Here is a 144,179-nt window from a genome sequence, read left to right as displayed (position 1 = left end):
AAATAGCACAGTGAAACAGCTGCAGAAAATGATTGGTACACATTCCATAGGGTGCAAAATGAGCTGTTGACAGAATGCAAACATGTACTTCAAAAGCAGATTGTTTGTGCAGTGAACAGGGCAGTTGGATTTAGTGTATTAGCAGATGAAACTGCAGATATCTCAGGCATTGAGCAGCTGTCATTGGGCATTCAGTTTGTTAATGATGATTGTATTCGAGAAGAGTTTACGTTTTTTGTTCCCATTGTTGCGAGAGATGCACAGTCTGTATCAAATGTCATTGTCAGTGAATGCATAAAGTACAGTTTAGACTTGGAAAAATTACTCAGACAAGGCTATGATGGCTGCTCCATAATGGCAAGCATCCAGGATGGTGTTCAGGCAAAGATTCGCAAAAAGTATCCAAAAGCAGCCTTTATCCACTGCACATCTCACAGACTAAATCTTGTAGTCAATGATCTGAATGATGTTCCTAAAATATGTAGTGCTGTTGGTGTTATCAAGAAGATTATTATTTTTTTCCGTGGCAGTCCAAAATGACGAACGTTGGTACCAAATATACCTCTTCTGTGTAAGACACGATGGATCAAGAAATATAGATCCATTCTTGTGTTTAGTCAGAACTTTGAGAAAATATTTGACTGCCTGGCTAATCTTCAGAAGAGCTCTGCTGGTGAAACCAGACAAAATGCATATACGTTACTCAGTGCTTGCTCTTCATGCAAGTTTATGATTTCTCTCTTTATTATTGCAAATTACTCATCAGTTCTTGAGCCCATTGACCAGATGTTGCAGTATGTTCAACTTGATATAGTAAAGGCTCAACAACACATCAACAGACTTATTAAAATATTCAAGGAGCACCGCAAAAATGCTGAAGAGCACTTTAGGAATGACATTCTCAGTCATGCAAGATCACTAGCAGATAAACTTGGTATTGAGTTAGTGTTGCCAAGGATTTGTATTCAACACACCGAGCAAACACAGTAGGCATGGATTCTGAGAGTTATTACAGAACAAGTATTTATATTCCCTATCTTGACTATTAGTCTCTTCACTGACGTCTTGCTTTTCCAGCAGTAACACTGCTCAGTTCAACTTATTTTATCTGCATCCCAAAATTATGCAAAAACATGTAGAATTTCGAAAACGAATTGCTGTCAGTAATGAACTACATCATATCGCTACTATATCTGAATGCTCGCTTCTTGTCTGATGCATCAGCTTTGAAGTTATAAGACAACCTAAAGTCTCCGATAGGCTACTACTGCCTTTGTAGTCAATATCTTGCAGATCTTCTATCACAAAAAAAAAAAAAAAAGTGTCAGGTATGGGATTAAAACAAATAAAAAATTTCTGACGTGTTTCAGCTACACCAATGATTAACATGTGTATCATGTTAACCTGGACAACAACAAACAATAAATACATAAAACTAGTTGATTTTTGCTTTTGTACATGTTGATGCAAAGAAAACTTAATACTGCAGTAAGCACCATCATACCTCTCAACTGTACAGATTTTTGCAGAATGTCCAGATTTTTGCCTCATATTTTTTTGTGTTCCTCCTAAAATCTGTACTTTTCTGTCAAGTAGCTGAGGATTGAAGTCATTAAATAATGACAAACATTTGAGTTTAAGACTCCACATCCTTCAGAAATGTCATACTAATGCAAAACCTATTATTCTATCAACTTTCTAAGTTTGTAAGAGCAATATTTAAAATCTGTCCCTATTTGCCCGCCCCCCCCATCATTTTAGGCTTTGTCCACATTTTTTGCTCCAAGAGGTTGAGACTGTGGGCCAGATTCAGGAAGCCTCCGTGTAAGAGTTATAACTCTTACACGGAGGCTGTGCAACAACATTCCAGGTTTGAGTACAACATGCAAAATCACTGGCTGCTACAACCCTGAAGCTTCAGCGATAAGAAGTATACCAACCTTCTGACTGACACAGCACGTTGTCCACACAGCAAACAAGCATGGAGCCCCACTTTGGAAAAGCTGAAAGGGCTACGCCTTACCTAACCTAACATTTTATGGCAGTGGGCTGCTATGACAGTGAGAGTACCGTACCATTACTGTTGCAGCAGGCTGCATGCGAATTGAAGTAAAATGATGGGCACCAATTGGTGCAGAGGCCATCACATGCACATGTGCAGATATCTTGAAAAGCAGGATGTACCTCTGCTGTCTACACATGCAAGGTAATCTCATTGCAGCAAGAGAGAGAGAGAGAGCTTAAGAAGAGACAGAACACAGACATGACAATAGACAAAAGAGACAGAAACAGAGAGAGACACAGAAAAAAAAAGAGCAACAGACAAAGAAAAAAAATAAATAAATAAAATAATTTCCTTTAAAAAAAATGCTTTAAACAGAGCAATACAAGCGAAAGGTATGCTTAACACATATGTAGCTTTTGTTGGCATGTAGCAGATGCGTTTATGAAGAAACACTCCTACATACTGTGAGATCATCCATATGGCAGCAGTACGCATTATCTCTATGTATCTACATGCTGCATAGGGCAAGGGACATACTGCAACTGTTTCTGAAGGGTGTATATATATATATATATATATATATATATATATATATATATATGTATATATATATATATATATATATATATATACATACACGTTGTTGAAGGTTGTTATCTGCATATTTCTATATGAGGATTGCAAGGTGTGGCAAAGAAAACAGCATACAGTGCTGGGTATATGACATGTGGTGGTTAAACACTGTGGGTATGTTTGGCTGCTCAGTTTAGCAGTGTTGGAAGCCAGTGAGCCTGCTCAAAGCTACATGGAGCTGAGCTGAGGAGACACTTAATGCAAATTGCACTGGCACTGTACAATATTATTACATAACTGTGCATATCTACAATGGATGTTTATCACGTATGTGTGTATGTATGTGTGTATATATATCTATATATATATATATATATATATATCTATATATATATATATATTTGTGTATATATATATATATATATATATATATATATATATATGCTATATATAATATGTATATATATATATATGCTATATATATATATATGTAGATTTATATATATATATATATATATATATGTATGTGAATAGGATGTATATATATATATATATATATATATGTAGATATATATATATATATATATATATATATATATAGTAGATATATAGATATGTAGATTTATATATATATATATATATATATATATATATATATAGGTGGTATATATATGATATGAATGAATATGTAGATACATATAGATAGAGGGAGAGAACATGGGGCATACCCACTGTGACAGGTTGCCTCAAGCTGACCAAGGCATGAAGTGAAGCTCAGTGCTTGACACTGCAGTGCCATCCCTTCTTGCCAAGAACTTGCTGGCACCCATTAACTTACCACATAGGTAGGTGATGCTTAACCCAACAATCAGCAGTGATAGAGAACATGGGACACAGGTGGACAGTAGCCTCCACTTTGATAATCACAGTGCCACACTGGTCATGTACCCTGTCTCACGTGGTAACTGGCCATCACAAAAGGTGTGTCATCTAGGGAAATATAGGTCAGTTTTCCGGCCTCTACTTATCACACTTAAAACTCCCAGCTAGAGAGTACAATGCCAACTACAGCAGCAACTGGAAAGGACACAGACATACCTCATAAAGAGTAATGCAGGCCTCAAAAACAGATGCCAGGACTGTCCATTTGGCTAATACCACAAAGCTACACTGTGTTGCATAGCGCCACCCAGAGGTGACCTCTGCCTAACATACTGAGCTATGTCACAATCTATGGCTGTTGAACATCCTCCATGTAAACATATTACAATCCCTCCCCCAGATACTGCGCTCTAGGGCCCTACACCTTGTCAGCTCACTAAACAGCACATGCTGGGGGGATAGAGTCCTAACTCAGAGACACATACTCTGGAACAAACCACCTATCCAATAGCAAACAAAAGGTCCTCATTAGCAGTTGTCATAAATACTCCTGATGATTGTTTGGGAGATAGGAAATACACACTTGGAGTGAAATCACCTCTGTGGCTCTGGTTGACAGGGCAAGTGAAAATTAAATTACATGTGTGTCAAAGGCCAGGGTAGCATATGGCTACAGGCTGATGCTTGAGGCCCTAGGGACAACATGTATTATTACCTACCCATGACACGACGCACACACATGTACTTAAATGCAATATCTGCTATGTGAGGGTTGACTGGAGTGAGATGAGTAAAATGTGTTGGTGAATATGTGCAAGGTCTATAAAGGTGAGATAGCTTAGTGTGGGAAATTGTTTCTGTCATGGTAGTTTGTCCTAGCTGTGATCCCAGCAAAGATGTGTATGCTATTGCTAGGCAGAAAAGAGTAGTATGGCATCTTGACGTTGTGACAGTAGTCCCTTGTTGTCAATTGTGGTGTCCCATTGTAGGCTAAAGCAATACATGTATGCTTAGTGAGTGGGTACTGCTAGGTGAATCCAACTCCCCATATGGAACTGTAGTACTACCTGAAGCTGTTGGCCTAAACAGTACAGTATGAATGTAATGTTCACATTGCTTGGAAACACTATTTTGTGTGTTCCTCTCAGTTCTCACAGATTACATACCTCAGTGCATAAGGTTTTGTAAGTAAGTGACACACAGTAGTATATGATACACAGGTAAAACTCATCTGGAGTTTGGCATACATTTTGTGTGTTGTATGTTAATATTATGATGATGTGTGAAATTATGCCTGTACAATGCCCTCAATCATATCTAGTGTTTACAGAGATATGTGTGTATCCCTAGCAACATGTATAGTCTCAGTACAGCAGTATGCCCACCCTATATCAACAACTGTGCACATATGTTAGGGTATGGTTTGGCACCTGCAAAGACTGCCACTGTGGTATACTGGTAATACTGTAACTGTACTTTACATTCCCTTGCAATGGATGACATCTTTCTTCATTACATTAGCATTGATATATACCTCCTGTGGCTAGGTGGTGCAGAAATTTATGTCACATACACAGTTGTGCCAGCGTACTGTTGCATAGTCTTACATACTGGTTTACCTTTACGTTGCTGTGCAGAATATGGTTTAATATAGGCATTGTAAACGTGTCAGGCGCCGACAGTTGCCGGGCTGAGCATTGATATGTGGTATTGGGAAAAAGTGTGTATCTACTGACAGCCAATAGGTTGCTATATATGGCATTTCAGCTGATATCTGTACTTTAGAATGTTGTGCGTCACACTGACTTGCTCACAATTATTGTTTTATTGTCTTCCAGGGACATGTCTCACCATACATGCAAGCCTGCATGATTCCCATGAAGAGGAGGAAATAATATATCCACCCAATTCTACAACATCTACACCCTGCTGTTCTCCAGAACCAGCCAGGACCAGTATGACAAGACGCACTGTGGTAAGATGTTGTTCGTCGGTTGAATGAGCGTGAGGCATGCTTAACCGGACTTATGAGCAGGTATGCCATCACTGCAGTGATTTAAAGGTCAGACATGTCCCGACAGCATGCCACCGATGTCTGCAGACAACAGCTTGCCTACAGGTGATGGTGCAGCATTACGCGTCACGGCGGCCCTCACCAGAGTGGAAGACTGCTCCTCAGTGTGGTGGCTCCTGGCCAACCACTACAACACCACGTAATGTCCTGTCATCATGGAGGCCGGAGTCACCCAGCAAAGTTGACTTCGGAACGTGCAAGGTAAAACAGTAGACCATATCTATGTAGACTACTGTTAGCTTTCGATTGCTAGAACATGCATACGTCAGATGTGTACTGTGTATTTAGAAGATGAGGAGCCTGGTGTTGTGCAATACTGAGTAATTTGGAACATGAAATCCTGCCTAATATGCCTGTGAGCTGTCACCCATTGTACCTACTGTAAAATTGCAGAGCTCACAGCAGGCAATGCCATAGTTGTTGACACTGACAAACTGTTGTTTCATATCCTTGTAGGTTCTTCTGGTGTGACAGCAAGACAGCAGACCCATGCTGGTGAGAAAATTTCTACATTTAATATAGCAAAATAACATGTGTGGTCGTCATAGGTGAGTTGTAGGCCATATACACATGTAAAAACACCTACACATTACAATGCATGCTCTGCATGTTTTCACAATGGGACCTCTGCATCCCAGTAACATAGTAGCCTCCTCAAACACATGCAATACACAGAGCATCCCAAACAATTGTGGTTTTTTACTGTAGTGGACATTGTATAGGCAGAGTCAAATACACATGCAATAGCAACATACGCATCACTTTGTCATATGCAGTAAGTGTTAATATGATACACATGAAGCGTATTAGACAATTGCTGTGAGCACAAACTCCAGTTATCCCAAATGTCATCCACATAGGCACACATACTATACCTGAGGGTAGAGGCCTACTTTCATAGGGGCAGTGCAACACTCTTTCAACCACACAGCACATTCTATGTTAGACAATACTCCTATTGGACAAATCTACATAACCATGTGAAACAACTGCCTGTGGGAGAAATGGTTAATGTAGCAGCTACAGTGCTGCGAGTTCACAGGTGTACAGCGAAGATAGTTGCCAGTGTGGCACATATTGAGTGGTCTTGAGTGACCACATGATGCTGCCTGATGATGATTCATGGTACTACACTACATCCAGTTACAGTAACTACGAAGTACTACAAATAGCATTCATTGCTGCTACACCCGTGCATCCAGCCATGGTATGTATACCCATGAGTGATGGTGGTGCACAGGACATTGAAAAGTATTTAATACTTCTGCACAGCAATGTTAAAGTGTCCGGCATGTACACATTGTGTTCCAGGGAGAGGCCAATCATTGGAACAACACACATGCATCAAGACATGTATACTGTTATTAACAAGGAGCTCTCCTACACTCACTTACTGCATGCTGTTGAAGCAACACACATCAGTGCATGCTGACATGTGTGATAGGACTATTTACGGCGTGATACTGCCATGCTCCACCATGTAACCACTACATGTAGGTATGTTCTGGATTACTGTTGGTGTGTGTATTGTGTGTGTGTGTGTGTGTGTGTGTGTGTGTGTGTGTGTGTGTGTGTGTGTATGTGTGTGTGTTATTGTGTGTGTGTGTCAACCTCTTTAGTAGAGTCGATGTATTTTGTGTTCATGTGTGCATATGTTCATGTGTTCATGGGTGTGCATGTGCATGTGTGTGCATGTGTGCATGTGTGTTCATGTGTTCGGCATGTGTTCATGTATTCATGTATTCATGTGTGCATGTGTGCATATTATTACTAACATCATGTACAGATTGTAAAAGTGTGTGTTTCCCTGTCGCCCACCCTCTCACAGGTGCTGAGAGGTTGTGTTGGTTGTGTGCAGCAGGAACCTGAAGTCACTGCACCACAAATAGTGGAAATGATGATACATGTGTTGTGCTGCACAGACAGGTTTGATAGGGTCTGTCATTGCCGCGTAATTGACAAAGTACACAGCTTTCCAATCCCATCTATGTGCACATTCATACTGCCAATACATCCCTCATCACCAATGGCCTTAGCCCGGAGGGACAGCATACAGTAGTGGGCATTGACCAGGATAGTGTATGGTATCTATGGTACATGCATCCCGCTCCCACAGCAGCAATACCCAGATTTCTGGAATGGGTACCACATGAGCCAGATGTCCAGGGGTTCTCGTGGGAGCACTGCTGGTCCTAATGCCCTGGCAGATGTGCCTTCCCACAGGTCTTACAACCTCAGGTATGTTCCGGGCTGTAATGCAGGGTACGAAGGCACGTATGGAACAGTTACACCAGACAGGGACTAAGGGCTCAGATGGCCCATAACACCGCTATCAATGATAGTATCTCAGACCTGTGACGGTGCCATCTGTAATTACACCAAGGTCATTGATAAGGCATTGGGGAGACATTAGATGTACTCTGCAATGTCATGTCCATGTGCCAGGACAGTGCAGGATGGCTGAGACATTGACGTGGACATATGCCAGCAGTACATCATCAGCTGGTAGTCATTGCAGACAACACAAGTCACAGCCACTCCGTGAGTGGCAGTACCAGACCCAGCAGCAATGTTAGGCTGGGCTAATGTCAATAGACCATCATAGAAGACCATCATGCAGGCTCTGGCCAGTCCCAGCAGGACATGGGTCCAGTCAACATCCCTCTGCTACCTTTGATGATGAGTACCCAGTCTGGCTTAGTACCCGATACTGTCAAGTCAGGCACCCTGCCAGGCACAGGTACCTGTGTCTGTGGCCAGAGCAGTGATCTGGCACAGCCTGGCAGGTACAGTCCTGAAGGTCCCCAACCTCCATTCAGATGGCAGCGCACACATGGTTTGGAACTGTTGTGCATGCAAGACACACACATATAAACCAAACACCTAGGAATAACACACATACACACACATGTTACATCAACATTGACCCATGCTGTACTGTTAATGCCTCATGACACACACACACATACATGTTGATTGGATGTGTCAATTTGAACTCTGGCAAGACCAACAACACACCCTGTGCATATGATGAAACTGTGCCACCTCCTGTCATCCTGTAACATTGATGGTGAACAGATTAACATGGTCGTGCTGATGCACAGGGTGACTTTATAGGAGTGTAGCAATGTTAGTATGTTTGTCAACAGTAAAGTGTAATGATATCCTTGTAGGGGTATATCTGAGCAGGCATGATGCGCACGAAAAGCTATGATTATCAATGTAGTATTGTGCCATTACACCAGTGTTAATTCCCCAACCATTGTCCACCCATGTGCCACTTGGCTGATATTATTGTTAGCCAGTTCTGGCAGCATGTGTTGGTGAGAGGGACAGTACATGTCTGCGATGTGTGCAGTAACAGATTTGCAGGTGTACATTTGTGAACATGGTGGAGGTGCACTGTCTGTACATGCTTACGTGCATGATGTGGGTAACGTGGGAAGGGTGACCGTGCCCTGTATTACACAGTGTTAACACACTTCATAGTTTCTATTGGTGGCCAGTATGCATTTTATTGCATATAACTTTGGGTACACATGTGTGTATGACATGGTTTGACACTATGCTGTGGGTGATACTGTTACTATCTGTTATTGGTTTGCATTCTGGTAAGGTATACACAACCTCAACAGCCTGACTATAACCAATCATTAGATGATGTCTTGACAACTGCCACACAGATGTAGGAAACTCAGTAGCATTTGGATCCTTCTATACAATTTTATACTATACCAGTAACCAGTGGTGGCTGACCTCCACCCATTCCTGGGACCACTCCTGTTTGGCATGTAGTCCTCTTAGGTACAAAGCATCACACATCTAGGGATATGTCTGTCCCACATCTGGTAATGCATTGTGGCTCACCTGATGCATTCTCCGGATGAAAGACACTTATCCTCCACAAAGGGTATCATATACAGACAGATACCTGTTGTCCAACCCATGCTGTAAAGCTATAAGCCAACCATAGCATAGTCATCCATTTACTAAACATAGTATCCCAACAGTACCATTATAGGTAGTAGCCCACAACATGTAGAATGGGTACCGATTTGTATACAGCCACATGCGTGTTATGTCATTCCTGTACTTTGATATTCACATTTCCAAAGGTATTCTGAAGTCCTCAGTGTTTCACATAAGCAATAAGGGGTCTGTATGCAAATCCACAAAGTTGTTGTACACATATAATGAATGTCCATTATTGACAGACTTTGTTGTGTTTGAACATGTCTAAAATATACCCAAGGCATGAACCCTCACTCACACTATTCTATAGAAACTGTCATGGGTGTGTGTGACACAGATGACCTAGGCCACAGATCACTACAGTGGCTGGCCTTGTCACAGACATACATATGTGACCTAAGGTCTGAGAAGCAGCAGCACAATCTGTCAAAGGTAACAGATGTATTCATATAGAAAGCAGGCTTCACACTTATGAACTAATTGAGGTCACATGTACATATATGTATTTGTCACACAGATACCTGAAGTGTGCAATGCACATACTGTTGTTTTACTAATATGTCATACAGTAGTAAAAGCAAAACCCACAGCACATTAACCAACAGTGTCATACACACACTCAGCACTTACAGGATTCAATCCCCTACCTAACTATGTTATGATACTAAGAGATACGTATTAACACAACACGCTACATGCTTTACTGGGAGTTTACATTTCCACTGCTGTATTGTGGGATGCTGACATCATCAGACTTGCCAAAGAGGAATATACCACTTTTAAGGTGTTTTCCTAGTCTCCAAAAAGGGCACTCCTCTCAAAGGAAGTCTTACACACACAGCAATTGCAGGATTCAAACCCCTACCTAACTATGTCATGATACTAGAGAGATATGCATTAACACGACACATGCTATATGCTTTACTGGGTGTTTTCATTTCTCCTGCTATATTTGTAGGATGCTGACATCATCAGACTAGACATGGTAATGTGTGTGCACTTTAGTTTTATGCAGTCCCAAGACTGAGCCATGGGGGGACAGCAGGTGTTACCAGCTTGAACTGGACTCCACAATTCTTAGCTTGTGTGATCTATCTGTGGACCAGTTGCCAATCCATCATATGACAATACATATTTATGCACAGGTTGTTGATTTTGTGGATACGACATGTGTCTGGGATGTTGGGAAAGGGCTATTCAAAGTCTATGTGGGATATGTGTAGCTCATTTCAGTGATGTATGTCCTGGGTGGCTGCCTTGCAAATAGTCTAGCAGGTTTGAGAACCATGATCTGCCCATGACCAAATCAAAGTTGGTAGGGTTGTGTGTTTGTAGGCTTCAATAGCTCTGTTTATGACTTCAATCATGATGGACTCCATGGCCTTGCAGATCAGACTTCCATAGGCTTATAAGACTATAGTTACCGTGGTCTGTTGTGCAACAACACTTGTGGAGTGTGCCATATGTTGCTGTAATCCATTCAGCAGTTTCATATCCTGTAGAAAGGGTGAGGCTCAACAGACTGTTCAGGTGCAGGGTCTGTTTGTTCTGTAGTTCACTTATGACACATATAGGGAAACGATGTAATCCAATTGATGCCATGTTTTCAGCTTTGGAAGGAGCTGTTTACCCATTCTACATGTGATATCTCCTGGTATGCTGATAGGGCCTTTTGTCAGTGGGAGGTGGGTATGTATGTATGGACCTGTCTGACAGGATGTTGGCATTGTCAGTCATTTATAGTTGGCCCTGACTCAGGACATATATGAGTGTATATTGCTATTTATGACATAGCTGAAGGAAGTGTCTTGGTTCTGTCTGGACTCCTTCACAGATAATCTTTCCATAACCTGAATGGATAATGTTTGAGTGCACATTGTTTATTGATGATACTGATTGCAGGTTTTATCTTCTTTGCTTTCCCACTTTCTATGAACAACCTAAGTATCTGTAGTACATATTTGATTATGACAGGGTTCCAATATATTATATATGTGTCTGTTATATAACTGTGTGCACAAGGCAGGATTGGTGAATAGTGAGAGGTTCCTGGGTTAACACATGCAACTACCAGATATGTGTGGCCCACTGCTGTACTCAGACATGGCCTAAGTGTGTGAGCATGCCCAGTGTGACCTTTCAGTATGTTGCTGTCTGAAGTCCACTACATTTGTTGATGTGTGTGAACACGCCCAGTATTAACATTTATACTATATACAACTTTCCTTAGAGGGCAAACGACACCACAAACTTAAGAAAAGAACCAAACTGCTGGCGGACACAAACTGCAATGATGAAATCAAGTACTACTTTATTAAGCCAATAAAATGGTAAAAATCCTTGAAGTGCGTTAAATCGCATACACTTTTCGTCACTGAAAATATTGTGAGTAGTTCCGGATCCATAAACAGCTTTCCTCAAAGGGCAAACGACACCACAAACTTAAGTGACGAAAAGTGTATGTGATTTAACGCACTTCAAGGATTTTTACCATTTTATTGGCTTAATAAAGTAGTACTTGATTTCATCATTGCAGTTTGGGTCCGCCAGCAGTTTGGTTCTTTTCTTAAGTTTGTGGTGTCGTTTGCCCTTTGAGGAAAGCTGTTTATGGATCTGGAACCACTCAGCGGCCCAGCAAACAATACGATGAATAATGGGGAGAGTGAGGGAAACCTCACAGCCTTGATTGAACTTTTAACACAAAAAGTAGATCAGTTATCCGAACGGATGAACGAGGTAACACAAGTACCGAGAAACTCCTCGCCTATTCCTGGGGCGAGGGCTGTCGGACTACCAGCAACTACAAGCTCACAACTAAATTTGCACGCTAATATGCAGCCGAATGGCTTCAATTTGACACAGGGATTGAGGGAAGACGTAGCTGGAGTTGAACAACGGAGCTGCGATGCACGGACTATCAAATCTCTTAATGCTTGGGTACAGAGGTCTTTTTCCTTCTCTGGAGTCTCTGCGAACGACAACACAGCCTCTATTCAAGAGGTAAGAAATGACATTAATTTTAAATTAAATTCTTTTGATGAAAAACTTTTCAAAGTTCGTAAGTTGCAGTTAGAAATTGCCTATTTTAAGGAATGCATTAAATTGAAGATAGTGCCTAAAGGCTTAAGGCACTGGCAATTTCCTGCTTTATTAGTTGAGGGTTCCGCATTTCATAACGCGCTCATTTCCCTCTTTGATAAACAAGGATTGGAACTTCTTGAGGTGTTTTGTACACACTACCAAGAACTAGTGAACCACTTGTTGCTTAACTAGTAGAACTTGACAAGTCCATCAAATCTGACACTGCTTTCTTGAGATACCAGTACGAATATGATAGATGTTTTTTAAGCATAGATGACCATTTAAACAAAATGAATGTAACAAAGACCAAGAAAATTAAACATGATCTAAAAGACTATAGTGAGGGTAAGGCTTACCCCCACCCCAACTGACTCAACAAACAAATGTTGCTGCCCAGAGCAGTGAACCTGTATTTGGAGTGGTGATACCACCAGAAGTACAAGGATCAGAAATTGGGGAGGATTTACAATATATACCAACCCCAGATACTACTAGTGACACTAGGAGAAGCGAAAGACTGGCACAACAACACAAGCGTACAGGGCAAAATAATTTTGACCATGAAGACGGTCAAAATAATAATAAGAAACCAAGTACTAATCAAAGTCAAAATTTTCAAGGGCAAGCCTCGAGACCTCCCTTTCAACCCAAGAGGTCGACGAGGAACAGGTGAAGGAAATGGTAACCGGAGACTCGACACGCGAGTATATTTGATAACCCGGCCACCTTCTCTGTCATCTCCAATTCCAGGAATGACTTTAAGATATATAATTACACCAGTTTGGCCATTCCTAGTGAAACGGTTGAGCTGCTAAGTAGGGGTTTTAACATTTGTACCATCATCCAGTTTTAACCTGGCGGAAACATTAATAGACTTAAAACTGTTTACCAGAAAACTTAATTTATTAATATTGATGGGGAACGACTTTAATAAGGAAACTGACTATCTCATCCCAAGTGTGTACAACCCTCCATTACATCCCACATTGAGTCTTTTTGAGAAAGTAATGGAAATTGATTTGAGGAATCTTAAAGAGGTAAAACGTAGACATAACTATAATATTTCAAGGGAAGAAAGACAACTGTTGGCCGAACTAAGGCAGGCGCCCATCAGGATCATGAAGCCTGACAAAGGAGGAGGTTTGGTCATCATGTTCAACAGTGACGATAATGAAAAAATGTCACTGATACTGGACAGTGACACATACACAAAGTCATCTATCAATGAAATGAATTCTGCCTATCGCATGGCTAGAACCACGTTTGAAGATCTTTACACTGAAGGGCGTATAGAAAAGGACATGTACAATTACCTCCTACAACCAACAGTGAAAACACCAGTATTCTTCAGTGTACCGAAGATACACAAGGACTTACAAAATCCCCCAATGAGACCCAGTGTCGATGGCAGGAACAGTCTAACATATACTTGTTCAAAAGTAGCCGACAGGATCCTGCAGAAGTACATCAAAGAGGAAAAACAGATTTCTAAGGACTCTTGGTCGTTTCTTTGCTCAATTAACAGTCTACCTTTTGTCCCTGGAGCGTTTTTCATTACTGTCGACGTGAAGGACTTATATTCATGCATTCCTCATGAAATAGCGAGAGAATGGGTAACCCTTATGTTAATAAAGCTGGGAGCACCCACCAACGAAATACACCTTGTTGGAGATTTAATAGATCTGGTTTTATCATACAATTTCATTATGTTCGACAAGGAAATTTACCACCAAAAAATTGGCGTGGCGATGGGTTCCCCTTGCGGAGCGAGCCTCGCCAACTTGGTCATGGCTTTTTTGGGAGAGGAACTTTGTGTTGCAAAATATGTTGTTTATGGACCAAATTTTATTTTACACAAGATTCCTTGACGACATATTTTTATTATTTGAAGGTACTCAAGCTGAGGTAGAGCAGCTTATAGAATCATTCAATACTAGTACAGATTTCCTTACATTTACATATAAGTACAGTATTGATTCTATTGATTATTTGGACGTCAAATTGGCAAAAGATTTTTCTAGCAGTAAGTACACCTCCAAAATTTATAGGAAGGAAACATATTCTAATATGTTCCTTCACTATGAAAGCTGCCACCCCACACACCAGAAGAAATCTGTAGTCAAAGGTCAACAAGTTAGGGCGGCTAGGATGACAACGAGCGAGGTGGATTTTCTAGCTGAATGTAACCTTTTAACAAGATTCTTTCTACAAAGAGGTTACCCTAAAGAGTTTATCCAGGAAATGGTTATGGAGGTTAGGACAAAAAGATCAGTCGGTAGATACGTCCCACTATTGGGAGATAACCAGATGGAAAGATTGAATGACCCCTTTGAAAAGTCCAACAGAAATCCATTTACGTACACCTGTAGCATCATTCTATGTTTTAATCTGGATTCTTACGATATTAAAAATATTCTAAATAAAAACTGGGATCTTCTAATAATGGACAACAATTTAAGAAATAAAATGCCAAATAAGCCTAAAACCACCTACAGGAGGGGTATGAATCTGAAGGAAATTTTACAGATGAGATGTTTCAAACCACCAACTAATCCTGGAATGACCAAATGCTATATGTGCAATATGTGCAAATACATTGGTGAAGGCAACCAGTTTACAATTAGGAATACTACTTACAAGATTAACAACAAATATAATTGTAGTAGTAGGAAAGTTGTTTATAAGGCTAAATGTGAGGATTGTGCAGCCTACTATATAGGAAAACAGACAGAAAACTACAGGAGAGAATATATGAGCATATCTACAGCATTAGAAAAGGAAAACTAGAAAATGCTTTAGCAAGACACTGTCTAGAAAATCCAGGACACAAATTCAGGTTCAAAGTCATTGACCAAGTTAGAGATGACCCTAGGGGAGAATACCAACCACTTAAGCTAGAGGAGAAGGAACTTATTTGGCAGTTAAAAACCAATGCTAATCAATTTCCTGGTCTAAATGAGATGACGTCAATCAAATGCATCTTAAGGCTTAAAAATTTGGTTAGGTAAACTTGCACATTTTTGTCATCGACTTTATTCTTTAACATACTTAGATCTTATTTATGCTTTTTTAAAAGATCTTTTTAAGATAACCTTTTTAAAAAACTTTTTAAAAAAATTTTCCTTAAAACTCTTAAAATTACCCAATTTATCAATTCATTGACGCTTTATATTTTACATATAATATACACTTTTATGGGTTAAATATAGGAGTAAATAATAAATAAATGGGCATTAAAAATTTATATGTATATATGTATATATATAAAAAATAAAGTACACCTAATAGTACAAAACACATACACATTTTAAGTTTATTTATGAACTAAAATGAATGATACACATGTATATATTTTAACCAATCAATTTGAATAAAATAAATAAACACAAACTTTAACGTACATATATTAATACATTACTGGTAGACTCTTTTTCTAGGATTTTGGTAACAAACTACTTTTGAATAGCATTGTTTATATGATGTTTTTAAATAAATTATATAGTACCTGTTCTAACGCAGGATGTTTAACTCCAGAGAAGGAAATACAAATATAAACAAATAAAAATCATGCTTGTGAGCTTTAGCTGTAGCTTTAGATGGCCAGACGTTTTAGAATTTTATGTATAGGGAATGACTTTTACTTTAAATTATAATGAATAGCTTAATTGTTTAATTACGTTAGTAACGCTCTTATTTAAGGGCTTTGAATGGAATCCATTGACTGTTTTGCCTTCTGAAGAAGTCACAATATTTTCAGTGACGAAAAGTGTATGCGATTTAACGCACTTCAAGGATTTTTACCATTTTATTGGCTTAATAAAGTAGTACTTGATTTCACCGTTGCAGTTTGTTTCTTTTCTTAAGTTTGTGGTGTCATTTATACTATATGTGTGTTTAAAATCAAGTTGTATTTTTACTGCAGGGCTCACCTTTATGTCATACCTCGACAGAGATTATGCTATGCCTGCAGGGTTTCCATGAGACACTTTGCATAGACTTATCAACATTTCTTCATACAGGCTGACCAGTGAAATACTGTCATGGTTTATCAGTACTGTGACTATAGTGCACAGTATCCTGGGTATGAGGACTTTCCCTGCTTTATATTTTCATACTGGGTAGACCAGACTGCTTAAGGAACAGTAAAGCAAATATGAGCATGTTTACCTGCTTTTGCTCAACTATGCCCAACTTTGACCGAACCTGCCCAACATTGCTCAACGTTAGCCAACATTGCTCAACATTGCCCAAAGTTCTGCTAGTTAGTGTGTGCAGATTTGTTTACATATACTAAATAGGGGTAAAAGCTGTTTAGCACTGCTTTATATTGCTTAAAACATGGCAATCATGCCTCAGGTGGTGCTGCAGGGCTGCCTATGTTGGATGCACATAGTACACTCCCTATACATGTTTGAAAACAGGTAGTGTCAAGTTAGGCATCCCTTTTACTATATGTGCGAGTCAGAGAGAGGTATCATTTCCAGGGTTCCTACTGAGCCAGTGTATGTGCTATGCGTTGCCTCTTTTCCAAGGCCAAAGCATACTTGGCACACCTCCTTCTGCCTACTGGGGCAGGCTCAGGTTGTTCCTCCTCTGAGTCACGCTCTGCCTGTGATGGCCTTGGCAATGGTGGGGGGCTGTTTGGCCTGGACCTATGCTGCTCCTGCTGCAGCTGTTTTTGCAGGATCATATTTTGTAGCATAGCACATATCATGACAATTTGGGTACATGTAGTTGGTGAGTACTGCAAGGCTCCACCAAATGTGTCCAGGCACCGGAACCATGACTTGAACAGCCCAAACACACGCTCGATTACATTTCATGTTTGTGTGTGCCTCATTATGGAGTTCCTGTTCAGGTGTGTGTGCATTTCTGATGGGTGTCATCAGCCATGGCTCCAGTGCATATCCAACATCCCCCACTAGGTGACTATGAGGGATGTCCCCATTGGCAAATGTCTGGTACAGCTGTGTCAGATGCCAGATATGGGAATCATGGTAGCTTCCAGGGCAGCCAGCACACACATTCAGCATTATGCCCTGGGCATCACACATGACCTGGCAGTTGATGGAGGGGAAGCCCCTGCAGTTAACATAGGCCCAACCCCGCTCACCAGTTGGTGCTTTGATGCGTATGTGCGTGCAGTCTATTGCACCCACTACCTCAGGGTATTCCGCTATTTGCTGGAAAAGACGCATATTGCTGGCCAATACCTCACAGGAATTGGGAAATATACATGATCGCCGACATGTGCTGACATGACATTCAGGAACTGGTATAGTACCCTGGATGCTGATTCCTGTGATATCCCCATCATATCACCAGTTGCTCTCTGGAAGGTACCTGTTGCTAGTATTCTTAAGCCAACACATATCTTGGTTTCCACTGGGATGGATTCCCCTCTGTTGTTTCTGTGTGTGAGGCATGGCCTGCACAGCTCAACAATTTGCTGCATGAGGTCTCTGTCCACTCTATAGCACTCCACTATCTCCACCTCATGTAGCCCCTAGTAGTTTACCCTGGGCCTGTACACTCTTCTCCGTCTCCTCACTGTGAGTTGCTCAGCAGCATTCTCATTGTCACCACCCTCAGCATGTTGCATATGTTGCCTTATAACAGCAATGGCAGCCCCTAACATTTATTTGTCTCAGTAAAGCTTTTTAAGTTTTCACTTCCCTTAGTTTACTGCAGTGTTGCAGTGTCTCTGCGGAAAACATGGTGGAAAGTTGTTTGCAGAGTTTTAAGTGCTGGGCTGGGCTAGTGTACTGCCTGTGTAATTACGTGATTCCGATTGATTTCACCTGCTAGCCCTGCTAGTTCTCCTTGGTTAACTTCCTACTATTTGTTGTGCTTCCTTTTCCCTTTCTATTTCCACAGGGGGCAGCGCCGTGCAAACAAGCGCAAACATGCACACACCAGCTCACACGCGTGCACACATGCTTACACAGCTGACTCCTGCTTACACAAATTTCAACAACCTTACACATACTTACTCTGGCTTAAATAGTGCACACAGGTGCACACGCATGCATAGAGTCTTACTCGGATTAACAGGCGTGCACCCACGTGCAAACACGTTGCAGGCACTTTAACAAGAAACTTTAGTGTTATCTACGGCATATACCTTCAATTTCTTGGCTTTAGCTAGGACACCTGTTGACACACCTCTTCCAGTGATGAGTAACTGACAGCAAACATATGCCACTCTGCTCCAATGAGCTTACATTCTTTCATACATACCCCCCTTGTGATGTCACCTATCTTCTACTCTGATACACCCCTTATCCTACTCTTACACTCCACAGACTTTGCTCATTTGCCATGTAAAATTGGGATTCACTATCCTTACCCTTATTTGCATAGGATTGCATACTAATGCTTGGTTACAGCTCTTAGACTGAGCTTCTCCCCCTTAGCAACCTCTACTCAGTAGCCATGTCGTCTTTAGCCTGTCATTCACTTGCATGGCAAATTAATACTTTAAATGAAATCCCTATTTGTGGCTTTTATTTTTTGGTTTTCTGGTTTTTAGAGCACAGCACGTTTGCGCGGCACTGTGCTACGCTTAGACTTCGGAGATCGAGGTAAAAAATTTTTTTTTTATTTTGCAACGAGGAACATTGCCAATGGCCGTATATTTGGCTATTGGCATGCTTCCTCAACTGCATGCATCCTTTATTTGGAACTGTCATGGCTCCGTTTTGCTATTTGCAGAACGGTACTCAGTTGTCAACGGAGTACATTTCTGCAAATAACACTACTCTTACTTGGACAGGTTAGGGTTTCCTGGATTGCAAATTTACTTCATTTGCATAGCTTTCAGCAGCAAATGAGGTAATTTGCATAACCTAGCCCTGTCCGTGTAAGAGTCGTTTTAGGAGCTCTCTTGCACGCCCCTGCTGGCTGTTCCTGGATCGCTCGGCAGACATGTTGGCTGCATGGAGTCTTACTATATTCTTAGACTCCGTGCAAGCCTTTGTGAATCCGGCCCAGTGTTAGGTGCAGCAGTATATGCGGCAGTATATAATGCAGTGCAGTATGCTAATACAGCAGAGTATGTAGCAATGTTTGGTACTTCAGTTTTTGTGAATGATTTTAGTTCAGCACAGTATGCAGCAATATATTATATAGCAATACTTATGCAGTGTCTGTTATTGCAAAGTATGTGATAGTGTGTGGAACAACAATCTTTGGCAACATTTCATTTGGCATTGTATGGTATATCAGTATGTTGGTGTGTGGGACACTACTAAATATGCCAGAGGTGATGCAACAGTAGTTTTGCTAATATGTGCAACAGCAGTGTTTGTGCATTGTGTGGTACAGCAATGTATGAGAGGTGTATCTTACTGCACAGTATATGTCAGTTTGTGGTACAGCAGTATAGCACTATGTGGCAGTGTGTGTTACAGTGGTAGTTGTTGCAGTCTGGGCCACAGTAGTATTGTGCACTGTGTAGTATAACTTCTCATGTGGCAGTATATGCTACTAAACAGCATATAGTATAGCAATATGCTTTAGGGATTAACATATAGTTATGTATATGCAGCAGTATGGCAATATGTGGTACTGCAGTGTATGGACTGGTAGTTGTTGCAGCCTGTGCAAAAGCAGTACTTGCATAAGTGGCAATGACTGCTATTGCACAGTATATATGTCAAGGAGATCATAAGTTCAATCATTCAGGCCAGAAGGGCATCAAGGAATGCTAAACCCTCAAAGCTAGGAAGAAATACCAAACCCCCGTCTACTCATCCAACCTATGCTTAAAAATAATTAAAGATTCAGAATCCTAGGCATCAGTGGCAACTGATTCCACAGTAAAGGAATTTTCTATGTAAATATATTAAGCTCTGGTAGTTAGTAGTGGTTTTATAAACTTTGGTTATAATGATATAATTATTTTGTTTATGAATTTAAATATTATTGATAAGCTCTAAATTTAACATAGCCTGTAAACCATTGTCCTTGTATGCTTTCTATCCCAAAATTTATTTTGTTTTAAAATACCTATAATGCATTGTGAAAGGTTAGGTTTTCTACCCCTTTCGCAATAGTCATAAAATCTGACTAAAGGAATTGACTAAATAAACATTCTTAATATTTTAAATATTTTCCTTTTTCTATATAATCTAGTAAGTTCTTTGTTCCACCAATAAAGGGATTTTTTTTAACAAAATTAAAATTCTCGGCAACAGTTTCTTTGACTGCACTAGATAGAATATACTCATATATATAATGTCCATCATTTGTATTCATATAATTTTATTTTACTTATATCCTTAATAATGTTGCTATAATCAAGTATCCTATAATTAAACTTAGTGGGCATCTTAACAGATTGAACATTAATACTTATATTAAACTTTAGGGAATTATTATCTGACATCCCTAATGATATGCCAACAAGGGAGCCCGTGGGATTTTTTGCAGGGGGGTGCAAACCCAGAGCCCCACCCACAAAGCCCCACCCCCTCCACCCACATAGCCACACCCACTCCACTCATGCAGCCCCCTCCCCCACGCAGCCATTACAGGGTCCCATTACTTGGCTATTTCTCCCCAGTTGCCATAAACACTGTCAAAATTCTTAGTGTGCATACTGTTTTATGCTTTACTTCTACAATGATTACAGATATCTGGATTTAATTAGGAATCCGTAATAAGTTGTTTTACATACCCCATGTACATTGCAACTAACTCAAGGGAACTTTCAGCTGGCAGCCCTTTTGAATTCTGATCAAGAAGGCTTGGCTGTTCAGTTCTCTATACTGGAATAATTTCTCATTCATTGCTAATAATCATTTTATTTACTTGGGTACTAACAGAGTTTTACTTTTTACCTACCATAAAGAGAAGATATTTGTTTTACCTCAAAATACTTGCCCTTGTTTTATTTATTTATTTGTAAGTGACCTAGAAACAACTACTGGGGAATAGTGTTCATTACCTCAGTATTTTTCATGTAGCACACTAAACTGAGTCCCATGAGCCTGTTCAGATTATACAGATTTAAACAGATTAGTTTATAACACTAGTTTTCTTTGGCTTCCAAGATTAGCTCTCAGTAACACAAGTTGCTGTTTAAATAAAAGCTGGCATTCTGTGCTCTGAATGCATGACACGTTATAGCTGTATTTAACTTAAACTGTGTGCATTCACTAAATTATGTATATCTTTTAATTAATGCTTAATCAAGCATTTCTTCATAATCCCAACATTGACATAGTTGCAAATCATCACTTCATCTTTTTATAGATAATTCCAATAGTCCTAATATATGCACATTAATTATTTTTCAAGATTAGTTTTACTGAGTGGGCAAGGGAAATTCTGGGTGTTTTCTGATTTTGTGTGGTTGAACCTTAGTTATATGAAACTGGGTCTGCATTATCACTGATGTGAACAACTTCATTATATGCTTAACTAAAAGCTTTAGACCTTTTTTCTTGACACAGCCATTACAGTATCCTTCCTGTTACTGTGATAAGCAAGAGTAGCCATACATAAGAAGTGTACATATTTATACATATGATTATGCACGATTATAATATATACAGATTGTATTAATTATAATATAAAATAATTTAATTATATCCCTTCTATAATGCAGTACCACTTGTTAGACTGTGTTTTAAATTTATAGTTTTGAATGTTTTTCCAGCAGGCAATGAAAGAAAACATATGAACCAATAATGACAAACTGCCCAATTCAAAACATTTCAACCATAAAAGGTCACTTAAACTTTTGTCATTACAATCCATCAATGTCAGTCAGTATGCACAATCTCTGCAGAAGTAAACGTCATCTGAATAATTCCACATTATAGAGATCTGAAACTAATGAAGAGGTTGTTGCTAGAAAACAACTTTATATTTCAGCATTTCATCAACAAATTCAGTGCCTGCTGCCCTTGAAGAATATATTGCCTATGTTACATTAAAAATGGTAAGCTGGTATATTTGCAATACAGAATGGGTGGTAAGCTGAAAAACAAGTTCATAGTTATTAGGCATCTCATCCAAAGGAGGACATAGCCAGGACTGCAGCACTCCACCCCCTTAAAATACAAATCTACATGATGTGGGAGTAGAACCTATAGCCCTCTGCATCAAGATACAAGTATGCTATCTGCTGTACTACTAATACTGCTTTACAATTCTATACCACAATAATGATACAATTTGCTAAACAAAACAGTTTCACATTTTAAGCAGACTTAGCATGAGCAGCAGTAAACTTCTCTTCACTTGAAGCTCACAATTCCTTGAAAATACACTTGAAAATAAATTCCACCTACTAACTCTAAATAGGGCATTTCACTTTCTCTCACACACCTCATCCTCTGCAAGAAATCTGGACAAAGCCCAACATAAATATGGACAGATTATAAATATTGCTCTCATGAACTTAGAACATTGCTAGAATAACAGGATTTATTTTAGTATGCATTTTATATGATGGACAGAAGGAAGGTTGGTATATTGTGTGTGCAAGAGACCAGATGGAAGGGGAGTAAGGCTAGGTGTATCGGAGGTGGGTTCAAATTGTTTTATCATGGTGTGGATGGGAGGAGAAATGGCGTAGGAGTTATCTTGAAGGAACAGTATGCTAAGAGTGTTTTGGACTTGAAAAGAGTGTCGGATAGAGTGATGTTTATGAAGCTGGAAATTGATGGTGTAATGATGAATGTTGTTAGTGCATATGCTCCACAAGTTGGGTGTGCGATGGATGAGAAAGAAAAATTTTGGAGTGAGTTGGATGAAGTGGTGATGACTGTACCCAAGGGTGAGAGAGTGGTGATTGGAGCAGATTTCAATGGGCATGTTGGTGAAGGGAACAGAGTGGATGATGAAGTGATGGGTAGGTATGGTGTTAAACAAAGGAATGCAGAAGGTCAGATGGTAGTGGATTTTGTGAAAAGGATGGACATAGCTGTAGTGAATATGTATTTTAACAAGAGGGAGGAGCATAGGGTGACATACAAGAGTGGAGGAAGATGCACACAGGTGGATTATATCTTATGTAGGAAGGCCAGTTTGAAGGAGATTGGAGATTGTAAAGTGGTGATGGGGGAAAGTGTAGTTAGGCAGCATAGGATGGTGGTTTGTAGGATGACGTTGGTGATCAAGAAGAGGAGGAGGAGTGTGAGGGAAGCACCAAGGATCAAATGGTGGAAATTGAAAAAGGGTATTTGTGAGGTGGAGTTCAGGGATAAGTTAAGACAGGCACTGGGTGGCAGTGAAGAGTTACCAAATAGCTGGGTAACTACAGCAGATCTAGTAAGGGAGATGGCTAGAAAGGTGCTTGGTATGACATCTGGACAGAGGAAGGATGATAAGGAGACATGGTGGTGGAATGAGGAAGTATAGGAGAGTATACAGAGAAAGAGGTTTGCAAAGAAGAAGTGGGATTGTCAGACAGGTGAAGAAAGTAGACAGGAGTATAAGGAGATGAGGTGCATGGCAAAGAGAGACGTGGTGAAGGCTAAAGATCAGGCTTATGAAGTGTTGTATGAAAGGTTGAACACTAAGGAGGGAGAAAAGGACCTGTACTGATTGGCTAGACAGAGTGACCAAGCTAGAAAAGATGTGCAGCAAGTAAAGGTGATAAAGGATAATGAGGGAAACATATTCACAAGTGAGGAGAGTGTGTTGAGGAGATGGAAAGAGTACTTTGAGGGGTTGATGAATGAAGAGAATGAGAGGGAGAGAAGGTTGGATGATGTGGGGATAGTGAATCATGAAGTACAATGGATTAGCAAGGAAGAAGTAAGGATAGCTATGTAGAGGATGAAGAATGGAAAGGCTGTTGGTCCAGATGACATACCTGTTGATGCATGGAGGTGTTTAGGTGAAATGGCAGTGGAGTTTTTAACTAGATTGTTTAATGAAATATTGGAAAGTGAGAGGATGCCTGAGGAATGGAGAAAGAGTTTTGGTACTGATTTTTAAGAATAAGGGTGATCTGCAGATCTGTAGTAACTACAGAAGGATTAAATTGATCAGTCACAGCATGAAGTTATGGGAAAGAGTAGTGGAAGCTAGATTAAGAAGGGACACGATGATTAGTCATCAGCAATATGGTTTCATGCCGGGAAAAAGCACTACAGATGCAATGTTTTATCTGAGAGTGTTGATGGAGAAGTACAGAGAAGGTCAGGAGGAGTTGCATTGTGTTTTTGTAGATTTAGAGAAATCATATGACAGGGTGCCTAGATAGGAGTTGTGGTATTGTATGAGGAAGTCAGGAGTGTCAGAGAAGTATGTAAGAGTGGTACAGGATATGTATGAGGGTAGTGTGACAGTGGTGAGGTCTGCAGTGGGAGTGATAGATGCATTTAAGGTGGAGGTGGGGTTACATCAAGGATCAGCTCTGAGTCCTTTCTTATTTGCAATGGTGATGGACAGGTTGACAGATGAGATCAGACAGGAGTCCCCGTGGGCTATGATGACATTGTGATCTGTAATGAGAGTAGGGAACAGGTGGAGGAGACCCTGGAGATTTGGAGATATGCTCTAGAGAGAAGAGGAATGAAGCTCAATAGGACTAAGACATAATATATGTGTGTGAATGAGAGGGAGGATAGAGGAATGGTGAGGATGCAAGGAGTAGAGGTGGCGAAGGTGGATGAGTTTAAATACTTTGGATCAATAGTTCAGAGTAATGGTGAGTCTGGAAGAGAGGTGAAGAGAGTACAGGCAGGATGGAGTGGGTGGAGAAGAGTGTCAGGAGTGATTTGTGACAGACGAGTACCAGTAAGAGTGAAAGGGAAGGTCTACAAGAGGGTAGTGAGACCAGCTATGTTATATGGGTTGGAGATAGTGGCACTGACAAAAAGGCAGGAGTTTGAGCTGGATGTGGCAGAGTTAAAGATGTTAAGATTTGCACTGGGTGTGACGAGGGTGGACAGGATTAGGAATAAGTATATTAGAGGGTCAGCCCAGGTTGGAAGGTTTGGAGACAAAGCCAGAGAGGCAAGATTACGTTGGTTTGGACATGTGCTGAGGAGGGATGCTGAGTATATTGGGAAAAAGATGCTAAGGATAAAGCTACCAGGTAACAGGAAAAGAGGAAGGCCTATGATAAGGTTTATGGATGTCGTGAGAGAGGACATGCAGGTGGTTGGTGTGACAGAGCAAGATGCAGAGGACAGGAAGAAATGGAAACAGATGATCCACTGTGGCGACTGAAAGAAGATGATGATGTTAGTATGCATTTTTCTATAGGATATGACATCTAAAACTCAAATGTCTGTCATTATTTAGCAACTTCAATCCTTTTTAGGAAGAATATGGGGCAAAAAATCTGGACATTCTGCAAAAACCTGGACAGCTGAGGGGTATGCTACCTCCTTCTTATACAGACATACAGACACACATACACACCATACCTCTGAATCTCTTAACACAAGAAATCTTGAGAAAAAATGTTATAATGCTGGGGACAAAGGCCCAAAACTAGGGACACATTTAGAAAGTTGCTAGAATAAAGGATTTGCGTTAAAATGCATTTTCTAAATAATATGAAATCTGAAACTGAAATGCATGCTATTATTTATTAACCAATTATATTCAGATATAGTTGATTGTCACAGTGCTCACCATGGCTTGCATATTCTCCTCTCCTGAAAGGCCCACTCTGCTTAACTTGTGTAATATTTCCTTCACCGTGGGTTGCAAGCAGCTTCATCACTATTGTGTGCACAAAGTGTAATGCCTTCAATGAGTCTGCAAGAAATCACATGCAATCATCATGGCACAAATGTTCTACTGAAGATGCTGCCAATTTTTCTCGTACACGACGGAAGCCAGAAACAGCTGTTATTCCACAGCTAGATGCAGCAGTAGCAAAACAAATTGCAGAGAACTGAAATAAATTGGAACCAATTTTATCTACCATTATTTACTGTGCAACCCATGACATTCCCCTCCGTGGAAAAGAAGGCTCTGGTGGAAATTTTTGTGACTTGTTAGATTTTTGTATTGAAGCTGGCAACACAATATTGAAATAGCACAGTGAAACAGCTGCAGAAAATGATTGGTACACATTCCATAGGGTGCAAAATGAGCTGTTGACAGAATGCAAACATGTACTTCAAAAGCAGATTGTTTGTGCAGTGAACAGGGCAGTTGGATTTAGTGTATTAGCAGATGAAACTGCAGATATCTCAGGCATTGAGCAGCTGTCATTGGGTGTTCAGTTTGTTAATGATGATTGTATTCGAGAAGAGTTTACGTTTTTTGTTCCCATTGTTGCGAGAGATGCACAGTCTGTATCAAATGTCATTGTCAGTGAATGCATAAAGTACAGTCTAGACTTGGAAAAATTACTCAAGGCTATGATGGCTGCTCCATAATGGCAAGCATCCAGGATGGTGTTCAGGCAAAGTTTCGTGAAAAGTATCCATAAACAGCCTTTATCCACTGCACATCTCACAGACTAAATCTTGTAGTCAATGATCTGAATGATGTTCCTGAAATATGTAGTGCTGTTGATGTTATCAAGAAGATTATTATTTTTTTCCGTGGCAGTCCAAAATGACGAGCATTGGTACCAAATATACCTCTTCTGTGTAAGACACGATGGATCAAGAAATATAGATCCATTCTTGTGTTTAGTCAGAACTTTGAGAAAATATTTGACTGCCAGGCTAATCTTCAGAAGAGCTCTGCTGGTGAAACCAGACAAAATGCATATACGTTACTCAGTGCTTGCTCTTCATGCAAGTTTCTGATTTCTCTCTTTATTATTGCAAATTACTCATCAGTTCTTGAGCACATTGACCAGATGTTGCAGTATGTTCAACTTGATATAGTAAAGGCTCAACAACACATCAACAGACTTATTAAAATATTCAAGGAGCACCGCAAAAATGCTGAAGAGCACTTTAGGAATGACATTCTCAGTCATGCAAGATCACTAGCAGATAAACTTGGTATTGAGTTAGTGTTGCCAAGGATTTGTATTCGACACACCGAGCAAACACAGTAGGCATGGATTCTGAGAGTTATTACAGAACAAGTATTTATATTCCCTATCTTGACTATTAGTCTCTTCACTGACGTCTTGCTTTTCCAGCAGTAACACTGCTCAGTTCAACTTATTTTATCTGCATCCCAAAATTATGCAAAACCTAGAACATGTAGAATTTCGAAAACGAATTGCTGTCAGTAATGAACTACATCATATCGCTACTATATCTGAATGCTCGCTTCTTGTCTGATGCATCGGCTTTGAAGTTATAAGACAACCTAAAGTCTCCGATAGGCTACTACTGCCTTTGTAGTCAATATCTTGCAGATCTTCTATCACAAAAAAAAAAAAAAAAAAGTGTCAGGTATGGGATTAAAACAAATAAAACATTTCTGACGTGTTTCAGCTACACCAATGATTAACATGTGTATCATGTTAACCTGGACAACAACAAACAATAAATACATAAAACTAGTTGATTTTTGCTTTTGTACATGTTGATGCAAAGAAAACTTAATACTGCAGTAAGCACCATCATACCTCTCAACTGTACAGATTTTTGCAGAATGTCCAGATTTTTGCCTCATATTTTTTTGTGTTCCTCCTAAAATCTGTACTTTTCTGTCAAGTAGCTGAGGATTGAAGTCATTAAATAATGACAAACATTTGAGTTTAAGACTCCACATCCTTCAGAAATGTCATACAAATGCAAAACCTATTATTCTATCAACTTTCTAAGTTTGTAAGAGCAATATTTAAAATCTGTCCCTATTTGTCCCCCCCCCCCCATCATTTTAGGCTTTGTCCACATTTTTTGCTCCAAGAGGTTGAGACTGTATATATAAATATGTGGGTGTCTATATGCATGCACACACACATTTATATATATATATATATATATATATATACATATATATATATATATACATATATATATATGTATATACATATATATATATATATATATATACATATACATATATATATATATATATATATATAGACACACATACATATACATACACGTTTAAATAATTTGTTTTGTATTTGCCCCCTTATTGTTCTAATATCAGGTCCCCCTTTTCAGTCTTTTCATTTGGATACATTTACTGTTCGATAAAACTGCTGTACAAAAGTGATTTGGTGTATCTAGGTCAGATTGCCAAGTTTTAGGAACTCTATACGATCTAGTCTCCGATAACTCAAACATAAAAAAACACAAAAATCTACCTTTTTATATTTTCTCAGGAATGAACTCACCAAATTTAAGCAAACAAATGTTCTTGCACATCCCAACAATGACAGCTGTCAACATGCACAGACCAAATGTTTAGTATATTATATTAATCAGTTTCCTGCAGTCTAAAAATCATGGCAGTGTCACTATGCAATTTATTAACAAAGGATGAGTCTGCACTATCAGTGTGAAAGATCAGCTTTTTAGACAGCATCACACAATGATAACACTAGAGATTGTAAGGAGGTGTAATACAGTTGGCATCAGAACACTGTGGTGAGCACATCACATCACATCAGATGTCCCAAGACTCCTAGAAATGCAACAAGCCTGCAATCCCACAGAAAATGATGCATGCCATAATCTCAATTTGCAGTCAGATAATGTGAAGGCATATCTCAGGCAGGGAAAAGAGGAAACTTTCGAATCTTAGAGTGGTAACAACAGATCAGGGAGGTTGAATACTGATGATTCTGCAAAGTGTTGGGTAGAAGGCTGACAAACGGTGATGGATTTTCTTCTAATATGAAATTTAAAGGGAAAAAAGTTGAATTTTTATTTCAGGATATGGATAGTAATGAACTAGTACCTTGGCAAGAAGAGACTTAGCAACTATAAAGTTAATATGACCAGCCACTGATAAGGGCATTCTGGAGAAACTTATATATTTTAATGAGAGTTAATATATCAGCAGGTGACAGTGGCAGAAGACAGCTTTCGGGGCTCTAATAGAAGAAGTAGGTAGGTAAAGGTAGGTGTGTGTATATGTTTTAAGTGTGTAGAGTATGCTTAGTCAGTGATTAGTTGTGATTAGGAACACAAGGACTGTAGAACACCTATGACAGGTTTCTGTCAACACCTTGCAGAGTTAAATGTGACTGGTTGAAAGTAAAATAGAACACGAGTCATGCAACAAAATTTTGACTAAGATTACAATTTCTTTTCATTATAAAAATATGTACTTTCATTTATCAAAGTAACTTGGCTTAAACTGGCTGAGTGGTGGCTGACAGAACATACAATGGTATTTGTGACAAAAATTGTTATGGCACAGATATTAATAACAGCACAGAATGTTATGTAATTATTACCAAAACAAGGCACATATTAATTAAAATAAAGGGAAAGTTTCAGCATGTCACAGAAGAATGTGACTTTTATTTAGCTGATGACACATTACAGACTAACATTAAAAGAACAAGTGTTCATGGGTACAATGGGGAATGAAACAAACACTCAACACCGGCATTGTACTATTCAGAAGACTTGATACAATAATTCTGTTCATATCAATGTTTCATCATTAAATGGGCTTGTGGCACATGGGTTATGTGGTTGTCCTTTACTTCTTGTGATGCACACTTATATGGGTTCAAATCTCTCCTACAACCTAAACAAAGTTTGAGGGGTTTGGAGTTGGCATAATGGTTGAGGTGTTTACCTCAGAAACACAAAATACAGGGTCTGATTTTCATCTTTGGAAGGGAAATTGGCTATGTTTAAAATGGCCCACAAGGGCAGCTAGTCTAGTACTTATCCATGAACCTATGAACAAGCCTGCTGTAATTCCTTTAGAAAAGTTCACTAATAAGAGGGCATTCACAGTCAACTACATACCCAGAAGCCATACTGAAACCTCTGGGCTTCTAAGAGCTTATCCTCTGAGTACAATCATAATCCATCATCTATTCTTTGGTACCTCTGAAATGCTTACTAGAACATCACAGCTTTAAACAATACAAGAGCAGATATTTTCTAGCACTTTATATACCAGATCTAATTCAAAACAGGACAGATGTTATATTACTTTGAATAGTATTAGTATCCTCCCTTTTTGTGGCCTTGTTGGCCTTTCTTTAAATTAGAAGATTACATTTCCACCTGAATGAGCATTGGAAAGAAGGTGATAGGTTGGAGGGTGTGATTTATTCTAGTTAAACACAAACACAAGTTAAACACAAATGGCAAGTGCTCTGCAGCTCTATATGGATTTTTCATATGGGAGGAAGTATTTCTTTAATTTCATTCCCCTCTTTTTTTTTGTTCCTCTTCAGATGCTTTCACTATTGTTAAAATCACAGTGACAGAGCCCTTCTACTCAAGATAAAGGACTGTAAGCTTTTATGAAGCATCTTGTCTGGCTTCCTCAGAGCAGTTGCCACAGAACTGGGTTCTTCTCATGTGGTCATGGGAGCAAGAATCATCTTGTCTGCAGCAGGACCCTGCAGTAGAAAGGCAGAGGGAACTAAAGATCTTTTGTGGGATCCTATGTGTGGGGGTGTCATGGAATCTGTGGGTCACCCTTTTTGCCACATAATTTCCAGGATCTTCCTTAACATGCAGTCATCTGGAGGGGATGGTAAGGAATCAATGACAGCCCTGTCATCAGTATCTAGGGTGACAGACTCTAACAGGGAATCCAGGTATCTCTTCTTGCACCTGTGCTACACCCCTTTTTCTCAAAGTAACAATCATGGCTAAAGGCACTGATCCCGACTATTTGTGACCAAAGCTCATGAAAGGCCAAAACTGACACCAAGCCAAAATCCCAACAGCAATACTTCAAACCCCAAGGTTGACGGGCATATCAAGCCCAAGCCTAAGGGTGAGGGTGTCTAAGCCAAGTATTGTTATGCTGACCCAGTCAAGAAATGGGAAAATGATTCACCCCAAATGGTTGAGCCTAACTCATGGGGTCATAGATGGCATAGTTGATTTATAAGGAATTGACCACAAAAGCTATAGCGCTGAGTCCAGAAGCAGAACCAGTGTCACCAAATCTGATGGTATCTACATTTAGGCCTGCAGAATCACAACAGTTTGAATTGCTGCAGTCACCCAGGCAGAAGCCTGTTAAGGAGAACGGAGAAGAAAATGCAGAAAAATTAAAACAGCAGAAAATAAATGCCTTTGCCTCCACTGGTACCAGAGGTGGATGACATGAGTAAAAGTTCCTGCAACACCTTCAGAAAAGCTGTCACAATCATCTCATAGTCTACATCCAATGTAAAGAACAGCAATAGTAGAAATTTATGGGCCTGTCTGGAAATGGTCCATATTACAGACTCTTACATACCTGTATAAACGAAACAGAGGAAACACCCATGTCTGACCTGTCTAAATGGATATTCAACTAATATTACAGGCATCCTGGTAACCCCCCCCCAAAAAAAAAAGGAGTGGTTACAGAAAATTTAGAAAATTCTTCCACCTTGGATTATTTAGTACCTGATTGAAAAAAAAACTCTTTAGAAGTATAGCTTTACATCTCTTAAACACTTAAACTCACACACTGTGTTTTCTGTCTATTATTTCTTTATCTTTGTGATTAGATAAATCCAAAGTGTAGGCTCTGTCCTTGTGTCCAATAGTGTCAACCCAAAGACTGTTCTCAAGGTCAAGTCCCTTCAGGAGTGGATGCACAACTACCCTTAAGACTTTTCAAAAGAAGGTTATTATTTCAGTCCTTTGTAATCTGGGGATAGAAAGAAGCACAAATGCCACATTTCTATTCAAAGTGCTCCTCACTTAACCAGATAGCAAAAAGAGTGTGTCTGTTCTGGGCATTTTTTGTGGCCACATTAAATACACTTTCTAAATGCATGACTATCCACAGTCAAAATATTTTTAGAAAGTACAGACAAGTGCCAAGGAATAAATGTAACGTAAACTACCCAAAATCTACAAGAGACAGCAATTGATCTAGAGAACTTCAGTACTAGAAAATATTAACATCTAATTAAATGACAAATTAAATGTATGAACTAACAGTTTAATAGAACGTAAAAAACATATTGTGTAGAATGCAAAGGCCAAAGGGAGAGAAAGCAATACTGTGCAAAAAAGAAATCAGATGGACCTGACCTGATTTGTAGATTGGAAAGCTGCAAGAATAGTAATTCCAATCAAAAAAGGATGTGATCATTGCAAAATGCAGCAATGTTTTACACAAAGTAGTTAACTTTAAAGCAAAGGGCGTACGGTGGTGCAGTGGTTAGCATTGCCACCTCACAGCAAGAGGTTCTCGGTTCAATCCTCGGCTGGGGTGCCTTCTGTCTTGAGTCTGCATGTCCTCCCTGTGGTCGCGGGTTTCCTCCGGTGCTCGGTTTCCTCCCACATCCTAAAGACATGCTGCAGGTGGATTGGACACTCTAAATCGGCCCTAGGTGTGTGAGTGTGCCTTCTGTGGAAGGTTGGGCGCCGGGCTGGAAATTCGACTCCGTAAAACTCCACTGCCATTCAACGTGCGGACAAGGTGATCCGCTGTGGCGACCCCTAACCGGGAAAAGCCGAAAGAAGAAGAAGAAGTTAACTTTAAGCAAAGTTGCCTGAAAGCATCTGTCTCCAATGGAAACATAATGAGCAGCAGAAGACTTGGACAGGAAGTGAGATGGCAAGCCATTTTGGGCAAAGGCGATGGAGTAATAACCTGGAAAAGGTTTAGATGCTGAGCTGACCAGAAATGTGATTTCACTGATACTGCTTGATGAAGATGGACCTCCTGACACCGGATTAAAATTTCAGGACATGATTAAGAAAAACATGAATAATTATGATCAAATCCTGATCATAAACAAACTGTTACATGTTCAAGAACCAGATGTCAGGAAATTCACCTCTTGAATGGAACAGAGAAGCTAATGAGGTGAATCATAACATGGGCCTAATTTCAAGAACACATAACTGTATAGTTAAGATCAGAGAAATCTGATCATAATTCATTGCACCACATGGAGCTTTACCTGCTCTGTGTACTAAGTGTAGGAATGTTAGATGTTGGGAAGTGTGCCTACACACATGCCTACCCCAATCCTGCCTCCAGTAAAAGGCAGTTGAAACAAGCAACTTTGTCTCACACCCCATATTTCCTCCTCTGTGTCAGAGGCACTAAATTTCAGGACATCTGGATCACAATCAGGGCTCCATCACTCTGTTCCATAAAGTCTGGCTATCGATATAAGGAAACTCGTGTCCTACCTACCTATTTCTTACACACACATCTCTTAAATAAAACACTTAAACTCACACGCACACACCTACCTTTCACTTCTACATTCATCTGCACAGTCCAATGTCCTCTTGAATTCAAATTTCCAGTAGGCACGAAAGAAAAGGACGTAAGCCATCAGTCGTGCACAGACACAGAAGACGAAACCAGGTTGCAAACACCTGTTGCATCTGTCGCGACTGGACGGGATGCAAAGGGCATTCTAAAGAGGAACGCCCTTTAAAATAACTTTTATTTAAATTAATTTCTTGGCCAGCCGGTTCCAGGCAGGTGCAAGTGCACCTCCTTGCACCTGCCTGCGGGCGCCCTTGCATGCCAATAGCAATAATAGAAATATGACTCTCATAACTTGTTATTATCAGATTCAATAACTTATCCTTACTCCTATGATGCTTCACAATTTGAGTCATACCATATAAATAATTTTATAAACTTATTAAAATAAGCATTATTTGCATTCAGACTATTTCAAGTAACATCTGGGTAGTTGGAGACCCCTAGAAGTATAGTTTATTATTATTTAATGTAGATTCAAGTGTATCTAAAATATCATTATGCAAAACCTTTCTAAATTTAGACTGAGATAAAATGCTATGAATTGTAGAAAATCTATCACTAAAATGTCTTCATTGTAACCAATGAGGTCAAATTACTATGTACTATGTCTTTAAAAGAGTATGATAACTCCACAACTCCTTGAAACAGAAAAACACCGTGAAGAGGACAAACCCGCACCGGACAGCGAGATATTCTATCAAATTTATTGCAAAGTTAAACGTTTGACCAATCACCACGTTTTTCGTCAAAAACCATAAGACATCATCAGACAAAATAAATACCAATTAACACATATATATATATATATATGCTGAGGACAAACTATTTAAACTAACCAATAGAAAGCTATACAGAACAATCCTCATGAATATGAATAGGTTCATAGGTTCATAGTTTATACTAGGCTATCTGCCCTAAGGCATTTATAAGCCTAGCCCAAAGTTTTGTGGCTTACACCACCCCTTATTTAAAAATACTATGCCCATTAGTTTGTTGTGCCTCTGTCCAGCAGTGACACAGAGATGATTCAGGGTAAACCTATGATCTCCCATCCACGGTCAAGATTTATCTTGAACAGAGCCAGCGAGGTGCTCTGCCTCACATGGACTGGGATTTTTATTCCACAGCATAGGGAGTCTCTGGGTGACAAATCTATCCCTCCAGCATGTCCTATTTATATCCGTGCTAAGGTTTAAGTCGCTTTCTCTAGTGGATCTGGTAGATTTGGATTTTTTGAGGTGGAGCATGTCCATTAATTCCGGGTTGGACATGGCCTTGTACGTCAGGCACAAGTCACCTTTGAGCAGGCAGTATGCAACTGAATAGAGCTGGGGTTTCTTGAGTCTGGCAGCATATGACAGATTTTGAAGTCCCTTTATCCTTTTGGTGAGGAACTTTTGGGGTCTTTCCAATTGCTGCAGGTGTCGGGTGAGCTACATCCCGAATGGGGCATTGTACTCGATCATTGGTCTGATAAGTGAAGAGTACAGGGGAACAATGACCTCACTTGATCTGGATGTGAATCCCTTCATGATCAGGTGGGCAATGTAGAAGGTCTTTCTAACCACTTTAGCAATGTGAGTGTCAAAAGAAAGGCCACTGTCAACCTGGGTCCCCAGGTCCCTGATAACCTCTTCTGTGCTTAATGGATTGCCACCTATATGGTAGCTTGGGGTTACCTTGTTTTTCCCGAAGGGTATGACTATACATTTTGGCATTTAACTTCAGGCCATGGCTCTGGCACCAGTTATCAGTTTCAGTGAGACCCCTCTGAAGGATATCTGTGCCTGATGTACTTTCCACTATGGCGCCTAGTTTGCAGTCATCTGCAAACTTTGTCAGCCATAGTCCTCCAATGTTTGCCTGTACTTCAGAAGTAGATGCCGAACAACAGGGGCCAAGGACTGAGCCCTGTGGGACCCCATTTGTGACTGGCTTGGAGTCCTGACATGGCCAGCAACTCTAACCCTGTGGGTTCTGTCCTTTAGCCAGTTTGCAACCCATCTTGTGACATATGGGTTTACATTTAAGCTGGTAAGTTTCTCTATAATACCCGAGTGGGGTATTGTGTGTGAAAGCTTTGCAAGGTCAAGGTAGGTCAATGGCCTTGGTGACTGTTTGAAGAAGTGACCAAGATTCAAAAGGCATGATCTGCCCTTGACAAAGCCAAACTGGGTCGTGTCCAATGTCTGCAAGTCCCCTATGTCTTTGTTTATGAGTTCCATTATGATCCTCTCCATAGCTTTGCAGACCAGGCTTTGTTAAGTTTATGGAAGTGTAATTTCAGGGTCCAGTAGAGGTACACGCCTTTGTGGAGTGGGACTACAGGTGCGTGCACGTACATGCCACCCTTGGGCACGTATCCGTGGTAAGGCTGGGATTAAACAGCTGCCTTATATGGCGCGGGGTTTAGTTCCTAGATTTGAGTTAAGTGTAGCACACAGCATGGGACACCATCTGGTCCCATTGATGCTGTGTTTAGCTTTAGAGAGAGCAGCTTTCACCTGGCGCATTAGAGATGTCCTGGGAGTCTACACTCTGCTGGGATAGTTATCTCTCCTTTTTGGGGGAGAATTAGTAGTGAAGTTTGCACTGAACCTGTCTCGCCCAGTATGTTGGCAATGTCTGTGGGTTCAGTGATTTTTGTATCATTTTGGACTAATTCTGCACATATCTGGGAGTTTCCGCAGGTTTCAGAGTATAGCTGAAGAAGGCCTTATGATTGTCTTTTGAATCTATTGCAATTTTTCTCTCAAATTTGGCTCTTGGATGATTTTTATGAGTGCTCGTATTTTTTTTACTAATAATGACTACAAGAGGTGTCTTCTTTTGTGTATGGATTTTGCTCTATCATGCGTAACAGCTTTATCCTCTTATTGTAAAAAGTTTGTTTATGGCTGGGGTCCACCAGACTGGATCGTTTGCCCTTGGTGGAAAGAATCTTAGTTTTATCCAGGGATTGCCCTTGATCCATGCAGTCCTGGAGGTGTTCATAGAAGGCATTTGTAAGGAGCTTCCGCAGCTTAGGTTAATGGTTTCCACTGGCTCGGGGGCCTTGAAGGATACCACACCAGTCTTGAGTAGTGTGAAGTTTGGCTTTAGAGAAGTTCTTCACTGTGGTGCTTTTTTGTTTGGGATAAGGGACGGGATGTGGATTTCCAGTGAGATAAGTTTGTGATCTGATCTCACCAATGAGGATATACTTCAGGTGTGGAGCATTTTGTCCCTCATGTTTGTGATGATGAGATCTAGTATATTTTCCTCCTCTTGTAGAGCGGAATGACTAGTTGTTCCATGGCATTTGAATTTATGAACTCCAGGAACCTTTGGGCTAGAAAGTTGAGGCTTGAGTAATGTTCCCAGTCTAGTATTCGAATTAGTTGAAGTCACCCAATATAATGGTGTTTGGAGATACATTTATACCCTCCAGTGTCTTCACAGAAGGCTGTGTGGGGTTCCTGAGTTTGAGAGGGTGGCCTGTAGCATGCTACAAATTGGCCAGAGGTAGTTTTGCCTATGGTTAATTGCACCTGGATTCGATGGCTCAAGTGAGCTGGGTATGCTGTCACTGCAACCCAGAGGTGGGTATCCTTGATGAATATGGATACACCCCCTCCTTTTTCAGTGGTGTGGTCCGGGTTTGGGGGCCAGAACACATGATATGGAGGTAAAACCTTATAGTGCCAGGGTGCTCTCAGGAGCCTTGACCAGGTTTCAGTCACAGCACAGACATCAATGTTCTCCATACTGAGAATGGCCTTCCCGGAGGAGCGTGCATTTTGAGATTTAGACTTCTGGCATTGAGCAGCATTACCCAGGTTTCTTCCCTGCTTGTCTAGGGTGGTAGGTTTAGAATTTGAGCCTTGCCTAAAAAGGCACTATGGTGGTGGCAGTGCGCTTAGCCAATATCCGAACCCAGGGTGACAGGTGCAAAGCCGTCCCTTCTAGCGAAGCAGCATGGCTTGTCAAGCATGTCATCCCAGGCAGACAGACACTGGATCCCTCTTTGAATGACACCAGAAATTAAGCCAATTGTTAAAGCTGATCATCTTGTCTCTATGTTGTGGCATCATTCTTGGTGAAGGAAGTGCTGATACTGCTCAGGGTCAGGGTCATACCTGCCTGGGCTACATAATCAGAGAGCTCCTCTATGTCTCTTTCCACGTAGTCCAGGGAGTGTGCTGCGTCTCAGGTCGCTCACACCAGCATGGACAATGACTGTGTCATATTTGTACTTGCTGTGGAGTGACCTGAGTGCTTGTGTTATGTGGCGGATTCTAGCACCCGATAGGTGTAGCTTACTGAGCATTTTCTGGCTTGTTAAACTTGATTTCTGCATTAGTAGCTGTCTTTAGAGCACAACCAAAAGCTGTATACTGAATTTCCTGTTTGCACCCTAATTTTAAAATTGTTTTTTTCTCAAAACTTGCATATTTTCTGTGGCTTTGACCTAGCACTCTTGTGTGTGGGGTCATTTACTGCACTGTTATAACCTGATATTACTTAGAACCTCAAGGCTATCTCTGAAAAACACAAAACAAAAAAAATCTTGCTTTTTTCCTCGTACTTTTCTGAGATTTAAAAAGTTCAGAGTTACAGGCTTGCTGTTCTTAAACTGTTTTGTGTTTCTGTGAGGCCATTTTTGTGCTTGGGCTAAAGGAAAGTCTCTCCTGTTGATCAGTGGCAGTGATAAAACATTGAGCTGCTTTCCTGCTCCCCTGGGAGTGGTTACTGACTTGAAACTGTAGTTTTATTGGCCAAAAGGGGTCATTTCCAAAACTCCTTCATCTTCCTCTCTTAAAAACCTAGTTGCCTCGTGGTTTTGGTGTCTTTTCAGGCTTGTTATTGGCTGTTGAAGCACCCACCAAAAGGAAAAAATGCTGAGAGAAGAAAGGAGCCACTTTTGAGATTTTAAGTATTTTTCCTCTGTTTATTTGATACGTTTTTCTCCATAGCTGCCTAGTTTGAGCATTTTCTGGCTTGTTAAACTTGATTTCTGCATTAGTAGCTGTATTTAGAGCACAACCAAAAGCTGTATACTGAATTTCCTGTTTGCACTTAATTTTAAAATCGTTTTTTTCTCAAAACTTGCATATTTTCTGTCTTTGACCTAGCACTCTTGTGGGGTCATTTACTGCACTGTTATAACTTGATATTACTTGTGAACCTCTGCTATCTCTGAAAAAAACAAAAACAAAAAAAAATCTTGCTTTTTTCCCACTTTTCTGAGATTTAAAAAAGTTCAAGTTACAGGCTTGCTGTTCTTGAACTGTTTTGTAAGTTTCTGTGAGGCCATTTTTGCTTGGGCTAAAGGAAAGTCTCTCTGTTGATCAGTGGCAGTGATAAACATTGAGCTGCTTCCCTGCCCCCCCGTGGGAGTGGTTACTGACTTGAAACTGTAGTTTTATTGGCCAAAAGGGGTCATTTCCAAAACTCCTTCATCTTCCTCTGTTAAAACCTAGTTGCCTCATGGTTTTGGCATCTTTTCAGGCTTGTTGGCTGTTGGTGAAGCACCCACCAAGAATAGAAAATGCTGAAAGAAAGGAGCCACTTTTGGAAATCATTTAAACCTAAAATGCATAAAAATCTGAATGACCTATCCAACAGTTTGAATTAATTTAAATACATCCATGTATACCATATAATTGTGTGTGTTGACATGGATAATGCATTAAAACGTTTAATAAAAAACATTTTATTATTTTTAATTATATATGAAACATTTAACCAAGAATTATGGATTACCTTTCATTAGTGGAACAATGCCCCCATCTAGTGACAAAATAATGTATAAACATACATTTCCTCTTTTGTACTAAATTCAAATAAATATATGAAATGAATGAAGATATAGGTATAAATATACGTAAAATAAATAAATTAAAAACCTTCTATTTATTAATGTCTAAATCATAGGTGACACCTTGAATAAAGAGATAATATATATATGAATAATAGTAATAAATACATAATAAATACAATAAATATATAATAAATATGTAATCTAAAATGTATGAATAAATGAATGAATATATAAATATAAACATGTAACATAGATAAAAATCTTCTGATGTAATAAATGAGTGTACGTGTAAATAATGAGTACTAAAATGTATATGTTAAAGTTATAAAATTGTTAAAATGTTAAAGAAAATTGTATATATGGATATATATATATATATATATATATATATATATATAAATATATAAATACATATGACACATGTAATGAAATTCAGTTACAATTTTGCTGCCCTCAATTTTAAAACTGGGGCGAGTGGAGATGTAGTCATTTAAACCTGGGAATTTATTTGCCTCCAGGATAATCTGCCAATATAATTCCCAGATTACAGTGTGAGTCTCCACAAGCCACCTCTCTCATCTTTCTGAATCTCTTCTAAAATAAAGAATTTGTACTGCTACAAGCAGATATTCACCACTCCTTGAATTATTTCTCGCGCATGCACTCAGTTAGTTCATGTATCCATTAATCAAAAAAGACTTACTCTGGGGATTCATTAGGACTCCGTGTAGGCTTTGAACGAAGCCTACACAGACGTTGCATGGAAGCTGTATAAAGCAACATTGATAGTGTAAACCTGCTTACAACAGAGCACAATAGATTAGCGGCATTGAGTAGAATGCCACAGTGATTACCAGGGATTATCATATAGTTAAGTATATGGACAGTACAGGACAGTGTATACAGGGCAGCGTATTGTGAAATGCTATTCCAGGCATTCTGTACAGAAGTTGTGTAAATGAGCTGTAAGGTACATGGACTGCCATGTAAAATAAACAGTCAGGAGAAGTGTGTGTACTGAATAGTGGCACACAGATGAATTATAGGAATAAACACACAAGGAAAGAAGACAGGTGAAATAATAATCACAGCAGATGAAAGCATATCGATGGAAGGCAGTTGTAGTAGGAACACTAATCACATATCAATATGGTACACTACAAACTGCACAGTTGAAAAGTGTAGTTATGTGATTGTCACACAAAATAGCACATAACAATGGGGGAATATGTCTTCTTTGTAGAGATAAACATCCTTACAATGTTTAGCAATGCAGTAAGACATCTATCAGATGGATATTATATATAGTTGGGGTGGCAGCATATTGTGAAGCTGGTGCAGACTGATTTGCACAGGAACATGACTGTAATCTCAACAGAGGTCTCCAGCCAAGTGGGACACACAGGTAAAATGTTCATGGACAAACAATCATGGAAAATATCACAATAATACCACCCGTGAATCCCATGAAACTCTGACATAACATATGGGATTCTCAGTGATCAGGAGATGGTTCCTGCATATAAACACACACATGTACAACTATTATAACACATGTCAGCAATCTATGAGGGTGGCTTCAAGCAACACTGTCCTGACACTGTACTGCTGGAGGTGTTAGGAGGGACACACTGCTATACCTGTATGTGACATTGCTGATCAATATAGGCTAGTTGACTGGTGTGTGAGGGGCAAACATATGCAACACAATCCACACTGTCACAAATGTTACCCATGCCTTCACCGTTGTCACAAACAGCACGGGCCATATACTGTGTGCATCACCAGAACACGTACTGCACATGCATCTGATGTAATGAATTGAAGGGAGTTCTGCACCCCGCATTGACAATGTTTATAACAAAAACAACAACTAGTATGGACAATAAGATGCATGATAGAATCACTGTGGCAAAGGTGGTACACTTCAGTTACACATTACTTGGACATGTGTAGGAAGGTGTGCATGAAGAAGGGGTGCATTGTAATCAGTTACTGGCATGATGCTGAAGGCTGTGAACTATGGAGGATGTTATGGCCTGTGATGATGGCATGTCTTCACATACACAGTAGTTGGTGTTACATACAAGTGAGTAATCAGCACTGTGGTCATTAATGCTGGTGGATGTTCCATATACTATCAAACCCCAGTGATACAGGATTACATAACTTCTGGTCTGGATTATATGGGTGCCATGTCCAGCGATTATCTCTGTAGGTTATATCGCAGTATTTGTTTTCTCATGATGTAACAAATCCACCGATGTTTTTGTTTCTTTTTGCAGGTGTTGCCATGACTGTGCGGTCAGTCTTGGTGTTTGGTTGATACTGTCTGCATAATACTATTATCACAATGAGAGTCACACCAGACGGGTTGCCTACAATCTGTAGCCCTTCTCAGACAGCTGCTTTGACACAGATAGCATGTCATTCATGATGTCTGTGACTTAAATAATGGACAGAAAGGCATAGCAGACAGCCCTGAGGTAGACTCCATCACTGGACCTGAGATATAGGTCACTTCATATTTCAAATATAGGATGCCAGAAAAGGGGGTCCAGTGGTCTACCCACTTGTTGGATATAGGTGCTTGCGGCCACATCAACAGTGTGGAGTGAATACCTCAGAGTGGATTTGTGTCATGAGATTGTCAAGTTCAAAAGGATGAGAAAAGGGTTATCATACATGCCCCTAATGACCTCTTTGAGCACATCTAACAGATGTTACAGACAGGATGTAGCATTAATAACCTACACAGGTCCATGATGACATGGTGGTCAATTGCCAGACAGAGGAGAGCCAGGATGTGTCTATACGTACATCAGGTGTTGTCACTCAATTCAGATGGATGTAGGTTTATGTACACCCTTCCATAGGAACATAGTCTATGGAGGTGGTGTTGAAGTGTGTATTCAACTGTGTCAGGAAGCGTCGGTGCTGGTCATGCCATAGGCAATGGCGTGATGCTGCTTTGTACTCATTATCTGCATAGCCTGATGAAAGGTAAGACAGTGCATACCGCCTATCTTGACCTGGCCAAGGGTTTCTGGAGCACAATCCCATGCAAGTTATCATTGAGACACTCCGCCACATCTGGGGATTAACCCACTACTAGATGGATAATCACTGGCACACTGACAGAACACATGCTGTGAAGCGTAATTCAACCTGTTTCCAGTAGAGAAGTTCAGGACAGGCACAGCCTTGGCTTACCTAAGTGTTTGCTGCTGATTTCGTATGGCTGAGTGCAACATCTGAACTCATGAGGATAATTCATAGGAGAGGCTAACACAGACAAATGATTGGTGACAAAATCACAGATAAATGCAAAAATGTGTCTTTATTTTGTCCTTCTGTAAAGTGGAATTCCATAAGCATCATAGCATTGACAACACTCCTAAGAAAACCCAGTGATGCAAGAAAGAAACATATAGATAACAATCTGAATCCTTGACCACAGAATCCAGTGGCAATGAAAGTCAGCATGCACTATAAGTCACACAATTATTCAGAGCTGAGGATTATACAACAGACACCAAGTTTGATCAACACTAATATTGCACCTTGCATGTACTCACCAGACCATGGCAGGCACCGGTGTTTCTACCAAGAAAACACAGGGCCTCCAAACTATGCTATGATGTATGTGGCTGCCACCAAAGCCGGTCACTGTACATGTAGTATAGATGAACATTCCACCTGGGCCACAGTTACTCACCCTACCCTTATGGAAAGAAAGTACATCCAGGAGATTAGTTATGATGATGACAGCATTGTCTGATGAGGAGAATAGCATGTTTCCTGGGGTAAAAGGCACACATAACATGCTGCAATAAAGACAGGTTACACCCCATTGACTGCAGAGAACAGAACTCCACTCACTCAAAACCAATATGTAAAACTCTATTTAAGGCAAGCACCACAGCTCAAGTCTGACTTGGTGTGTCTCAGACAACAGTTTATAGGTTTATGATGAGTAAGTGTCCGGTGAGATATCATGGCAATGATAGTCTCCACATGCTGCAAAGGCTCTTTCCACGTCAGTGCGTACACACAGACACACACAAACAAACACACAGACACATACACACACACACACACACACACACACACACACACACACATGACAAGCCAAGAGTAGTGAGAACAGAACCTCACCATACAATAGACTAAAGAACTCTGTATTTAAGGCAAGTGCCATAACGTAAGCTGACCGAGGTCTGGGATATACTTTAGGTAGGTGACAACACTGAAGTGTCTGATGAGGAGAATAGTAATAGCACATCCCATGCTGGTGAAAAGGCTCTAATGTCAAGCAAGTGCACAAACACATAGACACAGACACACAGACACACACACACACACACACACACACACACACACACACACTCCTGATCAAGAGAGTAGAAAATCTACCCAAGGGAATTTTCGGATCGCTCACATACCTCATTTGCATATCTTGGAGCTGCAAATGAGGTATTGAGCATTTCCACGCCCACTCCGTGTAAGAGACGTGTTAGCTGTCTCTTACACGGAGATTTGGGCTGTTGCTGAATCAGGAGGCTTACACGGAGGCTTACACTACTCTTAAACTCCGTGTAAGCCTTCCTGAATCTGGCCCTGTATATATAAATACGTGGGTGTCTATATGCATGCACACACACATTTATATATATATATATATATATATATATATATATATATATATATATATGTATATACATATATATATATATATATATATATATATATATATATATATATATATATAGACACACATACATATACATACACGTTTAAATAATTTGTTTTGTATTTGCCCCCTTATTGTTCTAATATCAGGTCCCCCTTTTCAGTCTTTTCATTTGGATACATTTACTGTTCGATAAAACTGCTGTACAAAAGTGATTTGGTGTATCTAGGTCAGATTGCCAAGTTTTAGGAACTCTAAAGTCATACAGTCGAGACCATACGATCTAGTTTCCGAAAACTCGAACATAAAAAAACACAAAAATCTACCTTTTTATATTTTCTCAGGAATTAACTCACCAAATTTACGCAAACAAATGTTCTTGCACATCCCAACAATGACAGCTGTCAACATGCACAGACCAAATGTTTAGTATATTATATTAATCAGTTTCCTGCAGTCTAAAAATCATGGCAGTGTCACTATGCAATTTATTAACAAAGGATGAGTCTGCACTATCAGTGTGAAAAATCAGCTTTTTAGACAGCATCACACAATGATAACACTAGAGATTGTAAGGAGGTGTAATACAGTTGGCATCAGAACACTGTGGTGAGCACATCACATCACATCAGATGTCCCAAGACTCCTAGAAATGCAACAAGCCTGCAATCCCACAGAAAATGATGCATGCCATAATCTCAATTTGCAGTCAGATAATGTGAAGGCATATCTCAGGCAGGGAAAAGAGGAAACTTTCGAATCTTAGAGTGGCAACAACAGATCAGGGAGGTTGAATACTGATGATTCTGCAAAGTGTTGGGTAGAAGGCTGACAAACGGTGATGGATTTTCTTCTAATATGAAATTTAAAGGGAAAAAAGTTGAATTTTTATTTCAGGATACGGATAGTAATGAACTAGTACCTTGGCAAGAAGAGACTTAGCAACTATAAAGTTAATATGACCAGCCACTGATAAGGGCATTCTGGAGAAACTTATATATTTTAATGAGAGTTAATATTTCAGCAGGTGACAGTGGCAGAAGACAGCTTTCGGGGCTCTAATAGAAGAAGTAGGTAGGTAAAGGTAGGTGTGTGTATGTGTTTTAAGTGTGTAGAGTATGCTTAGTCAGTGATTAGTTGTGATTAGGAACACAAGGACTGTAGAACACCTATGACAGGTTTCTGTCAACACCTTGCAGAGTTAAATGTGACTGGTTGAAAGTAAAATAGAACACGAGTCATGCAACAAAATTTTGACTAAGATTATAATTTCTTTTCATTTTAAAAATATGTACTTTCATTTATCAAAGTAATTTGGCTTAAACTGGCTGAGTGGTGGCTGACAGAACATACAATGGTATTTGTGACAAAAATTGTTATGGCACAGATATTAATAACAGCACAGAATGTTATGTAATTATTACCAAAACAAGGTACATAGTAATTAAAATAAAGGGAAAGTTTCAGCATGTCACAGAACAATGTGACTTTTATTTATCTGATGACACATTACAGACTAACATTAAAAGAACAAGTGTTCATGGGTACAATGGGGAATGAAACAAACACTCAACACCGGCATTGTACTATTCAGAAGACTTGATACAATAATTCTGTTCATATCAATGTTTCATCATTAAATGGGCTTGTGGCACATGGGTTATGTGGTTGTCCTTTACTTCTTGTGATGCACACTTATATGGGTTCAAATCTCCCCTACAACCTAAACAAAATTTGAGGGGTTGGGAGTTGGCATAATGGTTGAGGTGTTTACCTCAGAAACACAAAATACAGGGTCTGATTCTCATCTTTGGAAGGGAAATTGGCTATGTTTAAAATGGCCCACAAGGACAGCTAGTCTAGTACTTATCCATGAACCTATGAACAAGCCTGCTGTAATTCCTTTAGAAAAGTTCACTAATAAGAGGGCATTCACATTCAACTACATACCCAGAAGTCATACTGAAACCTCTGGGCTTCTAAGAGCTTATCCTCTGAGTACAATCATAATCCATCATCTATTCTTTGGTACCTCTGAAATGCTTACTAGAACATCACAGCTTTAAACAATACAAGAGCAGATATTTTCTAGTACTTTATATACCAGATCTAATTCAAAACAGGACAGATGTTATATTACTTTGAATAGTATTAGTATCCTCCCTTTTTGTGGCCTTGTTGGCCTTTCTTTAAATTAGAAGATTACATTTCCACCTGAATGAGCATTGGAAAGAAGGTGATAGGTTGGAGGGTGTGATTTATTCTAGTTAAACACAAACACAAGTTAAACACAAATGGCAAGTGCTCTGCAGCTCTATATGGATTTTTCAAATGGGAGGAAGTATTTCTTTAATTTCATTCCCCTCTTTTTTTTGTTCCTCTTCAGATGCTTTCACTATTGTTAAAATCACAGTGACAGAGCCCTTCTACTCAAGATAAAGGACTGTAAGCTTTTATGAAGCATCTTGTCTGGCTTCCTCAGAGCAGTTGCCATAGAACTGGGTTCTTCTCATGTGGTCATGGGAGCAAGAATCATCTTGTCTGCAGCAGAACCCTGCAGTAGAAAGGCAGAGGGAACTAAAGATCTTTTTTGGGATCCTATGTGTGGGGGTGTCATGGAATCTGTGGGTCACCCTTTTTGCCACATAATTTCCAGGATCTTCCTTAACATGCAGTCATCTGGAGGGGATGGTAAGGAATCAATGACAGCCCTGTCATCAGTATCTAGGGTGACAGACTCTAACAGGGAATTCAGGTATCTCTTCTTGCACCTGTGCTACACCCCTTTTCTCAAAGTAACAATCATGGCTAAAGGCACTGATCCCGACTATTTGTGACCAAAGCTCATGAAAGGCCAAAACTGACACCAAGCCAAAATCCCAACAGCAATACTTCAAACCCCAAGGTTGATGGGCATATCAAGCCCAAGCCTAAGGGTGAGGGTGTCTAAGCCAAGTATTGTTATGCTGACCCAGTCAAGAAATGGGAAAATGATTCACCCCAAATGGTTGAGCCTAACTCATGGGGTCATAGATGGCATAGTTGATTTATAAGGAATTGACCACAAAAGCTATAGCGCTGAGTCCAGAAGCAGAACCAGTGTCACCAAATCTGATGGTATCTACATTTAGGCCTGCAGAATCACAACAGTTTGAATTGCTGCAGTCACCCAGACAGAAGCCTGTTAAGGAGAACTGAGAAGAAAATGCAGAAAAAATTAAAACAGCAGAAAATAAATGCCTTTGCCTCCACTGGTACCAGAGGTGGATGACATGAGTAAAAGTTCCTGCAACACCTTCAGAAAAGCCGTCACAATCATCTCATAGTCTACATCCAATGTAAAAGAACAGCAATAGTAGAAATTTATGGGCCTGTCTGGAAATGGTCCATATTACAGACTCTTACATACCTGTATAAACGAAACAGAGGAAACACCCATGTCTGACCTGTCTAAATGGATATTCAACTAATATTACAGGCATCCTGGTAACCCCCCCCCAAAAAAAAAAGGAGTGGTTACAGAAAATTTAGAAAATTCTTCCACCTTGGATTATTTAGTACCTGATTGAAAAAAAAACTCTTTAGAAGTATAGCTTTACATCTCTTAAACACTTAAACTCACACACTGTGTTTTCTGTCTATTATTTCTTTATCTTTGTGATTAGATAAATCCAAAAGTGTAGGCTCTGTCCTTGTGTCCAATAGTGTCAACCCAAAGACTGTTCTCAAGGTCAAGTCCCTTCAGGAGTGGATGCACAACTACCCTTAAGACTTTTCAAAAGAAGGTTATTATTTCAGTCCTTTGTAATCTGGGGATAGAAAGAAGCACAAATGCCACATTTCTATTCAAAGTGCTCCTCACTTAACCAGATAGCAAAAAGAGTGTGTCTGTTCTGGGCATTTTTTGTGGCCACATTAAATACACTTTCTAAATGCATGACTATCCACAGTCAAAATATTTTTAGAAAGTACAGACAAGTGCCAAGGAATAAATGTAACGTAAACTACCCAAAATCTACAAGAGACAGCAATTGATCTAGAGAACTTCAGTACTAGAAAATATTAACATCTAATTAAATGACAAATTAAATGTATGAACTAACAGTTTAATAGAACGTAAAAAACATATTGTGTAGAATGCAAAGGCCAAAGGGAGAGAAAGCAATACTGTGCAAAAAAGAAATCAGATGGACCTGACCTGATTTGTAGATTGGAAAGCTGCAAGAATAGTAATTCCAATCAAAAAAGGATGTGATCATTGCAAAATGCAGCAATGTTTTACACAAAGTAGTTAACTTTAAAGCAAAGGGCGGCCACGGTGGTGCAGTGGTTAGCATTGCCACCTCACAGCAAGAGGTTCTCCGGTTCAATCCTCGGCTGGGGTGCCTTCTGTGCGGAGTCTGCATGTCCTCCCTGTGGTCGCGTGGGTTTCCTCCGGGTGCTCCGGTTTCCTCCCACATCCCAAAGACATGCTGCAGGTGGATTGGACACTCTAAATTGGCCCTAGGTGTGCGTGTGAGTGTGCCTTCTGTGGAAGGTTGGGCGCCGGGCTGGCAACTCGACACCGTAAAACTCCACTGCCATTCAATGTGCGGACAAGGTGATCCGCTGTGGCGACCCCTAACCGGGAAAAAGCCGAAAGAAGAAGAAGAAGTTAACTTTAAAGCAAAGTTGCCTGAAAGCATCTGTCTCCAATGGAAACATAATGAGCAGCAGAAGACTTGGACAGGAAGTGAGATGGCAAGCCATTTTGGGCAAAGACGATGGAGTAATAACCTGGAAAAGGTTTAGATGCTGAGCTGACCAGAAATGTGATTTCACTGATACTGCTTGATGAAGATGGACCTCCTGACACCGGATTAAAAATTTCAGGACATGATTAAGAAAACATGAATAATTATGATCAAATCCCTGATCATAAACAAACTGTTACATGTTCAAGAACCAGATGTCAGGAAATTCACCTCTTGAATGGAACAGAGAAGCTAATGAGGTGAATCATAACATTAATTTCAAGAACACATAACTGTATAGTTAAGATCAGAGAAATCTGATCATAATTCATTGCACCACATGGAGCTTTACCTGCTCTGTGTACTAAGTGTAGGAATGTTAGATGTTGGGAAGTGTGCCTACACACATGCCCTACCCCAATCCTGCCTCCAGTAAAAGGCGAGTTGAAACAAGCAACTTTGTCTCACACCCCATATTTCCTCCTCTTGTGTCAGAGGCACTAAATTTCAGGACATCTGGATCACAATCAGGGCTCCATCACTCTGTTCCATAAAGTCTGGCTATCGTATATAAGGAAACTCCGTGTCCTACCTACCTATTTCTTACACACACACATCTCTTAAACACTTAAACTCACACACGCACACACCTACCTTTCACTTCTACATTCATCTGCACAGTCCGAATGTCCTCTTGAATTCAAATTTCCAGTAGGCACGAAAGAAAAGGACGTAAGCCATCAGTCGTGCACAGACACAGAAGACGAAACCAGGTTGCAAACACCTGTTGCATCTGTGCGACTGGACGGGATGCAAAGGGCATTCTTAAAGAGGAACGCCCTTTAAAAATAACTTTTTTATTTAAATTAATTTCTTGGCCAGCCGGTTCCAGGCAGGTGCAAGTGCACCTCCTTGCACCTGCCTGCGGGCGCCCTTGCATGCCAATAGCAATATTAGAAATATGACTCTCATAACTTGTTATTATCAGATTCAATAACTTATCCTTACTCCTATGATGCTTCACAATTTGAGTCATACCATATAAATAATTTTATAAACTTATTAAAATAAGCATTATTTGCATTCAGACTATTTCAAGTAACATCTGGGTAGTTGGAGACCCCCAGAAGTATAGTTTTATTATTATTTAATGTAGATTCAAGTGTATCTAAAATATCATTATGCAAAACCTTTTCTAAATTTAGACTGAGATAAAATGCTATGAATTGTAGAAAAATCTATCACTAAAATGTCTTCATTGTAACCAATGAGGGTCAAATTACTATGTACTATGTCTTTAAAAGAGTATGATAACTCCACAACTCCTTGAAACAGAAAAAACACCGTGAAGAGGACAAACCCGCACCGGACAGCCGAGATATTCTATCAAATTTATTGCAAAGTTAAACGTTTGACCAATCACCACGTTTTTCGTCAAAAACCATAAGACATCATCAGACAAAAATAAATACCAATTAACACATATATATATATATATATGCTGACAAACTATTTAAACTAACCAATAGAAAGCTATACAGAACAATCCTCATGAATATGAATAGGTTCATAGGTTCATAGGTTTATACTAGGCTATCTGCCCTAAGGCATTTATAAGCCTAGCCCAAAGTTTTGTGGCTTACACCACCCCTTATTTAAAAAATACTGTGCCCATTAGTTTGTTGTGCCTCTGTCCAGCAGTGACACAGAGATGATTCCCGGGGTAAACCTATGATCTCCCATCCACCGGTCAAGATTTATCTTGAACAGAGCCAGCGAGGTGCTCTGCCTCACATGGACTGGGATTTTATTCCACAGCATAGGGAGTCTCTGGGTGACAAATCTATCCCTCCAGCATGTCCTATTTATATCCGTGCTAAGGTTTAAGTCGCTTTCTCTAGTGGATCTGGTAGATTTGGATTTTTTGAGGTGGAGCATGTCCATTAATTCCGGGTTGGACATGGCCTTGTACGTCAGGCACAAGTCACCTTTGAGCAGGCAGTATGCAACTGAATAGAGCTGGGGTTTCTTGAGTCTGGCAGCATATGACAGATTTTGAAGTCCCTTTATCCTTTTGGTGAGGAACTTTTGGGGTCTTTCCAATTGCTGCAGGTGTCGGGTGAGCTACATCCCGAATGGGGCATTGTACTCGATCATTGGTCTGATAAGTGAAGAGTACAGGGGAACAATGACCTCACTTGATCTGGATGTGAATCCTTCATGATCAGGTGGGCAATGTAGAAGGTCTTTCTAACCACTTTAGCAATGTGAGTGTCAAAAGAAAGGCCACTGTCAACCTGGGTCCCCAGGTCCCTGATAACCTCTTCTGTGCTTAATGGATTGCCACCTATATGGTAGCTTGGGGTTACCTTGTTTTTCCCGAAGGGTATGACTATACATTTTTTGGCATTTAACTTCAGGCCATGGCTCTGGCACCAGTTATCAGTTTCCGTGAGACCCCTCTGAAGGATATCTGTGCCTGATGTACTTTCCACTATGGCGCCCAGTTTGCAGTCATCTGCAAACTTTGTCAGCCATAGTCCTCCAATGTTTGCCTGTACTTCTAAGAAGTAGATGCCGAACAACAGGGGGCCAAGGACTGAGCCCTGTGGGACCCCATTTGTGACTGGCTTGGAGTCTGACATGGCGCCAGCAACTCTAACCCTGTGGGTTCTGTCCTTTAGCCAGTTTGCAACCCATCTTGTGACATATGGGTTTACATTTAAGCTGGTAAGTTTCTCTATAATACCCGAGTGGGGTATTGTGTCGAAAGCTTTTGCAAGGTCAAGGTAGGTCAATGGCCTTGGTGACTGTTTCGAAGAAGTCGACCAAGTTCAAAAGGCATGATCTGCCCTTGACAAAGCCAAACTGGGTCGTGTCCAATGTCTGCAAGTCCCCTATGTCTTTGTTTATGAGTTCCATTATGATCCTCTCCATAGCTTTGCAGACCAGGCTTGTTAAGTTTATGGGGCGGTAATTTCCAGGGTCCGTAGAGGTACCGCCTTTGTGGAGTGGGACCACAGTTGCCGTACGCCACTCCTTGGGCACGTATCCTGTGGTAAGGCTAAGATTAAACAGCTGCCTTATATGTGGGTTTAGTTCCTCGTTGAGTTCGTGTAGCACACAGCCGGGACACCATCTGGTCCCATTGATGCTGTGTTTTTAGCTTTAGAGAGAGCAGCTTTCACCTGCGCATTAGAGATGTCTGGGAGTCTACACTCTGCTGGGATAGTTATCTCTCCTTTTGGGGGGGAGAGGGTGGTGAAGTTTGCACTGAACCTGTCTGCCAGTATGTTGGCAATGTCTGTGGGTTCAGTGATTTTTGTATCATTTTGGACTAATTCTGCACATATCTGGGAGTTTCCACCCAGGTTTCTAGCATAGCTGAAGAAGGCCTTATGATTGTCTTTTGAATCTATTGCAATTTTTCTCTCAAATTTGGCCTTGGATGATTTTATGAGTGCTCGTATTTTTTTACTAATAATGATCAAGGGTGTCTTTTCTTTTATGGATTTTGCTCTATCATGTAACAGCTTTATCCTCTTATTGTAAAGTTTGTTTATGGCTGGGGTCCACCAGACTGGACGTTTGCCCTTGGTGGAAAGAGTCTTGGTTTTATTAGGGATTGCCTGATCCATGCAGTCCTGGAGGTGTTCATAGAAGGCATTTGTAAGGGCTTCCGCAGCTTGGGTTGTGGTTTCCACTGGCTCGGGGGCCTTGAAGGATACCACACCAGTCTTGAGTAGTGTGAAGTTTGCTTTAGAGAAGTTCTTCACTGTGGTCTTTTTTGTTTGGGATGGGGACGGGATGTGGATTTCCAGTGAGATAAGTTTGTGATCTGATCTCACCAATGAGGGATATACTTCCGGTGTGGAGCATTTTGTCCCCATGTTTGTGATGATGAGATCTAGTATATTTTCTCCTCTTGTGGGAACGGTGACTAGTTGTTCCATGGCATTTGAATTTATGAACTCCAGGAACCTTTGGGCTAGAAAGTTGAGGCTTGAGTAATGTTCCCAGTCTATATTCGGGTAGTTGAAGTCACCCAATATAATGGTGTTTGGAGATACATTTATACCCTCCAGTGTCTTCACGAAGGCTGTGTGGGGTTCCTGAGTTTGAGAGGGTGGCCTGTAGCATGCTACAAATTGTAGAGCAGTTTTGCCTATGGTTAATTGCACCTGGATGGTTTCCGATGCTTCGTGCGTTGCCACCAACCTAGAGGTGTGGGTATCCTTGATGAATATGGATACACCCCCTCCTTTTGTGGTGTGGTCCGGGTTTTGGGGCCAGAACACATGATATGAGGTAAAACCTTATAGTGCCAGGGTGCTCTCAGGAGCCTTGACCAGGTTTCAGTCACAGCACAGACATCAATGTTCTCCATACTGAGAATGGCCTAGAGAGCGTGCATTTTGAGATTTAGACTTCTGGCATTGAGCAGCATTACCCTTAGTTTCTTCCCATTTTTGCTTTCTAGGGTGGTAGGTTTAGAATTTGAGCCTTGCCTAAAAAAGGCACTATGGTGGTGGCAAGTGCCTTAGCCAATATCCGGAATCCCAGGGGTGACAGGTGCAAGCCGTCCCTTGCGAAGCAGCATGGCTTGTCAAGCATGTCATCCCAGGCAGACAGACACTGGATCCCCTTTGAATGACACCAGAAATTAAGCCAATTGTTAAAGCTGATCATCTTGTCTCTATGTTGTGGCATCATTCTTGGTGAAGGAAGGATACTGCTCAGGGTCAGGGTCATACCTGCCTGGGCTACATAATCAGAGAGCTCCTCTATGTCTCTTTTCACGTAGTCCAGGGAGGTACGTCTCAGGTCGTTCACACCAGCATGGACAATGACTGTGTCATATTTGTACTTGCTGTGGAGTGACCCGAGTGCTTGTGTTATGTGGCGGATTCTAGCACCCGATAGGCAGCTTACTGAGCATTTTCTGGCTTGTTAAACTTGATTTCTGCATTAGTAGCTGTCTTTAGAGCACAACCAAAAGCTGTATACTGAATTTCCTGTTTGCACTTAATTTTAAAATTGTTTTTTTCTCAAAACTTGCATATTTTCTGTCTTTGACCTAGCACTCTTGTGTGGGGTCATTTACTGCACTGTTATAACCTGATATTACTTGTGAACCTCTGCTATCTCTGAAAAAACAAAAACAAAAAAAATCTTGCTTTTTTCCCACTTTTCTGAGATTTAAAAAAGTTCAAGTTACAGGCTTGCTGTTCTTGAACTGTTTTGTAAGTTTCTGTGAGGCCATTTTTGCTTGGGCTAAAGGAAAGTCTCTCTGTTGATCAGTGGCAGCGATAAACATTCAGCTGCTTCTCTGCCCCCCGCGGGAGTGGTTACTGACTTGAAACTGTAGTTTTATTGGCCAAAAGGGGTCATTTCCAAAACTCCTTCATCTTCCTCTCTTAAAACCTAGTTGCCTCATGGTTTTGGTGTCTTTTCAGGCTTGTTGGATGTTGGTGAAGCACCCACCAAGAGGAGAAAATGCTGAGAGAAGAAAGGAGCCACTTTTGAGATTTTAAGTATTTTTCCTCTGTTTATTTGATACGTTTTTCCTGCATAGCTGCCTAGTTTGAGCATTTTCTGGCTTGTTAAACTTGATTTCTGCATTAGTAGCTGTATTTAGAGCACAACCAAAAGCTGTATACTGAATTTCCTGTTTGCACTTAATTTTAAAATCGTTTTTTCTCAAAACTTGCATATTTTCTGTCTTTGACCTAGCACTCTTGTGTGGGGTCATTTACTGCACTGTTATAACTCGATATTACTTGTGAACCTCTGCTATCTCTGAAAAAACAAAAACAAAAAAAAATCTTGCTTTTTTCCCACTTTTCTGAGATTTAAAAAAGTTCAAATTACAGGCTTGCTGTTCTTGAACTGTTTTGTAAGTTTCTGTGAGGCCATTTTTGCTTGGGCTAAAGGAAAGTCTCTCTGTTGATCAGTGGCAGTGATAAACATTGAGCTGCTTCCCTGCCCCCGTGGGAGTGGTTACTGACTTGAAACTGTAGTTTTATTGGCCAAAAGGGGTCATTTCCAAAACTTCTTCATCTTCCTCTTTTAAAACCTAGTTGCCTCATGGTTTTGGCGTCTTTTCAGGCTTGTTGGCTGTTGGTGAAGCACCCACCAAGAAGAGAAAATGCTGAGAGAAGAAAGGAGCCACTTTTGGAAATCATTTAAACCTAAAATGCATAAAAATCTGAATGACCTATCCAACAGTTTGAATTAATTTAAATACATCCATGTATACCATATAATTGTGTGTGTTGACATGGATAATGCATTAAAACGTTTAATAAAAAACATTTTATTATTTTTAATTATATATGAAACATTTAACCAAGAATTATGGATTACCTTTCATTAGTGGAACAATGCCCCCATCTAGTGACAAAATAATGTATAAACATACATTTCCTCTTTTGTACTAAATTCAAATAAATATATGAAATGAATGAAGATATAGGTATAAATATACGTGTAAAATAAATAAATTAAAAAACCTTCTATTTATTAATGTCTAAATGTAGGTGACACCTTGAATAAAAATATATATATGAATAATAGTAATAAATACATAATAAATACAATAAATATATAATAAATATGTAATCTAAAATGTATGAATAAATGAATGAATATATAAATATAAACATGTAACATAGATAAAAAATCTTCTGATGTAATAAATGAGTGTACGTGTAAATAATGAGTACTAAAATGTATATGTGTTATAAAATTGTTAAAAATGTTAAAAAATTGTATATATATATATATATATATATATATATATATATATATATATATAAATATATAAATGTATACATATGACACATGTAATGAAATTGTTACAATTTTGCTGCCCTCAATTTTAAAACTGGGGCGAGTGAGATGTAGTCATTTAAACCTGGGAATTTATTTGCCTCCAGGATAATCTGCCAATATAATTCCCGGTATTCAGTGTGAGTCTCCCACAAGCCACCTCTCTCATCTTTCTGAATCTCTTCTAAAATAAAGAATTTGTACTTTGCTAAGGGGCAGATATTCACCACTCCTTGAATTATTTCGCATGCACTCATAGTTCATGTATCCATTAATCAAAAAAGACTTACTCTGGGATTCATTATACTCCGTGTAGGCTTTGAACGAAGCCTACACAGACGTTGCATGGAAGCTGTATAAAGCAACATTGATAGCAAACCTGCTTACAACAGAGCACAATAGATTAGCGGCATTGAGTAGAATGCCACAGTGATTACCAGGGATTATCATATAGTTAAGTATATGGACAGTACAGGACAGTGTATACAGTGAAGAGTATTGTGAAATTCCATTCCAGGCATTCTGTACAGAAGTTGTGTAAATGATCTGTAAGGGTACATGGACTGCCATGTAAAATAAACACTCAGGAGAAGTGTGTGTATTGAATAGTGGCACACAGATGAATTATAGGAATAAACACAAGGAAAGAAGACAGGTGAAATAATAATCTACAGCAGATGAAAGCATATCGATGGAAGGCAGTTGTAGTAGGAACACTAATCACATATCAATATGGTACACTACAAACTGCACAGTTGAAAAGTGTATTATGTGATTGTCACACAAAATAGCATAACAATGGGGAATATGTCTTTGTGAGATAAACATCCTTACACGAACAATGCAGAAGACATCTATCAGGGATATTATATACAGTTGGGGTAAGGTGCATATTGTGAAGCTGTGCAGACTGATTTGCCAGAACATGACTGTAATCTCAACAGAGGTCTCCAATAAGTGGGACACAGGTAAATGTTCATGGACAACAATCATGGAAAATATCACAATAATACCACCCGTAATCCCATGTCTCTGACATAACATATGTGATTCTCAGTGATCAGAGATGGTTCTGCATAAACACACATGTACAACTATTATAACATGTCAGCAATCTATGAGGGTATTCAAGCACACTGTCCTGACACTGTACTGCTGGAGGTGTTAGGAGGGACACTGCTATACCTGTATGTGACATTATGATCAATATAGGCTAGTTGACTGGTGTGAGGGCAAACATATGCAACACAATCCACACTGTCACAAATGTTACCCATGCCTTCAATGTTGTCAAACAGCAATGTATATACTGTGTGCATCACCAGAACACGTACTGCACATGCATCTGATGTAATGAATTGAAGGGAGTTCTGCACCCTCAGACAGTAATGTTTATGCAACAAAAAAAACAACAACCTAGTATGGACAATAAGATGCATGATAGGTCACTGTGGCAAAGGTGGTACACTTCAGTTACACATTACTTGGACATGTGTAGGAAGGTGCATGAAGAAGGGTGCATTGTAATCAGTTACTGGCATGATGAAGGCTGTGAACTATGGAGATGTTATGGCCTGTGATGTGCATGTCCTTCACATACACAGTAGTTGTGTTACATACAAGGGAGTAATCAGCACTGTGGCCACATGCTGGTGGATGTTCCACATACTATCAACCCCAGGATACAGATTACATAACTTCTGGTCTGATTATATGGTGCCATGTCCACATTATCCTTAGGTTATGCATTTGTTTTCATGATGTAACAAATCCACCCATGTTTTTGTTTCTTTGCAGGTGTTGCCATGACTGTGGCAACAGTCTTTGGTGTTTGTTGATACTGTCTGCATAATACTAATATCACAATTGGAGTCAATGATTGCCTACAATCTGTAGCCCTTCAGACAGCTGTTTGGACACAGGATATGCATGTCATTCATGATGTCTGTGACTTAAATAATGGACAGGAAAGGGCATAGCAGACAGCCCTGATGTATAGACCTTATCACTGGACCTGAGATATAGGTCACTTCATATATTTCAACATATTTAGATGCCATGTATGTGGTCCAGTGGTCTACCCACTTGTTGATATAGGTGTTTATGGCCACATCAAACAGTGTGGAGTGAATACCTCAGAGTGGATTTGTGTCAAATGCCATGAGATTGTCAAGTTCAAAAGGATGATAGTGTTGTCATCATACATGCCCTCAATGACCTCTTTGAGTACATCTAACAGATGTTACAGACATGATGTAGCATTAACAACCCACACAGGTCCATGATGACATGGTGGTCAATTACACAGATGAGGAGAGCCAGGATGTGTCTATACGTACATCAGGTGTTGTCACCCCTAATTCAGATGGATGCAGGTTTATGTACACCCTTCCATAGGAACATAGTCTATGTGGAGGGTGTGTTGAAGTGTGTATTCAACTGTGTCAGGAAGGTTTATGTGCTGAGTCATGCTATAGGCAATATGTGATGTTGTCACAGACTATTGATTCTTTGTGATAGGCCTGGATGAAAGTAAGACAGTGCATACTGCCTATCTTGACCTGGCCAAGGGTTTGGACACAATCCCCCATGCAGTTATCATTGAGACACTCTCACATCTGGGGATTAACCCTTACATCACTAGATGGATAATCAATTGGCACACTGACAGAACACATGCTGTGAAAGTTGGTGACCCAACCTGTTTCAGTAGAGTAGTTCAGGATAATGTACACAGCCTTTGGCTTACCATGTTTGCTGATTCTTGCATATTGAGTGCAATAATTCAGTCCGCCAATGAGGATAACTTATTACAGGAGAGGCTAACACAGACAAATGATTGGTGACAAAATCACAGATAAATGCAAAAATGTGTCTTTATTTTGTCCTTCTGTAAAGTGGAATTCCATGCTAATTACAGCATTGACAACACTCCTGCTATGCTGAAACCCAGTGATGCAAGAGTTAGGAACACACATAGATAACAATCTGAACTTCGACCACCAAGTGTCCACAGTGGCAATGAAAGCCTATGCTGTGCACATCATAAGTCACACAATTATATTCAGAGCTGAGGATTATACAACAGTACTATACTCAAGCTTCATCAGAACACTAATAGACTATAATTCTCCCTTTTGCATGTACCTCACCAGACTCATGCAGCAGCTGGAGAGACCACAGGGGTTTCTCACCAAGAAAACACAGGGCCTCCAAACTATGCTATGATGTATGTGGCTACACTAAAGCCGGGTCACTGTAATATGTAGTGTATAGGATGAAATTACTTCCACCTGGCCACAAAGGCCAGTTACTCACCCTACCTTGGTGGAAATAGTGCACATCCAGAGATTAGTTATAGATGATGACAGCATTGTCTGATGAGGAGAATAAAGTAATAGCAGTTTCCCACATGCTGGGGTAAAAGGCACACAATGATGCCAAGCAAGTGCACAAAGATATACACACCCCATTGACTGCAGTGAGAACAGAACTCCTACCTACCAAACTACACAGACAAAACTCTGTATTTAAGGCAAGCACCACAGCTCAAGTCTGACTTGGTGTGTCTCAGACAACAGTTTATAGGTCATGACATGAGCAGTGTCTGGTGAGGAGAATATGGCAATGACAGTCTCCCACATGCTGGTGTAAAAAGGCTCTTTCCAATGTCAGGCAAGTGCACACACACACACACACACACACACACACACACACACACACACACACACACACACACACACACACACACATGTCAGTTGAGTGCAGTGAGAACAGAACCCCTACCTAAGTACACAGACTAAAGAACTCTGTATTTAAGGCAAGTGCCATAACGCAAGTTTGACTTGGAGTGTCTCAGACAGCACTTTATAGGTGATAACATCAGAAGTGTCTGATGAGGAGAATATAGTAATAGCAATATCCCACATGCTGGTGAAAAGGCTCTCTCTAATGTCAAGCAAGTGCACAAACACATAGACACAGACACACAGACACACACACACACACACACACACACACACACACACACTTGACTTCGGTGAGAGCAGAAAATCTACCTATGTAAGTACACAGACTAGAGAACTCAGTATTTTATACAAGAACCACGGCACAAGTCTGACTTTTACAAGGCTGCAGGACAACTTATAATGAATGGCATCAGCAGTGGATGTTTGAGAGAAGATGTTGGGAGGCCTGCATGAAATGGATATGTAGGTATTTGCAAGTGTCAAAATACTGTCAATCCATGGAACTGGAGTGGTACATGTAGCATACACAGTTATGCTCTTGTAACTAGAGAGACTCCCACACACCCACAGTTGACTGCAGTTAGAACAGAACTCCCTAACTAAGTACACAGACTGCAGAGCTCGGTACTTTTCACAAGTGTCACAGCACAAGTCTGTCTTTCACAGGACTGCAGGACAACTTTCAGTGGATGACACCAGCAGTAGATGTTGCAGAGAAGATGTTGGGAGACTTGCACAGGTTCACAGGTGCATAGCACATAACTTGGCTAATAGCCTTAATGCCTTTACAAGCCTAGCTGTGTAAAACCCGAGTACTTTTATTGACTATAGTTAGATGGTTGTTCTTAGCAGAGCAATTTGTTGATAAGTCCATGAGTGCCAACCCTGGGGTGAATTTACAGTCACCCATCTGGTTGTCAAGGTTGCACTTTAATAGTGTCATTCAGAAGCTCAGCTTCACATGGAGTGGGAGCCTATTGCAGAGGTCAATTGCTTGGAGATATATCTGTCTCTGCAGCATGTTCTGTTTATGTCACAGCCTAGGTTGAGATCCCTGGAGCAAGTTATTATTGTCCCATTTGATTTTCAGATGTCCAGCATTTCCATTAAGGAAGGGTCCAGACTATTCTGTAGGCTAGGCACAAGTTGCTTCTCAGCAGCCTGTATGATACTGAGTACAGTGACAGGGCTTTCAGTCTTTCCATATATATCATATTTTGGAGGTCCTGGATTCTCTTAGTCAGAAACCTCTGTGATCTCTTCAGTTTCTGCAGGTGTCTGATGAGGTACATAAAAAGGGAGCATTTTATTCAATTAGTGGTCTGATAAGACTAGAGTACAGTGATGCCCTTATTTATGAGGTGCACAATGGAGAATGCTTTTCTTACCACTATAGACACATGGTGATCAAAGTTTAGATTGGTATCAACCTGTGTTTCCAACTGTTGCAGCACTGAGTTTGAGCTTAGAGGGGAGATATCTATATCATAATTAGCAGAGGCTACTTCTTTACCAATGGGGACAATGAGACATTTTTTGTGTTAAATTTCATTCTGTGAGTTTGGCACCAATCATTCGTCTGTGTCAGCCCTTTCTGTAATATATTTACATTGTTGGGGGACTCTATATGAATGGTTACATTCTCAAAAAATTCCACTAGGTTTAATAATCAAGATCTACACTTGAAAACAACCAAAGTGGGTCAGGTCAAGAGTTTGAAGGTGGATAAGGTCCATGATGAGTGTTTCCATAGCCTTGCAGATAAGGCTGGTTAGGCTTATGGATTGACAGTTCCCAGGGTCAGTTGGCAAATGTGTAGGCATGTTCAACTATGAAGATAGTTCTAGTTCTGTGTGTTACCAGATTGATGTGCATTGAATATCACACAACATTTTGCTATTAATTTATGTAGTGTACCTGATATATATGTGAACAAATACTGAGAGGCCAGCATTGCAGTGCATGGGGGAGGCAGCACATGACTGCACTGTAAATATGTGACATATTGTTAAATAGGTCCTTCAGTTTATGTCTCTACATGTAGTTTCATGGCATAAAGAGTAAATGATACATGCTAATAGTGACTTTGCATAGTGCAGAGGTGAGTAGCAGGTTTGTGCAATAGTTTCCAAAGTGTTTTCACATGCGAGATACACATTTCTATTACTTTCCATGTTTGCACATAGTTAAGCAGTGTACAAACACAAGCCTCATTGCTAAAATTCTGAGACTTATTACTGAGTGTATAAAACACACCTGCTGCTTAGATGAATCTGTAGCAACAGGTGTAAATGCATTGATACATTTCTTTTGGGTGTAGATGATACTGGGTTAGAATCCAAGTATATGTAATACTTTTAATTAAACAGTGCTAATGCAATGACATTATTCTTTGTAGTACATTCCACATATATTATTGTGTGTGTTGAGACAGTGCAGCTGGGTTAAGTGGTATTGTGTGAATCTAATCACAACATTGTAGAGCCGTTCACCATTGCTTGGCATTGGTGCACAATGCCAAACTCTGTCCAAACATATAGGCCAAAAAGTGAATAGATCCACTGCTTTTTCTGCTACTTATGTGTGTTGTGCATGATTCTATTTTTTGACCAGATTATAGGTGTTAAAAGGGGGTAGATAGGAATGTGGTGAAATGGGGAGTAATGGGAAGAACAAAGGGAAACCAATACAGGAATGTACAGGAGAGAGGCAGGAAAGAAACATAGCCATCCATTTCTTCAACAGTGTAAACTGAAAATATGCACAGAATATTAGCTGAATTTGGACTGTCACCTCTAGAAAGAGGGGTGACAACAATGTAATCATGTTGCATAGCTAATTGGATGAAATCAAATGTGTCAAGAAGACATGGGTGTGAAGTGGAGAGCTATGTATGTGATGATATTTTTTGTGGGTCCGGCACCCCCCATTTTTTAATTCAGTAAGAGGAATGCTGAGTAAGGGAAGTTGGTATTTCTGGGTCAAGTAAGTTGGGTAGGTGAGGAAGCAAAGGCAAACAAACAAGACATACAAGAAAAGATACAGGGAAGGTGAGGTACACAAAAGATTGGGGGGCACCATGATTTGGGTGAGGTAGAGTACGACTCAGGTGCATCCCCATCAAACATGGAGATAGTGAGAATCTAGTCCTCACCCACTGAACTGTCATCACTCTACCATTACTTTGCTGATGGGTGGAGTGCTTGACATCTTCTCCTCCTACATAGCATGAGTGAGACCAGCCTTTTCATCCAGCATAGGCATACACCAATTGTGTGGTGGACAACCCTATGCACCAATCCTGGCATCTCCTGATGGGAGATGAAATCCGCACCTATGCCACTGCTGCTGGAGAGAATGACAGAAGCAGCTGGCAGGGCAGTACTACCTGTGGGCACAGGTAGTGCATGGCAGCAGAAGCAGTGCTGCCAGATTGGGTCCCACATATGCTGGGCATCCATGCTGGAGCCCGTGAAGCAGGGGCAGGCTGATCTATTGAGGATGGCCTATCTCACTGTGCTGTAAAGCATTTAGTGATTTGTTACAGACAGAAGACATGGAGACATTTTCATGACACATAATAGAAAAAATGAATGCAATAAGGGTTGGGTTGAGAGAAAAAAAAAGAGATAAAATTAGTACCACCATATGTGACATATGATGCTTTAACACAATTATACAACTATTTTATCTGACGTACTACATTTAAGTATATGTCCTAAGAACTACACACTATAACTACAGATTGCTGAAAGTAATCCTTGAAATGTGCATATATGATTGGTCCAACTATATAGACTATAGTTAACTGCAGGGCATGTATGCCACTTGTATAGAGTTTAATTTTATGTAATATTATTAAAGAAATGCAGTATTGTATAGTTGCTACTTGTGGTATTTGAACCCACAACAGCTGACTACAGTCTTATACTTGACTCCTAAAGCTGTTTTTTGCTACAGACTAATGCATGAGTACTTACTTTTATAGTTAGGAAATGCATAATTAGTTTACTACAACTGTATAAAAAAACCAAAAATCTATCTTTAACTTTTAAAGCTACAATAATACTTCTCTTGTGCTGGATACATACCACCTGCTTCCCTCAATCTCTCCATTCAATCAGAATGTGCCTGGCGATTAAACTCTATTTTAGCATTAAGTGTAGAAAGAACAAAAAAAGAACAGAAGAGCATTATGCATACCAGTATTGCCTACATTTAGCTCCATATGTATTACAAATACTTTCTTATTATCATATTTAGATGTGGGATATCAGTAGTTTGAAATTCAGTCAACCATTGGTTGAGGGTATCCCTCTTGCACCTCTGTGGCTTATTAAAATTATGTCTACACTGTTCTCCAGTACATGGGATGAAATTAGCACTGGATACCGCTTTAGAAAAACTACTCCAAGCCTCAGACTTGTACTGGAAGCCTGAATCATTTTCCTGTAGAAGTATTTGTCTGCTGCATTTATCAGGAGTCCAGTAAATATCCTGGACTCCTGAACTCCCCTCCTCTATATCCTAAACTGGGCATCTTCAGTTTCAACTCCAGATATGTCTAACACCCAAATTAGAGCAATGACAACTAATGATTTCACACCAATTCCTGTCATCGCATTTACTGGTAGTGTGCAAATCCATGCAATGATGCCAACCGCATTTGCATGATGTTAAGCAGAGAGCAGCAGTGCCAAGCAGGTTAGAAAACATTTTTTATAATGGAAGGTTAATCTGATACTTGGTCTTAGTTTGAGGGGTGTTTGCTGTTGTAGCTTGCACTGGGGCATAAATGTCATGACCTGACACATTTGTTTGTGGCTTTATACACTGGTAAAATTGATCGTTAAAATGTAGGATTTAAACCTAGGAATAAGAGACAAATCATTTTCTTCCACAGCAGTGATTTTCCATCTTTGTCACAGAAGAAGTGCTGCTCATATAGAGTCAGGAATCATTCATAAATACAGGTGACAGTGTGAGGTCTTACAAATGTATGTGTGTGACCTGACAAAATTCTTGTATATAGATCCAGTTGTGCATGTGTCTTATTTATTTGTGAAGGCCATTCAAGTCTAGATAGCATAATTATGCTTACAGGAAATATAGTAGACAGTATATCCTCAGTTATACATCTGAAAACACAATAAGGGTGTTTTATCCCTCACACATATAATTCATATCAGTGCCACTAACCAGTTGTGTGATATCGACTATAATGGAAAATGGAACAACATTAAGAATATCTGGAATATCATGCATTAGAACCCAGGAACATGTGTAACTTAGACGACTGGATGGGAGACCATAAATTTACACCAGGGGTGTCACCTATGTCCCTCTTGGATAAAGGCAGTTGGTGCTGATCACAGACTGCTGCTGCAAATATAGAACATACATCTTGGTCAAAAAGTTAACAAGGGGTATAACACGACTAGGCTTATGAAGGCTCTATTGCCAATAGCCTAGTAACCTCCTATGAACCTATGTGTATGGCAGCTCTATACTTACATCTGTTGCCACAAGAATGTTGAAATGCCATGTGTATTTTTCAGATCATTGTGACTTGAATGGCCTTCACAAATAAATAAGACACATACACAACTGGATCTATATACAACAGTAAAATAGGTTGCACACCCTGTTCTAGAACCCAGGACCATCTTTATTCCAGCCATACACTTACACCTGCTGCCACAGGACTAGTTACATGATAATTCCATAATTTCCTTATCATTCTTAAATTCTTTGTGTTGACTGCCACACAATGTTGCTTAGCATGTTTGCTTAGTGCCCAACAGAATTAATTGAATGTATCCCTTTTCAGTTATTGACTATCTGCATCCTGTTTGCAGGTGTTCAATGGCTGCAGGTGTTGGGGAACCTTGTTAACCAGTGTGCAATGTCGCTTAGTGATGTTGTGAGATGGCAAGCAAAAATTCCAACAATGTATCATTTTTGACTTAAACACTTTTGCAGATGGCCTTTCTACAGGTGTTGTGTCTGCTTCCTGTGTGGGCCACTAGTCCTGATTTGTGCACTGCTAAGAGTCACACAAACAAGATAAGCACAGCCAAACCTAACATTCATTTTCTCCATTCCCCTTGTTTGAGCTATGCAGTGCACTGCAGAAACATTGGCAACAAAATAAATAAATGCACAAATAAATAAATAAATAAATACATAAATAAAAGGGAAACACAGTTGAAATGAACAAAATCAATCTATGGAAATAAACACTACAAAATGTTTATAGTACACATCAAATATTTTTACATAGGTCTGGACTTGAACTCTCACTCCAATGAACTTTCATAACACAGTAAGGGTGGTTGCATTATCCCTGTTTGCCAAAGAAACAGCTTCACAGCAGGAAACTGAAATCATTTTGCATACAGCCAACTAGAACATCATTCACAGTACTAACGAACCATATGACATTATTTGTAAATTTATTAATTTGGGATGTAGTGCACTGAGTGATAACACAACCATTTATGGCTAGTGCTTGCAAAAATGCAGCTCTTTCTTACTTCTCTGTGTTTGTTACCCATTCTTGTCTTATCTGACTAGTAATCTGAGACATGCAGTGTGTAAGGCATTCTATATCATTGTCCTTAAAATGTGTGAGGAAATGGCAATAATATACAATTGTCAACTAATGAAGGGGGTTGGATGTTAATAAACAGAACTTGTGAATTGTGTGCTGCTTACTTGCAATTCCAACCTTGATAAAATTATTTTTACACTTTATAAGTCTTACCTGACACAAACTGGAGGTAGGGCAGTCTGCATTGGTGTTGGGTTTTCCTTCTCCCGACCAGTAATCATTCACAGTTGCAATCCATTAGCAACGAACACTGAGGGAGTCCTTGCACTATGTTTACATCTGATACATAGAGCCAAATACCTGGGATTCAGTAATTCTAATGAGTTCACACCTCGTTTGCATTTTCACCATGCTCACAGCCCTGAATCTACACCATAAAAAGACAACTGTGTAGCTAGGGAACCTGAAGTTGAGGAGACATATTCATGAGGAGAGCGCAGGAGAGGCTATTACTTTGGGATATATCTGCACAGAAGACTACTGACCTAAGAAGGTATGCTTGCATTTTTCAGCTATATACTGCATGTGCTCAAATGTCATTAAAACAATCTGTTTAATATTATGTAATATATTCATTAACAAATGCTACTTTTATCTATATGCATTATTTAGAAGTGTACTGATGTCATGGGCATGTTTGTCAGGGCATTTTACAGGCATACATGATTGGCAATAGTTTAAAATGGAATGTTCTGTTAAATCTATAGACATGTTTCAAGGGCAGTTTATTTGCTAGCACTTTTAGCATTTCATTGTTCATGTTTTGGCTACATGTAATACTCATAATGTGATTTATCTTGCTAACTGCACCTCCTGTGAAACTAATAAGTAATTAAAAGAAAGGATAGTGTCACATATTTTGGAAATTCGAAGAAAAGTTGAGACGAATGCCCTGAGCAAATACATTTTTTTCCTGTGGGCCCTCATCATAAGTTTAACTTTAGGGTTTTACAAGTTGCACTTCGCAATGTTAGAAGAAGTGACCTAGTGAATATAGCAGAGATGATTAAATATGACTGGATTCATTATTTCAGGGCTGATAAAATGCCAGAATTGAATAGTACCAATAGTATTAAGCCCATATTGAAAGATAGACATCAATATGTATATAAGTAGTATTTGCTTATATTTTTATCATAATATTTAGTATCATAATATTATAGTTATTAGTAATACTTATAATATGTAATCTATTCTTTATATTTGCATTTTATTATAAGTTTATTTATTTACTTATGTTGGCCTTTGGCTTGTTTTTATATATGCTGTTTTATTTTAACTGTATCCAGCTATTTAATAACCCAGGTGATTTTATGAATGTGCGTGCTTGATTGGTGTAAATATTTAAACACCATGAAGATAATTAGAAGTAATTGCACTGATAAAGACTTTTGTAACTCAAAAGCTTTGCTGTGTTTATTATTTTACTCATTAAAATTGTGTTTGACGTTGAGGTCTTGTCATTTTTTATTGTATGGTTTGTTACCAAAATGTGTTATTTTTCTGTTCTTATGTGGGTGGGGGAGCAAAGCTGCATTTCTATTTTGGCACAAACAAGGATATGTTACCATTGTTACTGTCCTTGTTTTGCATCCATCCTTGCTTTGTGTGTGAATGAAATATGATACAACCACACAATTTTTGTTGTTCATATTTCAAATATCTTGGCTATTTCTCCAGTGGGTAATAGTGAAATGCTACCTTTTCTGTTTTATCTGGAAACAGTTTTTTTGTCATGTGATACTTATATGTATTATCCTTTTGTTGTGTTTTAGGTCACCCAGGAGTACGGTACCCAGTCATCTCAGTCCCTGAAAACTCAACTCGAATGACCCTGAGAATCAGGTCATTGTGGAAACTTTTAGGCAACACAGTGCCATTCTGCTTGAGAGGGGATGTAGAGATATGTTAGGCAGAATGCAAATTTGGTGTGAGGTAGTTACTTATGTAAATGCAGTAGTTGGCCACAGCAGGGCATATGATCAGGAGCACCATAGGGCTGCTGACATAATCTCATCTGCACAGAGAGCAGCTGCAGTGAACCATGATCAGATGGGTACTGTGGGGGCCTGCTACACAGCCAGCACTAGTATCAAATGAGAACTTCATATCCACTGTCTGGGATACAGACATCTCCTAGTAAAGTGCAGAACAGTATGTCCTTGACATTAGTTCTACTGTTTCAGGAGGGGCTTCAAGTTTGGCTTATGTATCTTAATTGTTAAATACTCTTTTATAGTAAAATATTTACAACAATATGTTAGTTCTGTTTAACGATAAATTGGTTGGGGAGTTGTAGATTGCTACAGTTAACAACGCATTCTCATTGATTACACATGGGCTTATGACAGAATTGTCATAGAAGTTCTTGTTGAAAGTATAGTTAATGGGCATATAAATGGCAACACGTTTTACCCCCTGTGTTACTGTTCATTGTGATGATGTGGTCCTTAACTTTTGCTTAATTTCTTCCAGGACCATCATCCTTGGCAACTATAGCATCGACTTCACATGGTAAACTAAATATCTTCTTTTTCAGTGGTGATGCGCAGTTTAAAGAAATATATAACTTTTATCCATATGTGTGATGTGGGTGTCAGGACAGTTGTGTGCATTGCTATACTGTCTGTGGAAGTGGCATCACTGTTTGTTAGCATACATTTGACAATAGTAGTGTAGCTAATAATTTATTTCCTGTGTTTGTTGCTTATTATCACAGGTGATCCTGGAAGTGGAAGTGTAGGACTCTTATCACCAGATATCAGAGTGTCAGCAGACTGTGATGATGATGGTGGCCAAGTAGAGGCATAGTCAGGGGTGCAGTGGTTGAATCTGACACTGAGTTTGACATTTATCCATTCCCAGAAATTCCACTGGACACAGCCTGTAGGCATACACCAACCCATTCCAGTGAGCCCTCAGACCTTGGACAGGTGGAGGGTGAGACACTCGATCAGGGAAGTGTGCATACTGAGGCTTCAGTGCATGTTCACTCTGTCGTAACCAATGTGTGGGTGATGTGCCATGCATGGGGGTTGCTAGGGGTGCTCAGAAGAGGCCTGCTGTCCATCTTTCACCTACCAAGGTGTGTCTTCCCATGCCACTCAATGTATGCTTAGGGCTGTCATGGAGGCACAGGCATGTTCCCATCAGTCCTCCAGAGAAATACTTAGGGTTGTAGATGTGGCACAGGCTGACATGCATGACTGCCTCCACAGTTTTGCCAATTCAATGGATTAGATGAATGACACATTGGAAAGGGCAGTGCCTGAGAAGGAATGTCTGCTGGGAAGGGGACAGCATCCTCATGGGTGTAGGTCAGTCACAGCATCTGCTGTTAGCTGATATGGCCATGCCTGATCATGTTCCCATAGTAGCACTACTTTCACTTCTCTGTCAGTGGTTGAGGTGTCCACACCCAAATGTGGCATGGCATGGGTTCATGGTCCTTGGCTTCTGTGTAAGGGGAGCTGATCAGGCAGATAGTCACATTCAGGTAGCAGCAGTGCATCTAACCATGGACGTGGACTTGCCAGTGCAACTCCTGGCAGAGCCAGTTCTTATGGTCAGGTATGACAATGATGAACTGCTACCTCTACCATGCATGGCTCACATCTGTCCAACATACCAAGACGTAGAGCTAGCACAGAGCTTGGGTGTGTGTATATGCAGAAACTTACACACCAGTTTCACCTGAAGGACCCATACAGACACACACACAACAGTTACATGATTCAGCCATGAAGCTTGTCTTACTGGCCATTTGTTACTTTATCAAAATGTCTGCCTGCTTCTCTTTCTTACACATATTCACCGACCTTTTGTGTCAGCCTAGGCTTCCTTCCCCCCACACACAACATTCTATGCAAGAGATAATAATTGTACCATATCCCTGTTTTCTATCTTTTGTATTCAGGGATACATAACATTTGTGTCTGATGCTCGGTGTTTTTTCACTTACCTAGTAAGGCGGGGGGTGTGCCCCACCAGGACTTTTGCTTCTGACTCCAAGCACCCAGGCATCCGGGCGTGACCCACTCTGGGGACAGTGTCAGGTGGGGAGTTTGACTGGTGCAGTATACCTGTCAAAGTGTAACACGGGTGTTGTAAGGTGAGCTGTGGGAGGGCAGAAACCTCCCATAGAGCAGAAGGGTAAAAGTTTTCTTCACCTTGATTTATTTGTAGTATGACTATAGACTGAGAAAGCGGAGCCTGATGATCCTTCTGACTTTATAGGTTTTTAAGCTGGAGGTGTCAGAATGGTTACCACAGGGATAACTGACTTATGGCAGCCAAGCATTCATAGTGATGTTGTTTTTAGATCCTTCAATGTCAGCACTTCCTATCACCTGAAGCAAAATTCACCTAGTGTTGGCTTGTTCATCCACTAACAGGGAATGTGAGCTGGGGGTTAGACCGTCATGAAACCCCCCCATGCAGGGGTGTTGTTAGGGGTGCTCAGAGGAGGCCTGTTGTTCATCCTTCACCTGCCCAAGGTGTGTCTTCCCATGTCACTAAATGTATGCTTAGGGCTGTCATGGAGGGACAGGCATGCTCCCATAGGTCCTCCAGAGAAATGCTTAGGGTTGTAGATGTGGCACAGGCTGACATGCATGACATGACTGCCTTCACAGTTTTGCCAATTCAATGGATCGGATAAATGACACATTACAAATGGCAGTTTCTGTGATGGAATGTCTGCTGGGAAGGGGACAGCATCCTCATGGGTGTAGGTCAGTCACAGCATCTGCTGTTAGCTGATGTGGCCATGCCTGATCATGATCCCATAGTAGCACTACTTCCACTTCTCTGTCAGTGGTTGAGGTGTCCACACCCAAATGTGGCATGACATGGGGTCATGGTCCTTGGCTTCCTCGTGAGAGGAGCTGATCAGGCAGATAGTCACATTCAGGCAGCAGCAGTGCATCTGACTGTGGGTGTGGACTTGCCAGTGCAACTCCTGGTAGATCCAGTTCTTATGGTTGGGTATGACAGCTATGAACTGCCACCTCTACCATGCATGGCTCACGTGTCTAACATACCAAGACATAGAGCTAGCACAGAGCTTGGCTGTGTATATGCAGACACTTACACACCAGTTTCACCTGGAAGACCCATATAGACAAACACACAACAGTTACATGGTTCAGCCATGAAGCTTAAAGCTCATTTTGTCTCACTGGCCATTTGTTACTTTATCCAAATGTCTGCCTGCTTCTCTTTGTTACACACATTCACCGACATTTTGTGCCAGCCCAGGCTTCCTGCCCCCTCCCACACACAACAACCTATGCAAGAGATAATAATTGTGCCATATCCCTGTTTTCTATCTTTTGGATTCAGGGATACATAACATTTGTGCCTGATACTCAGGGTTTTTTCACTTATCCAGTGAGGTGGGGGGGTGAGCCCCACCAGGACTTTCGCTTCTGGCTCCAAGCACCCAGGTGTCTGGGCACAACCCACTCTGGGGACAGTGTCAGGTTGGGAATTTGACTGGGGCATTATACCTGTCAAAGTGTAACACAGGTGTCATAAGGCGAGCTCTGGGAGGACAGAAACCTCCCATAGAGCAGAGGGGCAAAAGCTTGCTTGATCTTGATTTATTTGTAGTATGAATATAGACTGTCAAAGTGGGGCTTCACAATCCTTCTGACTTTATAGGGTTTTAAGCTAGATGTGTCAGAAATGTTACCACATGGACAACTGACTTGTGGGAGCCAAGCGTTCCTAGCAATGTTGCCTTTAGATCCTTCAATGTCAGCTCTTCCTATCACTCTGATGCAGTATTCACCAAGGTTTGGATTGTTCATCCACTATTAGGGAATGTGAGCTGGGGGTTAGACCGACATGAGACAGGTTAGTTTTACCCTACTGATGAGGTGTTGTTGCGATAGTAATCCTACTCATTATGAGAGGAACTGCTTGTTCAGTCATTTCATCTTGCATTGCATTTGCAATGTTGATTTGGTAATTGTACCTTTGACTTATCGCCATCTTAGAAAGTTAGACAGTTTATAGAATCCAACATTTTTTGCATCGGTATTGTTAATGATCTTGTGAGGGTTGTGAAGTCTGAAACTGAAATGTGTCTCATTACTTTCTAACTTCTCTCTTCAATTATTTTGCAGAACAAAAGTATGGTGCTAAACTGAGGACATTTGTTGACTCATCAGTACTTTTGAGAGGTATGACTGTGTGAATCTTTGATGTCTGAGGCCTACTACTTAATAATGGACACATATAAGTCAGATAAGTCTCTGATGTCATGTTAAAGACATTTCTGTACAAATCCTCCACCTTTTCCTTACTTACATTACTTAGTAACAACATACAAGCATGTGCCATTCATTTATATTATTAAACATTACACTTTAGGTTCAATACATACCTTGTAAATCTAGCAATTGCAAAAAAATTAGTTTGGGGCTGACTCTGTCTGATGCTAGGAGTACACAGCCATTACATGTGTAGGGAAAGGCTGTAAGCCTTGCCTGGCATCAATGTTACTATATGTATTTGCATAAGGGGAAGGTTTTAGCCCCTTAGTTGGCAAGTGAGGGTGCTATGGGTTGCTTCTTATCCAATGTGAGAGCATATTGAGCACACCTATGTCTGCCTACATCCACAGCTGCTACCAACTCCCTTTCTGACTCCTCCCTATGGTGACCTTGCCATTGGTAGTGGGATGTGTGCCCCATTCCCTCGTTGATTCCACTAAAGCTGTTTTCTCAGGATGATGTTGTGTAGCATGGCACATATAGGAAATATTTTAGTACATGTACATGGACTGTACTGCAGGGCTCCCCCAGAGATATCTAGGCACTGGAACCACAACTTCAGCAGCTAAACACATGCTCTATGATATTTCTGGTTTGAGCATGTGCTTCATTATGGTGTTCTTCAGCGGGTGCTTGTGCATTTCTGATGGGCATCATCAGCCACGGTTCCAGTGCATAACCCACATCCGCCTGTAAATGATCCTGTGAGATTTCACCCCCCAGTGAACATCTGATAGATTTGGGAGGTGTGCCAGATATTTGAGTTATGGTAACTGCCTGGGTTGCTAGCACACACATTCAAGATGATTTCCTTGGCATTACACATGACTTGGCCATTAAGAGAGTGGAAGCTCTTTCTATTTATGTAGACTCTTCCCTGTTCCCCAGTTGGTGCCTTAATTTCTATATGTGTGCAATCTGTGGCATCCAGTACTTCAGGGTAGTGTGGATGGACTCCTACATATTTTTGGCCCTGTCCTCAGGAGTATGTGGAGAATATATGTGGTCACTGGCATGTTGTAGCATAGCACTCAGGAACTGATGGAGGATCCTGGATGCTGATGCTTTTGATACCCCCAAAATGTCCCCTGTTGGTCTCTTAAAGGTTCCTGTAGCTAAAATTCTAAGTGCTAGCCATACCTTTGTCTCCACTGATATGTGTTCCCCTCAATTTGCCCTGGCTCTGAGTTGAGGACCACAGACGTTGCAAAGTTCCAATAGTGTGTCTCTATCCACCCTGTAGCACTCTACAATTCCCATGTCATACAGACTGTGATAAGTTAAACAGGGTCTGAGAACTCTTCTCCTTCTTGGCCGTGGTCTATTAGTAGCAACATAGGCTTTATTGAATCTGGCCATTAGAGTTTCAGCTTTTAATTATTTTTATTAAGTCATAATTCTAATATAAAATAATGCATTCGTGCTCATCATGTTTGTTTCCAAGACTTTGGGCATTGCAAAAATATGTTTGCATATTACAATCTTGTCTTCTATTTCTAATAGATTTCTTAACTAGTTTCATAAAAAAGAAACAACTTATCAAAATGTTACCTCCTGTATGCTCTGACCCATATTTACATAAATGAGTCGAATCTGTTGAAAATATTCTTATATAATGCACACAGTCTTTCCATTTCTTAACTAATGGAATATTATAAACCTTACATAGTTGTTCATAGTTGTCTTAACCATTTGTTAAACTGATGAGCCTTAGTGAAAATATACTTCTTCCATATTGGAGAAAGAACTATTTCACTGCCTCTTATTTGAACATATTTAGATTCAAACCAACACGCAATGTAGCACTGCAATTTTCATATGCTTAAAGGGGGCAAATCTCAATTTGCTCCAGCATGAATTAATATGGAACATTTAATTTTATTATACTACAATCTATCCATGATATTAGACAGATCAATTTACTTGATCCAGGAAGAAAAGACATAGTTACTCTTTTCTTGTCTATAGCACATAACTTTCCGTCACAATTTTTTTTTATCATAGAATCACCATAAGTGAACATTTCAGAGATTCTAATACTTTCTATAGGTGAACCACCTTCACTGTTAAAAGCTGAAATCACTCAAACCAGGCAATTTATTGTTGCCACCTAAAGCTCTTTTCATTGTCCTTTCCCTACCATGCTCTACACTTAAGCCATTACTCTTGCCCCTCTTCTTTCTTTTAAACTTTGTAGATTCAGATAACATCATATTATTGACCACTGTATTTTACCTGCTTAACTCATCGCCACTCACTATACTTAATGGCAGAACAATCCAACCTGAAAGAAGAAATACTCTCAGGTCGATTTATATTATCAGTCCCCAATTCTCGCATGTTTTTACTCAAATGTATTGCATCCTTATTTCTTCTTTCTTTTAAGGTTATTTAAACACTTTTTCTTTTGTATTTTTTTATGTGCTAAAACTAATTGTTCTATATTTTATTTCTTAATTTTAATTATTTATTTACTTATTTTTATTTTGCATTTGGTAACTGGGAAAGTCTGACTGGCACAAGTCTTTTTTCAGCAGAGGTTCTCGGAGATAAGCTCCACTAGTAGTAATTACAAATACTTGACAGTACACAAACATATAAAATATACAATTAGAAATGCAAAACAGATTCAGTTTAAATTGGATGCTAGATAACATAATACAATATAAAAAAATAAATAAATAAAGTTACATAACACAAGAATACAGTTACAGGTAGCACCTCAGCATGTTTGTGCTAGGCAATATTTTGGAAACTATTAACAATAATATGACAGACAACTGAAGCATACCAAACTCATAATATGTGTTAGAAATATAAAGATATATGGATGTTAAAAGAGCAAGAAAGAAAAAATCAGAGCTGCCAAAACTCTAGGAAGTAAGTTGATAATAGAGAAATTGAGAGTGTGATAGATTACGTTGAGAGTTTGAGTTGGATTCACCAGGAGTTGTGCAGGTGCAGAGCCAAGTATCAGCCAGGTGATTGTTTAATGTTTTTTTTTTTATTGTAGTAAGGAAGGTTGGGATGTTAAGTCAGTGGGAAGTGTGTTTCATATTTTTGGTATGAAGTTAAACAAGAGGGATTCACCAGCTGAGTTGTTGGATTTTGTTACTTGTAGAAGGAATTTATTGCTAGAGTGGCGGGATCTGCTGCTGTTGTGTGGCAGTAGTAGCTTTTGGAGTGTAGGGGTTTTCTCTGGTTGATGCAGAATTTTGTGGGCAAAAGTAAGTTTGTTGTATATTAAGAGTTTGGGGAGTTCTAGCCAATAGAGTTGCTTGAAAGCTGTACAGTGATGTGACTTGTAAGGTGAATTAGTGGCAAACCTGGTTATTTTTTGTAAAAGGAGGAGAGTTTAACTATGTCAGTTTTTCTAGGGTTTGCAAGAATTCGGGATACATAAATGACAGTTGTGATGAGATAAGTGTCGGCAATGGTGGACTTACTGTGTGTGGTAAGGAATGTTTTATTTCGGTAAAGAACGCCTATTTTTTTTTATGCACTTTCTTTATGGTCTGGGGATGTGAATATCGAACTTCATATTGTTATCGATCTCCACTCTTAGGAGTTTACTGTGAGTCACAGGAGAGATAATGGTTTTATGTGTAGACATTATGTTAAATGAGGGGTTTAATGTGCAAGATCTTGTAGGGTGGAAGAGAAGTTTAGTTTTATTTGGAGTTAAGATTAGCTGGGAATTAGTACGCCATGTTTCCACAGAAAGAAAAGAGTCCTGAGTAATAACATGAAAGTGTAGTACAGATTAGTATGGAGTTGTTGGCATATTGTATGACATTAGCATGTGGAGTAGAGCTCTGGTGATTATTAGTAAAAAGTGAAAACAGCAGGGGACCTAGTATGCAACCTGGGCAACTCCTGTAGTAACTGGAAGGATGAAGGAGAGGTCTTGCTGCCACTGGGCTGCAAGTTATCTGCCTGATAATTGGCTTTGGAACCAAGTAATTGAGGATTGACAAAGATTTAGTTCAGAGAGAGCTTTAATTAGTTTAATGTGACAGACCATGTCAAAGGCTTTAGGAATGATCAAGAAAGACAGCAGATATGAACTTTCCATTGGTCCTATAGTGGCTAACTGTATGGGTAAAGGACATTACAGCTGTGGTCATGCTATGAGAAGGACAAAAGCCATGTTGTGTTTTGGACATGAGTTTGTGCATGTGAATGTATTGCATTATTTGGGCATGTATGCACCTCTCTAGGATTTTGAATAAGGGGGAATGTATAACAATTGGGTGATAGATGGTAAATTCTGTGGAATTTCCTCCTTTGTGTCCAGGTATAAAATAGGATATTTCAAGATTTCAGGAACAAAATTTTCAGAAATAGATCTGTTAACTAGGATGGTTACTGGGTAGGCTATTCACTCTGAGGCAATTTTCAGAAAATTGACTGGGAGTTTATCAGCTGCTAGCATTGTTGGTTTTAGTTTTTTAAGCAGTTTTTTTTATGGTATCTATGGAGACAGGTTTAAATGTGAAGGTGTTGTTGTTATATGATTCAGGTGGTTCAGAAGAGGCTGGATAGCTCTGAGAGGTATCTAGTGCCAGAATGGTTTCTGTGAAGTATTTATTGAATTAAGTAGCTATATTTTCAGTGTCATTTGTATTAGTTGGGGAGGGTGTGCTGGATTTACCGAGAAAGAGTATGTTGTTAATCATCGTCCAGAACTTTTGTGGGTTGTCTTCTTGTTTTCTTTATATATTGTGGTAGTAATTTATCTTGTCAAGTTTAACTGATTTCTTTGCTTTGTTTCTAAGTTTTAGGTATGCTTGTTGTGAGGCCTGTGACTTGGTTTTATGCCACTCTTCCCATACTTTATTTCTAGTTTTGAGCAATGACCTATTTTTTTTTATTTAACCATGGTGCAAAATTACTTTTGAGTCTAATAGTTCTGGGAGGGGCATGTAAGTTCAAAATATATAAGAAGGTGGTGTTAAAGCACTGTACTGATTCCTCTAGGTCTAGTGATGTAAGAGGTATCCAATTACAACTTTTTACAGTAGCTTTGACGCTGATGGGATTAAAGTTCTTTTTGTTTCATATTAGACTGTATGCAGCATTTTTTGTTTGGTACATACAATGTCTTAGTAGGAAGGTTGGATGGTGGTCACTCAGGCCTTCTGGGAGGCAACCAGACTGGTAGGAGATGGCTGGTATATTAATCCTTTACCTATTAAAATCCTGATTACTTTAATCAACTGTAGAAGAATTTAGAGAGTGTTCCCGACTTTACATTAGACTGTCCCTAAACTGCAAAGCCTTTTTGAATTCCATGATCATTAATCAAACACAACTGTATGTTATGAACTAAAGAATTGATATCTTCAAACCAATTATTCAGAAAAACATCAATTGTGTTCAAAGATTTTCCATTATAACGCTGCTAGGTATTTATTAAATCAACAGTTTTACCTTTAACTATTGTCATTAAATCCTTCAGTATTTTGCAATTAAAACACGTCTCAGAGTAAAAAATAATTTTTAAATAAACATTGCACACGATACATTCCTTCACATAATTATATTCATTGCATATGTATTTAGTGTGTCCATTCTATAATCAGACACAGCAGAATACAAATTAATTTTACAGATAAAATACCCTGAGAAATAAAATTATTGTGAAAAAGTGCATTGTATATAAAAGAATCTTACAAATAAAATGCAAAAATAAAAAAGAAAAGAAATTCTTGGATAGATTGACTTGCAGATTAGTAAACCAGTAAACCAATATACCAAAATTAGTCCCTGTGCATAATAAAAAAAGCAACTGCTAAAAATAGATAGATATTACTGTATTCAGACAACTGAGGAAAGAAAATAAATCAGAAATAAAGTAGCAAGCAGACCAAGATTAAAAACGTTAGCACCTTAATCCTGAAGTAATTAGATAGATGGTCTTGGTAGAAAACAATTTCTCATGTCTAAAAAATACACTAAACAGTGAAACAAAATCTAATTATACAATTTAGCTTTCAACTGTATTTTGAATACAGCATAAATCCATAGGACTTAAATACAGTGCCACATATAACAGGAATAATATACTAAACAGCAGCTAAAACAAGAGCTAAAATTATTAGAGAGTCTTTAACTTAAGGACAATAATAACTGGTCAAAATACACAAAATAATGTTAATCTTAGTTTGTTTTATGCAGTTTTTGTCAAAATAAGAATTATAAGTTTAAAGTGTAGACTCAAATGTTACTTAAAAAAGATGCCATAACACTGTAAATATATCAAGAACTAATTATTAAACAAATTCTACCTTACAGAACAATAATTCTATTTAATTCCCAGTAAGTAATGCTACACTCTCCTTTAATCATGCTATCACACAAAGACCTGCTCAAGATGGGAGTCCCTTTAACTGCAGAGAGACTGCTCTGATTTGGCTAATAGAGTAGTCTCCAAACCAAGAAATCAAAAATTACAATAGGTGTTCCATTCCTGAAAAGGCAGGAAGGAAGGTTAAGAACAAAAATAATTCACAAATCAGGAATTCAAAAACTACAACCTTAGGTGTTCCCGTCATCTAAACAAAAATGATGAAGAGCACCTAAACAAAATAAAACTAGTGCTGCCTTTATATCCCAAAAAGGAAGGAAGGTTAAGCACAAAATAAAATCACAAGACCTTTCAAAACTATTTTTTGTCTATTGAACATTGAATATGTTACTATGTCAGTATGTGATATAGTAGAAGATGTGGCAGTGTGTGTGTGTAGCAGTAGTTGTGGCAATATTTGTGCTGCAGCAGTGTTTATGCACTGTGTGATACTGCATTGCATGTGGCAGTGTATGCTACTGCACAATATGTGACAATGTGTGGTACAGCAATGGGTACGAGGCAATGTATGCTACTGCTCCGTATGTGGTTATGTGTGTGGGATAACAGCATTTGTTGCAGTATGTGCTACATAGGTTCATAGGTTCATAGATTAGTACTAGGCTAACTGCCCTTGCGAACCATTTTAAGCCTAGCCAATTATCCCTTGTGAAACTCAATCCCTGTACCTTGTGTTTGTAAGGCAAACACCTTAACCATTAGGCCACCCTCCCAACCCTGCAGTGTATAAGTCAGTGTGTTGTATGACATCATGGCAAAACATAGTGTAGCTGTATATGGGGAAGACTGTGTGTGTGTGTGTGTGTGTGTGTGTGTGTGTGTGTGTGTGTGTGTGTGTGTGTGTGTGTGTGTGTGTGTTATAGCAGTAAGTGTGGAAGAATGTACTAAATCAGTACTTTTGCACTGTGTGGTAAAGTCTTGCATGTTAACAGTGTATATTACAGTATAATACATACTAACATTAGGTTCAGCAGTGTTTATTGCAAGTAAGTATCACCACAATGTGTGGTAGTATGCAGGAGAGGAACATGTGTGACAGTGTTAAGTATAGGAATCTATGTAACACTAGAAGATAAATAAGTATATGTGCCAGTTTGTTGTGCAATAGTGTGAAAACAGTGCAAGATACAGCTGTGTATATGGCAAAGTTTGGCACAGCAGCGCACAACAGTATGGTACAACAGTGTTTATTTTAGCATGTAGCAACCATACTGTATGGTGCAGCAGCATAACAGTATGTGCTAATTTAGTATATGTGTCACTGTTTGGCACCTCAGTGTATGTGGCAGTGTATGATGTTTCAGTGCATGAAATTCTATGTGATGCTTCAGTGTTTAATGCAGCATGTCTGCACAGTATGTTGCAGTATGTGTGGTACAGCAGTGTATGTGACAGTAGTATGTGCTACTGAAGTGTACGTATCATAGTTTAGTACAGCAGTATATGAAACACAGTTTGACAGCAGTTTTTGTGGCAGTTTGTGCTAATATATTATATGTGTCAGTTTGTGGTACATATTGTGTTGTTGTATGCAGAGGAGTAGCATGTGTACAGATGCTTGATGCAGAATTGTGTATAACTATATTAAACACAAGTGGATGTGACAGTGTGGGATACAACAGCGTATTTATGTGATACAGCAGTGTATGTGGCAGTGAGTAGTACTCCAGTGTGTGCATTGCAGTGTTTGGTACAATAATGTTTGTGGCAAAGTGTGGTATGACAAAACTAACTGCATGTTGAAGACTGTTAAAGTGTTGACTATAACCTGTGTGACTAGTGTTAGGTAGGTGGCTCTGGCATCTGTAGGAACTGTCAAGAGTGGGAAAAGGAATGACATGGAATGAGCCTGCTCACAGTTTGCAAGAAGTGGGTTGGGAAAATATACAGGCATGGAAATCTGCAACTTTGGCTCTGGTGAATGTTAGAATCTGGAAAACAGAGGAGCTAGATTGGACTGTGGGAGGATTAGTGATGATCTCTCCCTTAGGTCTGGGGTACATCCCTTCCCTAGTAGCCATGCCTGACAGAAGAAACAGCCTTTAAGAACAATTATATTTAAGGAAATTGGATTAATTAACTAACAAGTTAACACTGTGAGAAGCAATGGCAGCTCTTCTGAGATCACTCTGTTCCTCTGTATACGATGTGATGACCCAGGAGGGGGTTGCAACCCACAGTCTAATGCATGACATAAAAATACCTAGACATATAGATTTGCTTGCACAGAATTAATGGAGGAGAACTTAACTGGAGAAGCCACACTGCCACAAGAAATATCACAAGCAACAGCATAACACTTAGAAAAACAGTATAGCAGAGAAGAATAGATCACAGTGTGTGATACCACAGAGTATGCAGCAGTATGTGGTGCAGAAGTGATGGACAGTATATGTGGTTCAGCATTAGAAGTGGGTATTCTTCATATGGCCTATAGCTATCTTGCATGTGGTTATTACAGCAGTATATAATGTATATAATGTTCCCTACAGCTGTGACATTTTCTGTCATGCAGCCACAACTATTCAAGATAATGTTACATATTGTTGCATATAGGTTTTTCTGGTGCCATGACCCAGTGCATAATAGGATTATAATTATAAATTGTTGTTTCTTGCTATACTATAAGATGGAATGCTAGCTCTGTAACAGCATTTCTTAGTAGAAGAGTTTATTTATTTATTTATTTTTTGAGAGCTGCATAGCATTCTTGGCCAATTGTTTTTACAACTAGTAAGATTCTTCCTGATCTCCCCTATGTGGATGATACACTTCAGAATGACAAAAGCTCAAAATGGATGATTCATTAATATTTGTTTTGTAGAAATAATTTATTACAACCCAGGAGTGGTTAACAATTCTCCTTTGTGTTTAAATGCAATTGCATTTCAGATATTATATTATATTTAGCTGAATTTGTTTAATAAGAAATCTGTCATGCTGGTCTTCCATCCTACACCCCATATGTGAAATACATTTTTGTTTCAAAGTCTCATATTCTTTTCAAATTCATTATTAGGCAGACACCTTTTACTTCAACAAATATAACCTGACATCTCCTTTAACAAATAACAGGAATTCACTGAAAACCTCTGAATTCTGCAGATATAATCGATAACAGCTATAGACTTTTGGTACTCAACAAACATTTCACTGAAAATGAATGCAAAGTTTGAAAAAAATAAAATGAACACATAATTAGTATAAACACAAATATCAAGCAAGTAAACATTATCAAATAAAAGTGGAAGTAAAATTAAAGCATTTGAAATTATGGTATATGTTTTAGTAAAGTTTGCTGCTAATGGACTAAATAGAAGATGCAGAATATATTCAGTAATGTAACAATGGAAGATGCTGTGGATCCTAATTTTATGTTATTTTTACAAGCCTGGATTATACATGTGAAATAATTTCTGACCAGGTTGCTTTACCCAATGAATGGAATCATTTGTCATAAACCGCAAACTGAAAAAAAAAATCATTGCACATCCATTCCATTATTTGTGTGCTTCTGGGGCTTCTGTAATACAGTGAGTAACAACTATTTTTTTAAGTTTAAAAAAAAAAATAAAAACACCAGTTTAACAGCTACCATTGTATTTAAACAAGGCTTTCAATATTTAGCCACATGCCATCTACAGTATAAATGGTAACACATCTGTCAGGATCAACAGATTTCTTATATTGTTTCAATAAAGTACACATCCTACAAAATTATAATACTGTTGCTTGCCAATAGAAAACCTGTACATAGCTGAGCACTTTATTACCTTTATCACTTTGCAAGAAGTCAAATGTTTTCAGAAAATGAATATTACTACCCATCATCCCTATTAATTATTTACTGATCATTTTTGTAACATATTTCTACTAAGGACTGCTGGATTCTTGTTCATATACCATCAGCATATCAACACCAAAGGTTGTCTGGAAAATCCCCAAATCTAGGAAGAAAAGAACTTTTCAAACCTAGAATTTACTCTACACAGATTAGACATATTTTTATTAAAGACAAACTCCCACATTCAGCAAGCTCTGCATGGAGTGCAGGAATAGTGCAAGAGCTGCTGCCTGCAATATGGCCGACGAGCGATCCAGGAACGAACTCCCGGGACGTGCACGAGCACTCCTTCACTACTCCTCCATGGACACCACTGCTATGGCATCTGTACAGATCACTGATGGCACTTTCTGCCAAAACAGAAATCACCGAACATACATAACCGAAAGTGCTGTTCACCGAAGCAGCACTTTCGGTTATGTATGCTGGTTGTGCAGGTCGCACTACGGTGCGGTTAAGGGAGAATTCCCTTTTCCACACTGCAGTGTGACCTCGGTGTGAGAATATAAAAGTAGGTGGGCTGTGGGGGGCACAGCCCCCCACAATGAGGGGTGCAGGGGGACTTGCCCCCTTGCATAAAAGAAGATTTATTGTTTTTTGAGTTTTTTTTCAAACACACTTTAACGAACGTGCTTTTTCAGTGAAAGGGCTTTCATTAAAGTGCGTTCGGTTATTGTAGATTCGGACTATTGAACTTTCGTTCAGTAATCCTTGATCCACTGCTATATGCTAATTACCCCATTTGCTGGTGAAAACTATGCAAATGAAGTGAATTAGCTATCCAGAAAGCAGGCAGGTGTCTATGCAGGAATAGTGTAACCTGCAGAAATGTATTCGGTTACTAACCAAATACATTTCTGCAAATTACAAAATGGAGGCATGACAGCTCCAAAGAAAGCATGTATTCAATGCAGTAGGCATGCCAATGGCCAAATATATGGCCATTGGTATGAGAAATTGTTGCAAGTTTATAAAAAAAATAATTTTTTTTTTTAGCCTATTTAGTCCGTTTAAGTGTAGGGCAGCAGTGTGCAAACGGGATCGGCCCGAAAATAAGAAAAAAGTTGGAAATAAGCTTTCAGACTCAAATCAGCATTTTGTCATGATAGTCAATGGCATGCATAAGACAGCAATACCAGGGAATAGTAGTTAATAAAGTGGAAGGCTCAGTGTGAGTGTGGTAACTATGAATTAGCATTCTTTTTTATGCAAATGAAGGGATTGATACTGAATCAGAGATTTCCTCTCAGTGTTAGCTTGCACCCAACCATGTAGATGCAGCAACACCATGGTATAAGTATAAGAGGTAGATGACCTCATAAGGGGGAGTATCATGCATGCTGTAAACTTACTGGAGCTCTGTGGCCTGTATTTGCCCTTAGCTAAGCACAGCTAAGGAAAGAGGTGTGTCTGAGACTGCCTAGCAGTGTTCACATTGCCTAAACGGGTGTGCACGCCGCACACCGTGTTTAAAAAAAAAAAAAAAAAAGAAATAGCAGCTTTATTCACATCTGAGCACTGGGCATGTGTGTCACACCTTGGGGCTTAAATAGGAAGGCAAAGGGAGGGGAAAACAGCAGTAGGAAGGCAATCAAGGAGAACTAGCATAGCTGACAGGTGAAATGTATCAGAATCAGCCAATTACACATGGAACAGCCTAGCACACTACTATAAACTATGCAAACACCTTCCAGTCTAGTTTTCCCACAAACTCTACACCACCGGTGTACACAGACGGGGAAATTTTACCTGAGAAAACAAACAAAATGATAGGGGCTGCTTTCGCTCTCATACATCAATATGTGCAAGAGGTTGAGGGTGGTGAGGATGTGAATACTTATGACCAACCCACAGTGAGGAGAAGGAGAAGAGTGTACAGACCCAGGGTAACCTACCAGGGGGCTACATGAGCTGGAGATAGTGGAGCGCTATAGGGTGGACAGGGACATTCTACAGCAAATTGTTGTGCTGTGCCGGCCACGCCTCACACACAGAACCAACAGAGGAGAACCCATCCCAGTGGATACCAAGGTATGTGCAGGCTTAAGAATACTAGCCACAGGTACCTTCCCAAAGGCCAACTGGGGATATCATGGGGATATCACAGGCATCAACATCAAGTGTACTCCACCAGTTTCTGGATGCCATGTCAGCACTTGCTGGTGAGCACATATATTTCCTCAACACTCGTGAGGCATTTACCAGCAATATGCATCTCTTCCACCAAATAGCAGAATACCCTGAGCTAGTGGGTGCTACAGACTGCATGCACATGCACATCAAAGCACCAACCGGTGAGCAGGGTAGGGTCTACATAAACCGCAAGGGCTTCCCCTCCATCAACTGCCAGGTTGTGTGCAATGCCCAGGTCATTATCTTGAATGTGTATGCTGGCAGCCCTGGAAGCTATCACAACTCCAACATTTGGCATATGACACAGCTGTAGCAGTTATTTGCCAGTGGAGACATCCCTTATGGCCACCTAGTGGGGGATGCTGGTTACACAATGGAGCTGTGGCTGATAATGCCTATCAGAAATGCATACACACCCGAACAAGAACTCCATAATGAGGCACACGCACAAACCAGAATCATAATAGAGCATGTGTTTGGGATGCTCAAGTCATAGTTCTGCTGCCTGGAGATATCTGGTGGTACTCTCCAGCTACATGTACACAAATGTTCATAGTATTTGCCATGCTACACAATATGATCCTACGGAAACAGCTGCTGCAGGAACAGCATGGGGCAAGGCCACACATTCCCCCACCATTGCCAAGGCCATCATGGGCACAGAGGGACTTGGAGAAGTAACAACCTGAGTCTGCCCATGTAGGCAGAAGGAGGCGTGCCCAGCATGCCCGGGCTTTGGCAAAGAGGCAATGCATAGCACATACACTGACACGGTAGGGACCCAGGGAATGACACCTCTCTCTGACTCTCACATACAGTAAAAGGGATGCCAAACATGACACTACCTGTACTTAACTATGTATAGGGAGTGTACTATGTGCATCCAACATAGTCAGCCCTCCACCACCATCCTCAGTATTGGCACAGCAACAAGGTAAGTCACTCTTACTATGAATTGCTGAATGGAGTAGTATGTTCTGATAGTTTTATCTATGGTATGGACATGAGCATGCAAGGGAATCAGGTGGCTGAATGGTATGGCAGCAGATAGCGAACACCTGTATGGGCAGCATGAAATCCATACCAAATACCGGTGTCAACATACTAGGCAGCACTAGACAAGGTGACAAATCCCACTGCAGTACATGTTGTGGCCCAAATGTGTGTCCAATGGACACACTCATGCATGTCAGTGAGGCTCACATACCCAACACCAGCCTCAGCCAGCAGGACAGTTGTAGAGCATAAAGAAAGGCTGGGCTAAGGCCTCCAATTGATGGCAATGGTGAACGGCCCCCCTCCAGACCAACACAGACAGACTACAACAGGTCTGACAGTTGTATGTTAGTTCTGAAGGATACGAAGTCTGAAACTGAAATGTAGGTCAATAAAACCTAAGATCTGTACTCTACTGATATGCCTCCAGTCTGCCTTATAGGTTAGAATACAAAACGAAATGGAAGCCAACAGAGTACCTGAAATACCAGTACAGTCATAGCAAATGTTTAAAATCGTCAAGTGTGCCACCCCCCCACCCCAAAATCCTATGTAGAAATGCCATGTACATGTGTGGTTTATAACAGTGGAGCAGAGATAACCTGAGCTGGCCCAATCTACAGGATAGATTGTTGCATGGGTACAATATGCAGGGGTCCATGTGATAGGTTGTTGTGTGTTCAATATTGTCTGTAAGTGGTCAGCATGTAGGCATGGAGGGTTGTGTGTCGGTGGCCTATGTTTAGTACAGTGATGATAGGGCCATGTTCTGACAACTGCAGTGCCAACCACAATGCTTCTCAGCAATACCTATGTCAGCAGTCATCCATACTCACTGTCCAGATGTCAATATCTGTCACCATCTGAAAGATGGACATGCCATGAATGTGAGCCCATACATACATACAGTACACATGTGGAAGTACCCTAGACAGAGTACATAAAATGTAACTGTCAACTGCACACACCTTTGGAATTGTACATACAGGTTAGCAGCACATTGGTTGTCTGTGTAGTATGGAATACTGATGTTGTCTGGCCAATCAGTGAGAGACCACAAAAGGCACAGTTATGAAGTAATGAGACACTGCCTATGTCTCCGCACAAGGCAGCATAAGGTGAATGTCCCAGGTATATCTGTGAGTCAGCTGCAAGAAGCTTCCTTATCACACATGCACTTAGCTCACCCCACCATCAGCCACAGGTCATATCCTTGCTGTTGCAAATGAGTACAGTATGACCCCCACTTCTGTATGGGAATACCCACAGAATGTAGCATACTGAAGAGGTGTCCCATGCAGGTGTGTCCCTAGCTGTAAGCACCACCCTGCCAGCATCCAGACCAATGGATTAATATGGACAGGAACTATTGTCATTAAAACCTCACACAATTACCCTGTCACCCAGGGGAATACAGTGGCTTGCAGCCTGGGAATGTAGGAGTGACAGATTGCACTGGTCTGCTACAGCTGGCCTGCATCACTACCAAATAGCCTACAGTCCTATGTCAAAGACCTGTGCCTCACCCGTAGTGCCAGTGTATGTTATCTCATGGGGTCCCAACTAACAACATATCACAGTCAACAGAACACAAATGCAAGGCCATGTTGACAGCATGCCCACCATGCCCTACTGCATGAACTGTGGACCAACCGCTAAATACCACTGGGATGAAGGGACAACTATATGGATACTTCTCAGATATCGCTTGCATAATGTTAGGAAGAGGATAGACTAACAGAGTGGGGGGTGTAGAAGCGTGGACGTCATGAAGTGTGTGAAGTCTGAAACTCTAATGTGTGCCCATGCTACCCCTGCCTGCAAACCCAGTAATGGGTGGCTACAAATCTGCTCCTAAACCACAATGTGAAGGGGAACTGACCAGATATATGAGCCCTGCCTCTGGGTAACCTGAGTGAATCTGTACAGCTCAGAGGTATGGCCACAGCAGGATATGGCCATTCTGTTAAGTCAATATATATATATATATATATATATATATATATATATATATATATATATATGTATACAAGAAGGGGATCCTCGGCCACCATAGTACCAAGGTGCTGGACCATTTACACAGACCCATAAGCAAGTGTCTGCAGCTACCCCTCCATAATGGCATGAGTGCGCAAGAATATGTAGGCTGCAGATCACAATACTGGACACAGCTTCATTCATCTTGTATTTCCCAGGAAATAACTGTCAGCAAATAAGTATATCTGTCAGTAGTTGACATAATACATCACAGTGTAAAACAGTACATATATCTGAATATCTCTGCTAACAAAAACCATGTAACACAAGTAGCACAGACACAATAGTTACAGCATCACACTATCTGTCACCCATTGTGGCTCCATATTGTCAACCTATCTACAGATATCCTGCAGAAACAGATTGGTAGCTGTAGGTGTAGAACACCAAAGCCTGGACAGGAGTACAACCTACCTGGAATGGATTTACACATTCAATACAGAAGGTCATACTAGGCATGCTAATATACTAAGAGAAATGAATCCAATGTCTGACAACACAGTGGACTATACATATCTGTCAGTCACAGGTGTCTGTGCACACACACCACATTGTACACCATTCATGCTTTGTACACACATTGGATAGGAATACTTACACATATCCAAGGCCAACACACTATAATATGTGAAACATACACACACAGAGATGTGGGGAAGAGAGAGACATACAGTGATAGAGAGATTTCCATCATGAGGCCTGTCCCACCCACCACACATCTTATTGGCCAATATCACATGATGTGCTGATGTCAATCACTGTAGACATTGCTTTTGGTAGCCATCAGCCCTATAGTGCCTGTGGTGCTTGTGATAACTGTGTAACATGATAGTACAAATCAGTATTCATCTAGCATTTATATAACCAGTCCTGTCAAATGTAAAGTTATGTGTGACTGAGTGTGTGTGTGTGTGTGTGTGTGTGTGTGTGTGTGTGTGTTTCCAGAGGAATGGTTTATGGCCCTTTCACACACACTGCACATCCCATTGCCAATGGTAGCATTCCTGCTGATGTCAGTCATGTTGAAATAACCCTCTGGCCAAGTCTCAGCCCTATAAGCTGTGTGGTGCTTGTGATATGTGTGTAATATTGTAGTGTAGAAAACTAGTTAGGTAGGACTTCTAATCCAAGACATGGCAACTGTGTGTGTGTGTGTGTGTGTGTGTGTGTGTGTGTGTGTGTGTGTGTGTGTGTGTGTGTGTGTGGAGACAAATGATTTTGAGGCCATTCACAGTCACTACACCTCCCACTGCCCTACTTTAGCATGGCTGCTGATGTCAGTCACCTTGAAATAACCCTTTGGACAAATGTCAGCCCCATAAACACTGTAGCACTTGTGATAACTGTGTAATGCTATAGTGTAGCATACTACTTAGGTAGGAGTTATAATCTCATGGCAACTGTGAAACTGTTTGTATGAGAGAGTGTGTGTGTCTTTGATAATATCTGATTTTATGGACATTGACACTTACTACTCTCCCCTTACCCCTTCTTTAGCACTGCTGCTGATGTTAGTCACCTTCAAAGATACTGTGGAGAGCTTTCTAATGTATAAGCTCCATGGTGCTTGCAAAAACTTCATAATACTGTAGCGTAGCATACTAGTTAGGTAGGAGTTCTAATCCCAGACATAGCAATTATGAAACTGTGTGTGTTTGTGTGAGAGAGTATTGATACCTGACTTTATGGATATTCACACTTACTGCTCTCCCCTCATGCCTTCTTTGGCACTGCTGCTGAGGTTAGTCACCTTCAAAGATACCTGTGGAGAGCTCTACAGCATATAAGCTGCTTGGCGCTTGTGATAACTGCATGATACTATAGTGTAGAATACTAGTTAGGTAGGAGTTCTAATCCAAGATATAGCAACTGTAAAACTCTGTGTATTTGTCTGAGAGCGTGTGTGTCTTTGATGATACCTGATTTTATGGACATTGACACTTACTAGTCTCCCCTTACCCCTCCTTTAGCACTGCTGCTGATGTTAGTCACCTTCAAAGATACCTTGGCAAAGCTATCCAACATGTAAGCTCCATGGCACGTGCCATAAATGTGGAACAATGTAGTAGCAGTAACTGCATAGGTATGGGTTTGAATCTCATCCATGGCAAGTGTTTGCATGTGTACATATATGTCTGTATCTCAAAGATCTTGGCCCCATTTACACCCAGTACACACCTTAGAGTCTGACTTTAGCAGTCCTGCAGATATCATCCACCTTAGAAGTATCTGTTGGCAACCATAAACCATGTAAGGTCAGTAGTGCATGGGGTAAATGCGTAACATAATGGTCTGTAAAGAGATTGTTAGATAGAGGTTTGAAACTCACCCCTGGCAAATGTAAATGTGTGTGTAGGGAAAAATAATTTTTGGGATCTTTCACCCACTACACCACCCAATGCCAGTATTTACAAGGGCTGGTGATGTTCCACACTTTAGAAGTACCTTGGGACAGCATCTACCCTATAAGCTCCGTGGCGCATGGGATAAATGTGGTACACTATAGTAGCAATACATAGCTAGGTAAGGGTTTGAATCTCAGTACTGGCAAGTCTGTGGGTGTGTAATCAGTATCCTGTGTGGAGGTTGCTGTGATTGTGTAATAACAGGATCCATTGTAGGGAGGGTTTTGCTAAATTATTATGTTGAGGACCTAGTATATGTCACAATGTCTACCTTAACAAGGACAACAGATGTCAAACACCAGAGAGGTTGGTGTAGACAATCCATAGCCCTACATGTGACATTAGGGATTGGTGAACAATATAGGCAACCCTTGCATTACTCAGAGAACACTCTCCACCCACTATATTGGTAGTTCCCTGCATATTGCCTCGCAGATAGTAACCATGGTGTGACTACAATGGACTACATGCCTGTTGACTACAACAGTGCCACTGACATCAGAAAGTACTTTGATGTGTTACATCTCCTGACTGACTGCATGTTATCCAGCAAGTAAAAGGACATGGCCCCCATTCCAATGAGTTTGGGTCAAGGTCCTCCAGATTGTATAGCTGGAGGTCTAGTGGTGCAAAGCTGTAGAAGTTGTAGATATTTTGTGTTATATTTCATTTCTTTTTCTGAAAGAGAATAACTTTTTTTCTACTACTAGTAAGAAAATGTATGTGTCTCACACAATATGCGATTTTTATAGATAAACTCAGTTATTTGTACTCTTACACTCGCACAGATTGGCACTGAAAAGACAGGGCATATCTTGAATGAGGTGCTGCTCATTCACAGTACATAGACATACTGACTTATTGGGCAAGTTGGAGTGACACCAGTTCTCTTGTGCCATTGGAGCACTAAGACTTGTCAAAACCTCATTGGGCACAAGGAGGACATGCATAGCCAATAAAGAATAACCACAGCCAAAAACTGAAATAAAGAACCAAGAGCTATGGGGTGGCAATGCTACTTGGTGTACTACAGCATCAGTAATTAGTTTATTTTGTACACATCTTATCTGCACTGTCAAAGATAACCAGTTATTGTTTACATCACTGATGTTTGGTTGTAAAGAACAGTGAAAGAGACCATGTTCATATCTTTTAGTAGATATAATTCTCATATGCTTGGCAGGGCTAAAAAATATTCAAGTGGACACATTTAATTAAAACCCCTCTCCTTGCATGCTGTAGCAAGCTGACTCCTGTAAACCTTCTGTTTAGACCCTGCAAGATCATGAGAGAGCTGAAACATGCTCTGGTACTCAGCGGGCAACACTAGAAATACTCAGAAGTGCCACCATGACAAAGTTATTGTTCAAACCATAGAAACACACACAGTGGCATCTGAGGTAACTGAAGGCTTGAGCAGCCAAAAAAAATCCATGTTTTAGCTAAGACAGTTTTTATGTCTGGAATTTTTACCACAGAAACTCCAATGGAAGTGTTCCTGCTTAATCAGCATTCTGGCTTCATATGTTATTCAGAAGCATGGTATTAAGAACTTTGTTTTGCTTAAACATGTAGCGTATATATGTCCATTATTAATTTATTTTTCCAGTATTTGTACGCCATTTCCTCAACACTGACCATGCTTGAGTTAGGGGTCTCTTGCATTGCCATTTAAATAAAATACATTTTTGACAAAATGTTTCTTTATGCAAAGCATCAAAATATCCATATTGGCTACAAAATTTCAATACAGGACATTCTTCTGGGTGCCATGTCAGATGAATGCATCATATACTTTGCCAAAGTTAGGTGTGTGTGTGATGGCACTGATCAGTAAAGAATGTATAACACTCTATACTTGTAAATAAGCACAAAAGAAACAAAGTCTGGGTCTTGGGGGCCATATATTGGTTGTCTGCTCTTCGGTATGTGTCTGAAAGTTGATATCCCACAATTCCATCTGAGTGGTGGGTATTTCATAATTATGCATGCAAATTTTATCTTAATCGGCATACAGATTTGTACCTATTTTCATGGGCCTTTGTCCAGATGTTTTATGTTTCCAGGTTGAGAGGTACAAGCACAACCTCAGTTACATAGCCAGGTCTCACCAAATGAGGTCAGGAATGCTACATCAAAAGATAACAATCTGTCCACACAACATGCCCTGGAGACCTCAAGTACACTTCCACATGTCAAAGAACATGCATGCGGGAGATGTGCACAACCCAGACACTGTCCATGTTATGGAATAAAGATCACATACATGGGAAGCAGTGCACATCACTGGCCACCCACAATAGTAACCCAGATGAGTGGATGGTGAATACAATACCTACCCCTGGGGACCACTCCAGGGACTACACTCCTGAGCCACACTGGGGACTATTGTCATATGAACTGATGCCAAGGTATTCCCTTGGCCTAGCCTTGTAGATCCTTCAGGCCCATTCAAGTACTACACACCTGTGAAGCAATGAACCTATGGATCTCAGTATTGGCAAGTGTGTGTGTGTGTGTGTGTGTGTGTGTGTGTGTGTGTGTGTGTGTGTGTGTGTGTGTGTGTGTGTGTGTATATGTATGGAGATAAATGATTTTGAGGCCATTCACACTTATTACACCTCCCATTGTCCTACTTTAGCATGCCTGCTGATGTCAGTCACCTTGAAATAACCATTTGGCGATGTTTCAGCCGTATAAGCTATGTGGAACTTGCGATAACTGCATAATACTGTAGTATATCAAACTAGTTAGATAGAAGTTCTAATACAGATCCTGCCAAATGTGGTAATGTGTGTGTATCTTTATTGATACCTTATTTTGTGGACATTCACACTTACTACACTTCCCTTACCCCTCCTTTGGCACTACTGCTGATGTCACTCACCTTCAAAGATACCTTTGGACAGTTCTCCAACATGTAAGCTCTGTGGTGTGTGCAATAACTGCGCAACACTGTAACAGCAATACATAGTCAGGTAGGGGTTTGAAACTCAGTACTGCTAAGTGTGCATGTCATTAGTATTCTGTGTGGGTGTTGTGTAATGACAGGATCCATTGCAGTGTGGGTTTGACTATATCATTATATTGAGGACGTATATGTCCCAATGTCCACATTACAAGGCCAACAGTTTTCAAACATTGTAGAAGTTGTTGTAGATAATTCACAGCCATAAATATGTACTGCTATGTGCAATTACTATGTGACAGCATGGATTAGGAAACAATATAGGTAACTGTTATGACACCCAAATACCACTCTCCACCCACAGATCATACAGAAACATGCTTGGCTCTTACTCCCTTCCTTTCTTACTTTCTCTCTATCTCTCTCTGTCTCTCTCCCTCTCTGGTGGATGTGGAAAAGTACATCTGTTTTGACAGCAACTTGACTTTTGTAGGTAATGCTCATGATCAGATGATGGTCTGTGCATGAATTAGAGTCCCACATTTGCTTATTGCATGTGGAGCAACTGTGGTATCATTCCTATAGCCAATTGCATGGAAACACACTCCTATAACTAAGCACTTCATGTGGGTGCTGGCCCTTTTCCTTCAACTGTGACCAGGACTTTGTGTGGGTGTCTGACAAATAGCATCAGAGAGGGTAGTTGGAAATACCTCTTACAACATACACTGTGGAGACAGACCAACAAACAGGAGGGGGATGTTCCAGACATGGGGACAGAATGTACGTATTACTGTTCTATATTTGAAGTAATGCTGGTTTAACAGGGTTTGTGTGGATGTGGTTGTTCTACATGATTTAAAGTCTGGCATGACAGTGTTATGTGGTTGAGGAATCTCTCACCTGCAGGTCTATCTACAGACTGGCCAGAGTTTTGAGTTTTAGATGTCGTGTGTTACGTATACATTTCTTATATTCAGAAATGCAGTAGCATACTCTGAAGATTGCAGTCAGTACATGGTGACATCCATGTGTGTGTTACTGACTTCATATCCCTCAGAAGAGATATGTCACAACAAACCCTGTTACACCAGGAATTTTCTCAGTTTATCACAGCAATATGTCAGTATTGGCCATGTCTTTGTGCCTCTGTCCCCAAGTCTGTCACCCTTTGTCCATATGTCATGCAGTAAGAGGTGCATATGTACAGTATATCATTATTTACTGACATCATTCCTGATAACAAGCCAGTGATATATCAGACTGCTAGACATGTTATGTATAGTAGGCCTTATATTTGAGGACAAAACCTGGACATTCTGTTGTAGTCTGTACAGTAGTCAGGTCTGTGTACTTATGGGGATTTTTGACAGAGTGTCAGTATTGTCTAGCAGTGTATTGTGAATTTGTTACTTGGCCTGTGTACAGACTGGTAGATGTCTGTGTTCTTGGTCCTGTTCTATCTGACTTTGCATGCTGCTCCAGTTTCTGTTACCCTATCAGAATATATGTTTGTAGGGCCAGACTAAGACATGTCCCATACCACAGTCAGGCATCAGACTCCACTGTGAATTGGGCCAGTATATGCAGGGTTAGTTTGTGAGTGGCAAATATGAGGATGGTTTTGTTCACACAGTCCATATACTGTACTATAAGTAGACTTGCAATAATGTGACTGTGACTGATTTGAGATTGGTTATGGGTATGCACTTTCACACTGTTGTCTGTTACTCTGTGCTGTTACGTGCCTGTAGTGCCTGCTATATTTGCAAGTACTTGTGTATTCCCCCATAAGAAATTTGGGTCAGTGTAGTGGCAGTCTGCCTGTAGTTTACACAGTGCTTTGTGACATGCCTAGCAGCTCAGTGTATTTACCTAGTGTGATGTTATGTCCAGATATTTGCCATATGTACTGTTACCTGGCCAACATATGTGTTGTGTATTTCTGAAAAAGCAATGGGATGCTGTGAAGATGTATGTCACTAACTAATAGGAAGTATGTGGGCTTGAGACCTCTGCTCCTTTGGTTAATATGTGTTTTGACAGACAGGAGGGTGTGAATGCATCAACTGTGTGAGCTTATCTATTCCAGTATTTGTGTAATATTCCCATTTTCATGGTTGTAAACATCCCCTTTGTCAGGCTTGGTCCACACATCTTGCACTAAGGAGTTCTGTGTATACCACTGGACTGACCAGATTGTTTCAGACTGATCACATTTATTGGTCATATTTCTACTGAATTAAACAGGGTCATTACTGTGATTTGTATGGTACTTCACTATGATGATTTTATGATGTCTGTCAGTAACTGATGGCATACATGTCAGTATCAGAAGTGACTTCCTACACAACATGTCTGTTGACACAACCCCTGTTACTGTAGCAACATTCTACATTTATAACTGCAATACTTACATTACTTTCCCTTGCACTACGAGATTGTGATTTATAGTGCTGAGGTATGACTCCACTACATGTTATGGGGTTTCATATTAGAAGAACGAAAACCCTAAACTGCGAATGCTCACATGAGCGAAAATGCCGGGAATCGAAAGTGAGCTTGCGGGGAAAAAGCAGTGGGATGCTGTGAAGATGTGTGTCACTAACATGCAGTAAGAGGTGCATATGTACAGTATATCATTATTTACTGACATCATTCCTGATAACAAGCCATAAGTAGTGGGATATTTGCCCTTTCCTCACTGTAGTGCGACCTCGGAGTTAGAATATGTAGTTAGTGGGGGCTGTGGGAGGCGCAGCCCCCCACAATAGCAACTTCGATCATCCGCATTTTCGCTCATGTGAGCGTTCATGATAATATGAACCCATGTTATGGGCATATGTTTTATATATATACACACACATATATATATATATATATATATATATATATGGGTTCACTTCTAAATTTTGAAATCCCAAAGTCTCGAGTTTCAGAACATCGAGTTCAGAATCTCGAGATCTTGGAATCTTGAAATTGTGAACCCTCCCCCCAAAACACCACAAAACACATAAAATAACAAGAGTATGCAGGCGGGCCAAGCCCCCCTGTATCCCCCACACCCCTCGCAACTTAGATATACCAACTCTAAGATCGCACTAGAGCAAGGACAAGGGAAATCTCCCGGTCCGTGCTGTATGCTGATCTCCGTTCAGGATTCCAAAGTTTTAATATTTTGAACATATGATCTTTGATCGGACTTCGAAATTCTGAACGTAACCCATATAAATATATATATATATATATATATATATATATATATATATATATATATATATATATATATACATCTCTTTCAACTTTCTGGTTTAAAAGCCGCACAAGCGCTTGTTTCCTACCTTTCCTATAACTAGCCTAGTCCAGATACAGAGTTGCTGTATCCAGGACTGTTGGTAAGCTTCTGAGCCCCGCACGCCTTTCTGTGTTGGAGGAAAGCCTTCTAGCTCTTCAGTGGGAGGGGTAAGCACTGAGTAGCCTGTCTACCATGAGAGGAGTGATTCTTGTCCCAGAAATTGTAGTTTATTGACCATTTGGACAGTTTGTCTATCTCTTTCAACTTTCTGGTTTAAAAGACTACATCTGCGCTTGTTTCCCATCTTTCCTGTAATGAACCTACTGGGTAGCACTAGGAAGCCTTAAACTGATACAAGCCTTCTAGCTTAGAAGCGAGACTTTGGAGTGATTAAGTATCAGTTTTCTGTGCTTTCTTGCTGTACTTAACTGTTTTTCACCTAAATGCAGATTTTCCAGCATTTATTGTGATTTAAAAGCTTGTTTTTTTTCACATATTGTACTTATTTGACTGCCTGCACTTTTAAAAAGTTGTTTTTTGTTGAATAATTTGTGTAACTGTTGTAGGCTACACATCAAAGTGTGATAGCCTTTTCTGATCGTTTGTAGTTGTTTAAAGCTGTTTTAAGTGTATTTTTTACTGTTTTTGCCTTATCTTTTCAAAAAAACAAAACAAAAAAAACAAAAACAAAATCCTTGTTTCCCGCCTTTCTAAGCTAGTATAGTCCAGTTTTCAAGCTAGTGCTGAATTCAGGGCTGTGATACTAGTTTCTGAGTTGCCCATACCTTATTTGGATAGAAGGAAGTTTCTCTGTTCACGTGTGAGAGAGGGGAGCTTTGAGCAGCCTATCTGTCCCTGGAAGAGTGGTTCCAGCCCAGACGTTAGTAGTTTATTGGCCATTTTGAGATAATTTCTATCTCTTTCATTTCCCTACTATAAACACCACGTTTGCACGGTTTTGTGCGCCGGGCAGCGCCGGTTAGCTACAGTTAAATTATTCCCGGCTCCATTAAGTCTCCTCTTCAGTTTTTCCCTTGAAACTAGTCTAACTCTCAACCTAAGCACTCAGAAAGCATCCTGCAGCCCAGCACTTGCTCAGACCTAATAGCAAGCACCTGCCAGGGGTTTCACGGGCACTACTAGGCAGAAGACCAGATATGGTACTCTCCCTTAATGATGACAATTGTCCACTGGATCCGCGTCCCTGTTGGGACTAGCCAGACCCACGTGCACGTGGCCTGCTGCACTGTGGTGTGGACAGCACCCCCCGCTGCCACTATGGGAGTGGCCGTGAGTGCTTCAACCTTGGCCTCATGACACCATTACATACTGCAACACATGTCTTTGGGAGACTTGATGTTATGCATATGCTACCTGTAGAGAGCCCTGGATGATGTTTCCTGTGGAACAACTTTTCCGTATGATTACCCTAACCCATAGGCCACACTTATGCAGATTCCAGGGGATTGTTGACACAGGTACTGCACAGGCAGTACTTGCTAGACAGTCCTGCAAGTCCCTCAGTTTTGCTGCATGTTTCTGGGCAGCCTCCATGACCAGTTTGCAGCATGTTTTGTCATTTGTTTTGGATGGGCATCTGTTTATTTTCTACATTAATGTTGTCCCATACTTCATACACACATAAATGACTGTCTGCACTGTTTGCCATGGTATATTCAATGGTTAGCTAAGGTTACTTTTCCCACTCCTGAGTGCTGCCTTTGAGATATGGGATCCATTTCATGGTTTGTAAGATGTGTGCAAGCCACGGCTGCCTCTGTTGCAGGTGAGTGGGCAAATGTCATGGACATACTTCTTGGACAGCAGATGATTATTTGGTGTGACACTGTGGCCCTGTACACGATGGAAGGTGTGTACGCAAGAAGAGTGAATGCTGTCAGTACCTCAAAAGCTGCTTCCACAATATGTTATTTGGAGATTGTGCACACATATGCTTCCAATGTTTGTTAAGGTATGTATTCCCCATATTTGTTGCCCTAACATAAGATTCTATATTACACATTCATTGCTCATGTTAGGATCACATTACAGGTTATAAAAGGTGTGGAATGTGGTATTGTGATTTGCCGTTGTTTAGATCAGGAACAGTTGCCATAGTAATAGTGGTATATACACTGTTATAGCCACTGTATAAGGGTAATGTTTCAGACATGTCCCCACTGTAGGCCATTTGTCCCACCATTATGTTCATTCTGTCCACACATCTTGCACTGACAGGTTAAGTATACTGCAGGACTCTTACATACCCTTCAGATATGCCACCATGGTGACCACTCTGATGCAGTACAGTTAACAGCAACAATAAGTGAACATGTACAGCATGCATTATGGGTAAATGTGTGCATGGCAGATAGCATGAACATAATATAGCCAGTGTATTGGCAAACCTGAACAAAACAACTCCATAATCACCGGCTACAGGCTGCTGCCCCAATTGTATAGCAGATGGGCCTAAATAGTTGTGTGACAGAAGTAAAGTTGGCGTGGCTATGGGCACTGCTTGTGCCAATAGCTACACCAACCTGGTTTTAACACAGTGGGAACAGACAACACTTTTATCAACCACAAATGTTTTTTATGAACACATTCTATAGTATGTACGATTTGCAGATAATATTTTTCTGTTTTGGAAAGGTGATATCGAAGAACTTGAGAAATTGATTGACTATATGCATAATACAACTGATTTTCTGAAATTCAGTCTTATGTACTCTCATAGTGAAATTGCATTTTTAGATGTGTGTCTGAAGAAATTTGAGCTGAATCATTTAACTAGTAGCATACATAAAACACCTACAAGGAAAAATGCCCTTTTACACAACAAAAGCATGCATCCTAGACATATTCCACGCAATATGTTAAAAGGCCAAGTGTATAGAGTGCTTAGTCTACATAATAATGATATTGATGCAAACGATACTTTATGTAGAACTAAACAAGAGTTCTTGGAGAGAGGTTACTCTGGTAAATAAATAGATAAATGTATTGATGAAACATGGACACATAGAGGTGACCGCTGCCAACCTTATTTCAGAGATGCCACTGATGATGAACAAAGTAGCAAAACACCTTTCAATGACAACTTTAGAATTGTTTTTCAATACTCCAGTGATATTAATGACTACTGTGATATTATAAAAGGTAACTGGAAAATTTTACAAGAAGTTCCTGAGCTACAGAACAAAATCAGTAATAAACCTGCATTTTCTTTTAGAAACAACAAAACATTGAAACAACATCTTTGTAAAAGGACTTCCGTTAATAAGACGTTTGAATCTATGAGAATAGGCATGTTTCCCTGCAGACACTGTTCTGCATGTCAATATATTTACTCCAATGCACTTTATATACATCCTTTTAAGCATTTTACCATCCAAATTAATTATTATGCTGATTGTTAAACTACTACCATAGTATATTTTGCTTATTGCAGACGTCATGCATTTTATGCAGGGAAAACCAACAGGTTATTGAAAGATAGGATTCTGGAACACATTAGGGACATTAAAAATCAGAAAGAAAGTAATTCATTAGCCAACCATATCATGCAAACAGATTCCTCACATACTTTTAGGTTTTTTGTCATTCAAGTTATAGATGCTAACCTCCGAGGAGGAGATATTGATAGCATCACTGAGGCAGCTAAACAAAAGTGGATTCTCTTACTAAATGCAGAGAGATTTACAGGCCTAAATGGTGCCTTCTCTGTGAAACCTGTTTTAAAACTTAGACGTCTTAAACATTAAACAATTTACTACAGAATAGAACAACAAGCTTATAACCTTTTAAAAGTTTTTTATATAAAATTTGTTTTATAAGTTTTCGGTATTTTGTTTTTCTGTTTTAATAGTTTATCAGTGTCCTTTTTAAAAAATGCTTTCATTACATCCTTATTACATCAACTGATCAATTAATTAATTATGTAATTAATGTTGTATATAAGAATATACTTTTAACTGCCAGTTGTCTGATGAAGTGACAGTTTGTGGTCGTGAAAGTGCTTGCTCTATGTTTTTTTTTTTTTTTATTGTATTCAAGTTTTTTGGTTGTGCTATATTTCTTATAGTTCTCTTCTTTTGTACTCAGCTATACCCTTAAGTTGTTTTTTGTATTTCTAAACTACAGCAGTCACTATTCCTGGAAGGGGTATACTAGCATGGCCCATCTTCACTTGCCATTATTTGGTCACTCCACCCTACAAAAGTCCCCCAACTCTGCCGGATTCCAATGTCAGCTCATGTGCATAGCCCTTTGAGGTCACCCAGTGCCTTCACTATTGCTGTGGAGTCAGGGTTATGTCTGGCACAATTCATGACCTTTACTGTGTTCAGATACAGCCATTTTTAGTGAGCTTTGGATGTATGCTTCAGTTCATTGTTTTGTTTCAGGATGACACCCCTCCCCATCCTCAGCCTTATTGCAGATGACATCTATGGGCCACGCATGAGTGTTATTTTGCAGTGTTCCAAATTCCGAATGTCATGTCTACCGGCTTAATTCTTGCTAATGAACAGTAAACCTAAAGGTGTTTACTGGCACCAGCAAGATAAAAATGGGGATGATGGCCCTGAGGTGGAGTGAGGTGTTGCTTGTGCACCACATGTATTTTTATAAATAATGTCTGTAGGTTTCAACCTTGGTCTCATGACACCATTACACACTGCAACACATGTCTTTGGGAGACTTGATGTTATGCATATGCTACCTGTAGAAAGCCTGGATGATTTTTCCTGTGGAACAACTCTTCCATCTGATTACCCTAACCCTAAGGCCACACTTATGCAGATTCCAGGTGATTGTCGACACAGGTACTGCACAGTTAGTACTTGCTAGACAGTTCTGCAAGTCCCTCAGTGTTGCTGCATGTTTCTGGGCAGCCTCCATGACCAGTTTGCAACATGTTTTGTCATCTGTTTTGGATGGGCATCTGTTTATTTTCTAGATTAATGCTGTCCCATACTTCATACACACATACATGACTGTCTGCACTGTTTGCCATGATATATGCGATTGTGAGGTAAGGCTATTTTTCCCACTCCTGAGTGCTACCTTTCGGATATGGGATCCATTTCATGTGTGCAAGCCACAGCTGCCTGTGTTGCAGGTGAGCAGGCAAATGTCACGGACATACTTCTTGGACAGCAGACCATTACTTGGTGTGACACTGAGGCCCTGTACATGATGGATGGTGTGTACTCAAGAAGAGTGAATGATGTCAGTACCTCACAAGCTGCTTCCACAATATGTTATTTGGAGTGTGTGCACACATATGCTTCCAGTGTTTGTTAAGGTACGTATTCTCCATATTTGTTGTCCTAACATAGGATTCCATATTACGCATTCATTGCTCATGTTAGGATCACATTACAGGTTATAAAAGGTGTGGAATGTGGTATTGTGATTTGCCGTTGTTTAGATCAGGAACAGTTGCCATAGTAATAGTGGTGTATACACTGTTGTAGCCACTGTATAAGGGTAATGTTTCAGACATGTCCCTACTGTAGGCCATTTGTCCCATCATTATATTCATCTCTGTTCACACATCTTGCACTGACAAGTTGTTAGGTATACTGCAGGGCTCTTACATACCCTTCAGATATGCCACCATGGTGACCACTGTGATTCAGTTGAGTTAACAGCAGCAATAAGTGAAAATGTACAGCATGCAATATGGCTAGATGTGTTAAATGTGTGCATGGCAAAGAGCATGAACATAACATGGCCTGTGTATTGACAAACCTGAAAAAAACAACTCCATAATCACCGGCTACAGGCTGCTGCCCCAGTTGTATGCCAGAGGGACCTAAATAGTTGTGTGAGAGAAGTAATGTCAGTAGCCACACCTATGCCATTGGTACAGGGTGCGAGCAGCATTTCAGCCCATCAACAGTACAAACCCGCAATCCTACAGATTATGCACATCTGTTCATTACTACACTGCAGCAACAGACTATCGTATCTAACATATGCATGTAGATACTTTACAGATGAAAATGGATAAGCAACAGTGGTCCTCTAATGTGCCCTGGGGCCTTACCTGCTTGCTCCTTATCCATTGTGTGTCTGGCACCCACCTCTACAATGCTGTCTTCAACTTGCTGGCTTGGCTGGTGGGTGGGTGGGTGTCCCAAGGCTGGCAAGGAGCTCCTCAGCATGTGTCAGTGGGGGGCTGGATGGCATGACCCCCCCCATGGTCAGCTGGTCCCTCCTAACTGCAGTGGCATGCAGATGGGCATGGAGGATCAGATCTGTGCAGCAATGCTGCACCTGCTCATAATTGTGGTTGTGGAGGCTGACATTGTTTACCCTGTGGATGAGCTCGTTCCACAGAGTGGTCCTCTCCTGCAGATCCTGGGCCATGTGCCCGAAGAGGATGGCATGATGGACTATGAGGAACTGGATTATTGCATTATTTTCCAGAGGTGTGTATGTGGCAAGTGTTCCCTGGACATTGTACCTGGAAGACATAAACAGGAAAAAAGGTCTGAGAACCTCATACAGTTATATACGTGCACATCAACAGTGGGTATTACTTGCAAATAATCCAGTCTATACCATAATACTGTAAGCAATCATGGCTTGTACATCTTGCATTACACTCCTGGCCCTGACCTGTTCAATTCCGCCAATGTTGGACACTTAATGGCATAATCCGCTACACACCATTCATTTCTGTGTAGAGGGATGACAGTGGCCATCTTCTATGTGGGTGGTGTGTGGATGGTGGCATGAGTGTGTTTGACTGTAGTGTGTGATAGGACTATGAGCACATGCCTGCATTCATGTATGAGGCAAACTGTGATGTTCTCATGCCCCATGGAGACTTGCTGTTGTTGCCATCAGTTGGCATTATGTCCATGTTCACAACTGATGCTGGCAGGAGTGTGGTTGATGTGCATATCCCCCTGTACTACTGTTGTAGACAGGGTGCCACTGTCCCTGCCTATCCTGTCTGATGCAGGTTGCCTGTATCCATGGCATGTGTGTATGAGGTGTGCTTTACCCCCAGTACAGGTTGACTTGTCTTACTGGCTCTGAGACTGCATACATATGTGTAGACATGGTTGCAATTGGCCTTGGTGGTTTGCATATGTCTGATTTCTAGTCATAGTCAGCCTTACAGGAGGTCATCTGTGAATCTACATGCTTGCTCAGATAGAAGTGCACTTGTTTCCAAGTTGTGTTCTGCACCTATGTTTCCCTGGACAGCCACTATAGCAACCTGTTATGTGCTTTGTGTATTGGTGGTGTCCACCAAGGAGAATTACGCTGTCATTGGTGGAGGATGGTTGTACAGGTAAGGTACTGCTGATTCCATATAGCTGCAGTGGACATGAAGTCTACACACCCCTGTTACAAGGCATGGTACGTGTGCAATTGGAACATGACCCCACAAAAGCACATGTCAACACAATCCTCACTTGTGATGTGTCCTATAGGCTGCTCAGTTCAATAGGGAACATAAGAACCTGTCCTGTGGAAACATGCAGGTTCATAGAGTCATAGGTGTGTTCTAGGCTAATGGCCCTGGAGCCTTAACAAGCCTGGCTCATGGGATTACCCTGGCATCATGCCACCTGGCCTTAGTTCCCATTGCCTCTGTCGAGTAAAGCCACTGGAGTGATTGCTGTGGTGAATTTTCTATTTCCCATCCACATCAAGATATCTCTTGAAGAGGGACAGTGAGGTCATCTGCTTGACATGTATGGGAAGTCTATTCCATAGCATGGGCAGTCCCTGGGTTATGAACCTGTCCCTCCAGTATATGGGAAATAATAGTACAGTAAGCCATTTGAATGTGTGTGCACACCCTTACACTGGTATGTTGTGTAAACACCTGCTGAGATGATTACAGCATCCATTTGTCTTGGTTTGTACTCTAACGTCATATCACATCTTCACTTGGCAATGGTTGCTCACCTTCCATCAAACAGCTTTATTTATTTTTCAATAGAATTGTACAGGTTATGGGTCACATTCAAGGTGAGAAACATTTTGACATGACTTCCTGTGGTCTCATTCGAATACAGCATACAGACCTGACATTCCAACAGGAGTCTGTACACTTTGATATCCAGTGTATATGGGTGTTGATATAGCTGTTATTGGTAGGCATGGACAGTGGGTCATAACACAGTTGTACACTTCTCTGATTACTACATGATAGGCATGCCTAATCAGTGGCAGTACACATTTTATTTTGTTGTATGCAGTGACAGTGATATTACACACATGTGCAACATGCACATCCTATTTTCTGGACTGCTTCTGACCCATGTTATTACTTTTGTGCCTTTCAGCTGAACATGCACATACATACACATGCTCAGGGGATACCTGGTACACGTGTGTTCTGTGTCATTATGGCACACTGTATTTACAGTCTTGCAGCTCAATCATACATCTCAACCTGTTATACCAGGACTTCTGGTCATTGGTCCACCTCACTGGGTGATGAAACAGGGAAGTCACTTTTGATAACTTATCAATATAGCTGCCATAACACAAGTATACGTGTAAGTGACTACAGATCTCTGTCACAACTGTGAACTTTGTCCAGAAGAACATTGTACAGTTGAAGGCCATTAATTAAATATATCACATGCAGTTTAACACACACACATCTGCAACAGTGCTTTACTATGCTCATGCCCTATATAGGTATCCTTGATTTACAATACAAACATGTAGAATACTCATAATCACAAGTAACATATGGATATGGGCAACATACCATTAACCTGGCCTAGCAGTGGCATAGACATGACTGTTTGACAGACACTCTAATGGTTGCCATATGTGAGCTGTCCTTTCCCAGGGTGTGTCAGGGTCCTTAGCTGTGACCCAACCTATCCACCACTTAGAGCATCATATGTGGACAAAGCCTAACATTAGGGGGGTATATAGGGACAGATCATAGATATGCCTATTACAAACCTATGAAGTTTGTGCATGATACATTTCACATTACCATGACTGTTCTGAAGATGGTGAGGACTGAAACTCATGTGTCTGTCATGACTTCATTATTTCCACCTTCAGCTATATGCCAGACTAATACAGATGTTTGGAGGAACAGAACAAACACTATGATGTCTAAATATTGACATTCTGTGCAGATCTGCATAGTTGATAGGTAAGGCCACTGCAGACAGAGCCAGATGCTATGTCCATAGCGTTTGTTCAGCAGGACATCATTACAGCAAGTATTGATGGCACATATACATCTTTCATAATCATCTATCAAATTTTTACAGACCAATTACTACATTCAATTACATGCTTACATGTTTCACATGCCTGGTTTATCTTCAGGTTCCTTCTGTGTACAGGATGTCTTCCTGTTTCTTATTTTGAGGTATTATGTTTTTTTCTTTCTTTTCTTTACTTTTTTTTTTTTTGAGTGTGTGTGTGTGTGTGTGTGTGTGTGTGTGTGTGTGTGTGTGTGTGTGTGTGTGTGTGTGTGTGTGTGTGTGTGTGTCTGTCTCTCTCTCTCTACTACTGGGATTGAGATTGTTTGAGTAGGTTGAAGCATGGCTTTTGTAGGTGATGTTCATGTTCAAGTGATGCCCTCTGCACCAATTGCTGTTCCCCACTTGCTAATTGCATGCAGGCAGCTGTGTAGGTTTTCCAATAGCCAATGTCATAGCAACCCACTACTATAAATAACCACATCATGTGGGCATTGTCCCTTTATCTTTCCTGTATGTAAGACATCCTTCCTGTGTGGGGGCAGCGGTGGTACAGACAGCAGGTAGCTATACCTCTTACAACAGGATTTGCTGATACAGGCCAACTACATGTTTGTATAAGGTACCACACCTAGGGACAGTGTGTGAGTATTGCTGTTATATGCATCGAATACTGCTAGTTTTATAGGGTTTGTGTGTACATGCTAGTTTTGCATGTAATGGAGTCTGTCTGCATAGCTCTCAACTGTGGGCCTATCCACATGATAGCCAGAGGATTGGCTGTTATGTTTTATCTGTTCCCCACACAGGTCTTCTCCCTGACATATCAGTGGTATTCTCTCCATTGATTGCTATCCGTACATGACAACATCCATTTGTGTTTCTGACTTCATATTCCTGAGTAAGGGTATGTTGCAACCAGTCCTGTAACACCAGCAAGTTTCGCAGTGTATAACAGCAATATTTTAAATATGGCCCTGTGTTTCAGTGTCTGTCCTCCACCTATATACCAGGCTTTGTCCAGATGTCATGCAGTTAGAGGCTGATAGGTAATAATCTATCATTATTTAGTGCTGACATTCCTTCTATCATTCCAGTGATGTTGTGAACTCCCACACAAGTTGTGGGGTAGGGTCCATATACATGAGGGCTACAGCTGGACAAAACATGTGTGACCCTGTACAGTCTGGATGTCAGTGTATGGAAAACACTGTTATATGCACTTGTAAGACATTTTATGGGGAGGGGTATTAAATCTTTTTAACCTAGGCTGTTACAACATGTGAGGGATATCAGTAATAAGAAATATTAAGATATGTAGCTATGCATTTTCATATGTTTCACCATGGGAACAGTGGTGGGCTAGAGCTTACTGTCTTGCACACATTTTTGTTTGTCATTGTGATAGTGACAATTTAAGTTAAGTATTGTTATGTAACGGATACATTCACATTGTGACAACTGGCACTTTTTCCCCTAGGGGGTTGAGTACAGAGTGTAATTGGAGGCTGATGAACTACATTTGTAATTAAGAGTTGATTGATTCTTATCTTCAAGGCACATGTGTTTCTTACTGTTGTACTACTTGAAAGCTTTAGTCTAGGCAGGGAACTATGTTATGTTTTGCAGACTACTGTACCATATGTTTTCTTTGAGAGTTGCATTTATCAGTTATTATGTATTTCACACAGCTAAATGCTATAAGAAATGGCATAAACAACTGAAATAGTACACAAATAAACATTTATATGTATGCAAACTGTGTGTGGTGTCATGTCCTTTGCACTGTGTGTGGGTATAGGTTTCATTCAATAATTCTCATTTGTTGGAAAGAATCATACACTGGCCATTTGAAAAGGTGGCAATTGTATGAATAATGTCTGTTTGATATGCTGTGCACCCTCTATCTATACTCTGTTTATATATATCTATAAGTATTTATATATTTATATATGTATGTGTGTGTGTGTGTGTGTATATATATATATATATATATATATATATATATATATATATATATATATATATATATATATATAAATATATAAATACTTATAGATATATATTTATATATGTATGTGTGTGTGTGTGTGTATATATATATATATATATATATATATATATATATATATATATGTGTGTGTGTGTGTGTGCGTGTGTGTGTATTGTTACAATGTTTAGGGCTTCCACATTGTACATTCCCTATGGTAGACTGTCTGTTCTGCATGTTATGTTAGAGAAATCATCCCCACATCTTACAGTTGAAATGGCTTACTGGTAACTTGTTGTGGCTATGTTCTGAAGGATCCTGGTTTAAAAACTTGCAAGTGCTGGTTATTTTGTTGCAAGGCAGAACAGTTCAGCTGTGGCAGAATGGATAATGGCAATAATTACAAGAGACCCCTATGTTGGGCCCCTTCACCCCATTTAGTGCCTTTGCTCAGATGTTTTGCAGGCAGTGAGAGTTTCAGAGTGTGGATCCGATGGCCGAATGCACTACATATATATATATATATATATATATATATATATATATATATATATATATATATGTGTGTGTGTGTGTGTGTGTGTGTGTGTGTGTATATATATATATATATATATATATATATATATATATATATACATATAGAATGTCTATATATATATATATATATATATATATATATATATATATATATATATATATATATATATATATATATATATATATATATATATGTCTACATACATATAGATATATAAATACATTTTCCCTACTGTTCAATGACTGTGCTGCATATGCTTGATAAAACATCAGTCATGTCTACAGCTTGAATGGCTAAGTGGTAACTTCCTGTGTCTATGGTGTGTAGGGTCCTGGGTTCAAGACTTGCAATTGCTGATTATTTTCTTGCTGGGCAGAACAAGGGCTGTTGGATACAAAGTGATTAAGGCACTTTTAAGGAGTTGTAAGCGGGTTTGCGAGGTGGTATGCAATGCTATCTTCTGGTAAAATATGCTTATAGACAGCCAGAAAAGTGCTTAATCTGTGTAGGCATTGCTTAGCACCGCAAAAACAGGCTTAATCCCACTTACTGCTGCTTAGAAGTGATTACTCCCATTTAAATCCACACTAATTTCTTTAAAAGAAAAGAAAAATGGGGTGATAGGAAAGTGGTGAAAAAGGGGACATAAAGAGGGAAAGACAATAGGGAAGGTAGCTAGGGATGTGCAGTATGGGTGTAGTGAAGGTCCATAGCTGTCTATTTATTCTACAGCAACAGCTGTGCATATATACTGAATTTGGAGGTATATTTGGACACTCAAACCCCTGAGAGAGGGGTGAGGACAACAATAATGTGTTCTGAAGCCAATTAGAGCAGATTACATATGTCGACTCAACATGTGTGTGAAATGGGCAGCTATGTTTGAGGTGAAGTTTTTTTTTTCTTGGGAACAGATTGCCCTTTTTTTTTAACATGAGAGTGGGATGTTGGGGAAGGATAGTAGGTATATTTGGAGAGGTAGGCTGGGTAGGAAGACAGACAAGACAGCATACAGGGGTGGTATATAACACATGGGGGGGATGAACACCTTGGATGGGGAGGGGTGTTTGGAAATCAGAAGCCCATGAGGCCCCAAATGGAAACAATGGGACTGAAGTCACCACCTGTGGGCAGTCACCACTGCACCTTCATGGCCCCGAAGGTGGCTGTGCTGGGAGCTGAGCAGGAGGGGCAGGCTGACCCTCTAATTGCACCACACGGCCCTCAAGCTGGTGTAACAGACCTATAAACTCCCTTCAGAGCTCGTTATGCACCAATTCCTGAACCTGACTTCGGGTGACAGTATCCTGTTTGCGCCCGCTCACAGAGGGGGGACGAGCCCCATCCCCTGAGGTGGTTCCACCCGAAGGTGGTGCAGGACCAGCAGACGAGGAGGTCCCAGGGTTGGTCCCAGATGTGCTGGAGCCCAGTGCCACAGCCAGTTGAGGAGGGAGAGGTGTGTCCGCTGGGACCAGCCTTCCCAAACATGATATGGTGTTGCAGTTTTAGAACATATGTGGGTTAGTAATACTCAACACAATCCAGGATTAGTTATAACAGCATGCATATATATTCCCATTAACCCAAAACACCAGATTTGGAACAGTTGCATAGCAAACAGAACACATGCATATATGGAACCAAAGTGGCCATTACAACAGCATGCAGGTTACATTGATAGCAACAGGCCACCAATGATAGTATTTCAACATGGAACATTAATAGAAACACATGTCAATATTTGTTGAACAATAGGACATATGTCCCAACAGTAGGTTTGGTGTAAACATACCTTTTGATTTGTGTGTTTAGATTATTGCTGCAGATATGGTGGGGGGAAAGAGGTGTCAATTAACAACTTATATATCCTTACAGTACTCACAACTTTAATGACCATTGCTCTAATTATTACTCTACAGGTATTATTACAATACCCTATGGCCTTGGTTTGGGCAGTGGTATGTTTGTACACAGTGTATACTTCAACTGTCTTATAGCTAAATTCTACTTCTCTTACCTGATAGACATGTGGAGGAAATGTTTGTTAACACTACCTGACTGTTTTTACACATATTCCCAGATTCCTAGCTGCAATTATGCACATATCTCTCAATCTCTTAATGCACAACATCTGGGCAAAGCTTGACAACATAGGGGTACAAATTGGGACATATTTTGAATATTGCTCTTATAATCTTTTAGACAGTTGCTAGAGTAACAGGATTTGTTTTAATATACAGTTTCTAAAGGAGATGAAGTCTGACACTGAAATGTATGTCATTATTTGGTGACTACAATCCTGAGATCATCCCACTGATTTGGCAGGAAAAAAGAGGAACAGGCTAAAAATATTAGCCAAATATCTGGAGATTCTGGGAAAATCTGTACAGCTGAGAGGTATGATTATGCATACAGCTTACTACCACTCCCATACAACAACTTCTGTTTCATCACAGTGAGCTATTTAGACACCACTTGCTGTTCTTTCAGTGTTTTCTTTTTAAGTCTCTCTTGGTTGTACAATCTGACCTTGTAATTACAACAGTCTTATACAGACATTTCTAGACATATCTTTATGTAGCACAGTGTGAGAAACAGTGGTTGACACAACAGTACTATTCTGATATCAGATATTGGTGAATGCTACATGTCAGGCCATACAAAACCAGAGTAAACACTACCAGTCCAGGATTCTATTGCCAGGCAGTTACAGTTTTCTTATCTGAAACACCTGTGGGGGGAATGGTTGTTAACACTACCGGACTGTTTATACACATATTCCCAGATTCCTATTTAATATTATGCGCATACCTCTTAATCTCTTAATGCACACACTCTGGACAAAGCTTGACAACATGGGGTACAAATAGGGGTATATTTTGAATATTGCTCATCTAAACATGGAGAGTTGCTAGAGTAACAGGATTTGTTTTAATACTCATTTTCAGAAGGATATGAGGTCTGAAAATCAAATGTTTTTCATTATTTAGTGACTACAATTCTGAGATCAATCAAAGTGATTTGCCAGGGAGACAGAGGAACAGGCCAAAAATATAAGCCAATTATTTGGACATTCTGCAAAAATCTGTACAGTTGAGAGGGTGAGAGGTATGATTATGCATACAGCTTATTACCACTCCCAGGATTCAAACCATGGCTATGTGTGTTAAAAATACAACAATTTGAGTTTCATCAGAGTGAGCCATTTAGAAACCACTGTCAGTTCTTTCTGTGTTTTTTTGCTTGTCTCCCTTGGTTGTACACTCAGACCTTGTACTTACAACAGTCTTATACAGACATTCCTAGACATATTTTTTATGTAGCACAGTGTGGGTAACAGTGGTTAACACATTACTACTCAGAGACTGCAACACTAAATGCCATACAATGCAAGAGTAAACACAACCAGTCCAGGATTTAAAACTTTATTGCCAGGCAGTTACAGTTTTATTGAAATATCACCTGTATGGGACTGTTACTGTCATATTATCTGGCTTATTCAGTACAACCCATACCCAGTTTTTCTACTGCCAGGTGACTTCTTACTACTTTATATTTATTTGGTATGACTACTACAAGCAGGATTGTTACTCACCTGACTCGCGATGCAGCCTTTGTAACCTACTGGCATGGGCTTCCTGATTCACAGCCCGCTCAGCTGCAGCTGTAAAGGGAAAAGAGAAATATTTAGCCATACCTATCCATCACATACACAGGCTGGACTTTGGTAAACAGTTATTGATATGAATACTTACACACTGCTGGGACATCACCCCTCTGCCTTGCTTCTTGGACCCACTCATTCAAGAGTTCCCTCTTCCTCTGCTTCAAGTCGGCATAGTGGTGCCAGACCTGCTCACCAGTCCGAGGGGTACCAGTGGCACTGGTGAGATCACGGGCAAGATGGCCCCAGGCTTCTGCTATATATTGGGAGCCCTGGTACTGGCCCTGCAACAGTCTCTCATCATGGTTATTTACCAGTAGTCCTACCATGTCCTTGGACTCCTGTATGCCCCAGTGCTGCACCTGGAAGCACATGCCCTTGCCAAAACCTGCCATATTGCCTACAGTGGGAAGCTGCAACCAGGTATGAGCTGTATTCACACCTACAGGGTTTAAATATGGCCAATTTCCCACCCTTTCCCTTGATTGGACAGTTTTGAATATGCTGAGCTAAGCTAAGCTATGGGAAAACCTGCTTAGCTAAGGGTGTCAGTGCTTAAAGGGGCAGGTTCATCACTATTTACCAATGGACAAATTCACTTAGGTGGGCTACTCATTGATACACAGTCATATTTACAAAATGCTTACACCTGGTAAGCAGAGCTGTGCAATGCTTAGCATTGCTTATTTTTTTATTTTATAGACTAGTTGCTGTATGGGATTGATTCATCATTCATTTCATATTATAAATTTGTTTACTGTCCCTGACATCCCCCAATGTGCTTTCATTACATTTATTCATATGTGACTATACTGTATGGGGCACTTGAGTTTATATGGGGGGTTCACAACTTTATTAAACTGACACCTCACATCTGGACCTACTACAATACTCTAGTTAGCAAATATATGTTATTTAGTAGCTAATTATAAAAAAAAAGTTTATGTACGGCTTTTACATGTAAAATGCAAATGGGTTCCAGTGGCGATTGAACTAGGAATGGCTGTTTACAAAGAGTACACTCTAACCACTACATTATTGCAGTCCTGCTTATGTTGGATGTCTCTTGCTATTTAACTTCTTCTGCTATTTAAGCTGGGCTAAGCGTATCTAAGCAATTGGCACACCCGAGCAGCTACGCTTAAACTTTATCACATTTATAAAAAAATATATATTTCTTGTGTTTCTTTATTTGTACATTCAGAATATAGGTTCATAGGTAGGTTCATGGGTAGGTACAAGGCAATTGGCCCTAGGGCCTATATAAGCCTAGCCAAAAAGGTACCCTGGCTTTCGCCATCCAAGAAAATTATTTTCCAGTGCCCCAGTCAAACAGAGCCACAGAGGTGATTCCCAGGGTGAATTTCCTATTTCCCTTCCAATCATCAAGAATTTTCTTGAAGTGTGCTAATGAAGAGCTTTGTTTGATACAGATAGGTAGTTTGTTCAAGAGCATGTTCTTTTTATTGTGGTGACAAGGTTTATGTACCTAGAGCGTGTAGCTCAGAGGGATTGGGGTTTCTTTAAGTGGAGCATGTCCAACAACTCTGGGTTTGACATAACTTTGTATGTTAGGCGGAGATTGTCTCTGAGTTGGCGATATGCGATGGAGTAAAGCTGGAGTTTTTTGAGACAGTCTGCGTAGGGCATCTGTTTGAAGCCGGTAATCCTCTTTGTGAGGTATTTCTGTGGCCTTTCCAGTTGTAGTAGATATCTTGTGAGGTACATACCAAAAGGGGCGTTGTACTCTATAATGGGTCTAATGAGTGATGAGTAGAGGGGAACAATGACCTCTTTTTTCCTGGATGAGAAACTTTTGTGATATGGTGTGCCATGTAGAAGGGTTTCCTGACTACTGTGGCGATGTGATTATCAAAGGAGAGACTACTTTCCACCTGTGTCCCAAGGTCTCTTACCACCTATGTGGTAGCTCATGGGTACAGAGTTTTTACCAAAGGGGATGACTATGCACTTTTTGACATTGAGCTTGAGGCCATGGCTTTGACACCAGGCATCTGTCTCAGTGAGGCACTTTTGTAGGATGTCCACATCTTTAGGAGTTTCGATTATGGCTCCTAGTTTGCAGTCATCTGCGAACTTCATTAGCCAAAGACCTTCTCTGTTAGCCTGTACTTCAGAAAAGTAGATACCAAACCAGGATAGGACCCAGGACTGAACCCTGTGGTATTCCACTTGTCACTGGTCTGAAGTCGGATTTGGAGTCTGCTACTTTCACAGTGTGGGCTCTGTCAGTGAGCCAGTTGGCAACCCATCTTATGACATAGGGATTTATACCTAGTTTAGTGAGTTTATCTATAATTTTAGAGTTGGGGATGGTGTCAAAAGCCTTGGGGAGATCTAGATAGGCTTTGTGAACCACCTTACCCTCGTCTTCAGTTTGGTGACTGCTTTAAAGAAGTCTATCAGGTTTAAGAGACATGATCTGCCTTTTACAAACCCGAACTGGGTGGAGTCCAGTGTTTGGAGATTACCAATGTCTTTGTTTATAAGTTCCATGATGATACATTCCATGACCTTGCAGACTAGGCTCGTTAGGCTTATGGGGCAGTAGCTCCCGGGGTCCATTGTTGCTCCCCCTTTGTGGAGTGGGATAACCATCGCTGTGTGCCATTCAGTGGGCACAAAGCCTGAGGTGAGGCTGTGATTGAACATGGTGCTTAGGTGGGGTGCCAGGTCATTCTGTAGTTCATGTAGAATGCAGCCTGGGATGTTGTCAGGACCCTTGGATGCTGCGTTCTTGGCTTTGAAGAGTGTGTTTTTTACCTGTGCAGCCATGACTACAGGAACTTTGCATTCTTTTGGTATAGAGATGGGCCCTTTAGGAGGTGAGATGAGGGTAAAGTTAGCACTGAGCCTATCTGCCAGGATGTTGGCAATATCAGTTGGTTCAGTATATTTAGTGCCATTGTGCTGTAAATCAGAGCAGATCTGACTGTTCCGATTGAGATTCTTGACATAGCTATAGAATGCTTTGGGGCTGTCTTTAGAATCAGTGACAATTTTGTTTGTGTAACTAGTTTCGGAGGATTTTATGAGGGATCACAGCTTCTTACTGAGGCTGACCAGGAAGTTCCTCCAATTATGGGATTTTACTCTTTTTTGCAGTAGTTTCTTTCTTCTGCTACTTACTTGCTAATTGTCAGCATGGTTTTAGACCTTCCCACAGTACCACCACTGCACTGCTCTCATTTACAAACTCCATCAACTTTAATCGCAACAAAATCTGCACTCTTCATCAACCTATCTAAAGCCTTTGACATGGTTAACCACCAACTACTTCTGCACATTCTGAATTCTCTATCACTTGATCCTCCTTCCATAACTTGATTTAAATCTTACCTAGAAAACCGACAGCAGGCAGTACTCTGGAAAAATTCACTATCTGATCATCTTCCCATCTCTCTAGGGGTGCCACAAGGCTCCATCTTAGGCCCACTTCTTTTTTCCATCTTTATCAATGACCTGCAATCAGCTATCCCAAATACTATCTGTATTCAATATGCAGATGATTCTACTATAATCTGCACATCTACCTCTCAAACAGAACTCCAGTCTCTTACCCAAAAAGCCTTTAACACTGTAGAACAATGGTTCTCTCATCGCTGCCTTCTACTTAACCCCAAGAAAACTAAACTGCTTCTCTTCTCACCAACCTGAAAGCACATCCCCTTACACTTCACTATCAGTTCCAATAATGGTACTATCATTTCTCCTGACGCTACCACAAAATTATTAGGAATAACAATAGACAACAATCTAAACTTTGACAATCATATCAACACAACAATAAAATTAGTGAACAAAAAAATAGGAACCCTATACAGAATCAAACCCTTTCTTACTCCACTTGCAATAACTACTTTAGCTAGAACTCACCTAATCTCTACTTTACTCTATGCTTCCCCCATATACACCAATCTATCAAAAAAAAAACCTCAATAAACTAGTAACATCTTACAATAATATTGTTAGATTTGCTACAGGATCCCCTTTTAGAACCCATCACTGCCTGAACCTAAAACAACTAGGTTGGCTAGAACTTCCTAATCAGCTCAAACTTCAACAACTCATAATAGCCCACAAAACCCTGTACCAACCCACCAAAACTCCAATCCTCTCTAGCCACATTGCACCTTATTATAATCAGAAATATCTACGCTCTTCAAACAAACTATTGATCAAAACAACCATATCCAATAACTCTGCAGGTGACTGCCTGTTCTCAAACTCTGTTGGAAAAATATGGAATAAACTACCCTCGGATATCTCATCTCTGACTTCTCTCCCACTTTTTAAAAGGAATCTAAAACTGTATCTCAATAAAAAATGGCTATGCCCCTGTAGTAACCCTGACTAACTCTGTTTCTTTTCTTGTCTTCTTCCCTATTTCTTTCCTACTATACCCTATAACTCAACAGGGGACTGCCTGTTCTCCAACTTTGTTGGAAAATATGGAATAAATAACCCTCGGATATCTCATCCCAGACTTCTCTCCCACTTTTTAAATGCTTCTAAATGGTACCTCAATAAAAATGGCTATGTCCTTGTACTAACTAGACTCACTCTGTTTTCTTTGCTTTACTTTACTTTTCTTCTTCCCTATTTTTTCTCCCTACACCCCTTTCAGCTTTTCTTTACCTCTCATTACACTTTAGCATTCTTCTTATAAAATTTATGTTTAGATTCTTTGTATTGTAATGATTATTGTGATATGCACATCACGTAATGTATTTTTTGGTTTTAAGATTGTAATTTGCAATTTCCTAAAAAAAAATACTATTTGGTTTGCTGTTAGCATTATATTTGTTATAACTTCTATTGTAACGCCTTCTTAAACCTTTAAACATAGGTATGACCATTTTAACTCCCCGGGCCTCTACTGAAAATGGACATATATCCAGATAGACTAGCCCGCTCAACAAATGTAAAATAAAAATAAATAAATAAATTCTGTTGTAGAGTTTGTTTATGGCAGGGGACCATCAGATTGGCTTCCTTTTTTGGAGGATAGCATCTTGGTTCTGTTAGGGATAGCACGATCCATGCACTCATGTATGTGCTTATAAAGTGCATTTGTGTAGGATTCAACAGTCGTACCTCTATTGTCCATCTGCATGGGTGCCGTGAAGTTTGCCACATCTGTCTTAAGAAGCGTGAAGTTGACTTTCGTTCCCTGCTAATCGATCCCTGCTAATGCTGAACCTGTTATTCTATCAACTTTCTGCTTTGTGGGATGATTGTCCCTTTTGGCTTTGTCCACATTCCTTACTCTGACAGGTTGGGAGGTTTGCGCTATGTGCTTATGCTAAATGTGTTATTTTATCCAGTTTTGGCTTGGTAGCAATGATTGTCCCTTATGGCTTTGACCAAATTTCTTATGCTGATGGGTTAGGGGTGTTACAAGCATTTTTGCTCATTTTAAATTGCCGAAAGGCAATTCTGGAGTGCATGGGGCATGTGCATTGTGAGAGGTCTGCTCTCAGACAGACCCCCTGCACTCATACATGGAACCATGTCCGTTTTAGAGCATGGCAGAGTGCCTTCATACATATACATGATGCACTGCCGTGCTGAACAGGAATGGTCCTGGCCATGCCAGAATAACTTATTCCTGCACGTCTGCTTGCTGAATCCGGGGGAAAGTTGTCCTGTTGCAAGGTCATTCCATTTTTTAGAATGTAGCATCAAAAAGAATATAAATTCAGAGAGTTGAAAAAGATTCTTAATTTTTCTGTACATTTTTTTATTTTATTTTTAAGAGAAAGGAAACTGACTCCTATTGACTGCTTTTCCTGCTAGAGGTCCAAGGAACAAGTAATGAAACTGATGAACAGCTTTTAAGTCAAAAGCTGTCATGCAGCAAAAATCAAGTTTGGGATCTTTCAACAAGAGACATAAATCTATACATAGGTATGACCGTTTTAACTGTGAGGCAACTTTACTGCTAATCTGTCTGATTAACTGAATCAATATAGTTTATTTAAATAACAAGCATACAGACTATTGTTAATGTGGAAATTATGTGCTACTTTTATGCAAAGAAAAAAGTGCCTACCAGCTGAATTTATCCTAAGCTTATTACTGAATGCATGACATCAGGCCTGGGAATATGGCAATGACAAATATGTATGCAAACCTGTTTTTCTCCCACAGTTTTATTAAGACTCCCTCAGCCTACCATTAACTGCTCCCAGTGCCTTTCTTTGTCCAGTCTTTCTCTGACCATGTTTGGGACTGATGAGAAGATCAATGCATCCTGTTGCAGTGCCACACAGTTATCAAGGGAATGTTTCCCCATAAGTCCTAATTGACTACCACTATGCATGAATGTATTGTCCATTGGGCTGGTATGTAATGGGCACTGTGGTGCCATGTTCATGCCTCCACATGTGACTCAACCAATGTCCAACCTTTTTACTAACAAAGCTTTCTCTGTACCCCCATTGGGCATCCGTCCCATATCCCTGCATCTGGGTTCATCAAGCTGATGTAAGTTGCTCAAGCCGACCTTCCCATAACTCTAGTGCTCAAATCACTAATTGAACTCGGGTCATCATTGTTGCAGTCATAACATTATCACTTGTTGCCACTGAGCCACAGCTTGTTTAGTAATATGTTTAGTACTTTCATATTGAAAACAAAGCAATAGAACAAACCAATGACCACAAAGTTATGCTATGGATCCACAGGACGTTTCTCAAACAGTAATATTTATTCTACAAAATAAAAAATTTCAAGCACTTTCATCCAAGAAAAATGGACTTCAGCAGAACTAGTAGCAAAATTCAATCAGCTCCTTTTAAAAAGAGGACAAGTCACACGCTCAAAGTCTTAAAAGCAGAATACCAGTACTGAATAACAACTAATACAAATGTTTATACATGTTTAAACATTAAAAAACACATATTTAAAAACTAAAAAAAGAAAGTTGATTTGTAAAATATATAAGGCTTATAAAATGTTTTGTAAGTAAAGATTTAAACTAATCATAGCTATCAATGCCTTAGCATAAGACATCTGGACAAAGGCAAAATAATGTGGGACAAAGGCACAAAAGTACCGACAGATTTTAAATACTGGTCTTATAAACTTAGAATGTTGCCAGAATGAATGGAATTGTGTTATAATGCATCTTCTGAAGGATATAAAATCTGAAACTCCAATGCCTGTCATTAGTTAATTATGTCAGTCCTCAATGATTTGCCAGAAAGAGCACATATTTCATGAAGAGTAGACAAAAAATATGATGCAAAAATCTGGACTCTCTGCAAAAAATCTAGCCAGTTGAGAGCTATGAAATTAACTTGAAATTTAAATGTAGTGTAAACAAAATGCCTTGTAAGAGCTGTCACAGTTTAGCAACTCTACGTTTCATCACACTACAAATAAAGACAAAAATAATTTAAAACAGGCAGGCTGGTAACATCTAGGTCCTATTGACATACTAGTCCATGCACAAGTCACAATACCCAGAGTCCACCTCAGGGGTCAATGGGAACTTCTCCAAGAATACAGAAATGGAAACCATCAGTGTGGCAGTTTGTAGTGCACCTATGCAACACATTGACCTTTCCTTTTGAACTAGAATTATAATTCCTTCTCACATACTTTATGATTATATCCTTAATTACTCTTATGACAGAAATAGAGTTTAGATCTAGAATAACTTTATAAATAGAGCCCAGAAATGAATATGTTTTATTTAAGTTATTAAAAGCAACCACACCCCCGAAAAACACACACACACCCACAGCCACACACAGAGACACACATAGATGCATACACACATACACACTCAATAAAATATTTGATTGGAGAAAAGTAAATAACAGTTTTTTTTCTGATTTTCAAAAGCACTTGTGCTTAGTCAACTCAGAATATTTCCGTAGCTGTTATTGCTTTTATCTCATATTAATCATTACCGCTGTTGATCTTTTTGCAAGATAATTGCTAAATGAAGGCTATCCCTTTAACAGCCATTGAACTCATTAATGAAATGCAGTGCTGCAGTCAGCATGCATTCTGTTATGGGACTGTGAGCCAAGAAGTGTATAGCCACAGCTGGGAAATATCATAGACACTATTAGCACTCAATTTAAATCAAAATTTCCATCCTGTTCCTCATACTGGGATGAAGGTGAGGAATATAGAAAGATAATAAACATTTGTGTTTCATCTCACCCACTACTGACTTCATGCTTCCCTTGCCAGCTACTTATCATCCTATCCTAACAGTCTCATGCAGTGCACCCAGTGTCCCCATGCCAAGAGGATCCCCCTTCTGGGAAATGTTCCAAACATGGAGTGACTTTCTCTATGTACAGGTTCTAAGTTCAGCATCTGACTGTACCTTGGAGTGGGATGGAATAGGATGAACCTGCCATACCATAATTTGATGAAGGACTTTCTAGGCACACTATCTACTCACATAATACATTGACATCAATATCAGGCTGGGTGAGCAATGTGAAGTGGCTTTTGAGCATATGTCCTTGTCCTGGACCCAGATGGTGGTCACCCGTTGTCTATCATCCTGATCAGTGTCATATCTCTCTGAGCACTGGCCTCTGCCAGATGTCTACTAGAGAGACATTGAGCATGCTCCTATCCACCAGAATAGGAACTCCCATGCTCCCTACCTTGTTGTCAAGCACCTGAGCCAATAACTGAACTCCCTGGATCATAGTCAGGGCTTTATCGCTTGACAGGACTGGAGAGGCTCTAGACATGATAAATAAGTTAAAGAAACTAAGCAAACATTTGACCCAGAGTAATCCATGAATTGGAAATTCAATTTCAGCAGCTAGGTGCAGTATGTGCCCAGTAGCTACAAAGGCTGTACAGGAATGCACCAGAGGTTTGGAACATTTAAGAAAGAAACACTCTTGACAAGTAGACATTATAAAAGGAATAAAACTGACTGAATTAATGTCACTAAGGCATACATATTTTGTACTAAAACTTGAACCTGAGTATCTAAAGAAATAGTCTGAAATTGTAAAATCAGAAACCATAGCAGGAAAAGCTTGGAGGTGTTGTGTTAGTTATCACAGTGATTCAGAAAAACAAGGCTTCTAAGAAACTTCTACTACAAAGTCTTTCATGCTGCACTTCATACTAGTAGTGGTGCTGCAAATGAGGGCAACTATGATTCTAATTATGACTTCAGGCATGTGTAATAAAAGGCAAGGATGGGTGAAAACATGTCTATGTATCCCATTCAATGTATATTTAGGTTTTACAACAACGTGTTTACTCATGTCATTCATAAAGAATAACAGTGATATTGTGCTAAGTATATGGAAGTTACAAGATTGTTTCACAGCTTTATCTACAAATATTGAAGAACACCAGAGCTTTATAATCAGGTGGTCCACAGATGATTAAAATATAGTATGTTCAACAGTTTATTAGAAGCAAAGAATGAGCAAAGTACGAGGAAACTTGGGAATAATGGAGTAGGAGAAAACCAGGCATCTAGCCTATCTAATAAAATGTGGTACTCACCAAAACCCACAATAATTTTACACAAACTAAAGAATGTATATTTTGCATCTGATGAGTGTTCACACATAAAATAATGATTTTTCTGGAAATATGTTATTAGAAATTATCTTTTCTCTCTTAAACACATTATCTATAAAACTATGAAATGCAAAAATGGGAAGCAGATTGCAGAAAAGACAGGAAGCACTGGGAAGTCCACAGAAGGGATGACATCCTGTCATTTAAAAAGGGGGTGAGTGATACCTGCTATCCAAGAGCAGATACTAGAAGTCAACATTTCTGACATCCTTAGCATAGATAGAAATGAAAATCCTTCTCCTGAAAGCATGACTTTATATTAGAAGTGTCTTAGAAACATTGTTTTTCTGAGTCACTATGATAGCTAATGGTACACTTCTAATCTACTCCTGCTATGATATTTATATTTAATGGACTCAGAAAAGCTGTAAATGGCTAATCTCACAAGTACCTGCTTGTAAATGTTTCATTCCAAAGCCTTATCTTACAGTACCAAGGGCACTAGAACTTGTCAGAGATTCTGGATGCATGTCTAGGTTCAAAAGGCCCCAGTGGCTGTTAGCCACCTATGAACCTATGAAATAATGACACTTGTAAGAACCAGATACCTGCACAGGCTAATACAGGCTTAGGCACAAGCTACTATAAATCCCACCATAGCTGACAGGTAATTCCTGCTCCAGGGGCACCTGCGGAGTGATCTGAACTGCCCTGTCCTCCATTCTCATTGCCACTGCTTAATTTTATCCTAAGAAACAGAGTAGAATGTATGGTTCTGGTAGAGTAAATGGCAGGAAATGCAAAGTATATGCAGGAAAAAGGAAAGGTTCTGGCACAGGTCATTATACACAGTAAAACTGTCACCAGCCTGTTGTAAATCTAAGTCTCCCCACAGAAGAGAGGTTAGGGAAGAAATGAAAAAGTCACAGAATGAAGTCAGACAAATAAAAGTACAGGAAACTAAAGACACTCATCTAAATTTCTGGAAACAATCTCTGCTACTACCCGTTGCTTTTCCTTTTTCTACCACATGAAATCTACAAGTCCTGCACCTACTGTAATTGTATGCCTAGTGATTAGAGACAGAACATTCTTCTTTCTCGTCTACAACTGCCAAGAAGAAGGATTCCCACATGGTTACTAAATTCATCTCAGTATACATTACTAATGCAGAGGTTTCTGCTGACAAACAATTGTCCATTTCAGTGCTTCATCTACAGATGCAGTGCCTGCTGCCCTTGAAGCATAAATTGCTTATGTTGCATTAAAAATTGGTATTCTGGTGGTATTTAACTTGATCAGTTATGCAGTTGGGAATGTCTAGCAAACAACAACAGGTTCATAGCTACTAGGCATTCAGCCATAGAAACCCTTAATGAGACTAGCCCAAAATCACAATTGCTCCAAAGTACTGTCTGATTAAGTGAGTTGCACAGTATCACAAGGTAGGTAAATGACAGTGGAAAGATTGAAGCCCTACAGCCTTGTCAAAGGAAGCATCTCACTAAAAGGTCAGGGCTTTAATCCTCTGTGCCAACTGCCAGTAACACTTTTTAGCTAAATGTAGAAGTTCTTTATAATCTGATCTTGCAGAATAGACTGTATCACAGTAATATGCAGCAATGACTACATACTATAGACCAAAGTCAGACAGTCCTGATCTCACTACAAAAAATGCAGACTATATGGCCCAATAAGTAACCCTTTTGCACTTGCTGGAGACTGTAAAGAAGGTGCTGGAAAATATATTACTAAAATGCTACATGTTTAGGCTGCATTATGTGATCCATGTCTATTAATGAATTAGTTCATTCTTTAGTGCAATGACTATAGCAAAACAATTAAAGATAATATAAATGCCTCAGCAGGTTTTGTTCAACAGCCTATAACTCATACAAAAATAAGAAATATTACTACACGTAACATACGTTTTTGGGGGTGTGTGGCTTATATGCTTGCTGAATGCCTACATCTCATTTTTAACCTCCCTATGTTTTCCCATCATCAGCAATAGCTATCATCTCTGACATCACTCAGTACAGGTCTGGCCTACTTGAATGGCTAATAATGCTGTGTTGTTGCAACATCAGTTCTTGAGTTAGAGCTGGATCATGGACAAATGGGGGCAGTATGCAAGGTAATGAGTCAGGGTCCCACCAGACATTCTGGCAGTATCCCATTACTTGGCTGTCACTTGCCAGCAATTATAAACACTGTTCAAACATGTCAGTATACATAGTATTTTCTTCTTTACAATGACCTCGGATATTTTACAGAAAGAAAAAAACATTGAGAGGCATTTTGTCTAAACAAAACAAAAAATCAGATTGAAAATAGCATGAGAAACAGTACAGAAGCTCACATTTAGTGAAAATGCATGTGGTATCCCATTAAACAACAAGAGACATACTGGGTTTCATACTCAAATAGCATGTATTGAAGTTCTAAATAGCACCTATGTGAAGGGTGCAGGAATTCAAAATACAAACGTGTAATGTATTTACTAACAGCAAGAGATAGTCCACTGGACATGTTCCTTTTCAGGAGTAGCCCATGAGTATTGTCTGGTGAAGTAACTTGACAGTCACATAGAAGACAAATAAAGGCTGAGGGAATCAAACCATGTATTACAGCAAACAGTTCTTTAGCAGCTCAAAGCCTTACTCACCTGCACCAAGTGCTAGACAAACAGTTGCAGTACAAACAGAGCATATTAACATTAAACTCAGACTTCATGCTGTCCAGTTTATTCACAGCTAAATAATAGACATACTGTCAACATTCAAAAAAACAAGGAAACAAAGGATCGCACTCAAATGACTATACAATCAGTTTCTTTTCTTTACACCATAATTATTCTGTTTCATAGGTAGTTACTGGGCTTGCAGTTCAAGGGGCCATTGAGAAGCCTATCCCATATTTCCAGTTGCCCCAAAGCAACATCTAGTTAAGTAACGTGCTCAAGGACAGGGCACAAACAGGAAGCAAAATCAGAGATGTTCTGCAAAACTGGAGACAGATTAGAGCAGATTGCTTTAAAGTACTTAAAAAGTTAACAGAACAGGTTTTGCACCACTGTGCATCCTGTAAACCAGAAAAACAATGAAATTCTAATGACTGACACTGACTGACTCCAACCCTCAGTGATTTAATAAAGAAGGCAACAAAAATCGATGTCTGGGAGTTGGTGTAGAGGATTAAGGCTGCTACCTCCACTACCTAAGGTATAGCAATTGACTCTATAACAAGAAAGAACACCTGAGGGCATTTTACACACACACACACACACACACACACACACACACACACACACACACACACACACACACACACACACACACACACACCACCACACCTATAATGCAATCTGCATATTAGGCTGCATCTGATGAAAATAAGCTTTGCAAATTTGTTCATACTGGGCTAAATATCTGCTTGAGTAGTTATAGTCCTTCATGTAGTGTCCTGACTCAGTTTTATTGGATCTGCTGAAGATAAGCATCTTTGCACATGCCAGACTGATTTACTCACATCTAAACTACCTACATTTTTTAAACAATTGCACTAATTCCTGGAAGCCCCTTATTGGCTGTACGTCCAGTATGGGACAAAGAGCCAATGAGACACTTACAGGCTGAGCAGCGGCAAGAAATTTTACACAGCCAAGATGAAGAAATTGCTTCAAATATTTTCAATAATGTTAACTGCTCTTTTTAAAATGTTAAGTAGCTTGGATGAACCCCCCAGCCAGCACAGGCCTTAGGCACATGCCTAGGTCACCTCATGCTGGATCTGGCCCTGCTTGGTAGTTAGTATCCAGTAAGCTGAGAACAGAGACTTAATGTCTCAACTATGCATATTCTCTAACTAAAACAGTATATTGAAAGATAGATGGACACAACCAGTATTAATCAAGGGAACTGATTCCAGTTGTCATCACTGCTAAACTTAGTCACTATGAATGAGTCTGTCCTCAACTTTAAAGAGCATTGCAATGGTCAGACAATCCAAGATGTTTGAATTTCCTTTTTGTCAAACATCCTCACCAATATCCTGAAAATGAGAGCAGATCTTCTGACTGTGTTAACCTCTCAGGACTTAATCCTGTCTGGCATAATTGCCATCCACTCAGAAAAAAACAGAAGCATGTTGGTTATTAACAAAAAAAGAGGGACAAGGTCTTACCCCCTTTGTCAAGAAGTTATGAGAGTTTTAGACTGTGCTGTAAAAATGAATCCCTTTCTGGTAGTGAATTTGATTTTGGGGGAAGCCAGCATCTTAGCATATGTCACTGTCAACAGAAGCTCCAAGTATGATCCATCAATCATTCTGTGTCTCTCAAACTTCTATACCTACTCCATCTATGGGACAAACTTTGTTGCAATTTGCTTGCATACCCAGAAAATGTCAAGTGTAACAATTACTTTTCCCTCATTTCTCTATCAGGAAAATGACTCAGGGATGCCTATGTTCATAACTGGCCCAATGACTCCTTTACTCTGGCTATGCCTAAAATATAGATGTGTGACTTGTCTTCAAATTAAAAGTTTAGGCAGAAGCTCTAAACTTGCTGTATCTAAAGGGATGACTGATTGCATTCACTTTTGCCATGATAAATTTAGCAAACCTCTGTCTTTGGTTGATAAGTTCCATTCCACTAGAACAATTACTAACTATGCACTATATGTATATATACAACCATAGCTAGATCTTGACATACATACATATATATATATATATATATATATATATATATATATATATGTGTGTGTGTGTGTGTGTGTGTGTGTGTGTGTGTGTGTATGTCTCTCTCTCTCTCTCTCCCTCTCTCTCTCGAAATTAAATAGCCGAAAACGCGAGCACAACTCACAATTCCGAAAACACACAACCGCAAAATTCAAAATCCCGAAACTATGCTACTCATACAGTACACACATGAACACAAAACTCCCCCCACAATCAAATAAATGCATCTACACTATAGATAAGCAGGGGGGCAAGCCCCCCTGCACCCCCCTACTTATATATTCTAACTCTGAGATCGCACAAACAGAAACACAAACAAAACACACACATCTTACAGTCCCTCACAGACACACATCACAGTCACAAAACACACTTACACACACTAAAGTCCCTAACTAACACACTTACACTCACAAACTTACCTAAATTCCACCCGTGCATCCACACAACGCACCAGCAGAAGCTGAAATTCAACATCTCCATGCTTCGCGTTTTTGAATTATATGCTTTTGCCGGTTTTGGAACTTTGAGTTTTCAGCTATGTAATTTCAAAATACTGATATTCGAGATTTCAGTATTTTGAAATTACATAGTGGACCCGTATATATATACAAACACACACACACACACACACACATATATATATATATATATATATATATATATATATATATATATATATATATATATATATATATGTATACAGCAGCTACCTAGTTTCATCCCAACTCCTTCACAAGGCACTATAAGCTGGATAAGATGCCCAAGTCCAGATTTTCATTTGGAGCCACTGTTAACTGGGTATGTTCCAATCTAATAAGAATATCTGCCAAGGAGGATTTTATCTGGGACTCTTTTCTGCTTCTGTAGATCGTAAACCTCATCTTTCAGATATCAAAGATAGTAGGGTTGTCCCCATAGCATACCTACCCACCTCCCATCAGTTCTGCTAGAGGTGGTCTCTTATTTAATCCTTTTCTCCTTAATCAAATCCTTAGATATCTATCAGCACATCACAATGAATATTTGGAGGCATAGCACAACAAAGCATTGTGAGATATCAGCCTGCCAAAACAATGCAGATCTAATGCCTATGACATTTGCATGGTTATAGGTTCATAGGTTCATAGGTTCATACTAGGCTATCTGCCCGAGGGCATTTACAAGCCTAGCCCATAGTTTTGTGGCTTACACCACCCCTTTAGTATGGGGAACTATACCCATTATTTTGCTGTGCCTCTGTTGAGCAGTGACACTGAGGTAATCCCTGGGGTATATCTGCGATCTCCCATCCATTGGTCAAGATTTCTCTTGAACAAGGCCAGCGAGGTGCTCTTCCTCACATATACCGGGATTTTATTCCACAGCATAGGGAGTCTTTGGGTGATGAATCTATCCCTCCAGCACGTCCTATTAATAGCCGTGTCGAGGTTTAAGTCTCCCGCCCTTGTGGCTCTGACGGATCTAGATTTTTGAGGTGAAGCATATTCATCAAATCTGGGTTTGACATGGCCTTGTATGTTAGGCAAAGGTCACCTCTGAGCAAGCGTGCGACTGAATAGAGCTGGAGTTCTTTCAGTCGGGCAGCATAGGACAGATGTTTGAGACCCTTTATCCTTTTGGTGAGGAACTTTTGTGGCCTCTCCAGCTGCTGCAAGTGTCGGGTCAGATACATTCCGAATGGGGCATTGTACTCAATCATTGGTCTGATGAGTGATGAGTATAGGGAGACTATGACCTCCCTTGATCTAGATGAGAATCCCTTCATGATAAGGTGGGCAATGTAGAAGGTCCTAACTACTTTAGCTACATGGGTGTCGAATGACAGACTACTATCAACCTGGGTCCCCAGGTCCCTGATATCTTCTTCTGTACTCAGTGGATTGCCACCTATTTGGTAGCTAGGGGTAACCTTGTTTTTCCCGAAGGGTATGACTATGCATTTTTTGGCATTTAACTTTAGGCCATGGCTCTGGCACCAGTTATCCGTTTCTGTGAGACCCTTCTGAAGGATATCTGTGTCAGTTATGGTTATGGTTATGGTGAATGAGCCTTATTTTTGAAATCTGTCATTATGGTTAGTACATAAGCACTGTTATCTTTGGGTGCTGGAATCCATATCATTTCCTGGCATTTTTCATCTCCGTGGAGAGATTATTTTTCCTGCATTTGCCTTTGTTCTAAATTAGTATTTTGTACCATATGTTCTCTGCCATCTAGAACTGCACAAAACCATAATTTTTCAAGATAGTTTTATGCAGACTAAACACAGATTCAGAAGGTATCTCTGGGTTTATAAGTATTGCACTATTAGCCTTTTTGCCTATGTTTGCATTACTGAGTTTTCCAAATAGTTTGATGAAAATAGATTAGCATTCTGTCTTTCTGTTTATTCTTAGTTTGTGCGTGCATGTGAGAGATGTTTTATTCTTCTCTTGTTTTATCTATAGGCAGTAGCAGACTGTGGAACACCCTTTGGAGAAAAAACAAGTGAATACAGATGACAACAAAAGAAATGTGGTGCACAAAGATCATCTGAATATTGCAGCTAGTAGTATGTAACAGCACCTCTCCCATTTCTCCCAATTTCTGTATGTCCTACTTATACAATACATACCCACAAGTGCAGATGGTTCTGGAGTTTCTTCAGGAGAAGCTCTCCTGTTTTAGTTGTTGGCAGGCATTTTAAGTATGCCTTACAGTGCAATAGCAAAGACAAGTTGTGCCATTATCTATGGATATTCATAGAGACTTTTCCCAAAATCCCCATTCATGCTAACTGTATAATCATGAACTTGTTCTAAAACTGCTTTCAGTGAGAGTCAGGAATGTAGAGGATAGTTATAGGGTTGGGCGTATCCCCTCCCCACAAGCTGCAGTATGACTATGCACAAGCTGCAGTATGACTGTGAACCGGATGCATAATATAGTTATTGCATGCAAGGGAAAAGTCAGTAATATCTGTCAATAGGAAGTATTTTTAACATGTTAGATCAGCAGAATGGGGGGGGTGGCAAACATTCTGTTTTTCTTTCTTTCTTTCTGAACCGCAGCAGCCAAAACTTTTTCCAGCTTAGCACACAAAATACATTATTTCAGGTTCTCCCCATCACTGCTGTGTTATTGGTCACTGTTAAACAGATTGTTCTGACTCTGGAAATGCAGTGTGATGTTTATGGCACTCACCATTTACTATCTTCCTAGCCAACAACTCCACCCCAGATTACTACCATGTGCTTAATATCAGCTAAACTGTTCGTTATCTTGATAAGTAGTTTGGGTTTTAGACCCATTCCATTTAATTTTCCAATCTTGCACCTGTGAAGTGCAGAGGTAAGTGTTCATGTCCAGCTAGACTGATTTTCTCTGGGCTTCCTTTGTCTTCCCTGGTGTTGACCTGTATGCAGACATGGTTAATTTTATACAAAGATGAATTCTGCTTTTCACATGCATGCTATTGTCCATCTTTTGAAAAGTTTGCTTCTACGAAAAGAGTTCCATCAGCCTTCTCTGTCAATTATTTTGCTGTGGCCTTTCTTAGCATGCCAGTACAGATTAATCAACCTGCAATTACTGATCAGTCTGTAATTACTCATCTTCTTCCTGAATCTTCCTTTAGGACAGAGGGACATCATTGTCTCTACAGTCCCCCAGTTAGAATCAGCCATATAGAGTGTTTGTGCATAGAGAGTTTACTAGGTTAAAAAAGAATAAAGTGTTTTGTGCATTGCAAGCCCCCTAACAGCCAGGCATCTTTCTTCTCCTATTCATCTTCCTTCACACCAGCCCAGCTATCAAAAGGAAGAGACCTCCTCAAGAACAGAGAATATAACCTAAGTATGAAGCAGTATTGTTTCTGCTGAAGCCCTACTAAGTATTCCTCCTAGAAATTAGGCTTCATAAGGGAGTCTGTATCAGTACTATACTCTGCCTAGATCTGCTTATTGGAAGCCAGGTCTTCAAATTTCCTCCATCTTTGACATTCTTAGATTCATAGATATTCTAAGGCCAGTGAGTCTCATGACCATTCTCTCCTTGCCAATGCCCTTCTTGAGTCATAATCCTTTTGATAGGAGAGCCACATAGATCTATCCTGGAGTAAATTTGTGGATACCTAGCTAGGCATATTTAAAGGGAGATAGTGAGTTGCATTGCTTAATGTTCAGGGAAAGTTTATCCAGAGATTATCTATCCTGCCACCATGTTTTACTTACCTATAAGGGAAAATTTAGGTTGTTGGTCTTAGTATTGGTAGAGATAGTGGACTTGAAGAAGAATTTGGAGGTCCAGGGCAATTGGGTGTCTAATGGCACAGTTAGCAAGATGGAGATCTCCCTCTTCAATGTCCATAAAATATTGAATATAGAGATAGAGCACTGCAGGCCAGTGATCATTTTGGTTAGGAACCTTTCAGTTTTGTCTAACTGTTTGATATGTTTAGTGAGATGCATTACAAAGGGAACAATGCACCAATAATTGGCTTGACCAATAAAGAGTATAAGGGAATGTTTGCCTCTTTAGATCTTGAGGACATTCCATTGACTGTTAGCTGGGCTAATCCTTGACAAAGGATAGGTAGGTTATGAATGAGTTGACATGAGACCATGCCCGTGAGCTCACTAACCTATATCAAGATTATGAATAAATGATCAAATGCCCTTTGTAAAACTTCCTAAACTCTTTCAAAATGTAATTCAAAAAGATGAAGTGGACCTTTTTCTAATTGAAAAGAATTAAGGTTTATTTCCACAACTTTTTCATTGCAAAGTAAAGAAGAGAGTGTCATCACTCTCTGAAACTTAGAAACCTAAGGGAACATACCAAGTACACCAAGATTTTGGATGGTGAATTTCCATGCAGAAATGACCCTTCTATCCTACAGAGTTAGAAAATGGTCACTGCACATGAAAGATAGCTCTCTAAACAGGAGTTTGGGAGCCAAACTGGAGATTATTCTAGTTTTGTACAGATCTGCATCATTTCAGTATAATGCTTTGTGTTTTCACATGTATTTTTCCCTCAGAGTCTTCATCATGGAGCCAAGGTTGACTCTTCCCAGTTTATGCTGACATATAGTAGTTACCTCCATGGTAAATTCAATATGTCACTGTCTCTGCCACATGAAATCAGTCATCTAACCTGGAAACTATTGCAGATCCTTCTATTGTAAAAGAATTGTCACTTGACCAATCCACCAACACAGTTAACAAATAGAAGTAAATAAAAAAATAAATGAATCACGGTTTGCAGTTGTGGAAGATGTTTTGCAACAGTAGGATTTTGTCATGTCCTCCACTAGATGACTGTCTTCTTGTGGCTGCATCGGAGACCACCAAGGCAGAGATAGTATCTTGGGCTTTGCCATGGATGCAGTTTCTGCAGATCACCATAAACTGGGAAGAGTTACATCTGTTTCCATTTTTGAGGATAGTTTCCAATGTAACAGAACTTGATATTCTCCTGGGCCAGTCCATTTCTTCTCAAGACGAGATGAGGAAGACCTTGTTTTACCATCCTGACTAAAACACAGAGGTGAATGGGTTCTTATACAGTTCTACATATCCATATGCTCACTGTAGCTATTTTTGTCAGTCATTCTATCCATCAAATGATGGTTCAGTTGTACTGTTTTCATCCCTTTGCTGACATGCCCTAGGGTGGTCAACAATTCCTGCCACTTGCCACTCTTTTGTAGTAGCACAGTCTCAGAATGCTATAATGTTTGTTGTACATTCCTTGATGTTTATAATAATTTTTTTTGCTGTTTCTTCTGAGTTCATGAACAATCTTGGTTCTCTGACTTGTCGCTGCTTTGTTTGTCTTTTTCCTCCTTTTCGCAACTTTTCATTCCCATTTTGTTATCTTTCCTCCCAACTCTTGCTTCCTATTTTTATTATGGCTGGCTGTCCCTGCTTACCAAACTTTATTGCTAATGTGCATCTGCATGTTCCTTTCTTAATACAATCCCATCTCTAATTTTTCCACTCATGTTGATTTGTCCCAACATTAATTTTCCTCTTAAAGCCTCCCTGCATGTTATCTCACTGCTTGCCAATAAATTGATGTGTTGCACTTTTTTGCTGTATATCTTTGTCATCTACTTAGTTTTATTGTTTGCATCATTTCTGCAACCAGTGTATAGTCTATATTGAATTGTTTGCCAACAGTGCCCATAGCTTCCCTTCCAATTTCAAAATCACCACCTCAAAGGTCTTCCGTTCTTTCTCCTGTTTAGACTCATTCTTTCCCTGTTTTGGACAACCGCAACACTCTTTATCCTTTCCATTTTTGCTAAACATAGTAAAACCAAATGACTGTTTAACCCAGCAAATATTATCTGCAGTTCATGATTCCATTATGGCTGAACTGTTTGTTCTGCGGTCAGTCTGTTTCTGTTGCTCACAAATTTTAGTATCTGGCACCACAGTGAGTCACTTTGTATTCTCATTACTTTATGACTTCCTTTCCAAGTTCCTGTCCTTTTTACCTGACCTTTCTTCTTTTTCACTATTTCACACCAGAAATCGTTTCTACATTTTTACTCAACCTCAGGTTTAGTCTGAGAGATGACATTTTTAATGTACTCCTCTGCTTTCTGTTTTAACATCTGTTTGTTTTGCACATTATCACCACATATAATTGATGTGTGATTCATTATTATGTACAAACATTCCCCATGTAACTCTCCTGTTCCATGACTGGTATATTGCCCCATGTTTGAATCTCCTCACTCCTGCTCTCCTGTCTCATGGGTTGGGCTATGGCTAAAAGGACTGGAAGTAGCAGTCCACAATACGTGGATTTTGAGAGGTTCGAAGGAAGGCCAGAATATCACTTTGAACAGCTTAAAAACCAAAGATTGGTGGGGGTCTACAGGGTCATCAAGACATTAAGTACAGATGAATCAGGAGGAAGAAAGGAAGGACTCCTTCACCTGCAGAGAACTAGTTGTAAAGCAAACACCTGCTCTAGGAGCCTATACCTATTCCATCAGTTTAACATGACCTATACCTGTTTCATCAGTTTAACATGACTCACTGCTGTGATTAGTAACCAAGCCAACTTGCTCCTTATTTTTGGAATAGTGTCCCTGCATTTCAAGTAGAGTATGCTTCTGGCAACCTGTAAAACCCACATGGATAAGCAGATGGTGATAGCAAATTTTCAATTAGGATTTGTGGGGATAATATACTTAATGGGGGACACTACTAATCTCTCAACAATATTGACTGATGTGGCTACACATCTTGATGGTCAGCATGGCTGCAAGATTAGCAAGAACCTATGAACCAGTAATGACCTCAAACCATTTAGTGTTACATTCAGGTTGTGGGCTCATTTCTAATAGTCCTGTTGATGTTTTGAACCTCACATTATGATGTCAATAAATTGTTGTAGTTCTGTATCTACTCATTTGATGCTATTGCTACTCTTACACTAATTATGAAAAGTGCAGTGTGGTTAATTTTTACCAGTACAAATCTGAATGCCCATGTCACTCCGCAGATTTGCAAAGGATGGATTTTTTTGTAGTTTCCCTCTTTGTTGACCAGATTAGTCCACTAGGCCAGTGTCTTCTTTTCAGAAGAAATCTGATGTAATATTCATACTGACTGGGGGAAATTTGGCCAAGGCCCTTGGGATCTTCCCCTCCTCTTGTTCCAATAAGTGGTCTTGTGTCTTTTACATCAACCTGAGCTACCAACAAGTCAGGAAGATCGATTCTTGGTTTAACATCTCATCTGGAGGATGGCACATTCAAGAGTACAGCACTCCACTTAAGCTTCTCTACAGTGTCAGAAATGGGAAATTAATCCATGTATCTGGTGTGGGAATAGAACTCAAAGCCTTATGATCTTTCAGCACCAAAGGTGAGTCATTGACACCACATAACATCATTAGTCTATAGATCATAACTGAAACTGCTGTGCAATTTTCCACCAAATTCAGTGATTTGTGTACATAGCCCCTTTTTGATCTACCATTTCATTTTTATGTAAGTTAGCGTAGCTGCTGTGTTAGTGTGCCAGATATGAGCCAGTACACATGTTCTGTACTTTGATGTGTACATATTGATCTGGGCATGAATGTCTTAGCTTCAAACTTCACATAGGCACACTGACATTTTAGTTTATAGTTTCTGAAAGTTACTGAAATTGATTTTAGATATTATTTTCTAATTCTCTGCAAAATCATCTTGTGATGTATACATATATTTGCTTTTTTATTCTAACTTTCCCAGTCCCTTTTTTGGAGTTCTTGTTCTGGTTTGGATGTCTGTTCTGATTGGAATTTACATGCTGTACCTTTGTATATGGGTTTTCACCAGGGTTTCTGCTTTTTTTCCACTTATCAAAGTAAATTCTGAGAGTTTGATTAATGATACTAAATTCCCCAGCATCAATGTATTGACATCATAATGTGAGGATCAAGACATCAACAGGACTATTAGAAATGAGCCCACAACCTGAATGTAACACTAAACGGTTTGAGGTGATTATTGGTTCATAGGGTCTTGCTAATCGTGCAGCCATGTTGACTATCAAGATGTGTAGCCACATCACTCAATATTGTTGATAGATTAATAGTGTCCCCCTAAGTATATTATCCCCACTCATGCATGAATCGTGCCATCCCAAATAGAACCAAGATGCTCTCCTCCAAAAAAAGGAAGCTAATCTAGTGGTCCCCTGCCATAAACAAACTTTACAGCTAAAGGAAGAAACTGTTGCAGAAAACAGGAAAATCCCAGGATGCAAAAAACTCTATTACCAGTCTCAGTAAGAAGCTGAGATCCCTCATAAAATCCTCCAAAGCTAGTTATGAAAATAAAATTGCCAAAGATTCCAAAGACAGCCACAAGGCATTCTATAACTATGTCAAGAATCTAAATGGCAATGCTCAGATCTGCTCTGATCTACAACAGAATGGCATTAAATATACTGATCCTAAGGATATTGTCAATATCCTGGCAGATCGATTCAGTGCCAACTTCACCCCCTCTCACCCCTAAATGGCCCATCTCAATACCGGAAGATTGCCAAATTCTGGTAATAACAGCCACACAGGTAAAAAACGCACTCTTTAAAGCTAAGAATACAGCATCCATGGGACCAGATGACATCCTGGGCTGTGTACTACATGAACTACAAAATGAACTGGCACCTCACCTAAGTGTCATGTTTAATCACACCCTCACCTCAGGCTTCATGCCCACTGAGTGGCGCACAGCTACAGTTATCCCACTCCACAAGGGGGGATCCACCTTGGATCCCGGGAACTACCGCCCCATCAGTCTGACGAGCCTGATCTGCAAGGCCATGGAATGTATTATCATGGAACTTATAAACAAAGACATTGGCAACCTTAAAACACTGGACCCCACCCAGTTTGGGTTTGTGAAAGGCCGATCTTGTCTCCTGAACCTGATTGACTTCTTTGAATCAGTCTCCATAGCAGTGGACGAGGGTAAGGCAGTCCACACAGCCTATCTGGACCTCACCAAGGCCTTTGACACCATCCCCCATTCTGGAATCATAGATAAACTTACTAAGCTGGGCATTAATCCCTAAGTCACTTGATGGGTTGCCAACTGGATTAATGACAGAACCCACACTGTAAACATAGCTGACTCCAAATCCAGCTCCAGACAAGTGACAAGTGGAGTACCTCAGGGTTCAGTCCTGGGACCTATCTTGTTTGGCATCTACTTCTCTGAAGTACAGGCCAACACTAAGGGACTCTGGCTAACAAAGTTCGTAGATGACTGCAAACTGGGAGCCATTACTGAATCCCCAAATGATGTTGATACTCTACAAAAGGGGCTTACAGAAACAGATGCTTGGTGCCAGAGCCATGGGCTCAAGCTCAATGCCAAGAAATGTATAGTTATTCCCTTTGGGAAAAAACATGTACCCATGAATTACCACATAGGTGGCAGTACACTAAACACCAAAAGTGTGATAAGAGACTTAGGGACACAGGTGGACAGTGGTCTCACCTTCAATAAATACATTGCCACAACAGTCAGGAAATCCTTCTATGTGGCACACCTCATCACTAAGGGCTTTTCATCCAGAAAAAAGGAGGTCATTGTCCCACTGTACTCATCCCTCATTAGACCCATTATAGAATACAACACCCTATTTGGTATTTACCTCTCAAGACATCTGCAACAACTGGAAAGGCTGCAGAAATACCTCACTAAAAGAATCACAGGCCTAAAGCAGATGCCCTATGCTGACTGCCTTAAAAAACTCCAGCTATATTCTGTCGCATATCGTCTACTCCGAGGCTATCTCTGCTTAACATACAAGGCCATGTCAAACCCAGAGCTGTTGGACATGCTACACCTAAATAAATCCCAATCCCTCAGAGCCATATGCTCCAGGGATCTAAACCTTGTCATCACAATAAACAAAACATGCTGGAGGGATAGGTCCCTTACCCAGAGACTCCCCAGACTCTGAAATAGACTGCCCATACATGTCAAGCAGAGCACCTCTTTGGCCCTCTTTAAAAGGAACCTTGATTACTGGATGGGAGAAAGGAAATTCACCCCAGGGATCACATCAGTCACCCTGCTAGACAGGGGTCCATGGATGTAAATAGTGTGGGAAGAAATAGCCATGGAATTGTTATGGCTAGGCTTGTATAGGCCCTAGGGCTGATAGCCTAGTACCAACCTATGAAACTAAGAGCATGTGCATTTGAGTGGGGATGGCTAATTGTTATCTACCCTGATAGGGACCAGTGTGAGATCAATCTAGTCAAAGCTCATTTCTGTCTTATGGACATTTCTTTCTGGGATACGTCCTCCCCTTTGCAAGTCTGAACTGGATGTAGGCATTTAGATAAAATGGATGAAGAATGTTCCTTGGACTTCTATTTTTGCATTATCTCAGAGGGAATCCTTACTGACAAATACAAACTGAATTTAATGATGTATTGTTTGAATCAATAGCACAATATATAAATGATTTAACAGGATTTAGGAAGTATATTGATTTATTCCGTAAAAGTCTTTGAATTATATTATTTAAAAATATGAAGCAAAATAATTATTTAGTGCACTGTAGATGTCATATACTGCTTACTGTCTAATGGCAGAGTACTTTTACTGAGATGTGTTGCCAAGGCAATGTACCGGGTTATGGATCTCGCTATTAGTGTATACTTTTACACTGTTCTATTAAATTCTAAATTGCAAAAGTGACTTAGATTTCATAGATCTCCTGCTGTTAATTGCTTAAACATATAATTTCTGCATCGTTTTTCATTCATCCCAAAGAGCATTCTTCTGACCTTTCCACCTACTCTTGCAACACTAATAAAGTTTGATTTGAAATAATTGCTTTTTTTAGTTTTCAGGATTTCTTTGTAATGCAGCATTTTAGAATTTATACTGACATCAGTAACTGACATTCATTTGATTACTTTCTTTTGCAGTATACAACAATGAATTTACCTTATTAGTTTGACTGCCTTTGCTGATGATCTGAATTTCTACTTCGAACATCCCTTGTCTGACACCCAAAAACTAGTTGATTCTTTGCATACCTTTTCCTATATTACAGATTACCAAATTAACCAAAACAAATCCTTTATTTTCCCGATCAGCCCTTTAGTACATAGACATCATCTCTTTTCAGACTCCTTTTTTCACATGATATACTCCCTCAAATATCTAGGAGTCTTGTATGATCATTCTTCTTCTTCCATTCTATACTCTAATTTATTAAAAACTTGGTTATCTATCTCTCAAGACATGTCAAGATGGCAACAGATGAAACTCCCTATGCTAACTAAAACTTCTATCATTAAAATGAATATTCTTCCTAAGCTTCTCTATCAACTCAATGCATCTTTCTCCTCTACTCCAAATCTCTTCTTTAACAAAGTCCACAAAGCCTTCACACAATTCATATGGCACCCTAAGGGTGTAAGAGTATCTTATTAAAGACTTACTTTACCGAAATCTAAGGGTGGTTTGGCGTTTCCCTATCTATGTTTGTACTACAGAATCATTCAGGCCAATAGGATAATTACAATTGCCAATCAACATTCAAATTCTCCTACTTGGACTCCTCCTTGGGTCAAAATGTGGTATAACCATGTCCTAAATAATAACTTTAACCCAAAAGCTCTTCCTTTTTTAAGCACATCAAACCTTAAGGATCTAAAACTCCATCATTCCTTGAAATACATGATAAAAACCTTTCATGAGCTATTCCAATCCCTAAATTTAGGAAATGCACTTCTCCTCTTCCAGCCTATTCATCTTAACCCGAACTTAAACCTGAACTCCAGAATGATTAGTTTGATTAACTACCGTTTAATCAAGGAATTCAGCCTATGGGATACTCATAAACACAACCACCTTTCCCTAACAGATCTTCAAATCACTCTAAATTTATCCAAAAATATATTACTATTTTGAGGCAAATAAGGGAGCATATTATTTCAGTACTTCATAGATATCCCAGTACTGATGCTGATTATAACCTAGTGGCCAACCTATTACAGAACTTAGTCAGTAAGAAAAATATGGTGTCCCTGGCTTACAAATCCTTTTCTGCAAGCCTATTTCAGAGAAAAATTATTTTTGCTGATTATTGGGATCACCAAAGGACTACCTTCTCAATGGAGCAGAAACTTCTAGCTATTAAATCTACCCTTCTGTTCTCACCCTTTAAAAAACTTACCTACACACAATTTATGATAACAAACAATTTATATTTCACTTCAGTCCATTTAAATAAATTTGATCCAAATGTATCCACTTAATGTTCCTGTTGCTCTTATCCTCATGCAGATATTATCCATATTTTGTGGTTCTGCAGATACTCCCACAGTATTTGGTGCTCTCTCAAGGTAGGACTTGACAAAATGGGTTATCACAAATCAACCCTGTCCTGAGAAATGGCATTACTACACATTGCCAGAATTAATATACCAAAATTCAAATTCCATGCCCTAATTACTCTCTGCCTTTTGATCACATTTTACATTACTAAACATTACTAAACACTGGCTAGACTGCTCCAAGTTGTCCTGGAGGGGTTTTAAGGACTTGGTGATCAAATAGGTTCATAGGCTCATAGGTAGGTACTAGGCTATTGACCCTAGGGCCTCTATAAGCCTAGACAAAAATGTACCCTGGCTTTCGCCACCCAAGAAAATTATTTTCCTGTGCCCCTGTCGAGCAGAGCTACAGAAGTGATCTCTGGGGTGAATTTCCTATTTCCCATTCAATAATCAAGATTTTTCTTGAAGAGTGCTAATGAGGAGCTCTGTTTGACATAAATAGGTAGTCTGTTCCAGAGTATGGGAAGTCTCTGGGACAGGAATCTATCCCTCCAGCATGTTCTGTTTATTGTGGTGATAAGGTTTAGGACCCTAGAGTATGTAGCTCAGAGGGATTGGGATTTCTTTAAGTGGAGCATGTCCAACAGCTCTGGGGTTGACATAGCTTTGTATGTTAGGCAGAGATCGCCTCTCAGTAAGCGATATGCGACAGAGTAAAGCTGGAGTTTTTTTAGACAGTCTGCGTAGGGCATCTGTTTGAGGCCAGTAATCCTCTTTGTGAGGTATTTCATTGGCCTTTCCAGTTGTTGTAGATGTCTTGTGAGGTACATACCAAAAGGGGCATTGTACTCTATAATGGGTCTAATGAGTGATGAGTAGAGGGGAACAATGACCTCTTTTTTTCTGGATGAGAAACCTTTTGTGATGAGGTGAGCCACATAGAAGGATTTCCTGACCACTGTGGTGATGTGGTTATCAAAGGAGAGACTACTGTCCACCTGTGTCGCAAGGTCTCATCGCATTTTCAGTGTTAAGTAGACTACCAGCTATGTGGTAGTTCATGGGTACAGAGTTTTTACCAAAGGGGATGACAATACACTTTTTGGCATTGAGCTTCAGGCCATGGCTTTGACACCAGGCATCTGTCTCAGTGAAGCCCTTTTGTAGTATATCCACATCATTAGGAGTTTCGATTATGGCTCCTAGTTTGCAGTCATCTGCAAACTGTGTTAGCCAAAGACCTTCTGTGTTAGCCTGTACTTCAGAGAATTAGATTCCAAACAGGAGAGGACCCAGGACCGAACCGTGTGGTACTCCACTTGCCACTGGTCTGAAGTTGGATTTGGAGTCTGCTACTTTCACAGTGTGGGTTTTATCCATGAGCCAGTTGGAAACCCATCTTGTGACATAGGGATTTATACCTAGTTTAGTGAGCTTATCTATAATTCCAGAGTGGGGGATGGTGTTCAAAGACTTGGCAAGATCTAGATAAGCTGTGTGAACCACCTTACCCTCATTTATGGCTTTGGTGACTTCTTCAAAGAAGTCAATCAGGTTTAGGAGACATGATCTGCCTTTTACAAACCTGAACTGAGTAGGGTCCAGAGTTTGGAGATTACCAGTGTCTTTGTTTATGAGTTCCATGATGATACGTTCCATGGCCTTGCAGACCAGGCTCATCAGGCTAATGGGGCGGTAGTTCCCAGGGTTCATTGTGGCTCCCCCTTTGTGGAGTGGGATAACCATCGCGGTTCACCACTCAGTAGGCACAAAGTCTGAGGTGAGGCTATGACTGAACATGGTACTTAGGTAGGGTGCCAGTTCATTCTGTAGTTCATGTAGAATGCAGCCTGGGATATTGTCAGGTCCCATGGATGCTGTGTTCTTGGCTTTGGGGAGTGTATTTTTTATCTGTACAGCTGTGATTACAGGAACTTTAGATTCTTCCAGTATAGAGACGGGCCCTCTAGGGGGTGAGAGGGGGTAAAGTTAGCACTAAATCTATCTGCCAGGATGTTGGCAATATCAGTTTGTTCTGTATATTTAGTGGCATTGTGCAGTAACTCAGAGCAGATCTGAGTGTTGTCATTGAGATTCTTGACATAGCTATAGAATGCTTTGTGATTTTCTTTAGAGTCAGTGGCAATTTTGTTTTCGTAACTAGCTTTGGAGGATTTTATGAGGGATCTCAGCTTCTTACTGAGGTTGACCAGGGAGTTCCTCCAGTCATGGGATTTTACTCTTTTTTGCAACAGTTTCTTTCTTCTTTTGGAGAGTTTGTTTATGGCAGAGGACCACCAGATTGGCTTCCTTTTTTGGAGGATAGCATCTTGGTTCTGTTAGGGATAGCATGATCCATTCACTCATGTAAGTGCTTATAAAGTGCATTTGTGTAAGATTCAGCAGTCATACCTCTATTGTCCAACTGCATGGGTGTCATGAAATTTGCCACTTCTGTCTTAAGAAGTATGAAGTTGGCTTTGGAGAAGTTTTTTACAGTGGTTTCCCTAATTGGGGGTGGGGGGGATGTGGATGTCTAGGGTGATTAGCTTGTGGTCGGATCTGACCAACGAGGAATTGACCTCTGGTGTGGAACACCAGTTGCCCATGTTGGTAATGACCAGGTCTAGTATATTTCTGCCCCTGGTGGGGGTGTGAATAAGTTGATCCAAGGCATTGGAATTTATGAATTCCGGGAAACATTGAGCAAAAGGGTTGGTACATGAGTAGTTTTCCCTGTTAATGGTGGGGTAGTTGAAATCAACCATTATTAGGGTGTTCGGTTGTACCCTAATACTTTCCAGTGTATCAAGAAATAAGGAGTGGGAAACCTGGGGCATGGTGGGGGGTCTGTAGCAAGCTACAATTTGGATTGCGGTCTTGCCCAGAGTTAGTTGCACTTGGATAATCTCGGAAGCATTATGCTGTTCAACTAGCCTGGAGGTGTGGATATCATTAATGAATATGGACATGCCTCCACCTTTAGTGCTTCTTTCTGGGTTAGGTGGCTGAAAGGTGTGGTATGAATTATAGCCTGGTAATGCAGGGGTGCTCTCTGGAGCTTTGAACAAGGTCTCTGTCACTGCACAGATGTCAATATTCTCCATTTTAATGAGTGCCTCGAGGGAGTGTATTTTGAGGTTTAGACTTCTAGCATTGAGTAGCATTACCCTCAGATTTTGCTTGATTGTACCTGTTACGGTGGTGAATTTGTCATTTGAATTTTGCCTAAAAAAGGCACTATAGGGGTGGCAAGAGCCTTAGCTAGTATCCGGAATCCCAAGCGCTACTGGTGCAGGCCATCTCTGCTGGATCCCCTTAGAATGACACCAGAAGCTTGGCCAATTGTTGAAGTCAATCATTTTGTCCTTGTACTGTGGTATCATTCTGGGTGATGGCAGGATGCTACTCAGGGCTAGGGTCATACCTGCCTGGGCTACAAGATCGGAGAGCTCCTCCATGTCTCTTTTCATGTAGTCCTGGAAGGTATGTCTCAGGTCATTCACACCAACATGGACAATGACAATGTTATATTTGTACTTGTTGTGGAGTGACCTGAGTGCATGCGTTATGTGGTGGATCTTGGCACCTGACAGGCAGCTGACAGTAACTTTCTCCTTGTTTAGCCTGGTGAGTGGAACATCAGTGTGCCTGACTATAGAGTCATCTATGACTAGAGTGTTGGGTACGTTGTAATGCCTTATGGGCTGTGGTTGAGTGGCACACTGAGTTTGAGGGCTATGTGTCATTTGTGTTGTGTTGGAAGGTGGAGTTTGCTTGCGTTTCTGCTTTGGAAGACCCTGATGCTTGGAGAGGTTTTTATTGAGAACCTCCGTGAATGTAGGTGTTGTGTTTTGTGTTTCTATGTGTGTGTTTTGGTGGTGTAGGTTTTGAGGGACTATGTGATGAATGTGGTGTGATGCAAGTGTTTACCTTCTCCTCTTGACTGTCTAGTCTAGTCTTGGGTGAATAGAGCTTTGTTTCCAGTTTGGCTATATAAGTGCATCTCTTGCAGGTTGTAGTGTTGGGTGGTAGGAGAAGAGGGTTGTCTGTGTACATGAGGCAATTGCTGCATTGCCCCAAGATGCCCAGATTCATCGGGTACACAGGAGAATCACCAGGAGCTAACCCTTTGACATGCCTGGCATCTGTCTCAGTGAAGCCCTTAGTGCTTATTTATTACGAACTAAAAACTGCTTTCCTCTAGACAAGTGAAGAAAGTTGAGTGTTGTAGTAATTTGCAGCTTATTTGGTGCTTACAACAAGTTCTGAACAAGTGCTGAGTTCAAAGAAACAGATTTGAGTGCTGAAACTAGAAAACTGGCTAGTTTTAAGAAACAAAATTAAGTTAGAAGGCTTCCCTCCAGCACAGAAAGGCTTGGGGGCTCAGAAGCCTACAAACAGTCTAGACCACTTACAGGAAAGGCAGAAAACAAGCTTTTTTTTTTCTTTCCCAGATGCTGTCTTTGTACACAGTAGCAGTGCTTGAAATCAGACTATGATCTCACTGCACTCAGTTGAGTGAGCAAATGAGATGGGCCCAGGAGTATCCAAACACAAATTTACAAGAGGGGCGGGCAGTTTCAAATCCACAAAGATTAACACCAAAACAAAAAGGGAACTAACTGAAAAAAACAGAGTCAAAACTTCCAGTTCAGTTAATATTCAATGCAACACAAATCAATTAAAATGCTGCATTATTTGAAAAAAGTGCAGATAAAAGGTACTTAATTCACTTATACATCCAGTTGTATACTGGTAGATCTTAGCCGGCCAAAGCTCAGGATTTAAGCAGAAAATATTCCAAAATGTACCACTTAAATAGGCAGTAACAGGATGTCAATGAATGAGACTACCCCTGACTGCAATTACTAACAGGCAATACAAATACAAATCTAGCAAGCACTAACTGAAAAAACAGTCAAAACTTCCGGTTCAGTTAATATTCAATGCAACACAAATAAATCAATTAAAATGCTGTATTATTTGAAAAAAGTGAAGATAAAAGGTACTTAAATTCCCTTATACGTCCAGTTGAATACAGGTAGATCTTAGCCGGCCAAATCTCAGGATTTAAGCAGAAAATATTCCAAAATGTACTACTTAAATAGGCAGTAAC

Source organism: Protopterus annectens, chromosome 4.part1, assembly GCF_019279795.1.
Source record: "Protopterus annectens isolate FY-2018-M chromosome 4.part1, PAN1.0, whole genome shotgun sequence".
In the NCBI taxonomy this organism is placed as follows: domain Eukaryota; kingdom Metazoa; phylum Chordata; order Ceratodontiformes; family Protopteridae; genus Protopterus; species Protopterus annectens.
Note: the sequence above shows the minus strand (reverse complement) of the source record.